At 47.3% G+C, this 140,008-nt stretch overlaps 7 protein-coding genes, 1 long non-coding RNA gene, 1 other non-coding gene and 1 pseudogene across 14 annotated transcripts; 5 read left to right on the forward strand and 5 right to left on the reverse strand.

Annotated features, from left to right (window-relative positions):
• Positions 1–339: 339 nt before the first annotated feature.
• Tulp3 (TUB like protein 3) lies at positions 340–38,988 on the reverse strand. 2 transcript variants are annotated; one of them, XM_041637034.1, is made up of 11 exons: positions 38,897–38,988; positions 16,788–16,839; positions 11,140–11,299; positions 10,466–10,645; positions 8,299–8,423; positions 7,891–8,088; positions 6,615–6,727; positions 5,029–5,143; positions 4,063–4,161; positions 3,179–3,350; positions 340–2,480 (listed from the first exon to the last, which is right to left on the reverse strand). In XM_041637034.1, exons 1-11 carry the CDS (start codon positions 38,935–38,937, stop codon positions 2,347–2,349), a joined length of 1,389 nt encoding a protein of 462 aa, XP_041492968.1. In that variant the 5' UTR covers positions 38,938–38,988; the 3' UTR covers positions 340–2,346. The 2 variants fall into 2 exon arrangements, with proteins under 2 accessions (XP_041492968.1, XP_041492975.1); XM_041637041.1 differs by having other exon boundaries at positions 38,940–38,966.
• Positions 38,989–41,206: 2,218 nt separating this feature from the next.
• On the reverse strand, positions 41,207–47,538 carry Rhno1 (RAD9-HUS1-RAD1 interacting nuclear orphan 1). Of its 2 annotated transcripts, XM_041642402.1 has the most exons (4): positions 47,457–47,538; positions 47,027–47,164; positions 43,326–43,574; positions 41,207–42,026 (listed from the first exon to the last, which is right to left on the reverse strand). In XM_041642402.1, the coding sequence occupies exons 3-4, from the start codon at positions 43,488–43,490 to the stop codon at positions 41,481–41,483; spliced, it is 711 nt and encodes a 236-aa protein (XP_041498336.1). In that variant the 5' UTR covers positions 43,491–43,574; positions 47,027–47,164; positions 47,457–47,538; the 3' UTR covers positions 41,207–41,480. The 2 variants fall into 2 exon arrangements, with proteins under 2 accessions (XP_041498336.1, XP_041498340.1); XM_041642406.1 differs by lacking the exon at positions 47,027–47,164 and having other exon boundaries at positions 47,457–47,513.
• A 79-nt stretch (positions 47,539–47,617) lies between these two features.
• On the forward strand, positions 47,618–58,963 carry Foxm1 (forkhead box M1). Of its 3 annotated transcripts, none has more exons than XM_041642383.1 (8): positions 47,618–47,735; positions 50,112–50,660; positions 51,617–51,768; positions 53,349–53,540; positions 55,035–55,163; positions 56,073–56,117; positions 56,639–56,711; positions 56,865–58,963. In XM_041642383.1, the coding sequence occupies exons 2-8, from the start codon at positions 50,156–50,158 to the stop codon at positions 58,076–58,078; spliced, it is 2,310 nt and encodes a 769-aa protein (XP_041498317.1). In that variant the 5' UTR covers positions 47,618–47,735; positions 50,112–50,155; the 3' UTR covers positions 58,079–58,963. The 3 variants fall into 3 exon arrangements, with proteins under 3 accessions (XP_041498317.1, XP_041498324.1, XP_041498327.1); XM_041642390.1 differs by having other exon boundaries at positions 56,642–56,711; XM_041642393.1 differs by lacking the exon at positions 56,073–56,117 and having other exon boundaries at positions 56,642–56,711.
• A 129-nt stretch (positions 58,964–59,092) lies between these two features.
• On the forward strand, positions 59,093–68,379 carry Tex52 (testis expressed 52). The gene is made up of 3 exons (XM_041678570.1): positions 59,093–59,652; positions 63,055–63,605; positions 68,085–68,379. The coding sequence occupies exons 1-3, from the start codon at positions 59,515–59,517 to the stop codon at positions 68,377–68,379; spliced, it is 984 nt and encodes a 327-aa protein (XP_041534504.1). The 5' UTR covers positions 59,093–59,514.
• A 10,186-nt stretch (positions 68,380–78,565) lies between these two features.
• Nrip2 (nuclear receptor interacting protein 2) lies at positions 78,566–87,214 on the forward strand. Its single transcript, XM_041640035.1, has 6 exons — positions 78,566–79,038; positions 82,920–83,075; positions 84,368–84,450; positions 85,582–85,694; positions 85,901–85,953; positions 86,208–87,214. The coding sequence occupies exons 1-6, from the start codon at positions 78,850–78,852 to the stop codon at positions 86,298–86,300; spliced, it is 687 nt and encodes a 228-aa protein (XP_041495969.1). The 5' UTR covers positions 78,566–78,849; the 3' UTR covers positions 86,301–87,214.
• A 460-nt stretch (positions 87,215–87,674) lies between these two features.
• Itfg2 (integrin alpha FG-GAP repeat containing 2) lies at positions 87,675–104,362 on the reverse strand. Of its 2 annotated transcripts, XM_041637051.1 has the most exons (12): positions 104,180–104,362; positions 96,280–96,375; positions 94,744–94,785; positions 94,424–94,592; positions 93,305–93,444; positions 92,806–92,954; positions 92,328–92,425; positions 92,191–92,238; positions 91,811–91,902; positions 90,532–90,649; positions 89,100–89,273; positions 87,675–89,024 (listed from the first exon to the last, which is right to left on the reverse strand). In XM_041637051.1, exons 1-12 carry the CDS (start codon positions 104,273–104,275, stop codon positions 88,921–88,923), a joined length of 1,326 nt encoding a protein of 441 aa, XP_041492985.1. In that variant the 5' UTR covers positions 104,276–104,362; the 3' UTR covers positions 87,675–88,920. The 2 variants fall into 2 exon arrangements, with proteins under 2 accessions (XP_041492985.1, XP_041492994.1); XM_041637060.1 differs by lacking the exon at positions 92,191–92,238.
• Positions 104,363–110,375: 6,013 nt separating this feature from the next.
• Positions 110,376–118,141, reverse strand: Fkbp4 (FKBP prolyl isomerase 4). Its single transcript, XM_041644390.1, has 10 exons — positions 117,866–118,141; positions 116,008–116,152; positions 115,177–115,319; positions 114,476–114,596; positions 113,911–114,067; positions 113,285–113,375; positions 113,109–113,192; positions 112,734–112,919; positions 111,991–112,230; positions 110,376–110,595 (listed from the first exon to the last, which is right to left on the reverse strand). Exons 1-10 carry the CDS (start codon positions 117,968–117,970, stop codon positions 110,494–110,496), a joined length of 1,374 nt encoding a protein of 457 aa, XP_041500324.1. The 5' UTR covers positions 117,971–118,141; the 3' UTR covers positions 110,376–110,493.
• Positions 110,897–111,000, forward strand: LOC121443891. The gene has a single exon (XR_005973722.1). It is a non-coding gene; the product is annotated as a U6 spliceosomal RNA (small nuclear RNA).
• Positions 118,142–118,284: 143 nt separating the features above from the next.
• LOC121439932 lies at positions 118,285–121,476 on the forward strand. Its single transcript, XR_005973308.1, has 3 exons — positions 118,285–118,333; positions 118,963–119,132; positions 121,260–121,476. It is a non-coding gene; the product is annotated as an uncharacterized LOC121439932 (long non-coding RNA).
• Positions 121,477–124,232: 2,756 nt separating this feature from the next.
• On the reverse strand, positions 124,233–125,021 carry LOC121436290 (annotated as a pseudogene).
• Positions 125,022–140,008: the final 14,987 nt, after the last annotated feature.

Genomic DNA, 140,008 nt, shown 5'->3' on the forward strand with positions numbered 1-140,008 from the left:
AGGTGAGGTTCTTGTTTTTTGTTTTTTTTACTGTTAGCTATTCTACTTTTTTTGCTGCATCTGTGAACGCCACCAACCAAAGATTCAGGAGGCTGACCGATTAGCTGTCAAAGATGACGCAACCTGGCCCAGCCAGTGCCCCTTGCATTCTGCTCTCAGTTGCTTGATCCCCACAGAGAGCTCTGGAGTACAATGTCTCTATATGCTCTCCCAAACAGGTTTCCCAGGATCAAACTCTGCTAACACTGGCTCAAACTCCCACAGAATGCAACAGGAGGAAGTCCAAGGGGTGGGATTCGGGGAAGAAGGAGACATCATTTTTATATAAATTATCTTTATTTATATGGCATACAAAAGGTATAAATATGATTTATGTAAAACTGATCACCTACATATTCAAGCAGAGAGTCCGGGAAATGGGAGAATACGGTGCTCTAAACTAGACACAAAGATTAGAACCACTGGCTCACGGCCCCCACACCATTTAGGGGGAGACAAAGGAACAAAGGTGGCTTGTCAGGGACCGTTGTGGCGGAGGTGTGTCAGGCTTCAGAGCACGGTTACGAACAAGGCACTTATGGGAAGCACGCCTGAGGCAGAAATCAGTGATCTGAAGGGACAGACAGGACACCAGTGAACACAGGTCTCCGCCTCCCGGATTTTAGGCTTGGTGCTGAGCAGGGAGCAACAGGATTCAGGACGAAGGGACCTCCTCCACATGGGCAAAACCATGGGGCAGCAGCCGCAACCCTTCACCCGTGCGGGGAAGCAGTTTGGGAGTTGACGACCACTGAATGCAGGGTCCAAGCTTTGGAATTCTCAAGCTCAGTACGTCCTGGGCTGGCGACCTGGAAGAATTTTTCATGATTTGCTGTGAAGTGTTCATGATCTGGAAGCCTCAGTGAGCCGAGTTGGGCCTGCACTGGCGGGCCAGGCTTGAAGGCCAGAGGACAAAACCAACCAGGCAAGGCCTGTGGAGTGTCAGTGAGGCAGTCCTGTCACCTCCGACACTAGACGAAGACGCTGGAGAGCAAGACTTCCAGAGGTCTGGCCAGTCACTCTGCTGAGATTACTGCTGCCACCCTGCTCTAAGGACAGGGAAGAGAGAGGCTGGGACATGAGAGCCTTCCCAGACCCCAGGGACAAGCTAGTGCCACCTGACCCAGAAAAAGAATACGACACTGGTTTGAGCTTCCCCAGCCCTGACGGCAGATGACTCTATCTATAGTCATCATCACCATGAGGTAAAAGGGACCAATAGTAGACAAGTACTTCTAAGAGCCAATCTGTTGCTAGGCGGCAGTGCCCCACGCCTTTAATCCCAGCACTTGGGTGGCGGAGGCAGGGGTAGGCGGATCTCTGTGAGTTCAAGGTCAGCCTGGTCTACAAAGTGAGTTCCAGGGCGTCCAAGGCTGTTATACAGAGAAACCCGGTTTCGGGAAAGACAAAACAAAACAAAAATAGTCAGTCTGCTGCTCCTAATCAGCAAACTCTGCCCCCTTCTCTACTTACATTCTAGCAGATGCTTCAACCTCAGAGTACAGGGCCGCACCGAGGCAGGCTAGCAAACCAGAGTCCCAGGCCAAACTAGGTCAATGCCCACTTTGTAAAGAAAGTTTTATCGGGACACAGTTAAACTCTTTATGCACCAACTGGTTATGGCTGTTTTTGTGCTAAAGAGGCTAACTGGGCTGGGTGGTGGCGGCGCATGTCTTTAATCCCAGCACTTGGGAGGCAGAGGCAGGAGGATCTCTGTGAGTTCGAGGCCAGCCTGGTCTACAGAGCTAGTTCCAGGACAGGCACCAAAGGTACAGAGAAACCTTGTCTCGAAAAAAACAAAAACATAAACAAAAACCAAGAGGCTAATTGGAGACAGTGAAAGAGACACTATCAGACCATTGGCTGAGAAAGTCTGCAGGCTCCTGTCTTAGAGGCTAAAGGATCTTCAAAACACGAGGCCCAACTATTAGATCCTGATTGAGTTGGAAGTGCCTGAGCACAGGGAAGCTGCACCCTACACAGAATCTGTGTGCAGTCAGGAGTCGCCAGTGTGCCCAGGTACCTGCCTCCCTGTGCTTTAAGTCATCTCTCACCCACATGAAGCTGTGATCTATGACGTGGTCTCTGAAGCTCAGAGAAGGTGTAAATGAGTGTGTGCAAGCGTGCATCCACGTGTATACGTATATGTATGTATGAACACGCGCGCGCGCACACACACACACACACACACACACACAACCCCGAGAGGGGCAGAATCTTGCTCTCCTGTGCTGGGCAGATCAAGGGCAGCCGCTTTCTGCTCCTGCCGAAGGCTCTGCGGTGAGGAAGTCCCCTACTTCTCGTTTCTCACTCACAAGCCAGCTTGCTGTCGAAGCTGGACAGCCCGATGGCAAAGGCTTGCAGAGCGCACAGTGGGTAGTTATAGTCTAGTGTGAACACGTCATCAGCCACGCGTCCAAACTGCATGACGATGTAGTCGGCTGGAGACAGAAAGAAATGGACACGTTAGAGTATAACATGCGGTTGTTCTGCAGATGGGGGTGGGCGGCGGGGCTAACCATGGTCTCTTTAAAATAGGCAAGAGGAGGGAAAACGGCTCCGTACAGTGCCTGGCTAGGTTGTGGCAGGTACCAAGTTCTAACCCTAGCACAACATTAAAAGATAGATAGATAGATAGATAGATAGATAGATAGATAGATAGATAGATGGATAGACAGACAGATAGACAGACAGATAGATAAAGTAGGAAGCTTGCAGTTAGGTGTGGCAACACACTCTTGTAATCCCAGCATTCAGGAGGATGAGGCAGGAAGATCACAGCTCCACCATCTGAGCCTGCATAGCAAGACCCTGACTCAAAAAGGTAAAACTAGACATTTCTACTTCTATTCTTCTCCCTACAGGCTTGGAAATTATTCCCGACTAACATGGAGGACAGGAGGGAAGCCCAGAGAAGCTGGCGGACCCAGACGTGATCGAGTGCTGCAGTCACCTGGCCGGCTTCACCAAGAGTTCTTTACCATGCCACAGAAGGACGCTCACACTCCTCTGGCCCTGCGGCTCTGTCTTTTTCAAGATCTCATTTCTTCAGGCTCCCCCTCCTGGCACGGTTTCTCTAGCCACTCCCTCCTGGCATGCCTTCCCAGCTCCACCCACCCAGCCCCTTCCCCGTACTCACGGTCATTTCCGTGGACTATCTGAAAGTTCTTCACTGATGCCTGAGTAACTCTGCCGTGGAAGTTGAGGACATAGGACTGGGTGTCGTCACTCCAAACTGGGGCCTTGTTGTGCAGTTCAATCAGGTTCTCCATGGATTTGTTCTGCCACTTTGAAAGCAAGCTCTCGTGCTCCTGTGTGGAGGGAAAATGTCGTGTAGTCACAACAGGGACACGCAGAAACAGCAACAGAGAACTGAAGGCGAGCACCAGCACCAGCTCTGCCGTTCTTTTTTTTAAGTTTATTTATTTACTATGTATACAGTGTTCTGCCTGCATGTCTGCCTGCAGGCCAGAAGAGGGCACCAGATCTCATTACAGATGGTTGTGAGCCACGATGTGGTTACTGGGAATTGAACTCAGGATCTCTGGAAGAGCAGTCAGAGCTCTTAACCTCTGAGACATCTCTCCTCCAGATTGCAGAGAGAATCTGCAATCCTTTAAAACATCTTTTCTAATTTAGAAACAATTACTGATTTCTATTTTAAGTTACAGATGGGTGTGAGCCACCCAATATGTGCGCTGGGAATTGAACCTGGGTCCTCTGGGAGAATAGCCAGTGTTCTTAACCACTGGGCCAGCTCTCCAGACCCAGCCTTAAGACGCTGATATGCCATGTGGCCATTTCTCAAGTCAGCATCTCTGGAACATTCCATCCTGGAGATCCAGAGCAGAAGCCTGGTTCAGAAGAAGCAATGCTTTTTTCTTGTCTTTTTTAACTGGTCTCTTCTGTGCAGTATTATTGTACTCAAGGTGTATCACTGTCTTCCAGAGACCTTTATTGATGGAATATAATTTTTCTTCTGTCTTTGAAACCTGGTCTCACTGTGAATGTATTTTTACTTACATTTCGTGGCCGAAATGGGATGCGTTCATGACTCATATTCATCCCTGGAATGATCACAGACATTTTCCTGGGACCTTTAAAACCCAGTACGTTTGTTTCCTGAAAGACAGCAAAATAAGGCAGAATTTGGAAACAGAAGGGGAGGAGAAACCTCAATCTGCTTTTACAGGAAACCTCCACTGGTACAGAAAATGCTGCCAGCCTTGAGAGTACCAACATCAGTTTCATCTCTTTGCTGGAGCTAAACACAGAACCTGAGAACCAGACACAGAAGTCAGGAGTGGCGGCACACACCTGCACATACATGTCCCAGCACTTAGGCGGGTGAAGTGAGAGGATTGTTTGAGCCCAGGAGTTTGGGGCTACCCTAGGTAAAGCAGTGAGACCTTGTCAAGGAAGGAAAGAAAGAAAAGCAAGCCAGCCATGGTGGTACACACCTTTAATCCCAGAATTCAGCAGGTTGAAGCAGGAAGGTTGAGAGTTTGAGGCCAGCCTGGAATATGCAGCAAGGCTAGGGTATATAAGAAGACCCTGTCTCAAAAGAAAAAACCAAACCAAAACAACATCTACAGAAAGAAAGAAAGGGGAAGAGGAAGGAAAAGGGAAGGGGGAGGGGAAGGGAAAGGAAAAGAAGGGAAGGGAGGGAGGGAAGGGGAACGTTAAATGCAAAGAGAAGGCTCTAATTTTAACCTAATTTTTAATGTAGCCTCTGGCCGAAAAGCAAGGCATCAGGAAAAGAGAAGAGAGGTTTGTGGAGAGTAAATCATAACTGAACTTGGTGGTCCAAATCCAATTAAAACTCAAATACAAGAAGGAAATGATGCCAGCTCCTAAAGGAAGATCAAAGAAACATCCAGGGAGGAGGGAGCCGAGCTGGCTTTGGGCCTGAGGGAGGAGCACTGAAGATGGAGCACTATGTGGGAGCACCAGGCAGGAGCACCAGGTTGAAGCAAGGGCAGCACTTACATAGCAGATGGCGGCCAGCTCCTGCCGGGTGTGAGCCTTTTCCACCAGACCCTGGGCCTTGACTGGGTTCACACCATGGTCATACACTGTGAACTTGGTCCCCATGAGATTGGATCTAGTATCAGGAGAAAAAGCTACCATGATGATCTGCATTTTCCTCTTGAAGAGACAAAGAGAGGGGACACCTCTCTGCCCGCTGATGTGGGATTCCACTCTGTATGCCGTGAATATGTTTTACTGCCACTGGTTAATAAAGAAGCTGCTTTGGCCTTGGTAAGGGCAGAACATAGGTAGGCGGGAAAACTAACTGAATGCAGGGAGAAAGAAGGAAGAGTCAGATAGACTCCATGTAGCTGCTGAAGGAGAAAGGTAACAAACCATAGCCTCGTGGTAAAATAAAAAATAACACAATTGGGTTACTTTAGATGTAAGAACTAGCTAGGAATATGCCTAAGGAATTGGCCAAACAGTGTTGTAATTAATATAGATTTTGTGATTATTTGGGTTTGGGTGGCCAGAAAATGAAAGAACAGTCTCTGTTTACAGACTGCCAGCCTAAGAGCAGCACAGACACCATCTTTACAAAGACTCACAAGGAAGGACTTAGATTTCTTATTTATTTAATTATTTATCTAATTATTTATCTAATTATTTATTTATTTATTTATTTATGGTCTTCCTCTCTATCCTAGGCTGGCCTTGAACTTGTGGAAAAGCCTTTTGCTTCAGTCCCCTAAGTTCTGGGATGACGGGCATAAACTACTATGCCTGGCCCAAGATTTTCCTTCTTTTAATTTTTATTTAAAGTAATTTAATAAATAAATCATTAACAATTAATAAATACTTTAAAAAAGTATTTTATTTATTTATTATATATACAGTATTCCTTCCATGTATGCCTGCGGGCAGAGGGGGCATCAGATCTCATTACAGATGGCTGTGAGCCACCATGTGGTTGCTGGGAATTGAACTCAGGACCTCTGGAAGAGCAGCCAGTGCTCTTAATTGCTGAGCCATCTCTCCAGCCCAACAATTAATAAATAATTTAATAAAATAAATTATTACTATTATTATTTTAAGTAGCCTGGCTGGCCTGGAACTCATGGTCCACCTGCTCTGTCTCCCAGATTCTGGTATTAAAGGTGTGTGTGATAATGACTGGCCTCAACATTTTCTTTTAGTTTTTTTTTTCTTTTTTCTTTCTTTTTTTTTAAGACAGGGTTTTTCTGTGTAACAGTCCAGGCTTTCCTGGAACTTGCTTTGTAGGCCAGGCTGACCTTGAACTCACAGAAATCTGCCTGCCTCTGCCTCCCAAGTGCTGGGATTAAAGGCACGCACCACCACTGCCCAGCTAGTTTTTCTTTTTAAGATGAACACATCTGTATATCTGAATCATTTAAAAACAAACAAACAATAGCAAAGTTTTGGGATGTATTTCAGTGGTAAAGCAATTGCTTCACATGTGTGAGGCCTTTGGTTCAATCTTCAGTGACAGAGAACCAGGGGTGTGGGTAGGAATAAAACAGCGACTATCCTGGAGTTACAGAACCACAGAAGACTGGGCTGGCCAGCTGAGGCGTCATCACCTGAGTTTGCCGATGTAACTTTCCCCATCACGAGACAAGTCTGTCGGGTCTGTGGAGATCAGGTAGTTGGAGGTTTTGCTCTTTTTCCGCTTCCTACCAGCAAGAAGAAATATCTGAGAGAAGAAAAATGTCAGTCAAACCCAAGTCCAGTGAGACCACAAGTGTTTACCACTATCTCTCCGTGTGCAAAGAAGTGGATCTTAGGCCAGGCATGGTGGTGCATACCTTTACTCCCACCACTCTGGAGGCAGAGGCAGGAGGATCTCTGTGAGTTCAAAGCCAGCCTGGTCTACCTGGAGAGAGTTCCAAGACAGCCAGAGTTACACAGATAGAATCTGTCTGTCTCAAAAACCAAACCAAAACAAACAAAAAACAAAATAGCCAGGTGGTGGTAGCACTTGGGAGGCAGAGGCAGGTGGATCTCTGAATTCAAGGCTAGCCTTGTCTACAGATTGAGTTTCAGGATAGCAAGGCTACACACACAGAGAGGCTGTCTCAAACAAACAAAAAGCTGGGCAGTGGTGGCGCACGCCTTTAATCCCAGCACTCGGGGGGCAGAGGCAGGCGGATCTCTGGGAGTTCGAGACCAGCCTGGTCTACAGAGCTAGTTCCAGGATAGGCTCCAAAGCCACAGAGAAACCCTGTCTCGAAAAACCAAAAAAAAAAAAAAAAAAACCAACCAAACAAACAAAAACAAAAACAAAAAAACACAAAATAAATAAACAAACAAATGAAATCTAGCATTTGGAAGGCCAGGGCAGCAGGATCTGAAACAACAAGTCACACTCAGTTTCTAAGTTTGAGGATATCCTTGGGCTACATGAATCCCTTATCGAGAAAGAGAAAGAGGTAGGGAGGTGAAAACAAGTATACTCCTACGCTCTTGCTGGGTTGGGGCAGCTCCGTGGTGGGGCAGCTACTGGCATTCAGGGGGCTGAGCTCCATCGTAGCACGGGGAAACACTTCTCTACTTCCTTACATTGTGGACAGAAGCTTTTCTTGAGGGTGGACAGGGGTGAGGAATCAGATTTCTGACCGTGACTAGTTCTGACATGAGACACTAAGAACAGGACTTCTGGGTACACAGCCCTCTTTCAGATGACAATGGCTAACTAGTGGGACTCCCTGGGCATAACCAATTCCCATGACAGCCTTGTTTCTCTCAGGATCATCTGGGGGTTAAGGGCTTAGCAGAAGGGTGTCTGCCTGCTGTGGATGACATTTTATCACCAGTGCTCAGAGAAAAGAAGAGAACAGCCTACGATGGACCCCGTACCTTCCGGTTCTCCTCCCTCTCCAGGTGCATATAGTAGGTGGGGAAGAGGCCGCGGTCCATGCCTTTCTTATCCCGAGTTACTCGACACTTCACGGTGACACCCCGCGGGGCAGGGCTGTAGGCGAAGTCCTCTAAATTCTCCACTTCTCCAAGCTGGGCATCGCTTTGCTGGGCTGTGACACCAGCAGCTCCCGTCTCCTGAAAACAGAGTTTTCTGTGAGCAACCAGAATCGGGTACAAACTTCACGCCCTGTGTCAGACACTTAGCGACAAAATCCTGCCCCTGTTCTCAGTCCCCTCCCGATCTGGTAAGTCAAACAGAGCATCACGAGCCTCGGCGTAAACATTTCTCTGTGTTTGAGGATGATCACACCAGCTGCAAAAGGACACTGGCTCGGCACCACCTACCGAGGCTGCTTTCTGGCCGGCCACAGAACTCTCTTTTTCCGAATGAGCTGACGGGGAGCTGAGACTGTCCCCCTCCTCTTCCTCATTGTCGGTCTCCTCGTCATAGTTCACACTACCCAAGATGCCTGGCAGAAAAGGAAAGCCTGTCAGCATTTGCCATCTGTTGTCTGAGAAGATCACACTGGAAATAGAGAGGTTTTCAATTTTTCTTGCTTCAAACCTTCCCAACTGGGGCCAGCGAGATGGCTCAGTGGGCAAAGGTGCTTGCTGCCAAGGTTGACAACCCAAGTTTGATTCCTGGATCCACATGGTGGAAAGAAAGAGCTGACTCCCTAAAGTTGCCTGACTGCCACATGTGTGCACGGCGTGTACACACACACACACACACACACACGCACGCACAAATAAAAATGCAATAATAAATTGCTAACTGGAACCAGACATGGCAGTGCATGTCTATAATCCCAGTACTCAGGCGACAGTGGCAGAACAGAAGGATCAGAAAGTCAAGGCTATCCCTGGCTACATAACAAGCTGGAGACCAGCCTGGGCTACAGATACCTTGTCTCACCACCAACACCGCCTCCTATTATGCTTTAGGCAAACTCCAAAGTCTTGCTGTGGCCTCCCACATTCTACGGAACTAACATTTGTTTTGTTTTGATTTTTGAGACGAGGGTCTCACTATGGAGCCCCTGGCTGTCCTGGAACTCTCTACTAGACCAGGCTCACCTTGAACTCACAGAGATCCTCCTGCCTCTGCCTCTGCAAGTGTTGGGAGTAAAGGTGTGTGCCTAAATCTCTGAGCCCTACCCATGCTCCCTCCCACCCTCCTGCATCTTGCTCCATGCTCCACTGTCACCTCAATGGACCAGTTCCTGCTGCAGGCCCTCGCACTTCCTCTGGGCAGCTTGCCAACCACTCTGTCTGGGTTAGGGGCTCTCCAGGGACTCTCAGGCACCTTTTTACTTCTAGCACAAACCCACATTTACTTATTCTTCAGACAGGGTCTCATGTAGTCCAGGATAGCCCTGAACTTGTTATACAGCCAAGGAGAACCTTGAACGGAACGCCTTACCTCCACCTTCCAAGTGGTGGGAATACAAGCACGCATCTCTACACACAGTGCTGGGAATCAAACCCAGGACTTCAGGCTTGTTAGGCAAGCGCTCCACAATCTGGGCTGCATTCCCCAGGCCCCAAAGCCTCAGCCAGAATAAACGTTCTACGAGGACATCTGAGAATAAAGCTCCATACAATTTCGCACAGAACCCATTTTCTTCTTTAAAACTTTAAAAGTTACATTTTAATTTGTTTATTCTGTGAGTGCTTCTCTCCTTCCCCAACATGGGCTCTGTTTAAACTCAGGTTGACAGGTTTGCCAGGTGAGTATGGAGGGTAATTAAGCCTCCTCCTCCCTTATGGGGTTCCAGGGATTGAACTCTGGCTGTTGGGCTCGGCAGTGGGTGTCTTTAACCAGTAAGCCAGCTCCCCGACTCTCAGAAGCTATTTCTAACGGATGAACCTGTTTCGGTATCCAACCACTCTCCCAGGAGGGGCTGGCAAGGCAAGTACCTAGCATATACTAATTCCTTGCTGGCTTTCACTCTCCTCACTTGAAGGGCAAGTTATATAGCTGAGCATGGTGATAAATGTCTACGGTGTCAGCACTCAGGAGGCTGAGACAGGAGGATCTCAGACTGGAAGCCAGCCTGGGTCACATGGCAATACCTTGTCTAAAGGGGGGAAAAAGAAAAAAGAAAAAAAAAAGAAACTAGATATAAGGTCAGGTGATGGTGGCTCACGCCTTTAATCCCAGCACCCAGGAGGCAGAGGCAGGCGGATCTCTGAGTTCAAGGCTGGCCTGGTCTACAAGAGCTAGTTCCAGGATGGGCTCCAAAGCTACAGAGAAACCCTGTCTCGAAAGAAAGAAGGTTTAAGAAAAAAAAAAAGGGCAAAATGAAAAGTCATAAATGATAATGACTACTCTGTATTTCATTATCTTGTCTTCTCAGACAACAGCACAAACGATGACTGTTCCAAGTATCCCCCTTTAGATGTCAAAGATGCTGGAACCCAAGCCACACTACCCAAGTCTGGGTCACTTAGACTGTAAGCCCATGAGAGGAAGGCACGCACCCTGCCGTAAACCGAGCGTCACCCTCACCATGTTTTTGGAGAATCTCCTGGAGGTCTGGCTTGGAGGCGGTCTCCACTGGAGGGCTTTCCCCACCTGCACTTCCGTCGGTGGCCTCTTCTGGCGCAGGGGAGCCCACTGAGAGAACATGAGGCTTGCTTTCCAAATCCGGAGCCTCTGGCTTAAGGAAAGCAGCTGGCCCATCGATGCCTAGGAGCGCGAAGAAAGAGTGAATGTGGACCGGAAGTGAGCTGGGTGCTTTGCGGGATGCAGCCAATCAAGGGCTACCCAGCCACCTCAGTTCTCCTCCTTAACGTCATAAGCACGTGTGTCGAGGACAAGGACCGAGTCTACCAACAGGTTTGGCTACTCAAACTGTACTTCAGAACCTAGGAGTGAGGCCAAGGCTGGGCGTGTGGCTCAGGGTCAGACTTTTCATTCATTTTGAGAATTCATTCATTCATTTCGGACAGTGCCATTCACTTTGCATCAAAATCAATAATTCTAGGTTGGACATAAACTTGAAGGCATCTTCCACGATTTCTCTTCCCAAAGACCCAGAACGTGATTATAAAGATAAGGAAGGATCTTAGGAAGGGAGCTGGTACTGTCTTTGTGCACCGTGTCTGCATTCTCCTGCCTCATCTTGGGTCTATGAAAATCGTACTTAAGCCATACGTGGGTGGCACTGTCTAAATACACACCATGTAGGATGACATCGCTGCGAGGCGTCTGAGGGTCCACCAAAGGCGTGTGCTCCTCGCCACCTCTAGGCTTTAACCGGCGCAGCCTGGCTTCGGGGTTTGGTTGGACCATAAGGGGCTCAAGGCGCTTCTTTCTCTGCTTCTTCTCCAGCAGCGCCCTCTAGAGAGAAAATGCGGTATTACAATGCACAGCCTACCCTCATGGAATAGTTTAGCCGGCCTTTCTTTTCTTTTTAAAAACTAATCCTAAGAGCTACTGTGAATCTCTTTTTTGTTTCACAAGAGATGCAAACATGCCAGCTGAGCATAGAGGTGCATATCCTTAATTCCAGCACTCAGGCGGGTGGCAGACCTCGTGAGTTCGAGGCCAACCTGGTCTACAAAATGAAGAAATGGAAATACTCGGGGCAGGCTTTTTCCTCTTTAGACAGGGTCTTCCTATGTATTCCAGACTGATTTTCAGCTAACAACCATCTCGTCCAAACCTCCCAAATCTTGGGATTACTTGGAGCTAATTACACTCCTACCCAAACCTCCCAAATCTTGGGATTATTCAGATGTTTTGCCACAGCCAACCTCAGTTTTGCATTCTTGTTCATCTTACAAATTGAAATCAAATGAACTTGGATCAGAATTGAGAAGAAAGAAAAGATAGTTGGGACATTCTGAGCAGGGAAATTCAGTTTACGAGTAGACAAGAGATAAAGAGCCGGGCTGGGGCAACTCTGCAGGACGCTTGCTTGCGTCTTAGTGATTTTCAGTGGTGGTGATGAACACCATGACCCAATCTGACCTGGAAGGAGAGACTTCATTCCCACAAAAGGCAAGTCAGGACAGGCAGGTGGCGGCAAGAACAGAGTAGGGGTCATGGAGGAATGCTGCTGCCAGGCTTGCTCCTCAGGGGCTCAGTCTTCTCTTATATACCCCAGGACCACCATCCCAGGAATGGCCCCGCCCCACAGTGGGCTAACCCTTTTCACATTAATCACCAATCAAGAAATGCCCCCAGGCTTGCCTACGCGCCATCGGATGGGCGCTGTTTCTCAACCGAGGGTCCCTCTTAGATGATGTCAGCTTGTGTTGTATTGGCAAAAATCAACATACACACCCTATATATGCAAAGTCATGGTTATGACGTGGAAACTCACTTGGAGGCTGAAGCAGGAGGACACTGATCCCAGGACTGGCTAACAGGGGGAGATTGAGTTCCTCTAAACCAAACCAAAACAGCAGCAAGATAAAGCAAAGTCAGGCAAAAAGGCAGGAATGGATATGAGAGAAATGCCCCAGTAAGGTAGAAAGGAAAGCTTTGTCACATACACTATTTTTAAATTATATTTGTTTTTCTTTGTGCACAATAGTTCTGTCTACATGTATGCCTGTGCCCCACGTGCATGCCTCATGGCCACAGCTCAGAAGACGGAGGCAGATTTCCTGGAACTGGAATTCGGACAGCCAGAGCCACACAGCTAGATCCTGTTGTTGTTGTTTTGTTTTGTTTTAAGCTATGAGCAGTTTAGCACTATTGGTCATTAGGGAGATGAAGACCCAGCTGCTACTTCATGCCCACTGAGATGCTAAGAACCAATAAGCGCTGGAGACCAAAAGCCTCCGGCATTGGTGGGAACTCAAGTGGTCCAGCGTCTCATCTGGACTGTATCTGGTCTTGCAGAAATCAGGGGTGATTTAAGGCTAGAGAGGGCAGGCAAAAGCCATGAGCAAATGCAACACCAATGTTAGAGGCAGGGATTTGCTATGCAGCTGAGGCTGGCTTTGAACCTGTGACCATCCTCTTCTACCTGCTCAGTGCTGCCATTACAGGCACATGCTAGCAGGCACCACTAACCTTTGGTAATTTCTAAAGATTCTAGGGGAGTCTCAGGTAGGATCAAAGGGGTCACAATTGATGGTCTGAGTCTGGAATACTGTTCTGTGTGGTATCCATGACGGGGACTGGTCCTTGCTGACCTCCACGGTGGAAAATGTCATCTCATCTTTGCCGATTCCTCCTCTGCTTTGCAGGTGACCTGCTCCCTCTGCAGTCACCACCCTCCCACCACTGAGTTCTGGCTCGCATCGGTAACCAAGGCAACTCTACTGCAGGATTCAGCCCGCACCCTGGGCCTTCTCCCCAGGCCTGTTCTTAGGTGTTGACTAGATTCAGAACTCACGGTTTTCTTGGTTAGACTTCACTTTGCTTTGTATGCCATCAGATTTGTCAGGTAGACCCCATGTGGACTCACGTGATTATTAAATGGTTTTGACAAATATTAAAAAAAAATCACATAGAAAAGCAAACATGAAAGTGACGGATGTCAGGTATAGTTCTAAGTTGCCTAATCTTTACAGCGTGTTACTGCAGAGCGCTGCACACGCCTTCCTTCCTTCATGCAGGATGTAATGAAAGACTGTTGCATGTCCCTAGGCTAGGGAACGCTGATGGAATGATCATCAAATATACACTTAGTGGGAGCCAGGCATGGTAGCCGTGCCTTTAATTCCTGCACATCGGGAGGCGATGGGAGGCAGGGACTGGGATTCTGCAGAAATCCTGAGCAGCTAACCTGGATGGCTAGACAGGTGAGAAGTGAGACCCAAAGGCTGTCTGTCCTCTGACTCCCTTTCACAGAGACAAGCACACATGCACATAAACAAACTTGGCAGGCAATGTCGCAGTGCCGAACAGATATGTACAATAACTATGTGTCAATCAAAAATAAATGTATCTCTTAATATCTGTTCTTGGGGGGTTGGAGAGATGGCTCAGCAGTTAAGAACACTGACTGTTCTTCCAAGGAACCCGGGTTCAATTCCCATCATCCACAGGGCAACTTAGAACTGTCTATAACTTCAGTTCTAGGGGACCCAATACCCTCACACAGACATACACGCAGGCAAAACACCAATGCACATAAGATAAAAATAAATTGGGGCTGGAGAGATGGCTCAGTGGTTAAGAGCACTGACTGCTCTTCTAGAGGACCTGGGTTCAATTCCCACACCCACATGGCAGCTCACAACTGTCTGAAGAGCCAGTTGCAGGGGATCTGACACCAATGCACATAAAATAAAAATATGTTACTAAAAAAATATGTCCTTGGTTCTTATTCTATTAGTCCAGTAAAGGAAACAAACACAGCTAGGCAGGGTAGGGTATACCTGCAATTGCAATACTCAGGAGACTGAGGCAGAACTGTTGGTAGTTTGAGGACAGCCTGGGCTGTAGGATGAGACCATGTCGCGAAAACCCAACCCCTTCCCACATAGAAATTAAATAAATAAATAAATAAATAAATAAAATGTATATTAAAAAAACCTGTGAATAACACTATTAAAATAAGCTAGGCGATGGTGGTGTACGCCTTTAATCCCAGCACTCGAGAGATAGAGGCTGGCGGATCTCTGTGAGATCGAGGCCAGCCTGATCCACAAAGCAAGTTCCAAGATAGGCTCCAAAACCACAAAGAGAAACTCTGTCTCAAAAAACCAAAAACCAAAACAAAACAAAGTAAAACAAAACAAAATTTAAACAGCACAGCAGCAAGCACAGGCCAAAATTTTGCTTTTTGGTTTTTTTTGACACAGGGTTTCTCTGTGTAGCCCTGGCTGTCCTGAAACTCACTCTCGAACTCAGAGATCTGCCTCAGACCAAATTCTAGAGAAGGAAAAACTGTTAAGTGGTTTTGTTCCAGTGTGGACATGACCTACAGTGTCTCCCAAAGAGTCACGTGCTGAAGCAGGGCCCCATGCAGTCAAGTGTAGTCATGCTGAAGGGTGGGGAAATGGGGGTAGAGGTCATAACCCAGCACCAGAGAGGCTGAGGCAGGAGGACTGACTTCAGAGAAAGCCTGGGCTACACAGCAAGTTCCAAGGCAGTAAGAGAAAGCTATGGCCTGGTAGAAAAGATAAATCATCTGCAGGCCTGCTGTGGGAAGGGATTAATGGGCCCTTCCCCCCAGGGTGTCAGCTGGTTCCAAGAGCAAGAGGTCATAAGAAGTGCCAGCTGTGGTGGAACACGCCTATAAATCCAGTCCTCAGGAGGTGGAGGCAGGAGGATTATGAATTTGAGGCCTGGGTGGGCAACACAGCAAGAATCTATTTCAAGAACCAAAAAGCTGGGTAGGGTTGGACACGTCTTTAATCCCAGCACTTAGGAGGCAGAGGCAGGAGCATCTCTGTAGTTTGAGGCCAGCTAAGGCCTGCTATGCATGCCCCAAAGAAACCAAAAAGAAAAAAAAGTTATGATGTGGGAATCCCCTCTCTGTATGCTGTGAATATGCTTTGCCACCATTGGTTAATAAAGAAGCTGCTTCGGGTCTTTGGCAGCGCAGAATAGAGCTAGGCAGGAAAACTAAACTGAAGGCTGGGAGAAAAAAGGTGGAGTCAGGGAGATGCCATGTAGCTGCCGAAGGAGACAGACACACAAGAACCTTACCTACTGACAAACCACAAGCCTCATGGTAAAATACAAAATAATAGAAATGGATTAATTTAAGATGTAAAAGTTAGTTAATAAGAAGTCAAAGCTAATAGGCCAAGCAATGTTTTATTTTTATTTATTTATTTATTTTTGGATTTTCGAGACAGGGTTTCTCTGTAGTTTTTGGTGCCTGTCCTGGAACTAGCTCTTGTAGCCAGGCTGGCCTCGAACTCACAGAGATCCACCTGCCTCTGCCTCCCAAGTGCTGGGATTAAAGGCGTGTGCCACCACCGCCCGGCCCAAGCAATGTTTTAATTAATACAGTTTCTGTGTGATTATTTTGGGTCTTGGCAGTGGGGAAACAAACAAGCAGTCTCCGCCTACAAAGTTATTTTCCTGCCCTTTCACATGGCATCTCTCCTGTACCAATTATTTTCCTTGTTGGTCTCTGTCATGCTGTGTTATCACTAAGGGGGCTGTGCGGGCTAGTTTTATGCAATCTGGTATAAACTAGAGCCATCTGGGAAGAAGGAATCTCAGTTGAGAAAATGCCTCTCTAAGATGTGCCTTTAGGGAAGTCTTTAGCACACTTTCTTCATGATGGACTCCAGGCTGTGAGATGATTACAGTCACGGTGTTTATCCCAGCATTAGAAGCCTAACTAAGACGGGCATCACCAGACACCAGATGAAGCTGCTGGATCTTGGACTTTAGCCTCTAAATCTGTAAGTTTCTTTTTAAAAGTAATGTGCCCAGTCTCATGTATTTTGTTATGGCAATAAGCAGGAGGCCAATACATCTCTTACTTATTTACTTACTTACTCATCTATCTATCTATCTATCTATCTATCTATCTATCATTTTTAGTGTTTTAAGGTAGGGTCTCCCTATGCAGCTCAGACTGACCTTGACCTCACGGTGATCAGTCTCTCTAGAGCAGGGATTACCAGTTAGTGCTACCAGGCCCAGCTACAACATTCTTCTAGTTCCTGTAGAAGGTGTCAGAGGTTTTCATTGATTATTAACAAAGCCAGTTAATTGCTACCATCGTCAAATCGCCCTGCTCCTGCCACAGCCCAGACCTTTGGCTTGACGACTAAGTTCAGACCCTGTTTAATGAGCAGCCACGAGCGATCCTGCTCATCTAGTCTTTCTGTGAGACCCTGTCATGACTTCAGAGCCGAGACCACCAGCTCCAGCCAGGACGGCCCCGAGAGCCCCTGCTCACCTGATTGTCCAGCTTCAACTGCCGAAGCCTCAGTGTCTCATCTTCAAAAGCACTGTCACAAAACAGAAAAAGAGAGCATATGAAGACAAAAGCATCCTAAAAGCCTGTCTGTTTCATTTTTACATACATGCATTCCAGTGGGTTAACTGAAACCAAGGGATTTTGCCTTAGAGGAAGTGCCTGTTTCTAGGTGTTGTCTACACTCAAGCAAGATCTATCGACTACCACACAGGCCCACCCACTACCACACAGGTCCACCCACTACCACGCAGGTCCACCCACTACCACGCAGGTCCACCCACTACCATTCAGATCCCACCCACTACCACACAGATCCCACCCACTACCACACATGTCCACCCACTACCACGCAGGTCCACCCACTACCACACAGATCCCACCCACAACCACACAGATCCCACCCACTACCACACAGATCCACCCACTACCACACAGATCCACCCACTACCACACAGATCCCACCCACTACCACACAGATCTACCCACTACCACACAGATCCACCCACTACCACACAGATCCACCCACTACCACACAGATCCACCCACTACCACGCAGGCCCACCCACTACCACGCAGGCCCACCCACTACCACACAGATCCCACCCACTACCACACAGATCCCACCCACTACCACGCAGGTCCACCACTACCACGCAGGTCCACCCACTACCACGCAGATCCCACCCACTACCACGCAGATCCCACCCACTACCACACAGATCCACCCACTACCACACAGATCCACCCACTACCACACAGATCCCACCCACTACCACACAGATCCACCCACTACCACACAGATCCCACCCACTACCACACAGATCCACCCACTACCACGCAGGTCCACCACTACCACGCAGGTCCACCCACTACCACGCAGATCCCACCCACTACCACACAGATCCCACCCACTACCACACAGATCCCACCCACAACCACGCAGGTCCACCCACTACCACGCAGGTCCACCACTACCACGCAGGCCCACCACTACCACGCAGGTCCACCCACTACCACACAGATCCACCCACTACCACGCAGGTCCACCACTACCACACAGATCCCACCCACTACCACACAGATCCACCCACTACCACATAGGCCCACCCACAACCACGCAGGCCCACTCACCCACCAAGCCTGTGCATGGAGCCACACACAGCCCTTTCTTTTTGTTTTAAACTGTGCATCAAGTACTCCTCCTGTTCCAAAACAACCTGGCCTGAGTGTTCTGTGTGTGTCTTGTTTTGTTGATTCCTTAAAGCAACCCTAGGAATTAAGACTGATTCCTCACACCTAAGATGAAGAAGCAGAGGCTTGGAGAGTCATGCCAAAGTTTAACAGCTAAAGTCCAAATTGTACCTAAGAATCAGATTATTTTAGTTCTTTTTTTAAGCTACTTCTATGAGAAGGAAACAGGGACTCAGCTACTAACCTTGACTTCCCTAAGATCTGCAATCAGGGCCATGCATGTCCTGCAGTCCCAGTACGGGGGGTGGGGGAGGGAGGTGAAGCTAGGATGCCCTGATTTGAGGACAGTCTGGGGCTTCATGGTGTCTCAAAACCAACAAGGTCTGGCAGTAGTAACATTTGTTCTGCAGAGAACAGTTCCTTAGTATTAAGGAATACACAGACTGACACCATGGGGAGCCAGAAGAGGGCAAACATCCCTGGAGCTGGAGTTACAGGTGGTTGTGAGCCGCGCGGTGCATGTTGGTAGGACTGAAGTCAGGTCCTCTGGAGGAGCAGCAAGTGATATCACCACTAAACTATCTCTCTAGGCTCCCTCTTAATCTACCACCCACCCACCACTATCCACACACACACCCACCCACCATCCACCCATCCACCATCCATCCATCCACCCACCATCCATCCACCCACCCACCACCCACCCACCCACCATCCATCCACCCACCCACCATCCACCCACCCACCATCCATCCACCCATCCACCATCCATCCATCCACCCACCCACCACCCACCATCCATCCACCCACCATCCATCCATCCACCCACCATCCATCCACCCACCCACCATCCATCCACCCATCCACCATCCACCCATCCACCCACCACTATCCACACACCCACCACCCACCCACCCACCATCCATCCACCCACCCACCATCCACCCACCCACCCACCATCCACCCATCCACCATCCATCCATCCACCCACCATCCATCCATCCACCCACCATCCACCCACCCACCATCCATCCACCCACCCACCATCCACCCATCCACCATCCATCCATCCACCATCCATCCACCCACCCACCACCCACCCACCCACCATCCACCCACCACTATCCACACACCCACCCACCCACCCATCCACCCACCATCCACCCACCCACCATCCATCCACCCACCCACCATCCATCCACCCACCCACCATCCACCCACCCACCATCCATCCACCCACCCACCATCCACCCACCCACCATCCATCCACCCACCATCCACCCACCCATCCACCCACCACCCACCCACCCACCATCTACCCACCCACCATCCACCCATCCACCCACCATCCACCCACCCACCATCCACCCATCCACCCACCATCCACCCACCCACCCACCATCCACCCATCCACCCACCATCCACCCACCCACCACCCACCCACCCACCATCCACCCACCATCCATCCACCCACCCACCATCCACCCATCCACCCACCATCCACCCACCCACCCACCATCCACCCATCCACCCACCATCCACCCACCCACCACCCACCCACCCACCATCCACCCACCATCCATCCACCCACCCACCATCCACCCATCCACCCACCACTATCCACACACCCACCCACCCACCCATCCACCCACCACCCACCCACCATCTACCCACCCACCATCCACCCATCCACCCACCATTCACCCACCCACCCACCATCCACCCACCCACCCACCATCCACCCATCCACCCACCATTCATCCACCCACCCACCATTCACCCACCCACCATCCACCCACCCACCATCCACCCACCCACCACCCATCCACCCACCATCCACCCACCCACCACCCATCCACCCACCATCTACCCACCCACCATCCATCCATCCACCCATCCATCATCTAGCATTTTAGGTAGTAATAGGGATTGAATTCTGGTCCTTGGGCAGACTAAGCTAGTAACTAATACACCATGGAGCCACACTTGCAGCTCTGAGACAGACCTCTTGTTAGGAAAAAAATGGCCAGGTGATGTTGTCATACACCTATAATCCTAGCACTGGGGATGCAGAGGCAGGCAGACTTCTGTGATCTGAGGCTAGCTTGGTCTACACAGTGAGTTCCAGGTCATCAGTACTATATAGTAAGGCCATGGGTTCAAACCCCAGCACTGCAGAACAAACTAAACAAAGGAACAAACAAGAAAACCATGGAGCACTAACAATACCAGCCCCTCCTCCCACTGCAACCCATTTCTGACCTCTCTATGGGTCCCTGCATTTCTCCTGAGGTTTCTATTTCCATCCTCAATGCAGGGTGAACAGTGTTGGTATCCAGGGGGACTGGTGTAGATTTGCAAAGATGGCGTCTAAAATGACTGAGTGTAGGAAAGGGTTAACCGGAGAAGAGACTCTGAGGCTACAGCTTAGCATTTCCCAACAGCTGCTGCAAACTTGCCTTTGCTCAAGGCTCTCTCTCTGTCCTCAACACTAAACCAAAACTGTGCCAAAGACCATCCCCTCTCCTCCCCACACCACCTGAAACCTAAACAAAGCTACACTTCCGACTGAACACCCCAAAGCCTGGAGCAGTCCTTTCAAGGCCTCTAACAATCAGTGTGCCGGGCGTGTCTTCAAGGCTGCACCCAGACAGCACTCAATTCCTCCCAGCAAGCCTGGGCAAGCTAGGCAGATGTAAATAACAGGGTATCACGAAAGCATTCTGACCTGAACGGAACAGTAAACAGATGCTATAGGATTGTAACACGTACACATAGCCACGAGAATTCTAAATCAAACCAGAGGCTGAGGACAGGCACAGGCCCTGAGAAAATAAATAAGAAGTAACCTGAAAGTCTCCTTTAGCAGAAGCAGAATGTGCTGTTAATGTGAGAAGCCTGTCTCCAGTCCCAACCCCCACAGCTCTGACAGTCTACCATATGGACACAAAAGTTTGTTTTCTTTCTTTTTTTCCCTATTCCATCCTCCTGAAGCCTCTGCCCTCATAACCTACTCAATTTCCCAAAGCCCCATTTCCTAAGACCGTAACTTTGCTGATTTGATTAACTGTGGTGGAAGGAAATGGGACAAACATGATCACATCACAGGACTTGATGGACGATGGTCAGTGACCACCGAGTGGGGAAGGGCAGAGTGGAGAAAGGAGGAGCCTCACTACGATGAAGACTGCCAAGCCGGGCATCATGCTTCCCAGGACTCTTCCAGCTTGAGGCTAGCCTCGACCAGCAAAACCTGTCTAAACAACCAAGCCTAACATCCCGTTAAGATCTCCAGTAATGAGAGGTTGAGGCGCCAGGCAGTGGTGGTGCACACTTTTAATTCCAGCACTCGGAGACAGGGGCAAGCAGATCTCTGTTAGTTTGAGGGCAGTCTGGTCTACAGCTAGTTCCAGGACAGCAGGACTGTTACACAAAGAAACCCTGTCTCAAAACAAAACAAAAAAGAGATGCTGAGTACTACGTTGTTCTATCCTGGAACTTGCTCTGTAGATCATGCTGGTCTCAAACACAGAGCTCCACCAGCCTCTACCTCCTGAGTGCTGGGATCAAAGACATTTACCTGACTACTATCCACCTTAGTTTTTTAAAAAAAAAAAAAATACACAGGGTTTTTCTGTGTAACATTTCCAGGCCGTCCTGGATTCATTTTGTAGACCAAGCTGGCCTCACACTCACAGAGATCCGCCTGCCTCTGCCTCCCGAGTGCTGGGATTAAGGGTGTGCGCCACCACTGCCCGGCTTCTTGTTGTTTTCTAATATGGGAGTCACTATTACACAAGAGATAAACTGAGGTGAAGGGCAAAGGTTACTTTTGAACGTTTTTTTTTTTGGTAACATTTTTGCAAATTAAATTTCTAAATAATTACAGACATAGTTTATTAGGAAAGACAAAGACAATCCCAAGAATGGGTGTGGGTTAGTGAGCTAGGGAAAGGCGTAGATGCAAAAGTCAATTATTTTCCCAAATAAAAAAAAACAGTTAAGAGTTACAAAAATAAGACATGTTGATAAATGTTTATTTCCTAACTATGGGCTTGTTGAAGGAGCTGCGGGTCATGTTCCTGCCGCCCGGCTCCTGGCCGCCAGCTAGCTTATGCTCCGAAATAATTACACGGAAACGGTATTCTTTTAAACACTGCTTGGCCCGTTAGCTCTAGCCTCTTACTGGCTAGCTCTCACATCTAGATTAACCCATTTCTAATAATCTGTGTACCACCACAAGGTGGTAGTTTACCGGTACGATCCTAACCTGCGTCTGCCTCGGAGAGGAGAATCATGGCGACTGACTGACTCGGTTTCTTTCTCCCAACATTCTGTTCTGCCTACTCCGCCTAACTTTCTGTCCTATTAAAGGGCCAAGGCAGTCTCTTTATTTAACCAATGAAATTAACACAAAACAGAAGACTCTCCCCCATCATGGGCTGAATAACTTGTCAGTTCCTCTGCCCTTGCTCTGCCAGCTTCTGCTTCCCTGGTGCTGGGATTGAAGGAGTATCCCTCTATGGCCAGCTTGCCCTCGAACACTGCAACCAATTGCACGCAGGGTATTTCCAGGGAGCTGAGAGAAGGTTAACTGTGAAGATATTTGCCCAAGATCAATCAGAGCTAGCTCGCTCGCTGGAAGATCTCTCTCCCTCCTACCGCTGCTGTGGAGTGTTCCCTGACAGACGGCTTGCCTACTGTTTCAGATACTCGATAATCTTGAACAATCTCCACCTCCACCTGTAGGCCACTCTCTCAACATTCCCTGCGAGCTCTCTGGAGCTCACTGCAGCTGAACAGTCATGAGTGATGTCTCCACCAGAGAAGGATGCTGAGGGACACAGCGAGGGTGTAGAGGCTCGGCAAGCCCCCGAGGTCCTGGGGAGAGCAAAGCCACTCCGCAGGAAGGGAACAGGATATGGCTTCTGGAAAGTGAGGAGAGTGAGGACAGCGAGACTCGGCCATGGCTTTCCCAGGAGGGACTGAAGCGAACAGTTCTTTTACCGGTCACAAACACTGCTTGTCAAGCGAGAAGGATTATCCTGGCCACTAACGCAAGAAATGGCTGGGGCCGAGGACAGCAACAAAGCTCAGGAGAGGTAACTCACCTGGTGTGCAAGGGAGGGCTGGTGAGCTGCTATGGGAAAGACAAACTCTAAAATGACTCTTATTACATTCATCTATCTATTGTGTGAGGCAGGAGGATCTCTGTAAGCTAGAGGCCAGCCTAATCTACACAGCAAGTTCTAGGATAGTCAGGCTATGTAGAGATAGACAGAGACCCTGTCTCAAGAAAGAAAAGGAAAAGTAGTGAAGTATGTGAACGTTGTGGCGGCACAAGCCCACACCCAGCCCACTAAGGAGCAGTCTCTATGGTGCAGGTCAACCTCAGCTACACTGCGGCCTCTTGGGGAGGGGACACGGTTATTCTGTACCACGTCTCCATGACCATCAATCAACACATCCGGAAGACATCTGACCCCAGATGAGCAATCAGACTCCCTTGCCTGTGATTCTGATATCAGATCTCGGGGATCCAGTTTAGCACAGGCTCTCTGGGGACACTGAGACACGCCTAAATGAGGCTACGTGGGTCTACAGTCATTAAACAGCAAATGCTGGGGAAAAGAGGCAGGCATTCTGGTCCTGCTCTGTGCTCTCAACTACTATACTAAAACATGTATTAAAGGTGACTGTCACTTTATGCTTCAGTAGTAATCAAGAACACCAAGCCACCTGCCAAAAACTAATAGCCATAGAGGCCAGCAGGATCCCTCTGCTCTAGGGTAAGGGGGCCATGAGGGCAAGTCTAAAGGAAATGAACACTCTAAGAAAGTAAACACAGCTCTTTGTGTGTGTGTGTGCATGCATGCATGTATGTGGTATATGCACTCATGCACGTACATGAACCTGTGCACATTGTATGTGGAGGCCAGAAAACACTGGGTGTCCCGTTCTCTCATTCTCTGCCTTATTCCCATGAGACAGGGTCTCTGAACTATGTAACTATGCTGGCAGTCAGCAAGCCTAGTGATGTGGGATTCCCCTTTGTATGCTGTGAATATGATTGGCTAATGAATAAAGAAAACTGACTTGGCTAATCCTGTCTCCTTTGTATACAATACTGCTGATATAGGCATATGCATGGCCACTCCCAGATTTTTACATGGGTGCCAGGGGATTTGAACTCAGGACCCCTTGCTTGCGCAGCAAGCACTCCAATCCCCTGAGCCACCTCTCCAGCTCTTCAGAATCCAGACCAGGCTGTTGCTCAGGACACAGCAGTTGTCCCCATCCCCAGGCAGACAGAAACTGGCAGGCATCCTCTTAAGACCACCACCTGAATCTTTAGCTAACAGACTTCCAGGTACCTGGCTTCTTACTTCCCCAAGTGAGCACCCTGCGCTGGCAGACTGGACAATCAAACATATCAAAGAACTACAATACACTGACATGTTCTCTTCTCCCCCTTTCCTGTGCCTGCTAGGGAATGAGAGACAGCCTGGCAGCAGGCTCCTGTAACATCTGTAAGAAGGGGCCCCAACTCAGCTGCATGGGCCTGAGTCTCCTCAGAGCCCTGCCATTTCTGTCACCTTTCTGTCCTGATAATAAACTTCTTACCCCCAACAGTCCATCTCAGTGTTACTCTTGAATCCTACACCCTGGATTCTTGCCAGACAAGACTCTTTTGTTTTTGAGACAGGGCTTCTCTGTGTATCTCTGGCTGACTTGGAACTCACTCTGTAGACCAGGTTGGCCTCAAACATACAGAGATCCGCCTGCCTCTGCCTCCCTGAGTGATGGGGTTAAAGGTGTGCGCCACCACTACCCGGCAAGGACAATTTCTTGAACAACACACAGCTAGCTTCATGAATATATGTTTATGACAACACCTGTACACTTGCCCATGGCAGAACTGACAAGACACGCAGACGAGGCTCTAGAAAGATTCCAGGGAATAGGACCCTTGTCAGGCTATACCTTTGACAGAAAAAAAAAAAATGTCTCTCATAAGGTCATGTGTGGTGGCCAAGCTAATGATCCTCCAACAAAAACCCAAACTAAGCAAATAATAGACAAAAGGGTAATCTAGATAAATCCAAGAGGCCAGGAGAGACAGAGGAAGAGGAAGTAGAAGCAGTAATGGGAAGACAAGGGAACCACACAGCATAGATGACAGGGGACAGATCCCTTTCTGGGCCAGACACAGCCCTGGTCTTTGCTTCTTAGGGATCCCTTCTCTTCTATAATTCTGTCAATTATCAATGACATTCTGAATTTCACACCTTGCTAAGGAAAGTTAGAAAACAAAATGTCAAGCAGAAAAGGCCTTTCGAGTCTCCAATCTATGGACACAGAATCCTGTAGCTGAACTAAAGATGCCTAGGAAGAGTCAGGACCTCCTGCCTGAGTTGGCATAGCGACACAAACACAAACAACCAACAGCAGGCCAGTATAAATAACCATGCCTGCTTCCTGCAGCCTCCACATTAAGACTGAACAACACATGCTCCTTGGGGATTGTTTTCTTACTGGAGAAAAAAAAAACAACTAAATTGATGGATAAAATAAACAGAAAAGACAAAAGCAATGTATTCAAATGTGATCTGCCATCTTAACCACCGCAGAACCAGTCTCCCTCAATAGCCAAGCTGTCCCGAGAAATTAGGGTTCCCCTGCCAGGGTCTTTGCTAGGATCCTAAACTTATAGCACAATATTGATTTTATTTTTTGACTTTAACTACATTTTGTATGTATGTATATTTGGGCATACATGCCATGGTGGACATGTGGTGACCAGACACTTTCTCTCTCTCTCTCTTTAGATTTTATTTTATGTGCATTGGTGTTTTGTCCATATTCATGTCTGCATGAGTGTTAGATCCCCTGGAACTGTAGCTATGGACAGCTATTAGCTGCCATGTGGGTGCTGGGAATTGAACCCAGATCCTCTGGAAGACCAGTCAGTGCTCTTAACCACTGAGCCATCTCTCCAGCCCCCAGACACACTTTCCATGGCAGCTCCTAACCACCTATAGCCCCAGTTCCAGGAGATCCAATGCCCTCTTTCAGTCTCTCAAGGTATCAGACATGAATGTGGTGCACATACTTCCATGCAGGCGAAACACACACACCTAACAAAACTATAAAAACAGTCCTTAAAAAACGTCAATCTAGAAACCTAGGAACTAGCAACATGAGTGTCTAAGTCACACGCTTATCTGTTGGGCACCTCACTGACACATGTTCCCTCTATACATTCTAGAAATCTCTCACATAGATGTATTTACAAGTTGAGCACAGTATTGCATACCAGTACTCAGAAGCTGAGGCAGGATCTGAAAGAGTTCAAAGCTAGCCCAGACTACATGGTAAGACCTTGTTGTAAAATACAAACAAACAGGCTGGAGAAATGGCTTGGTAGTTAAGAGCATTGACTGCTCTTCCAGGGCAGAGGACCCAGGTTCAATTCCCAGCACCCACACGGCAGCTCATAACTGTAACTACAGTTCCAGGGAATCTAACACCTTCACGCAGATATGAATGTGGACAAAACACTAATGCACATAAATTGAATGAAACCTTTAAAAACAAAGTCAGTCATGCTAAAAAATAAACACAATAATTTAATAATTGTGTAGTAATGAGGTGAGCAGGCCTGCTTTTCGCCCTGCCCATCTCCCACATGGCTAGTTTAGCCCCGGAAATAATAACACGGAAACTGTATTCTTTTAAACACTGCCTGGCCCATTAGTTTTAACCTATTATTGGTTAGCTCTTATATATTGATTCAACCCATTTCTAATAATCTGTATCGCCACTTGACTGTGGCTTACCGGGATGAGTCTAACGGGCATCCGTCTTGGCGTCTGCCTGACTCTGCTTCTTTCTCCCAGCATTCTGTTCTGTCTACTCCACCTATCTAAGCTGCTGTCCTATCAAAGGCCAAGGCAGTCTCTTTATTTGACCAATGAAAGTAACACATAGATGGAAGACCCACCTACATCAGAATTGCCTTTTGCTTTTGTTTTGTTTTGTTTTGTTGGTTTTTCGAGACAGGGTTTCTCTGTGTAACAGCCCTATCTGTCCTGGAACTGGCATTAGCAGACTAGACTACCTTGAACTCAGAGAGCTCCACCTGCCTCTGTCCCCCCGCCGCATGCTGGATTAAAGGTGTGTGCCACCACCACCCAGCTAATGGTGCTTTTTAATATGAAAATATATTGGAAAAGTTGCTGTATAGGCTGGAAATCGGAAACCCAATGCCATTACTGCTATTAATGACATGAGCTCTGGGACAAGCTCAAGAAGGGCTCTGAGGGGCTGCAGAGATGGCTCCGTGGTTAAGAGCACTTGCTGCTTTTATAGAGGACCCAGGTTCAGGTCCTAACAACCACATGGTGGCTCACAACCACCTGTAATTTCAGTTCCAGAAGACCCAGTGCCCTCTTGCGACCTCTGCAGACACCAGGCACTCACATGGTACACAGACATACATGCGTGCAAAACATCCACACACATAAAACTAAAATACATATTTTTTAAAGGACTTGGAGCAGAGCTCTTCTGGGGAGTAGGTGTGGCTGGTGCCAACACAGGCATCTGGGTGCCCTCGCCTCTCATCCGCATCTTTTATGCCGTGTTTATGCTACAGCTGTGGTGTTAGGAGAAACACTCTGCGCTTCTCTGGGAATTCCTGTTTTCACTACGACAGATCAGCTTCCAAAACAACGATCTGTCAAGCCCTTCGCTGACCCGCACAGCAATCAGAAGACTTGGAATGTTCAAAAGACAAGCAGAATTCAAAAGGGACTCAAACAGCAGGACTCCCTAACCCGACTCAGTCTTGTAAATGGTGCGTGGTGTACAGAGCATAGATCATTTAAATTAATGTTTAAGTCATGCATGTCTTAAATGAGAGAGAGAGAAGGAGAGTAAGAATATAGAAGCTAGAATGAAAACCCTATCAGAAAGAATCTTCTGATTATCTTGACTAATTACAAAAAAAAAAACCAAAACAGTAACTTTAAGAGAGGGTAATGATGTATGCTTTTTGCAGGGTTTTATTTTATGATATTTTTGTTGTTGTTTTGGTTTCGAGACACGGTTTCTCTGTAGCTTTAGACTGTCCCGGTACTAGCTCTTGTAGACCAGGCTGGCCTCGAACTCACAGAGATCCTCCTGCCTCTGCCTCCCGTACTGTCCAACAATAAAAAATACTTTTTAAAAGCAAACTTTGGTTTGACGTGTCAAGCAAACCGTGTACAGGTCTGTTAGCAGTGACGAACTGGAATCTATGACAATGACCCGGAGATGCAGTTAAACTGCCCACTTCCAGGACACCAGCTTCCTCCCTGTCCTCTGGCTTCCTCCTTTGCTTTCTTTGGCCAGTTAAAAGGGTAAGCGTGGCCTTTCAGCCAAGCTGCAGACTCTACCATGTAAGAAATTTCTGCTGCCCCTGGCTGACAGCGTGAGATCGGGAGTTCGTTATCGTGGTAAGTGTGGTTTTTATTATCTTTTTTTTTTTTTCGAGACAGGGTTTCTCCGTAGCTTTTGGTTCCTGTCCTGGAACTAGCTCTTGTAGACCAGGCTAGCCTCGAACTCAGAGATCCGCCTGCCTCTGCCTCCCAAGTGCTGGTATTAAAGGCGTGCGCCACCACCGCCCGGCGTAAGTGTGGTTTTTTTTTTAAATATTTATTTATTTATTTATTTATTATATATACAATATTCTGTCTTGTGTATGTCTGCAGGCCAGAAGAGGGCACCAGACCTCATTACAGATGGTTGTGAGCCATCATGTGGTTGCCAGGAATTGAACTCAGGACCTTTGGAAGAGCAGGCAATGCTCTTAACCACTGAGCCATCTCTCCAGCCCCCGTAAGTGTGGTTTTTAAACATGTTATTAAGTCTAAACTTGGAGTACTGCTAAATAACTCAGAGGCTTTGATTAAACTTGAGAGCTGAACACTAATGACCCCTGGGACCTCCAATGCGCTACCTCTTTCCATTATACCTGAAATTGATTTTCATACAAAATTATACTTTGCTAACCAGAACTCTTAATTTCAGACACTATCACTCAAAATGTTTTTTTTTTTTCCTTTTCTTGTTGAGAGCCATGTACTCACTATGAAGCCATGGCTGGCCTTGAACTTCTGATTCTGCCTCTACCTCTGAAGGATAGGGTTATAGGCAAGCACCACCACATCCATCAAGGTTTCTTTTATTATACACTTATGGTTGTTTTTGTGGCACTCCCCAATCACATCCTGAAGTACACAAACAGTATGCCTAGTTTCATCTAAAAAGTATTAGTTACAAAACTTTGGATATTACAGTATTTACTAACATGCAAATTAACCACACACACACACACACACACACACACACACCCGCTCCCTCGAGACAGGGTTTTTCTGTGTAGCCCTAACTGTCCTGGAACTCACCCGGGCTTTAACCATTTTTTTTAATGAGATAGTATCATCCTATGTTGCTCAGGCTGATCCGGGCTTATATGAACTTCCCTCCTAGAAAATGACCCAATACTTGGAAGGCTGAGGCAGGAGAACTGTTGTGAGTTTGAGGTCAGTTTCATTTTGCTTTCGCAGCCCAAGCAACTGGAATTACAAATGAAATTAAATAAAATTCACCTTGTCCAAATTCTATATTTAGTCAACCTTGGAAAATCATATTTTTATACACATTGAGACTCTAAGAATAATTCTGACAAGAATGAAATACTGTTCCTGAGAAGAGACACATCAAGAACAAATTAGACAATTCAGAGAAGACTCCTTTGACATCGTCCTCCCTCAACAAGGGGAAAATGCCAACATTCTAGGCCCAGCTGTCTTCCCCTCGAGAGGCTGCTCCAATCTGGAGGGAACTTAAGTGAAGCCAGGGATCAAAAATCCATCTCCCAAGAGGCCCATTTAGCCCGGCAGTGGCGGTGCACACCTTTGATCTCGGTGCTTGGGAGGCAGAGGCAGGTGGATCTCTGTCAGTTTGAGGATAGTCTGGTCTACAGAATGAGATCCTGGACAGCCAAGGTTACACAGAAAGACCGTGGATGAGGCAATGAGAAGAGAGAGCTGGCAGCAGACTTTAGCATCCTTATAGCTCCAAGAACACAGCAAGGAATTTATTTAGTGTGGTTCCATTTTGATTTGGCTCACATCTTATACACAGAGCTGGAGAAAAACCAACCAATCAGTTGAATGACCCAAACAAAGAGGTACCTTAGCTTTTTCAAGGGCTCAACATTTTTTTATTTAATTTAATTAATTAATTTATTTTTTGAGATTCGATGTTTGTCAAGTAGTCCACGATGGTCTTGAACTCCTGAGCATCCTGTTTCTACCTCTGGAGTGCTGGGATTACAGGTGTGCATCATCCTACCCCCTTAGAAATGTTAGTAAGTACGCATGACTTGACCCCAAAGTAAGGATGTACTGTCCCCTAGGAACCTATGAATGGCTGGCACTCAGAACCGAAACCCATCTTCCTGTCACCCGATTCTCTCCTCCTGGTTACACTTTCTCTTGTGGGCAGGTTTCCATTCTTTTCTTTCCAGGGTAAAGATGAATGTACATTCTTTTCCCTGATGATGCCAACTACATAGTCCTGGGCTGGGGCAGAGCTGGTACCCAGGATGCCCCAGGCTGGGGGGCTCACCAAATACTTTAACTTTGGATAAAACCGATAATTACTTGTACATGACCAAAATGTTTGATTTCTTAAACAGCTTGCTCTAAAAATAAGTTAAATGTAATCGTATCTGTGCTATCATTTATGTGCACAAGTGACACCCAGAACATCTGCAGCAGCTGGGCATGGTGGCTCATGTGAGGTCCAGTACCCAGGATCTGATGGCAGGGTTGCCACTGAGTTTGAGGCTAAAACTTAAATACCTGCATTATATGCTTTGATAATACATGATAGTATAGGAGCCCACAAAAGTCAAAAGCCTGAATTTTATTTGTTTTTAAATGTTTATTTCCTTTATATTTTAGTCTTTTATAATTTTGTACATTTATAAAACGAATGTATTTTAATGTATCATATCCACCCCTAAATCTCCACACTCCCTAGACTTTTTTTTAAATTTACTTATTATGTATACAACATTCTGCCTCCATGTATGCCCGCATGCCAGAGGAGGGCACCAGATCTCATTTCAGATGGTTGTGAGCTACCATGTGGTTGCTGGGAATTGAACTCAGGACTTCTGAAAGAGCAGCCAGTGCTCTTAACCACTGAGCCATCTCTCCAGCTCCCCTTCCTAGACTCTTTAAAAGAGTATATGTGTGTCCACGGCGACCAGAGAGGATATCGGATTGCCCTGGAGATTAAATTATAGGGTGTTGAGAGTCATTTAATCTGTTGGAGGTCCTCTGGAAGAGGAGTGTTCTTAACCACCGGGCCACCTCTCCATCCCACTTAAATAGCTCAGGCTAAGAAAGAGTGTAATTTGTCTTATTACATTTATTTGCGTGTGCCTGGGGCAGGACACATGTGCCACAGTACACGCATAGAAGTCAGAGGACAAATTATAGGAGTTGGTTCTTTCTTGGGTTCGGAAAATCAAATTCAAGGCTTGACAGTGGGTGCGTTTAGCCACGAGGTGGTCTCATCAGCCCCCAGAACTGTATTTTTGCGGCGTCATTTACTCCTATAATCTTAGGTACGGCATACCCTTCTTTCTTCTGTTGTTGGTCATTCTTACTTAGGTGTCACTGCAGCTGGTCTCACTGTTACCCAGGCTGGACTTAATTTCCTGGGCTACAATGATCTTCTCAGCTCAGCCTCCTGAGCAGCTGACCCTGATGGGAACCAGTAGGCCCAACTGTCTCAGTTCCCGTGCATGAAATGAAGACAATGGCACCTGCCCCACTTTCTTTAAAGCGACGAAGCTGCTATGAAGCCCAAGCACGCACAAGTGTCAACACTCCTGTTGCTTACTTTATCCTGACTGAGCTCCCCTTCTCTGAAATATAGTCTAAGGCCTGGAATGGCGGTGACAGCCTGTGGCGCCTGTACTCCAGAGGCTGAGGTGGAAGGACCTCGAGTCCAGGGCCAGCCGAGGTAAATGGTGATACCTGCTCTAAAACAAAACAAATGCACAGCTGAAGGCTGAGGATGTAGCGCAATCAACAGAACGCTTGCCTAGCACGAATGAAGTCCCAGGTTCAATACCCCTAACCTAAAACCAGGTGTGGGGTGCAGTCTTGTACCTCATCACTCAGCAGGGGGAAGGAGGAGAATGACAAGTCCAAAAGAACTTCAGAATTTCATTCAATCAAAATGTCCCTCCCGGGGCTGGAGAGATGCCTCAGCGGTTAAGAGCTCCAGAGGTCCTGAGTTCAATTACCAGCAACCACCTGGTGGCTCACAACCCTCTGTAATGAGGTCTGGTGCCCTCTTCTGGCCTTCAGGCATACATGCAGACAGAATATTGTATACATAATAAATAAATATATATATATTTTAATAAATGTCCTTCCCGCCGGGCGGTGGTGGCGCACGCCTTTAATCCCAGCACTCGGGAGGCAGAGGCAGGCGGATCTCTGGGAGTTCGAGGCCAGCCTGATCTACAAGAGCTAGTTCCGGGACAGGCACCAAAGCTACAGAGAAACCCTGTCTCAAAAAAAACAACAACAACAAAAAAAAAAGTCCCTCCCTACTTTAGCCTTCAGTTTTCTGCACACAGTGAATCGCCACGAGAAACTCGCACTGTGTTCCAGCAGGAAAACAATCCATCCTCTATCTTCAGTTTTTGTCTAACTTACTGAAATCTATCGGCGCTCTCCCCTGCAAGGCTAATTAATAAATAGCAACGATTTAATTTTTCAGAAGCCTGTGCGAAAATTTCCTATATACTGTTAATGAAAAAAAAGTCTTGAAACTTGTCATTGTAATTCATATGCTAAAGATATATCTTGCAGGGGCTGGAAGGATGGCTCAGTGGTTAAGAGCACTGGCTGCTCTTCCAGAGGACCTGGGTTCAATTCCCAGCACCTACAAGGCAGCTCACTACTGTCTGTAACTCCAGTTCCAGGGGATCTACCATCTTCACACAGACATGCATGCAGAAAAAGCACCAATGTAAATGAAATAAAAACAAATATTTTGGAGGGGGAGGGTTCAAAATAAGGGTTCTCTGTGTAGCCCTGGCTATCCAGGAACTCTATAGACCAGGATAGCCTCAAACTCAGGGATCTCTACCTGCCTCTTCCTCCCGAGTGCTGAGATTAAAGGTGTGTACCCCCACTGCCCAGCTAAAATAACTAAAATAACTAAATCTTTTTGTGAAAAGGGGGGGGGGGGAGTTTATCTTGCAGGACATGGTGGCTAACAAGTGCAATCCCAGGACTGGGGAGGTTGAGACACATGGCTTAAAAGTTTATGATCAGGTCTAGGTCAGGAGGAGGGTGGGAAGAGGAAGTGGAGAATAAACTCAATATCTCAATATAGCCGGGCGGTGGTGGCACACGCCTTTAATCCCAGCACTCGGGAGGCAGAGGCAGGCGGATCTCTGTGAGTTCGAGACCAGCCTGGTCTACAAGAGCTAGTTCCAAGACAGGCTCCAAAACCAAAGAGAAACCCTGTCTCGAAAAACCAAAAAAAAAAAAAAAGAGTAAAAATAAATATAAAAATATTTTTAAAACAAACAAACAAAAAGACATTAGGATTTTTAGCTGGGCGGTGGTGGCGCACGCCTTTAATCCCAGCACTTGGGAAGCAGAGGCAGGCGGATCTCTGTGAGTTCGAGACCAGCCTGATCTACAAGAGCTAGTTCCAGGACAGGCTCCAAAACCACAGAGAAACCCTGTCTCAAAAAACCAAAAAAAAAAAAAAAAAAGACATAAAGAAATAAATGTTAAAAAAAAAAAGAAATAAATGTAGTAACTTTTTAAAAAAGGGGTTACAGATCAGCCTGATCTATACAATGAGATTCCATCGCATATGCGCATGCACACATGCATGCACACACGCACGCAGCATTTAGGGCTGGAGAGATTTAAAAGTACCATGTATATAGCTCTTGCAGAGGTCCCAAGTTCAGTTCTCTTTCCCAGTACCTATATCAGGCTGTAACTTCGGCACCAGGGGGATCTGACTGCTCTGGCCTCCTTAAGAACTTGCACAGACATGTACATAAAAATAAAAAAAAACTTAAAAAAAAGAAATCAAACAAACACCAAAAAGCCCAGGAAGGATGCTTGACAAGGCAGTCAAGATTATGTGGAACAGAAAATTACCCCTGGTGAACCAACTTCCAAGGGACTGTGGCTTGTCAGAGGCCCCAGCTCTCTGGAGGAGCTGGTCTCCAGCAGGGGAACTAAAGGAATTATCTAGGCCCTCCAACCAACCAACACCCAGCTGGACACAGCTCCGCATCCTCCCCAGAGGATTCAATTCAAACATTCTCGCTGCTCTGCTAAGAACAAACATTAACTTGTTCTTTCAATGGGCACCAAGGCCAAGAAAACGGTAGTGTTTGCACAGGAAAGTCTAAGGAGCCAGAAACCGTTCTGCTTAGAGCAAAGGACTCTGGCAAGAAGGAACTTGTTACAGGATATTCTTTCCTGTCTAGGATGGCTGTGCCCTTAGCCATAAACAAACAAACAAACAAACCAACCAACAAAACCTACCTGCCCTGCACGGTAGGCACTGTTGACAAAACTAGGCAAGGCATGGTTTCCAGTCAAGAATATTCAAATTTTCTTTCCATTTTCCTTTCCATCTTATTTTACGTGTATGAGTGTTTTGCCTGTTTCCATGCTCCAAGTGTCTGAGGAGGCCAGAAGGAGGCTTTGGGTCCCTAAGAACTATAGTTATAGATGACTGTGAGCCACTACGTGTGTGCTGGGATCTGAACACAGGTGTTCTGTAAGAGCAACAAGTGCTCTTAATCAGTGAAGTCATCGCTCTAGTCTGGAGAGGGCTCTTTTTAAGTTAGGATCTCACGCAGCCCAAGCTGGCCTTGAATTTGCTAAGTAGCCAAACGTGACCTTGATGAACTCCTGAGCCGGGTGTTTCTGTCTTGTCTCTGTGTGTGTGTAACTATGAATTATGAATACATGTTTGAGTCAGGGTTTCACACTAAACCTGGAGATGGCTGATAGCCAACAGCCCCACGGATCCCACAGCACTGGGTTTCAGGCCACACCAAGCTTTCAGATTTTATTTCTAAAAGGAAATCACATTTGTGGAGAGGGCTAAGCTAGGGTCTCCCTACTGGCCCTGCTCCTTGCTGTAGGCTGCACTGGGTAAACTCGCCAGGGTGGTGCTAAGAGTGACTAGGAGGGAAAGCTGGCGGGCTAACCAACCCAGCTACCACCCAGGGCCAGAACCACACTATGTTATGAGTGTCCAACACTCACCCCACCTGTGATCTGTTGGAGCATGTGAAGGGGACGAACCTACAGATCCAAAACAACGGGACCTCCCCAACACAAGACAACAACAGAACATCCAAGAGGAGCCCCAGGGAGAGCACATTATCGGTGGCAGGTGGCCAAGCAGAAGCCAGAGGCCTGGAGCCAGGTCAATGACTGTAGCCACAAACACTTGCAAATAAAGATGAATGGACTTCAGGGTAAACTGTGACTCAAGGGAACACACTGCAGCTTCCACACAAGATTCTTCTCTCTCTCTATTTCTGTTTTGTTTGTTTGGTTTTTCTCTCTCTGTTTCTGTTTTGTTTATTTTGTTCAGTTTTTCTTTTAAATTTGGTTTTGTTTTGGGATGTGTTACACGGGCAGAGGGCGGATGTGAGGGGACAGGGAAATAAGTGAGATCAGAATACATGCTGTGAAATCCACAAAGAATCATCATAAAAGTAAAAAAAAAAAAAAAAAAGATACGATCTCCCTGTGTAGCCCTGGTTGGCCTGGGGCTCACTATGTAGTCCAAGCTGACTCTAAACTTGCAGCTATGCATAACCATGCCGAGCATACCAACACATACCAACGAGTCTACCTGTGCATATGTACTGCTGGGGTCAAACCTAAGGCCTCTGACACGCCAAGCAAGCGCTCTGACCCTGAGCCACACCACCAACTCCAGCATCACTAGCAAAAAGTTCAGTCAGCCCCAATGCTCGCAACCTGCTACCCCCAGGGAATCAGCAGCACAAACTGTCTCGGCTCAGCAAAGTTCCTGAGTGTGGTTTTACAGTCTACCTCCAGTTTCCAACAGAAGGAGAATAGTTGAAATTCGCTTGTTAATACTCTCTGTTTGTTGAAAGACAAGTCAGCCAAACAGCTACATAAGTCAAAGGGGGAAAAACCACAGGAAAGTTAAAGGTTAGCTGTTACCCATACAACTAAAGGCATTAATACTAGGAGATCTGTATTCAAGTCTTTCATCAAAAGTTTAGGAACTGGAAAGATGGCTCAGCAGTGAAGGTGCTTGACACGCAGACCTGGTGACTAGAGTTTCCTTCCCAGACCCAAAACTGACTTCACAGATTGTCTTTTGACTTCCATATTTATGCTATAACACCCACCACCATTCATTAATAATAATAAATAACTTAAAAAAATAGATATACTATGTAGGTCAGGCTGGCCTGAACTCACAGAGATCTGCCTGCCTCTGCCTCTCACATACGGGGACTAAAAGTATGTGAGCACCATGCCTGCCAATAATAACTAAATTTTTTTTTTTTAAAAAAATGAGTTAAGCCGGGCGGTGGTGGCGCATGCCTTTAATCCCAGCACTTGGGAGGCAGAGGCAGGCGGATCTCTGTGAGTTCGAGACCAGCCTGGTCTACAGAGCTAGTTCCAGGACAGGCTCCAAAGCCACAGAGAAACCCTGTCTCAAAAATAAAAAAAAAAAAAAAAAAAAATGAGTTAAGCTTGAAGCCCTGGCTTCTATCTTTGGTATCCTGGCAGCAGGGAGGTGGGAGCAGAATATTAAGAGTTCAAGGTAAGTCCAAGTTATACAAGACCACCTTGGAAACACAACAAAACAAGAAAGTGTTACACCAGGACAGGACAGGAGTACACCCAGGCCTGGTGATCCATGACCATACGAGCCCCTTGGCAGGCTAGGAAAGAAGGGTTTGGAGTATGGGGCCAGCCTGGATTACTGGATTGCCCTGAGAGTCAGTCTTCTCTCTCTCTCTCTCTCTCTCTCTCTCAATATTAACGACTACCTAAAAGCCAGACGTGCACCCCCTTTTAGCAAGAGATGAGCTAAGAGTGGCAAAAGCTACACTGTCTCCCACCTAGGGCAGAAGAAACCGTGACTCACAGAGTCCCCTTTGATGGCAACTGAAAATTAAAGAGCTGGTTTCTTTGGAAGAAAATATTGGAGAGGAGGGGAAACTTAAAAATTACACCTTTAAGGTTCAAGTGCAGAAGATGAAAAAAAACAGCCGCCACCTGGCCCCAATTTCAGAGTCAAGTCCTTCTTGTTCCCTAAAATCACGAGTCATGGGAAGCTGGGGCAGACAGCCCTAAATGAGTTCAAGGCCAGCCTGGTTTAGATGGAGAGTTCCAGTCTGACCAGAGGCTACATAAGACCTGTCTCAAGACAAAATAAACAAAAAGGCAAAACAACAGAAAGGGATAAAAATAAAACCATAGCCCCATAAAATTTACTTCTCTAAATTCATAAAACTAAATCCTGCCCGCCCCAAGACAGTGTGTTTCACTGTGTAGCCCTAGCTGTCCTGGAACTCACTCTGTAGACCAGCTGGCCGGGAACTAAGAGAGATCCGCCTGCCTCTGGCTCCTGCGTGTTAGGACTAAAAGACCGGCACCACCACCGCCCGGCGTACATCTTAAACAGAGACACTGAATGCCAACTTTAAATAACCAGACCCTATACTTGCAAATATATATTTTTTTGTTGTTCTCAAAATGGGGAGGGTGTAACAGCTATCATGTTTGTAGAATTTACCTGATGAAAGACCAAAACAGCCCAGTCAGAGGTAGAGGATCCGAAGTTCAAAGTCATCCTCATTACCAAGTCTGAGGCGAGCCTAGTCCGCCTGAGATCGACCTTGGAGGAGGGGGGTATTATACTCCAACGTCTTTGTGACTTTTTTTAAAAGATGGTTTCGAATCAGTTAAATACTAGTTTAAACATCAGACTAAATCCTTACACGCCCAGTCTTTATTTGCCGTGGTGATGGGATGGTGAACGAAGAATGTAGTTGAAATGTTTGGTTTCAACCCTCAGACAATGTCAAAGTTTTGAGCCAATGATTTCACACACACACACACACACACACACACACACACACACACACATTAACTTTTCGTTAGCCCAGCTGACGAGAAAGGAACAGTCTGAGACTGCAACCCATTTGATTTCCCAGGCTCACCCTGTGGACCGGGCAAAAAGAGGGGTCTCAGCAGAGAAACAGGGGGCACAAACAAGACGTATGAAGCAGTCTAAACTAAGACGGAGCTTAACTAAGAGAACTATGGAACTCAAAGGAAGAAAGGAAAGCCGGCGGCGGGGGTGGGGGAGCGATAGAAAAAAAAGAAAAGAGCAGTTTTGCATTTTCAGTCCTCGCACTCCGTTCCAGAATTCCGCGTTGACTGCCAAAAGCAACGGCCTTGGAACCAATTAACCATCACCCGCGACCTTCCGCTTCGACTCCCGGGAGGGACCTCGTTCCACCTCAGTTTTGACTCTGCTCCAGAGAGACACGGTAAAGGGCGAACGCACTGCCAGTGAGGAAATCGGAGACCCTGGGGGAGCAGGGCGCGCTGGTTCGGGGCAAACTCCAAGGGAGCGGCACGAGAGTGTGCTGGCGGCGCGGGATGCTCAGCGCCTGCCCAGCTTGGAGACCCGATCCTGGTCCCGGTCCTCGCCTACCCAGCCGGGAGACCCCTCCCCGCCCCTCTGCAGCCCTGGCCCCGGCCCCTGACCTGTCCGGGCGAGGTCCCGGTGCGCAGCGCGCCGCCTCCATACCCGCCCGGCCGGTGGCATCAGAGTCCAGACCCCGACTTGCGGCCGCCAGGCTGGAGAGGATGGAGGAGGTCGGGCCCAGCCCCTGGCAACCACACCCCGCACTGTCGCCGACGCCCATTGGTCCAGTGCCCGCCGCTCCCTTCTCACTGGCTAATGGCGCCAGCCGCGAAGCTGGAGGGTTTCCAGGGGGCGGGAGACACCGGGAGGCGAAGGCGCGTGCGCCGGAGCGGGGTGCACCTCCCACCCCCTCACCCGGGGCTGGGACCCAGCTGACCCTCGGGGTGTCTCCAGCTGCTCCAGTCAGCGGCCGCCTCCACAGAGCCACTCCCAGAGCCGCGCTGTAGCGAGGAGAACACCCAGAGTGGCTGCCAGGGTTGTGGTCCAGGGATTTGTGAACTTCTGCCACCAGAAGCCTCGAAGTCTGACCCGCTCCGGGATGCCCTTCTACACCAGCCCTCTCTCCTAAACGACTGAAGGACCCCTACGTGGGGACTGTCTTCGCATATCCTTATCCCGTAAGGGTGGCTGCTAAACCTGCCCTCTGCAGTGAATTCATGCCTCCAGGCATCAGATCCTGTCTGGTTCTGGTCCCTATAGGACTTTCTGACCAAACCTACTACATGTAGACTTGGTTAGTAAGGCCGAAGTTACCACTTTGATATTGAATCCAAATTTTCACTTTAAAATTTAAAAAAAAAAAAAAGTATTTTATTCAGAGACAAGATCTCACTATAGACTGCCTCTGCCCCCTAGTGCTGGAATTACAGGCATGGGCCACCAAGTCTAAGGCTATTATTTTATGTGTGCGGATGTTTTGCCTTCATGTATGTCTGCATACCATATGCATCCCTGGTGGCCAGGGCTGTCAGAACCTGTGCCTTCTGGACATCTGAGACTCATAACCACTGGGCCACCTCTCCAGGCCCCAGGAATTAACTTTTGAAATCTAGGAAATACAGTACATAAATAGACTAGAGCATTGCACTCCCTTAGTCCCCTCCCTGGATTGCTTCGTTTTTTGCACTTCAAATTCTCACCCATGGCTGCGGGAGAGATGGCTCAGTGGTTAAGAGCACTTGACTACTCTTCCAGAGGTTCTGAGTTCAATTCCCAGCAACCACGTGGTGGCTCACAACCATAGTGGGATCTGATGCCGACTCTGTGCATGAAGACAGCACACATATACATGAATAAATAAATCCAAAAACACCAAGGAATAATATATAAAAAAAAAATTCTCACCCATATAAAGGGTAGCATAAGCTCTGCTTGGCCCAGCAGGGGCTGGGTGTTAAATGAGAAGAGCTGAAAGAGATGCTATGTGTATGGGCAATAGGACCACTGAGGCACTTGTTAGCAGAGGTAATGTTCTACTTTACGTACACACAGTTACTTATAAGAATCCATTATGGGGCTGGAGAAATGACTCAGAGGCTAAGAGCACTGACTGCTCTTCCAGAGGTCTGGAGTTCAATTCCCAGCAACCATATGGTGGCTCACAACCATCTGTAATGAGACCTGGTGCCCCCTTCTGGCCTGGAGTCATACATGCAGGCAGAACACTGTATACATAATAAATAAATCTTAAAAAAAAAAAAAAAAGAAAGAAAAAAGAATCCATTCCCAGCCTGGCAGTGGTGGTGCATGCCTTTAATTCCAGCATCTGAGAGGCAGGTGGATCTCTGTGAGACCAGCCTGGTCTACAGAGTGAGTTCCAGGACAGCCAGGGCTACACAGAGAAACTGTCTCAAAAAACAAAAACAGACCAAAAAAAGAAAGAAGAATCCACTTCCCCACTTCCTCACCATATGACTATAATATTGGCTTTTTGTTTTGTTTTTTTTTTTTGTTTTGAGACAAGGTTTCTCTGTAGCTTTGGTGCCTGTCCTGGAACTCACTCTGTAGACCAGGCTGGCCTCAAACTCACAGAGATCCACCTGCTTCTGCCTTCCGAGTGCTGGGATTAAATACATGCGCCACCACCGCTCTGCTGGCATATTTTTCACTGTAAAACAATCTCAAAACACAAACCTCCCTTGACCTCAATGTATTCATGAATACAGGGTTGTGGCCCTTTGGACAGAAAAGTCAAAGCTGTAAAGGCAGCTGTCAACCACTCTGATTTTCTCCATCAGTGGACGCTGTCTTTGAGCCTCATGATCAGCAACAAAAAATACGGAAAGAAATAAGTTTGGGATAAAAGACTACCAGCACAGAGCTTTTCATAGATGGGCCACACTGCTGCATTATTGACAAAAGCGGGGTTCTCTAGACACACAGAGCAGCCATTTATTTACAAACATCGTAAACAGTGCAAGGTACTCTAGAGGTTCAAACAGTTACCAACAGTTCATGACACTAAATCCACTCTTCCTCATATGAGGGGGCTTAACCAGCAAATCTAGAAACCGAGTTCCAGCGCCAGGCCTGCAGCTAAGTCCTCCTCCCTCTGGTGCTCACTCCAAGTCACCCTTTCAAGCCAGGGACGTGAGGCTGGGAATGACGGCGATCAGCAGCTGAGATGACACCTGTGACATCCACTCACATCTTCACGAGGAACTGGCTCTTGTCCAGCTTCCCTCTCTCCTTGAGGTAGGCAAACAGGTGCCTTCTGCGCCTCCACGTGACCTTTAACCCATACTTCTCCTCAGGGGTGTCCTTGACCAGAACAGGTCCGGGCTCTGGGCTGTTGGGAGCTCCAGGGCCCAGGATGCAGCCTGGAAGACTGTTTTCCTTCTGATCGGGGGAAGCAGGTTCTTCTCTCACAGACAACCCCGGGGTGTGGATATCAGGGGGTGTGAACACATGAGGTAAGCTTTGAGGGGCGTGCACTGACAGCTCCCTACAGCTCTGGGGACTGAGCAGTGGCACTAAAGGCCTTCTGGGAGTGTCCTTTTCTGACTGGCAGGGCTCGTCTCTGTTCAAGGATATCACTGTCTCTGAACTGGAAACCCGTGGACTCTCAAAGGTTAGCCGTGGGAACTTGCAGGTAGATCTTCGTGTTAATTGTTTTGTCTGGTCTTGGGGGCGGCGTTTCCGGTGTGCTGGAAGCTGGCTTTCAGCTGTTGTATCAAACTGAGGTAAGACCTGTGCATAAAAAGACAAAAAGGGCAGTGGGTCAACTACCAGAGAAACTATCCAGTGAGCAGAATCCTTCTTTAGTTTTGTTCAGAATCATGAGGATTCGCTACAGCGAAAGGACCCCAAGCCAACCAGCTACGTGAGGCACTAATAAGAAAACAGCTTTGGTTTTTCTGTCCCTCTGCCTCTCAGAGAGGAGACAAGGTATTTCTTGTCACCACACGACACCACTATGGCTATTTAACAGTCTGTTGTTAAACTTCACGAGAGCAGGGCTGGAAGGATCCAGGGGGTAGAACCCACAACTCAGCACGCTCGGCACACTCAGCAGTTCAGACCTCAGCAGAACAAAGCCCTCAGTAGGGCGGGGACCCACAGACTCATCCCCAACGTCCAGCAGAGTGTCTGGCAAACAGTGAATGGCAGCCACAAGAACTAGGAAGTGAGACAGTGTTCAGAAAAGGGATCTAGTACTGTATGTTTATCCAATCAGTGCTTATGGATCCCCCCCACTTTTTTAAAATTTATTTATTATGTATATAGCGTTCTGGGCACCAGATCTCGTTATAGATGGGTGTGAGCCATCATGTGGTTGCTGGGAATTGAACTCAGGACCTCCGGAACAGCAGTCAGTTCTCTTAACCTCTGAGCCATCTCTCCAGCTCCCCCCTCTCCCCCACACACACGTTTTAAGACAATCTTACCATGCAGTCCAGGCTGGCCTTCTGCCTCAGCCTCCCAAATGCTAGGATTACAGGTGTGCCTCATAATGCCATTTTTGTAGGATTTTCTCCCTAACGTTCAGTTCATTCAACCATAGAATACCTAGTACTTCCCACGTGAGTTACAGGAAATAATCTCATTTAGAAGCTTGCCATTTTTCTAGTTTTTTCACCCAGCTACTGGGTAGTGAAATAGTCCCTCAGAACTTTTTCAGAAGAACCTGGCAGGGAAGACTCCAGTTCCATATAACATGTATTTTGATCTGAACTAAGAAAATTAGATAAGGCCGGGCGGTGGTGGCGCATGCCTTTAATCCCAGCACTCGGGAGGCAGAGGCAGGCGGATCTCTGTGAGTTCGAGACCAGCCTGGTCTACAAGAGCTAGTTCCAGGACAGGCTCCAAAACCACAGAGAAACCCTGTCTCGAAAAAACCAAAAAAAAAAGAAAAAAAAAAAAAAAAAGAAAATTAGATAAGTCAGGTTACCACAACCAGAAAGAGTATCTGCTTTCCTGTCCCTGCTCCACAAGGATAAAGAGTCAGTATTCTGAAAAGCCTAACACAGTAAAGGTCAAAGGACCTACCCAGGAAGTGATGGTGCCCTGATCAATGGGCTTGCTGGGCACTCGTACAGTGTGGGTAATGGGTCGCTGGAGAGATTCATGATGTTTGGGGCCCTCCAGTGGCTGATGGTGGAATTGCAGCTGGGCTTTGTGTGACTGTCTTTGCTGTCTCTTTTTGGGAGGCATCAACAGGTAAAGGACGAGCAATTTGTAACCTCATGATGCAGGCTGCCTTCCTGGTCTGGGCTGGGGTCCAGTTGCAAACCATGCCTGTAGAGAAGAAACAAAAGCCGGGAGAAAATCTTGTGGGTGATTCCCCCATCCTTCATGACACGTGCTGGTCAATCGACCAAAAACTACCGTTCAGTCCTCAGGTTGGGGGGGGAACACAGCTTCCTAAAGCACCTCACAAAACACATTATCTCAGCAACACTCATTCAGTAAACACCCGCTGAACTCACTTATTGTGCCATGCTGAGCACTAGGAATTAAAGATGGACAAGTACTTATCAAGTCACTGAGCACTGAGGACGCCTGCAGTGAGAAAGATGTCCCTGGTTTTGAGGAGCTGGGATTGCATCGGAGAGGTACATTTGCCTTAAATGTATAAAGCCAAGTTTAACCCCCTGTACTGCAAAAAAAGAAAAAGTGGAAAGGAAGGAAAGGAGCTGAGAATTTAACAGAAGGAAACAATTACTCTTCAGTACAATGGTTTGCTTCCACTCATTTCCGAGAAGACTTTCTGGGTGGGAAGACACCTAACCTGGAATGAAGAGTTGGGAAAAGCAAAAAGCAGGAAGGTCACTGCAGTCTGAGGCGCACCACATGCAATGATGGTTATAGCTGGGCATGGCAGGACACACTTATTATCCCAATAGAGTTGGGATAGATGAAGTTCAAGTCTAGCCTGGGCTACACAGAAAAACCTTGTCTCAAAAACCAAACCATTGGGACCAGGCGTTGGTGGCCTTTAATCCCAGCACTCAGGAGGCAGAGGAAGGTGGATCTCTGTGAGTTCGAGGTCTTCCAAGATAGCCAAAGCTGTTATACAGAGAAACCCTGTCTTGAAAAAAACAAAACAAAGCCGGGCAGTGGTGGCGCACGCCTTTAATCCCAGCGCTTGGGAAGCAGAAACAGGTGGATCTCTGTGAGTTCAAGGCCGGAATGCGGAATGGTCTACAAGAGCTAGCTCCAGGACAGGCTCCAAAGCTACAGAGAAACTCTGTCTCAAAAATAAAAAATAAAAATAAAAAACAAAACCAAAAGCCAAACCACGCTGGATATGGTGTGCAGCCAATAATCTCAGCACTTAGGGGGCTGGAGGATCAGGAGTTCAAGGTCATTGTTAGCTAGTTCTAGACCAGCCTAAGTTACGTGAAATCTTAAACAGCCCAAAAGCTGTCTTGAGAATTACATGGCCAGCAAAAAAAAAAAAAAAAAAAAACTGGAAAAGATGTCTTCTGACACCCACGTGTGTTCCCCTTCCCCCACATCACTCACACAATGTCAGCATCTGGGAGGCTGTGGTAACAGATCTGAAATCCCAACACTCGGGAAGCAGATTTCTGTGCGCTGGAGCCTAGTCTCCACAGTGAGTTCCATGACAGTGGGGGATACACAGTGAGCTGTGTTTTAAGGTCCTTTTTTAAAGGATGAATGACGACAATAAGATTAGACATGGTGTCAGCACTGGGTCAGGAGAGCCAGTGAGGCCAAGTGAGTGTGGAGTTGGGGTGAGCAGTCACGAGAGATTTTCAGACAAAGCTTGTGATCGCCCAACGGGGCTGGAGAGATGGCTCAATAGTTAAGAGCAGTGGCTGTTATCCCAGAGGATACGGGTTCAATTCCCAGCACCCACATGGCAGCTCACAACTGTTTGAAACTCCAGTTCTAGGGGACCTGACACCCTCATACAGACATACATGTAGGCAAAACACCAATGCACATAAAACAAAATTTCAAAACAGATGCCCACCCCGCAGAGAAGCCAACTGAGTCACACAGTGAAGCCCCATGCACTTACCTCCCAGGGGGTTCCTTCCTGACGATCTGTATCTACCTGTTTCCCTACCCTTGCATGACTTTGAAGAAAATATATTCTTTTTGGTTTTCATGTTGAACCTCAGGCCTATACCCCTTGGCTATATACCAGCACCTCTTACAATTATTTTGACGTTTTTGAGACAAGGTCTCACGCAGCCTAGGCTGGCTTCACGTTCACTGTGTAGTCTCCGCATCCCCAGGTGCTGGGTTACAAGGCATGCCCGCAGCACTAGGTGCTTGTTCTGTTGCTGGCATCAATACCCCAGGAAAGCAAGCTAAGGAAGGAAGGGCTGGCTATTCTGGCTCACAGTTCCTGCGTACAGTCTTGTGTTGGGGGAGTCGTGGCAGCTGGGACCTGAAGGCAGCTGGGCACACACTTTAGCTGGCAGGAAGCAGATGAATGTGCTCAGCTGGTTTTCTTGATTTTAGTGAGTCCAGGTCCCCAGTTCACAAGATGGGAGCATAAGCATTCAGAGTGGAGTTATCCCACCTTAATCTAATGTAGATAATCTCTTACAGACGTGCCCAAACCAAATGTTAACTCAGGCTTTGACTTACTTCTGCTCAAGCTTTGCTTGCTTTTATTTGAGGCAGTGTCTTACTATGTAGCCTTGGCAGGCCTCAGTTTCAGAGATCCGGCTGTCTCTGGGTATTGAGATTAAAAGCCTGCACCACTACAGCCCAGTTTTATTTTTCAGATGGGGTCTCACTCTGCAATCCAGACTGGCCTCTAACTCGAGATCCTTTTGTCTCACCCCAGGATTAGTGTTATGGCCCACAGGCCTAGCTGCTGATGTGGGGAGCAGCCATGAAAGCGAAGTCTGGGCAGGTCATCCAAAGGAAGTTCTTTACTTCCAACCATTATCACCTGGGACTCTGGCCATCGATAAATTTAAATGGAGACTGGCGTCTCAACAGTTTACCCAATTCTTTTTTTAAAGATGTATTTATTTATTTATTTATTTATTTATTTATTATGTATGCAGTGTTCTGTCTGTATATATGTCTGCAGGCCAGAAGAGGGCACCAGATCTCATTACAGATGGGCGTGAGCCATCATGTGGTTGCTGAGAATCGAACTCAGAACCGAAGAGCAGTCTCTTAACCTCTGAGCTATCTCTCCAGCCCCTAAAAACTCAATTCTAATTGAGCTCGGGGCTCTCTGAATATTCCAATATGTTGGACATGCGGAGAGAGCGAGTTTGCAAACCTGATTAAAATAAAGGCTCTTTGCTTTAACATATGGGACTTGGTCTCCTTTGTTGGCTTTTGTCGGGACCCACGGATTTGGGCATAACACAACTCTTGATTGGCTTCCTTTAATTATTAGATAAGGACAAAACTCAACAAGGCTGAAGACCTTCCAGTCTCAAAGCACACCGCACTCCTGCGCCTTAGTTCAAATCCCATGACCTTCAGCCTCTGCACTCAGTCAAAGCAGACTTCGGTTTCCCACCCTTCTTTGTAGTGAGGTACAGATCTCACACAGCGTCTCGGTTCATTAAATTAAAAATAAATAAAAAGAGCCTTCCCTGTCCTAAGCCAAGATTTTCTCATTAAAATAAATATTCCAAGTGTCATACGAGGGTGCGAGGGGGTGACCTCAGCTACTCCGAAGGCGGAGACACGAGGATCGAGAATTCTATACATGGGGAGACCTTGTATCAGACAAAACCTACCCGCCTCTAACTTGTTCCTCCGCAGCTAGAATTCTACCGGTCTGTTTATCTCATTCCGTGGTCCTTCTCCACCAGACGGTGGGCCCCGGGAAGGGACGACCCGATCTGCCACCGTGTCTCCGGCTCCGGCTGTAAAGTCTGTTCGGTAAGTAAATGAACACCTGTCTCCCTCGAGGCTGGACGGGTCGGGCCCTCCCCCCCCCCCCCGCAGGGCACGACCCCGCCAGCCGGGAACGCGCAGCACCGAGGGCTGGACCGGAGACCAGGGCTGGCCGAGCGGGTCGCCCACCGGCAGAGTGACGTGTGCTGCCCCGGAAGGAAGTCGACCACGGAGGCTCCCTGGGAGAGCCGGGGCGGAGCCGCCCGCTGGCCGCTAGCCGCAGCCCGCGCGTCCCTCCCGCCGCCCCTCGAGCCCCGGAGACCGCCTTACCCGCCCTCCCGGCCGCGGCCGCCGCTCCTCCGGACGCCGAGCGTTCGGGGCCGGAACCCGGAGACAAGCCGGTGCCGATTGGCGACGCTCCGTCACGTGACCGCAACGCTCCGCCGGCGCCAATTTCAAACAGCGGAACAACTGAAAGCGGCGCTGCGGGACCCACCCCCGGCCCGGGCTCCCCCCGCACCCCGCCCCGGGCTCCCACCCCGGCCGTCCCTCCGGGACCCGCCGCCCGGGCCTGCCTCGGCCCCGCCTGGAGCAGCCGTGGCGTGTGAGGTGAGTGCGGTGCAGAAAGGAAGTCCCAGGCCGGGCCGGGCCGGGCCAGGGGAGGGCTCGGAGTCGGGACTGCCGGGGCTGCGGGGCGCGAGAGGGTGATGGGGACCGCCGGGCAGGAGGTGTGAGCCGGCCGGCCTTGGCCTTCCCGCCGCCTTCTCCGAGCCCCCGGAGGTCCTGGGAACAGACCTGCCCCTCTGAGCCTGCACAGGCGGTCAACCCTGCCTCCGCCTCCACGGTTGCAGGGCGGGATCCTTAGCTGAGTGTTGCAAGGTTCCCGGTTCGGTGTGGAGAATGGGGGTGACTCTGCAAGTTGCGTCCGGTTCGAAGGTATTAGGGAGTATTAGGAAGAGAAAAGGTCAACGAGAAATACCCTGTGGTGTGGGGGTGTCGGCTACTTGATTGGGGTGGGGTGTAATGTGAAGCAAAATGAAAACTGAGATTTGAAGGTAGAGAAAAGGAAATAGAAAGAAAAGGAAGCCACAGGATGGACGGGACCTAAGAACCCTAAGTAGCTGGCAAATGTCAAAAATGGGTAATCCTTTTTTGGCAGGTGTCCTAAAAAAAGGAGCTGGTTTCCCTGTTTCTTGTCATTCAAAATAGAATGACAGGATTTAAATTAATGATAAGTTATTTTGTATATCTATGAAAATCTATAAAATGCTTCTTCTGAAGAAAAGACTACTCCCTTAGCATTTCAAAGGCACTTTAGCATGGTCAGGCATGGTGGCAAATGTCTGTAATCTCAGCATTTACAAAAGTGGGGTCCAAAGGCTCAGCAATTCAAAGCCAGCCTGGACTACATAAGATTTTCTCAAAAATAAAAGCCACCTTGAGCATATTAATGGTAGCAACATCTTAGTAGGCAGGAGATGTGTAAACTGAGACTGCTAGTTTGTTACCCCTGCTGGCCGCTTCTTTATTAACCGATGGTACTAAAACATATTCATAGCATACAGAGGGGCATCCCGCACCAGAGGTGGGCGTTACAATCTTACGGTGAAGCAGAAAGTTAAGGTATATAAAGTAACATACTTACAAAACTCAAATGCCATAAATATTTGCAAGTACAGAGATGTTACTGTTTTGTTTTGTAAAGCAAGAGGACTGGGGTTTTATTGTAAAGCACTAACCAAGCATCACAGAGCCCTGGGTTCAATCCCCAGCAACACAAAAACCTGGCTCATGGCCAAGCCTGTGACTCTAGCAGATGTAGGCAGGAGAATCAGAAATGTAAGGTCAGCTGCATTGTTTGAGACCAACCTAGGCTAGAAGAGACTATGTCTCCTCCTGGAAAAACAACACTGTGGGTTTAGCTCAGAGGTAGTAGAGTCCTTACCTACTGTGTGTTCACTGGCCAGCAGTGAAAATGTAAAATCGTTGACTGCACAGTTTTGCTGTAGGCTTTGAATAGGGAAGTTCCCCTCCCCCCCCCCACCTTGGGAGATCCTGCAGGCTAGAAGGTGATTTCATAGGTGCCTCTGACTATGTGCACGGAACCTCTGACCTGCAGAAAAAAAAAAGCACCAAGACTGTATCACAGACTGGGTTGCAGAATCAGAGTTTTGTCAGGACTCCTAATTGCCACTTGTCTATCCATTCTCTGATCTTTCACCTCTCTCTACAGTCATTGCAAGTGACTTTCTGAATTCTGGGGGACTGGCAGCTTTTCCACCTTGTTATAGATGTCATCTCACTTATTCTGTTAGCCAAACATTAAAAAACAATGTTTTCACATGTTTATTGGGGGGTGGCACCCACATGTTGGAGTTGGTTCTCTCCTTTCACCCTTGTGGTCCCAGGGATTGAATTCAGGTGTCAGGCTTAGCAGCAGGCGATTTAACTCGCTGAGCCATCTTGCTGACCCCAAACAACCTGGGTTTTGTTTGCTTTTTTTGTAGTGCTGGCAACTGAACCTAGGGCCTTGCAGAAGCTAAGCAAGCACCCTGTCGCTAAGCTGTGTTATATCCACGGCCTGGCCAGTAGTGAGCTTCCAGGAGATCATTGACTCCAATTCAGTCCCACGTTCTCCACTTGAATTGCTTGTTTACTGTAATTTTTAGCTTTCCTTGGTCAGTAGTAGGGCTTTATTCATTCATTTCATTTCATTTCTTTTTTTGAGACAACGTCTCACACGGCCAGTGCTGACCTTGAACTCACTATTTGGCTGAGGGTGACCTTAAACTTTGTAGGTTCTGGGATTACAAGTGTACAACAAACCCAGGTTCTGTCCTTATTGTCTGAGGGCTCGACAGGGACACAGGCAGCATTCCCCTGGGCCTCTGAGCTTCTGCTTGTGACCGTTCATACTAAGGACCCCTTCCAGTTTGTCTCCACTCCCACCACTCTGTGATACCAAGCTTCTCCTTGCCCCTGCAGGGTCGGTGCTTGTGATTCTCAATGGAGAGCGAGAGCACAGCTTCATGATGAGAACCAGCCCCCGGCGGCCACTGATTCTCAAAAGACGGAGGCTGCCCCTTCCTGTTCAAAATGCCCCAGGAGAAACAGCAGAGGAAGAAGCAAAGAGACCCTCTGCCCAGCAGGAGCCTACTCAAGCACAGGCCTCCCAGGAGGTGGCAGAGTCCAGTTCCTGTAAGTTTCCAGCTGGAATCAAGATCATCAACCACCCCACCATGCCCAACACACAAGTGGTGGCCATCCCCAACAATGCCGACATCCAAAGCATCATCACAGCACTAACTGCCAAAGGGAAAGAGAGCGGCAGCAGTGGACCCAACAAGTTTATCCTCATCAGCTCTGGGGGGACCTCATCTCACCCTCCTGGTCCCCAGCCGCAAGCCCAAACCAGCCATGATTCCAAGAGGACAGAAGCGAGCACTGAGACATTGGGACCAAAGCCAGCAGCCAAGGGTGTGCCTGTTCCCAAGCCACCTGGAGCCCTTCCAAGGCAAAGACAGGAAACCTGTGGTACGTGGTTTGTAAGGCAAAGGGGTGTGAAGGCTGGCCTTTCTCCTCCCCGCCTGCAGTCAGTCAAGCTGATGAATGTGGTAGATAGGAATCTAGGAGGGGCCACAGCAAAGGCTCACTTTTCTTTATCCTGAAACTTTGAGCAAACCATCTGGGCACTGTTGAAAGGGTTACCGTAATGTAACATTCCCATCTCTCTCTTTATGTTGGAAAAGGATTTGTTGATTGACTGGTCGGTTGATTTGATTTATTCTTTGTACGGACCTGTGTCTTAGTCACTGTTCTATAGCTCTGAAGAGGCACCATGCCCAAGGCAACTCTTATGAAAGAAAGCATTTAAGTGGGGGCTTGCTTAGTTTCAGAGGTTTAGTCCATTTTCACCATGGTGGGGAGCGTGGCAGCATTTAGGCAGGCACTGAGGCAGTAGCTGAGAGCTACATCCTGATCTGTGGGCTGAGAGAGGCAGAGAGAAGCTGGGCCTGACACAGGCTTTTGAAACCTCAAAGCCCACCCACAGTGACACACTTCCTTCAACAAGGCCACATCTCCTAATCCTTTGAGACAGTGCTGCTTGCTGACTAAGCATTCAAATCTACGAGCATATAGGGACCGTTCTTATTCAGACCACCATAATCCGGTAAGGAAGTAAATCTCCATATTAAAGGAATAAATTGGAGCCTGGGGGAGAAAAGTGACTTTCTTGTGTAGCTATCCAAAAATTGCCTTGACAGATGCCTAAGGTTCTATCTGACGCCTTGAGATGGAGTTCAGCGTTCCTGAATTTCTCAAGTCCATCAGGAGGCAGAGTAACTTAGAGCCACAATGATTTGTGATTTACCGTGTGTTCCCTGTCCCTAAGAGCTGAGCTGGAGGGTTATCTCCAGCCATCAATTTTGATGGAGCTGCAGGACATCTGAAGAGGCTGCTAATGGAATCTTGGGTTGTTTTCCTCATAGCTGGTGGCGAAGCGGCAGGCTGCACGCTGGACAACAGCTTAACCAATATCCAGTGGCTTGGGAAGATGAGTTCTGACGGGCTGGGCCCCTGCAGCATTAAGCAGGAGATGGAGGAGAAGGAGAATTGTCACCTGGAGCAGAATCAGGCTAAGGTGAACTGTTCTGTCTCTCACTCATTAGGAAAGTCAGAACCGCTTAGTGCAGGGGGTTTCTAAGAAGGGAAATGGATCAAGGAGCTACTGGAGCGGAACATCCAACTTCTCTTATTGACACCACTTAGTGCTTTTGCTTTTCTGTGTAATTTTTCTTTAAAATTTTTTTTTTTTGGCTGGGCAGTATTGACACAGGCCTTTAATCCCAGCACTCGAGGGGCGGGTCAGAGGCAGGCGAGTCTCTGAGTTTGAGGCCAGCCTGGTCTACAGAGCAAGTTCCAGGAGAGGCACCAATTACACAGAGAAACCCTGTCTCGAAAAACAACAAAACAATAACAAAAAAAAACCATACAGTTTGTATGTGTAAAGTTATATCTCAAAATTTTAAACTGAATGATCAGGTCTTTGTGTAAAACCTCCAGATGTGTCCTTTGAAAGCATTTGCCCCACACTTGACTGTGGCTGCTCTACAAACACTGAAACAGGATGGGTTTACAGTTCGTCAGGACTACAAATGGAACTGAGACCTAAGACTTTCGACCTGCAGGTCTGAAAATGGGCATGGATTCATACACACCATTGTGCAGACCCCAACTAGAGAATTAGCTGGAAGAGACTCCAGTTGTTTTTTGTTTTTAATAGACAGGGTCTTATTATGTAGCTTAGGCTAGTTTAGAAAAGGTTGTGAGCCCGGGCAGTGGTGGCACGCGCCTATAATCCCAGCACTCGGGAGGCAGAGGCAGGAAGATCTCTGTGAGTTCGAGGCCAGCCTGGTCTACAGAGTGAGTTCCAGGACAGGCTCCAAAGCTACACAAAGAAACCCTGTCTTGAAAAACCAAAAGAAAAGGTTGAGGATGACCTTGAGTTCTAGATCACTCTGCCCTACTGCTGACATTGCGGACATGTGTGTCACCACAGTCCATTCATGTGGTGCTGGAGATCCAGCCCAGGCCTTCATGCATGTTGGGCAAATCTTGTGCCAACTGAGCTAGGTATGTTCCCAGCCTCTAGGCTTCTTCTTATCAGGCAATTTATCTTCAGGAAGAGGATGGAAGTGAATCAGTTCCTAATTGCTGGGGGTCTAGACTAACAATGCCTGATCACTGATAGCAAACTTTAATTCCATTATGAAATAGTGGTCTCAAAGAAGCTTGTTTTTCTGGTCAGAGGTGGCAAAGGTCATTAATCCCAGCACTTTGGAGGCAGAGACAGGCAGATCTTTGTGAGTTCAAGGCCAGCCTGGTCTACAGAGTGAGTTCCAGAACTCTGTGTAGCTCTGCAAATAAACCCTATTTCAGGGCGAGGGAAAAGTTTGTTTTTAGTATAGACTAGAGCAGTGGTTGTTGAGGTCACATATCAGATATTTACATTATGATTCATAACAGTAGCAAAAGTATTGTTAGGAAGTAACAACAAAATAATTTTATGGCTGGGGGTCAGCACAGCGTGAGGAGCTGTTATTAAAGGGCCAGCATTAGGAAGGTTGAGAAGTGCTACTCAGCGGGCTGGGGGTGGGGTGGTTTCCATGAACTCTGTGTCATTCTCCGGTCCCTCTCCCTTCGACTTCTCACACCACACAGGTTGAGGAACCCTCAGGAGCGTCCACGTCTTGGCAGGATTCTGTGTCTGAGAGGCCACCCTACTCTTACATGGCCATGATACAATTTGCCATCAACAGCACTGAGAGAAAGCGTATGACCTTGAAGGACATCTACACGTGGATTGAGGACCACTTCCCCTATTTTAAGCACATCGCCAAGCCAGGCTGGAAGGTACTGTGCGCCATAGCTGAGGTCAAGGTCATTCTGGTATAACTCTTTCTCACTCTGCTTCAGATTGTGTCGTAATGAAAAATAATATAAAAAAATTATGAGAGATTAACTTCCTGGAACATCTAGTGCGCCAGGCCTTTTCCTTTTCTCCCTTGTTTTGAGACAGTCTTACTACATGCTCTAGGCTGGCCTCAAACTTCCAGTCTTCCTGGTTCAACCTCGGGAGCAGATGGGGGTGCAAATGTGTGCCATCATACCCACTGGGCAGGCGTGTCTTGTTCTTCATCTCATGCACTGGGACTCCAAGACAAATGCCCGGGAATCTGTGTCAGAATCAGAAAGTACATATGGATATATACACATATATGTATTTGCATTTACTTATTTGCTTGTTGCAGAGAGGTCTGTGTGTGGTGGGCATGTGAAGGTCAGAGAACAGTTCTTTGGAGTTGTCTCTCAGTGTGAGTTCTGGGATTGAGCTCAGGCTTGGCAGCAGGTACCTTTACCCATCTTTCAGTCCCTTGCGTTACATCGAAAAGCTTGGGTAGAATGGGACTTGCCAGACTGGAGATGTAGTTCATTGGCAGAGTACTTACCTGCCACGCACAAGAGCCTGGATTTGAAGTGGGATTTGCCAGGAAGAATGACATCTGACTCCTATTTGACCCAGCATGTGACCTCATGTCCTCTCTGCAGCCTGCCCTGCATGGCTTGCCTGCAGTGCTGACACCTGGGCTGTCTGACACCGGGCCACAGGTGGTAGCGGTGCTACAGTTGTATCTGATCCTCACATTGGCATCTTCCTAGATCTCTAAAATCAAGATTTCCAGTCTCTGAGATAGGCTCTTGCTAGGTAACCCAGCCTAGCTGAACTCTGCATCTTCCTGCCTTGTCTTCCTAAGTACTGGGAATACGGGTGTGCACCATGTGTCCAGGCATGGAGATAGTTTTTCCTGCTGCTGCTCCTGTACCTTCTGTGTTTCTCTGTGGATCGTGCAGTGGGCAGCAGTCTTCTTACCTCTCCTGATGCCAAAGGGCGTGGTACACTTCTGGAAAACACAGAGTGCTCGGCTTTGCCTGTCTTTATTTTTCCACTCAGATGATGAGGCAGAAGTTGCAGGTGTAAAGTTCCTTTTCAGGGTTCCTTTCACCTCTGTCCTGGACTGGGATAGAGCACAGGAACAGAGAGGGACGCTTCCAGCCCAAGACTTTAATAGCCTGGAGATAAGCTAGATCTGTTTTTTGTTGTTATGGTTTATTGTTTTTGTAACCAACTGAAGGGGTGTCACCAATCTGTCTCCTGGGGTGTATGACTGAGGTTAGCTCTGCAGTGTGGCACCTCAGGAAGGGAGGTGCCAGCAGGTCAGATTGCAAGGACCCTGCGCATAGTCTCTGCTGATGATAGGGGGAGACTCCCCCGCTTTTCCCAGTTCGCTCCAGGGGTGATGTTTCCCCAGCTCACGGAGCTGCTAACTGTTCACCTTTCCCTTTCAGAACTCCATTCGTCACAACCTTTCTCTCCATGACATGTTTGTGCGGGAGACGTCTGCCAATGGCAAGGTCTCTTTCTGGACCATTCACCCAAGTGCCAATCGCTACTTGACATTGGACCAAGTGTTTAAGGTAATTGCCCCTGTTTGAGCTAGAGAGCCAGAGTTGTTGGTTATAGAGCCTCTGGAAAGGAGCAGTGTTCCTCCTGACGTTCTCTGACTGAGAGAGCTAGAACCAGTCAGTTAATGGCTTGCATAGTGCCCTGACCTCAGGTGACAGATACCAAATAACACTCCTTTGCATTAGACCAGAGCTCAAAGAGAACTATTCTGGTCCAAAATTGAGAAATCTTTTTCTAACTTCCTCTGTAAGTAGACCGTTGTTACTACGGCTTCCAGGTCTCTAATATGGGGTTCTGGAGAATGAATCTGGGATAGGCCTAGTAATGGCATGGCGTGGGGGGAGCTGGCGTGGGGGGAGCATCTTTCTGTCCGTGCACATGCCATGTGCCAGAGGAGGACCCTGGGTGTCCTGTTCTGTCACTTTCGTTTCCTTGGGATGAGGTCTCTCATTGAAACTGGAACTACGTTGATTGTCGGCAGACCCCTGAATCCGCCTGTCTCCACCCCCACCTCATAGTACTGGGGTATAAGCACTTGTATGGCCAGCCCTGACTTTATTTTTCAATGCAGGGCTGGGATCTGAACTCGGATCCTTATGCTTATACAGCAGTCTGTCTTACCCACTCAGCCATCTTTCCAGCCCTATAATTTGTATTTTCAGTCTTGCTCCAAAGAAACCTTTTTTTAAGTCTAGAGACCAGAAATGGAGCCACAAGAACACGTTTTCAGGAAAAAAGTTGTTTTGGGAATTTCTAGTACCCATAAAGATGCTGTTGCTGTGCTGTTCTTCTGGAAGGGACCATTATCCATGGTGTCTCTTGGCACCCATCAAATAGGTTTCTTCCTAGTCTGGGTAGATTGACCACATTAGTGGTAACTTCATCTCATTTCTCTCCCTCGATGCCTGGCCGCCACCCAGCCACTGGAACCAGGGTCTCCACAATCGCCTGAGAACTTGGAATCAGTAAGATTCTTTTCCTCTGGCTCGGGGCTTGGCCTTATTTTCCTTCACTGCTCAGCATGGCTTTAGTGGGCAGAGAAGCTGTGATGTGGGGAGGGGACTGTGTTTGGCCCCGTGGCTGCTAGCCCTAAACACAGCATCACAAAGGTGTGCTGAGCAGAGCAAACTGGGCACTGCAGGACCTGCCACTGCAAGGACAAGTGCGTGGCATGGGCCTCGCAGGCAGCAGCATCAGTCTGTTTTCTCAGCCTGCCTTTCCTTTGTCTCTCCGGTAGCTGTTGCGTTCCCTGTGGGTGGTGAGGATCATGGTGTCGCATTGTCCTGTCCTCTCCTATCATATGTCTGTTTCTGGCCATTTTTCCCCCAGCATGGCTTGACAGATTGTACTTACCTGCATCCATCGTTCAAACTAGCTTTTTCTAGTCTTTGGGTTGTTGGTTAGGCCAATTGCATCAGCTCAAGTTATTGGGGTTCTGCTCTCTCCCCTCACCTTACTAGCTCTGGTTTCTTTCTCCTCCCAAAAGCAGCAGCAGAAACGACCCAATCCTGAGCTCCGTAGAAATGTGACCGTCAAAACTGAACTCCCGCTGGGCGCACGTGAGTATGGGAGTGAGCCTCAGACCTGCCTGATCTGGTTCTGGGGCCTAGCTTCAGCTTCTCTCTCCAACTTAAAGGATCCCAGCGCACAGTTAAGCAGGGCTCCTGGAGTGGGAAGTAGCGAACCCTCTGATCTCTCCTGCTTCCTCCTAGGGCGGAAGATGAAGCCTCTGCTCCCACGGGTCAGCTCATACCTGGTGCCCATCCAGTTCCCAGTGAACCAGTCTCTGGTGTTACAGCCCTCGGTAAAGATGCCATTGCCTCTGGCAGCTTCACTTAGGAGCTCAGAGCTCGCTCGTCATAGCAAGCGAGTCCGAATTGCACCCAAGGTACTGCTAGCCAATGAAGGGATCGCCCCACTTCCTGCTGCCGGACCAGTGAAGGAGGAGAAATCCCTGCTTGAAGAAGGGCTATTGCCTTTGCTTCCTATTCAGTCCATTAAGGAGGAAGAAATCCAGCCTGGGGAGGACTTGACACCCTTCGAGAGGCCTGTCAAAGTGGAGAGCCCTCCCTTGGAAGAGTGGCCCTCTCCGTGTGCGTCACTGAAAGAGGAACTGTCCAATTCCTGGGAAGATTCTTCCTGCTCTCCTACCCCAAAGCCCAAGAAGTCCTATTGTGGTCGCCAGTCCCCAGCCCGGTGTGTCTCGGAAATGCTGGTGACCAAGCGAAGAGAGAAGAGGGAGGTGAGCCGCTCTCGGAGGAAACAACGCCTCCGGCCACCCTGTCTGGATGAGCCGGAACTGCTTTTCTCAGAGGACCCCAGCACATTACAGCCGGCCATGGAGCCCCTACTCCTGGCGGAGTCGTCAGAGCCTGCGTCCCAGCTCGACTGCCCTCAAGAGGAGGGGGTGCCTTTCAAGACCCCCGTCAAGGAGACATTGCCCATCTCCTCCACTCCTAGCAAGTCTGTGCTCTCCAGAACCCCTGAGTCCTGGAGGCTTACACCCCCAGCCAAAGTTGGGGGGTTAGATTTCAGCCCAGTACGAACCCCCCAGGGCGCCTTTGGCCCCTTGCCTGACTCCCTGGGGCTGATGGAGCTGAATACCACACCTCTGAAAAGTGTTCCCCTTTTTGACTCACCCCGGGAGCTCCTCAACTCAGAACCCTTTGACCTTGCCTCTGACCTTGCCTCTGACCCCTTCAGCAGCTCTCCACCTCCACATCTTGAGGTCCCCAAGCCAGACTCCCCCGAGCCACAGGTCCCCAGCCTTTCAGCCAACCGTTCTCTCACAGAAGGCCTGGTCTTAGACACAATGAACGACAGCCTCAGCAAGATCCTTCTAGACATCAGCTTCCCTGGCCTGGAAGAGGACCCTCTAGGCCCCGACAACATCAACTGGGCTCAGTTCATCCCTGAGCTGCGATAGAGCCAAGGCCTTGTCCTTGCTACTCAAGCTGCTCACTATCCTGGCACTTGTGTGACTGGGTAGTACAAGGCTCAGTGTACCCCAAGCCCTCTGAGGGAAGCTGCCATGCAAGGACTGAGCTGTGCCCTTTACCTAATTATGCCAAGAGATAGTCACATCGAAGCCACTGCTGGGACCTGTGCATGCAGCAGGGTCTCCAGAGAGTCTGAGTCCTCCACTGTCTCTGCTGGTACCCGCAGGGTGGGCGTTGACAAAAGCAGTGGCGATCAGGAAGTGCCCCATAGTCACCTGCTGCTCCTGGCAGGATAACCCTTGTAAATGGTGTACGTCCCCCAAATTGCCCTCTAATTATAACTGTGAGCTTATTTTCTTAGATCATTATCTAGAGACTGCCAGGAGTCGGTGGGGTGACAAGGGCTGCACTTGGCTTCTGCTTGCAGCCTTTGGGGGAAGGACCTGCGGTGCAGTTTCTTCCACACTTGTGGGTTCTCTATGCATCTAGACATACAGGTTGGCTTGCCAGGATCCCGCTTACTGCCCTTTCCTGACACCCCCATGTTTCCAAACCAGTGGTCCTGGTAGAAAAGCCTGTTGGGTTTGGGTGTGAGGGATGGGTGCTCACATGAGTCCTGTTAGGTGGTTCTCTGATAGTGTTCCTGATCATGCCGGGAAGCCAGCATTGAGAGCTCAGACCGAGGCCTGAGAAGGAGGAAGTGACCCCTGACCTGCCTGGCTTCCTTAGCTTGCACCTGAGCTTCGCAAAGAGCCACCCTAGGCTCCAATACACAAGCCAGCACAAGAACACTACTGTAACTACCTACTGAATAAAACCCAGGGTGGCACTGCTGGTCTCGAGGACTTGAATGAGGGGCAGTGGTGGAGACTGGAGATGATGGCCGGGGCCTTTCACAGATGTTCCTCCCACACCCTTTTCTGACTCAGAAATTGCCGGTTTTGTCTGATGTGGTTCATAGCTATAATCTCAGTCCTTGAGGTAGAGAGGTAGGAGGATCCGCCAGTCCAGCTACATGAGATTCTGGCTCTACAAAGTCCTGCCCACCTCTTCCTGCCACCTTGTTCCATGGCCCAAACTCTGACCTGGGCTCCTCAAAGTAACACAGCACCTGTAGGCCTCAATTCCCCTCCCAAGCCATTCAACATTCAGGCCAGAAAGCTGGGCCCTTTGCAGGGGTCTCTTTACTTCTATCCCAGCCCCAAGCCTGAGAGCCTGCGTACTTTCTCCTCCCCAAACCTCCCAGACATGGTCCTCCTGGAAGCAGCTCCTGTTACCACATCTTGTAACCAGAACTGACAGCACTGCCCCCTCCCTACCTCACCAGGAAGGCATCAGGGACTGAAGAGCCTCCCAGGACAGGCAGTCTCCTCCCAGCAGCACTAGTCAGGAAGCATCACCATAGCAACCCTAGCAGCAAACAATGGTACCAGAGAGGGCTTTTCCCCAAAGCCTCCCCTCCTGGCTCTGGCTCAGGGGAAGAATGGCCAGCAGCTGGGGAAGATCCCTCCAAACGCCAGGCATGGACGGTGTGCCTCATGTCAGGGAGCCTTTCCTGCAGGTAGAGTGGGGCCGCCTCTGCAGCCGCCCTTTCATGTGTCCTGAGCAACAGGCTTCTGGTACACAAATTCTTCTGCCTTCATCCTATGATATGCTAAGTTTGGAGCATGGGGAGGAGGAGGAGCCTGGCTAGCACGGGTGGATGGGGCCTTATCTAAAGCACTTGAAACCAGAGATACTGTTAGCTTTGGGATTTTTGGGTTTTGGAGTGTTTGTGTGTCATAAACAGACCCAGAACTGCCCATAACATTCTCTGTTTCATATGTATCTTATACCCAGCCTGAATGTGACTTAACGCATGCAGTATTTTTAGGATGTTTGCTATTTGACCGATTGCAAAGGTCAAATGTGGAATTTTCTACTTGTGACACCATGCCTTTGCCCAGGGAAAAAAATCAGATTTTTCGGCATTTGGGATCTCTCATCTTCAGATTTCAGGGGGTCTGTTTTTGTTTTCTCGAGGCAGTCTTGCTTGTAGTCCTGGCTAGCCTGATACTGTCGGCCTACAATAGTCCTGTCTCAGCCTTCCAAGGGCTGGTATTATAGATATTTGCCATTTGGGCCAAGTTTTGGACTTGTTTGAACCTCCCTGTATAGTCCTGGTTGAAGTTCACGCCTAGGCCAGGTTTTTGTCAGATCTGTGAAATCTGCCTCTACCTCCTAACAAGTTATTACCATGTATTGCCATGCTTGGGATCGACGAGGGAAGTTTGTGTTCGCTCTCAGGCCATGCCTCTGAGGTGCTGTTGCAGAAAAGACTTGAGAGTTAGGTCCAGTGAGGCACGCCTGTAATGTTAGTACTCAGTGGCTTGGTCCACCAAGGCTACACACAAGATCTTATCTCACAAAATCAAAAGGAAGGAGGAAATAAACCTGCGAGCAAGCCAACAAGATGGTTCATGTAGTCAGGACGCTGGCTGCTCTGCCTGACACCCTGAGCTCCATCCCTAGAGCCCACGTGGTGGAAGGAGAAGATGGACTCCCCCAAGCTGCCCTCAGACCTTCGCACGCTGTGACACGCATGTGTGTGCACATGCACTAGGTTTTAATGTTAAGGAAATGTGTGTAGGGGACGATGCTGAAGAAACTGGTGGGGTTTTGGAGTGGGTGAGAGGGAAGGACGATTGAGGGACTCTTCTGCCCTGCTCAGACTATGAACAGGCTGTCATGCTTCACACAGCCAAGTCTGCTGAGGTTGAACACAGCTTAAACCTGAACTCTGCCACTTAGTTGAGGCCTCCTGTGAATTCCTTGCTGTAACAGGGTCTTTACATCTGAAATAGGGGCTTTGTTGCCAATTTTGTTAGTTTTCTACTGCGGTGACAGAGTGCTAGTGATAACTGGAGAGGGAAGGCTCACTGGGGCTCATAGAGGCTTCCTTCAGTGTGCGGCCATTTGGCCTTGCTGCCCTAGACCTGTGAGCCAACTCATGGAGGGAGAACATGGCAAAGCAGGTGCTCACCTCATGGGCACCCAGAAGCAAAGAGGCAGGAAGGGCCCTGGATCCCACTGTCTCCCTTAAGGCATGCTGCCACTAGGTCCCCCCACCTGAGATTTTCCCAATCAGTCCTCAGACTGGAACCAAGTCATTTAGACCTGCCTTTGAGGGACACTCAGACAAACCATAGCAGAACTGGTTATTTTCTCATGGAGTTTTAGGAAAGGAAGGGGCACCATGTTTTGTGGTAGACAGAAAAGGAAAGAATATTCTAGATGCTTTCTAGCCCAGCTGATCTTTCAATGAGAAATGAGGGAAAAGTGCCAATGGCAACAGGTAAGAAGACTGGGATGGAAAGCTACCTGGCCGTCCTTTAGGGAGACTTCCTAGGGTGTGACCAGGAACAAGGGAAAGTATGTTGCTAGAGTGGCTGGAATGGATCCTCCCCCTAGGCCTGGTGTGTCTACAGGGACACGTATGAGGACGTCAGAACGCAGAGTAGTGAAGGAAGTGCTGAGGCCAATGAGATAACTCAGGGGTAAGGCATTTGCACCAAGCCTGATACCTGAGTTCCTTAGAACCCGTAGTGGAAGGACAGAATTGACTTCTGTAAGTTGTCCTCTGGTTTCCTCTCTCACGCCATAACACACACTAAATAAATAAAACTTCAAGTGTAAGTAGGACCTGGAGATGCTCAGCGTTTAAGAGCCAGGCTCCCAGCACCTACATGGTGGCTCACACCATCTCTAACTCCAGCCCAGAGCGTCCGATGTCCTCTCCTGGCCTCCTTTGGCACCAGGCATGTATGTCGTGCACAAATATACACATGAATTTTTAAAAAGATAAAAATTTTAAACCCAAGATGCAATTATATATAATTTTTAAAGAGCAGAAGTTGAGAGAGTGGGAAATCAAAGCCAAAATTAATAACTAGAAAAACAATGAGATTTGATAAGTCTATGGAAATGATACGGAGAATATTTGGATTGGGGCAATTACTAGTCTCATTAAAGCAAAATACCTGACAAGCAAAATTAAGGGCCCTATAGTCGATCATGGTCGGAGTTTGTCGGCAGTCAGGAAGGTAAATGCTGGTGCTCAGCTTTCTTCTGCATGGTGGCATCAGAGTTAATGCGGCTCATTCCACCTCAGTTAATCTACTCTAGACAGTCCCCTTTGAGCGTGCCAGAGACTTGCATCCTATATGATTCTCTATCCTGTCAAGCTGCCAATGTTAAGAGAGCTAGCTCAGTTTGTGAAGCGCTTGCTATACAAGTATTATGACCAGAGTTCAATCACAAGAACTTGTGTAAAACTTTTTGCAGGGAACTAGAGAAATTGCTCGGTGATTAAGAGCATTTGCTGCTCTTGCAGAGGACCTGGGTTAGATTCCCAACACCTACACGGCAGCTCATAACCATCTTTAATTCTGTTGGGTCCCCCAGTCTGCCCTCCAAGATTAACAAGCACACACATGGCACACACACATTCTTGCAGGCAAAACACTCATAAAATAAAAATAAATCCTTTTCAGGTAATAAAGTTTTAAGTGGTAACACTTAATAATCCCAGGGCTGGGGGTTGGGGTGGGGAGAGGTGGACTCTTGAGACTTAATGGCTGATTGCCAGTCTGTAGCCAGACCAATATAATTCCTAGACCAGTGAGAGATACCCTGTCTCAAAAAAAAAAAAAAAAAAAAACAAGATGAGCAATATCCAAGATTCTCTCCTGACTTACACACACATAAACACATGCACCCGCAGAAATGGTCTTATGCACACGTATGTATACACACCTGATGACAGCAGGAATGGAAAGACACCTTTTTGTGGAGGTCATCTGCGTCCTGATGAGTCCTGGATTGGAGGCTGGCAGCTTGTGCCTGGGAAGGAGAGCAGGGCACTTCTTGCAGCATCCTGCTCTGCGGGCATAGCCCTTCTAGGCTCTCTTTTGTGTCTCCCTAGATGGTCCATGCCAGAGAATCCTTCCCCACCGACCAGACTTGGACTCAGCGTGAGTTCCTCCTCCCCAGAGAGGCCAGAGACTTGCCAGGCTTCACCCAGCGACCCTACCACAAGCTGGCCTTGAAGCAGCCACCATACACAGAGATGAAGTCTAAGGTTCATCACCAGGCACGCTATCCTTGGAAGGATGAAACCAAGCACACCTGGGGCTTCCACACATGGCTCGATGTGGGGCGTCTGCCTGCCACCTTCCCCACCAGGCCAGACATACCCTATGACAGTAATGTCTGGCGCTGGTTGACCCATTCCAATGGCCACCGTCTCCCTGCTGCACAACCTGCCATTCCTCCGCCCTCCTGGCTGGGCCCACACAGCTTCCTGACCTTCATCAGCGCTACCCCCATCTTCACAGACGTGAACAGGAAGAACCAAGTGATTGTGAGGACCCTGAGAGAACTGAAGGAGGTGGAGAAACTCAAGCTGAGGAGCGAACTGAGGGCCCCTCCACTCGATGCCCACGGCAATATTCTTCCCCCACCAAACTTCAAGAAGTAAGCTCACCCCTTCCCAGGCAGTGATCCTGCCCATGTTCATGTGCCCCCTCCCACGGCTTCCCAGTCCTGTTTTGGTATCTAATTTGCATCTCCAACTTTCCCACTCATGGTCATCTGAGACGTTTTCTTCTGTGCAGTTGGAACCCACAGCCTTGCAAACACCACGCAAGGGTTCTGCCGTGGAGCCACACCCCCAACTGCTTCCTGAAAGTAGCTGGCCAGATGGAGGGGTGGGGATAACGGGGAAAGGCACTTGGTTATCTAACTAAAAATGGAGAGAGGGTACTGTGAATTTAACTCCTGCTTGGCCTAGGGATACTGAGAAATGTAATTCGGTCCCTGGCTTTAAGAGATAAAAGAGACACCTACCTCAGCCACACTCTGCCTGCAAAACACCCACAGGGTGTGTGTGAGAGAGAGATGGTGGGTGTCATTATTATATTTATTTTCTTCTATTGAGGCAGGATCTCACTATATTGTCCAGGCTGGCCTTGACTGGCAATTCTCCAGTCTGTCTCTTGAGTGCTAGGATTACATATGCATGCCATCATGCCTGGCTGTCATTTTTTTCTTTTTAAGGTTTTTTAAAAAATTATGTGTATTAATGTTTTGCCTGAATGTATGTCTGTACACCACAAGTATGCCTGGTGCCTAAGGAAGCCAGAAAAGGTGGTCGAGTTCCCTGGAACTAGAGTTACAGACAGTTGAGAGTGGCCCATGTAAGTGCTGGGAATTTGGGTCCACTGGGAAAGCACCCAGTATGCTTCACCACTGAGACATCTCCAGGCCTTCCCTCTTTCTTCTTTCTCTTCCTTTCTCCCTTCCTTCCTTCCTTCCTTCCTTCCTTCTATCCTTCCTTTCCTTTTTTTTAAAACAAGGAGAATATAGAATATATTACCTGCCCGATGCACAAGAGTATTAAACCCCCAGTAAATCTCCCCTCCTCCTTTTTACAGCTGGAGTCTTATGTGGCCAAGGCTGGCCTTGAACTCATGATTCTCCTGCTTTCACCTCCAGAGTTCCAGGATTAGACATATACCACCACATCTGTCCAGTAAAGTCCATTATTAATAGAGGAAGCAGAAATGAAACCTGGGGTCAGATTTTTCAGACCCAGAGAGTATCATTTTGACAAGTGGCTTGGATTCTCCAGGCTCAATTGGTAAAGAGGGGTCAGAAACACTTACGTCACAGGATAAGTATGAACTGGGTTGTCGGTATGTAAAAGAACCAAACCAGGAGCTTAGAGTACAGCTCGGAGGTGGAGTACTTGCTTATATGCCCAGGGCCTTGGAGTCTATCCTCCTCACAGGAAAGGAAAGATGGGAGAAAGAAATTGAACCAAAGTTAGATCTTATCTTGTCTGGGAGGAGAGGAGGGAGGGAGGGATGCACGTGGTGCCGCCTCTCCCTCCCCAGGGCTAATAGGCAAGTTGACAGTTCTTGGAGGGGAGACATTTCTTTCAAGGGTGGAGCCACTGCTAAGGTGCCCAGGTGTCTGTAAGTAATCCTACGGAAATGCAGTAGGCCGTACACACTAACTGGGAACAGGAAGGGGGTCCCTAGGAAAGGAAGACAAGAAAGGATAATGAGAGGGAATATGATTAAAATATGTTATATACAGTAATAAAAATACAATAAAATGCATTATGTATAATGTAATAAAAACTGTAGAAAGTTGATATTACAGAAATTTGTGGGCAGGCAGGATTCCTGTGAGCTGCAGTGTAGGTTAGAAGGTCTTTAGAGCGTTACAGAGGAGGAGCTAGAACCATCTAGGCCCCACTGGGGTGGTCTCAGAAAAGACAGACCTTAGAGGGAACTGCTTATGTGTGTGTGTGTGTGTGTGTGCGTGCGTGCGCGTGTGAGGCCAGAAAGGGGCATCAGATCCCTTGGAGCTTGAGTTACAGGATTTTGTGAGCAACCTGGCATAGATGCACTGCACTTCTGATAGAGCGCTAAGCCATTTCTTGACCACGGAGTCATTTCTCCAGCCCTAATAGAATTTTTTTCTTTTTTGGAGACAGGGTGTTTCTATATAACCGTGGCTGGCCTGAAACTCACAGCTCTAGGATTAAAGATATATGCCATCATACCTAGCTTGAGGTTTTGTCTTGGTTTTCAAGACATGGTTTCTTTGTGTTGCCTTGGCTGTCTTGGAGCTCAATTTGTAGACCAGGTTGGCCTCAAACTCACAGAGACTCACCTGCCTCTGCCTCTGGAGTGCTGGGATTAAAAGCGTGCATTACCACCTACCAGCAGAGATCTTTAATTAAAAAAAGAAGAAGAAGAAGAAAAACAAATAGTGAAGCCTGGGCAGCTCAGGGGAGGGCACTTGTTTAGTATGTACAAGGCCAGGTTTCACCTCCAGCTCTGCACGCAGGTGCACACATGGAGATGACTCAGCGGGTAAGCACTTGCTGCCCAAGCACAGGAACCTGAGTTCAACACCTCCACGCCCATGTAGAATCAGCTGGGCACAACCATGCATACTTGTAACCCCAGGGATTCTGGGAGATCTCCAGGCAGCTTCTAGGAGCTCACTGGCCAGCTAGCCTCACCAAAATGTTAGGTTTCAGATTTGGTGAGAGACTCCGCCTCAAGGGAGTAAGGCAGAGAGGGAGAGAGCAAGGTACTGAGAGCTTTCTCTGACCTGCGCCGGCACCTGCACACGCTGCACGCATGGACCTTACACGTGTGTCTATAGACATACACATTCAATTTTTAAAACATGGCACCAGAGTTTGGTGACTTCTTCAGGTGAGTCACATTGAGGACCCCGGCCCTCTCTCTCTCTGTCTGCACATGAAGACTATTGGTAACTAATGTGTGGCTCACAGGCATCTCAGAAAGATTTGCAATCATGAAGGACATGGTGGTGCATGCCTATAATCCTGGCAGTTGGAAGAGACTGAGGCAGGCGGGTCAGGAATTCAAGGCCACCTTTGGCTACTTAGTAAGTTGGAGGCTAGCCTAGACTATATGAGACCTTCTTTCAGAAAAGAGAGTGGGTGTGTGTTAGTTGAGTGAGCTCAGTTAGTTGACAGAGTGTTCGCCTAGCATGCATGAAGTCCTCGGTTCAGTACCTAGCACCACATGAACTAGACACGGTCTGGCTACGTGAGATTCTATCTTAATCCCTAGGACCCTCTGCATAGAAACTCAAGGTCTTGTATGCGTTTGGCAAGGTGTCTACTAGGCTACATCCCTGGGGAACTTTACAAACTATCCCAGGGGTGGGGGCATAGCTCAGGAATATAGCTTCTTATTTACCATGCAAGAGCTCAAAGTTCCATCTCTGCACTAACAACAGCAATAGTAATAAAAATATAATAATAACAAATGAACAACAAAAAACAAAAAGGTTTCTGGGGTGATTGTCATGTGTAGCTGCAGCTGAGAACCTCGAATAAACCAAAGGCAGCCGACAGGAATATCTGCTGAGCCAGGTACAGAGCCTCTTGAAGCACAGAAAATCTGCTACTATTCAACCGTGCTGTTGTTTTTGTTTTGAAGTCAATTTGCTCCTGTTCAATTTAATACTACAGGCCAACGCGGAAGAGGAAGTTGCCTGCTACGCTAAGCTGAGTTCAGCGGTCTTCCCATCTGCTCTGCATTAGTAGAAAAGAGAAGAATGGCTGGAATTTAGATAAAAAATAGTCAGGCGTGACGGTAGAAACCTCTGGAGGAGGAAGCAAGAGGATCTCAAGATGGAGAACAGCCTGGACTACAGACTGAGAAGGAAAAAAAGAAAGAAGGAAGCCAAGAGTGGAAAATCGGACTGGGGCGTTGCTCAGTAGTGAAGTGCTGGCCAAGCACGTGCAAGGCCCTGGGTTCAATCCCTAGCAACACATACATATTTAAGAAGAATCTAGGTGAGGGGCTGGAGAGATGACTCAGCAGTTAAGAGCACTGGCTGCTACCCATATGGCAGCTCACAATCGTCTGTAACTCTAGACTAAGGGGATCTTATGCCTTCTTCTAACGTCCACTGGCACCAGGCTAACAAGTGGTGTACATGGCAACATGCAGGCAAGACACTCATAAAATATTAAAATTAATAAGCACAATAAAAATATGTAACAGGGGCTGGAGAGATGGCTTAGCCATTGGGAGAGCTGGCTTTTCTTACAGAAGACCCAGGTTCAAATCCCAGCACCTACATGGCAGCTCACAACTGTCTGTAACTCCAGTTCCAGGGAATCTGATACCTTCACACCAATGCACATAAAATAAAGTTAAATAAATTATATAAAAAATATGTAACAGCATATTTTTAAAAAAACTTAGGTGATATACTATACAGTTATTCAAAGGATAAAAGGCGTACAGCTAGACACAGTTAAAATGCAGGCCAGCTGGTGTATAGCCTGATCCCCAGTAGCTGCTGGGAATCATCACCTGCCCTTTCCACCTCCCCCTACCATGCCTGGAACCCTCCCTTGACTCTGCTGTCTCTGAACCACTTTCCCAACAGGTCTCAGTTCATCTCTGATGGCGGAAGGCTTGAGCCTTGGGATCTCCAGATCCTACCCAACCCACTTCCCAATAATTTCACCAAGAATTGGCCCTGCCCAAACCCGCAGCCGCATTACCAGGAGAAGGCCCTGAAACTGGCTCGGCTGCCCTGTGTGCCCCTCAGCGAAGACTTGGTGAGGGACTACCAAACCCTGATAAAGAACCGGGTTGCCATGCCCCTCTACTACCTGTCCAAGGCAAGACCTGCCAACACATCAGCCAGAAAGAGGAAAGGAAGCCCTGGATATGTCTAAAAGAGCCTCCCGGTGGGAGAAGACCAGAGTGGGCCTCAGAATACACAGCCTAGCCTGCTTCAGCAAGAAGCCTCAGAAGGCTGAGGACTCCAGCTTCTAAAGAATAACCTGCCATCTTCCAGCCTCATACCACCTCTGTTTCAGGTTTCTGGAGACATCGCTGAAGCTCTGAATCGTTCTCTGTTTTCCTTGGCAGACTCCTATTAGTATGGGAAGATTGGGGAAGAGAGAGGGGGTAGGGCAGCTAGAATTTCTGTAGGCTCCAGCTCTTAAGGTTAGAATAAGGAGTGGTGAGGTGTGGTGTGTGTGTGTGTGTGTGTGTGTGTGTGTGTGTGTGTGCGTGTGCGCACATGCGTGTGCGCATGTGTCTATGCTGGGGTGAGGAAGAGGTATGGGAAGAAATGTGGGTAAGGAATTGCAGGTTGGGAATATAGCTCAATGGCAGAGCACTTGCCTAGCAAGAGTGAAGTCCTAAGTTCAATTCCCATCACACATACAAAAAAAAAGTTGTCTCTACACTCAGAACCAATACACAACGACACGACACTAGGATTGGTTAGCGGACAGAAAACTTCCTAGGCAGCCGGGTGGTGGTGGCACAGGGAGGGCTCCCTGCAGAATTTGGTCACAGGCAGTGCTGGAGACTCAAGCCTGAGAAAGGCAGCTGTTCCTCAGCAGGGCAAGAGCGGAACAAGGAGACTCCAGGTGTAGGAGGCACTGAGGCCCTTGTGCTCACGGAGAAGCACTGAGGGAACCAGGAATGTTAAACACACAGGCTTGGCTCTTCAAGGGGAGAAATGTATAACCCATTTTCCACCCAGAGGGCTGGTTAATAGCCTTGTGACCTTTGTGCTATCTGTGTGGCTGAGACCACCCCAGCTCCTCCCCAGACCCTTACAATGGGCTTGTTTTTCTCAATCCATGGAACCCATCTTTATGGAAGAAGATGTCACTTGTGCTTTACAAAGAGTTTTGATGTAGTCATGTCTTGAGTTTTATTGTTCACAGGGATTTAGTTGCCAGAAAAAATGATGCCAAATTGTGCTGTGCTTAAATATGCCTAAAATAAACTACTCAGGGTCAGGATCCCAAAGTTTGAATCAACACCAGCTACTGCGTTGTGCTGAACCAAACTACCTTCCAAGACATAACAAAACAAAACAAAACAAAACAAAAATGCACAAGAGGCTAAAGAGGTGGCTCAGTAGTTAAGAATGCTGACGATTCTTACAGAGGACTCAGGTTCACTTTCTAAGCACTCAGGATGGTAGCTGACAACTGTTTTCACTGCAGTTCTAGGGGATCTGACACTCTCTTTTGGCCTCCATAAACACCAGGCAGACTATGGTACACAGACATACAAGCAGGCAAAACACTCATACTCATAAAATAAAAATTAAGTAATAAGAAAAAAACCTTGTGCAAAAAGAGAACAGATAAATAAAGGTTTTTGCTCTCATAAGCCTTAGGATCAAGTCGGGGGCGGGGAACAGAAAAGCAATAATAAAGTGTCAGAATTAATGATGGGCAGTGGTGGCGCATGCACTCAAGAGGTAGAGGCAGGTGGCTCTCTGTGAGTTCGAGGCCAGCCTGGTCTACAGAGCAAGTTTAACCAGGGCAACCAGGGCCACACAGAGAAACCCTGTCTTGAAAAACAAAAAAAGAATTATCGTGGGGGCTGGAGAGATGGCTCAAAGGGTAAGAGCATTGCCTGCTCTTCCAAAGGTCCTGAGTTCAATTCCTAGCAACCATATGGTGGCTCACAACCATCTGTAATGGGGTCTGGTGTCCTCTTCTGGCCTGCAGACATACACACAGACAGAATATTGTATACATAATAAATAAATAAATATTTAAAAAAAAAAAGAATTATCCTGTAGTGCCCAGTATTAGGAAGATGGAGTCAGGAGAGTTATCATGAATTACAGCCCAGTCTGGGTTATGGAGCAAAACCCAGTCTCAAAACACCACCACCACCAAAACCATAAAAATATAACATGACAGCTAATACACAGATACCTGATCCAGGTGGACTTGAGAGCAAGGACGAGTGACAAGTCAGAGTGATCATGCGGACTTTTGGTACCTCAACTTGTGTCACCCTCAACATTTGGTGGTCAGATATTCCTCTGAGAAACCTACAGAATCAATCCATTCAATTCCTGTGATGCACCCCCATTTTAGAGATTGGTAAACTGAGACAGAGTTTCTTTTTGCTGTTGTACCTCACATCTAAACCTTGTCTCAATTCTACAAATCATGTATTTCAGATTAGTACCTTCCTCTGAATTGCCCAGTAAAATGACATGAAATTATTGTTATTTTTATTCCTGGTGTCAAGGACTGACCCGCAGTTTGTACTACTGTTTAAGATAGGGTCTCTTTATGTAGACCTGGATGGACTGGAACTTGCTGTGTAGACCAGGCTGGCCTTGAGCTCACAAAGACCCTCCTGCTCACAAAGACCCTCCTGCCTCTACTGTCTGAGTTCTGGGAGTTAAGTTGTATACCAATATGCCTGGCACAATAATTTTTTTTTTTTAAAGATAAGTCCTTGGGCTGGAGAGATGGCTCAGTGGTTAAGAGCATTGCGTGCTCTTCCAAAGGTCCTGAGTTCAATTCCCAGCAACCACATGGTGGCTCACAACCATCTGTAATGAGGTCTGGTGCCCTCTTCTGGCATGCAGACATACATAGACAGAATATTGTATACATAATAAATAAATAAATATTAAAAAAAAAGATAAGTCCTTGCTAGCTGGGCGGTGGTGGCGCATCCCTTTAATCCCAGCACTGGGGAGGCAGAGGCAGGTGGAGCTCTGTGAGTTCGAGACCAGCCTGGTCTACAAGAGCTAGTTCCAGGACAGGCTCCAAAGCTACAGAGAAACCCTGTCTCAAAAAACGAAACAAAACAAAAAGATAAGGCCTTGCTATGCAGCACAGGATGGCCTTAAACTTTCTATGTGGTCTTGAACTACTTGATGCTACTGCCCCTCCTTCAAGATCCTGGATTATAGGCACTTCCCTTGGCTTCAGAGTTCCTTTTGGTTTTTTTGTTTGTTGTTTTGTTTTTTCCTTTGAGACATGCCATCCCTATGTAGCTCAGGCTGGCCTCCAATCTATGATTCTTCTTCAGGCTCCTCACTACTGGGATTAAAAGCATAGCTGCCATCCTGGTTAAGAGTTGAAACTTTTTGCTTGTTTTAATCATATTTTTTTATTTGGGTTACGTGTGTGTGTGTGTGTGTGTGTGTGAGTGTGTGTGTGTGAGTGTGTGTGTGTGAGTGTGTGTGAGTGTGTGTGTGTGTGTGAGTGTGTGTGTGTGTGTGTGTGAGTGTGTGTGTGTATGTGTGTGTGTGTGTGTGTGTGTGTTCTGGGCACTGAACTCAGGGGCTCATGCACGTCTACCTGCTGTAAAAATCTTAACCGAGGCATCTGACTTTGACATCCCTTGCTCAGCTTGTTTGCACCCTGAGACAAGCCACCACCATCCTTTTTGTACCTTGGCTTTGGCATTCACAAGTAGAGGATCAGGCCAGAGTCACTAATTCCAACTGTGAATTTGGCCTGGCTGGAAGACCTCTCTTCTAATGTGGTGTCGGGGTCTGGTGCTAGACCGGACCATAAATTATTTCTCTTCCAGACCCCAACATAAACTCTCTCCGTCTGGACCGGCGTGGAGGAGACAGGATTAAAGACACAACTCGCATGGTTTCATCGGGAGGGAGATTCTTTCGCAGAGATCCCTCGTAAAATCCTGAGTTCACATCCTGAAGAAATTCCTCCATTTATTCTCCAATCTTAATACCATAACTTAGGGGAAATACATTAGCATTCTGTCTCCTAGGTAACCAGGTGACTGGCTTCCAGTCACATCCACAACTACCTGTCTGCTGTGTGTCTTAGCTGTCTGTAGGTTTGAATCAACATCTCTATAAGGCATCCTCTGAATTACAAAGGAAGGAGCAAAACATCCTGACCTTTTGTTAGGTTAGAGACAGCCTGCCTGGCAGGGATACCTGACCACCTCAGGTGGAGACTATGGCTTTAGAGGCTGGCTGCCACATCATATAAAAATATGGGCCTACAGTGTGGAAGCAGGGCAGTTTCTTCCCAAGATTTCAAAATTGGCACTGGCTTCCTGGGAACTTTGCTGGGCAGAAGAATTTTTGCAAACCACATCATTCATGCCTTCAGCAGATCTGACAGGCCCACAGGAGAAAGCCTGAAATAGAATTGGCTGCCCTTAACCTTCCAGTGGCTCAAGGGAGCAGTCTGTCCAGCTCTGAATAACCCATTCTACCTAGAATATTCTGGGAATTTCCTTACGTGGCAGAGTACATAGGGTGGGTAGGTGGGGTGGTGGTTCACTGAGCCCTCAGGCTCAATTCATCACCCGAGCAGAGGCAAGATTTGCACTATTCAGCTTTAAGGAATGAATACAGAAAGGGTGTGAAGATACTTAAAGGCACAAAGGGCCTTAAATCTCTTCTGTGGCTGGGTGGTGGTGGCGCACGCCTTTAATTCCTGCACTTGAGAGGCAGAGGCAGGGGAATCTGTGAATTTGAGGCCAGCCTGGTCTAAAGAATGAATTCTAGGACAACCAGAGCTACACAGAAACCTAATGACTCGAACCCCCAACCCCACCAAAAAACAAAACAAAACAAAAAAATTCCTCCGTGGTTTGAACAATAGGGCAGGGACTTAGAATACAGCGGCAGTGAGTTAGAGGCGTACGTTAGAGTCAGAGTTAGTTCAAGGTCATCCAGGGATACATAGTGAGTTTGAGGTCACCCTGGGTTCATGAGATACTGTCTTATTATATAAACACACACACACACACACACACACCACACACACACCCATGCATACATATACATCACACACACACACGTGTACATCTATCTACACACACACCCATGCACATATACACACACACCACACACACAGCACACCCATGTACACATACACACATACCACACATATATATGCACATACGTGCACGCGCGCGCACACACACACACACATCTGTAGGGATTTAGATTAGACATAAAGAACGTTCTGATAGCCGTAAGAGGCACTGAATCAGATTACACAGGTCAGAGGAGCAAGCCGCGTCACCTGTTGAAACCAGCGGTTGCTCAATAGAATTACAATGGAGTCTCACATGTAGGCTCAAACTTTTCAGCAGCTAGCATCACGGATATACCTCAGAGATAAAGCACATACTCACTGTTCGTGGGACCCTGGGCTCTGTCTTTGACAACAACAACAACAACAAAATAGGCTGGCAGGGCATGCTGGTGCATGTCCATAATCTGCAAATGCAGGAGGCAGAGACAGGAGGATCAGCACAAGTTCAAGGTGAGTACGGTATAGAAAATGAGTGCTAGGCTATCCAGGGCTACATGGGGACATGGTCAGACTTTCAACCAGCCCAAATACATAAATAAATAGATAAAATAAAGGTGCCATGTGAAAAAAGCAAAATGAAACAGATTTATGTTATTTTGTTGAATTAAACAGACCCAAAATATTATTCATATCCAACTATGTAATTGACAGGGAAATAACTGAGATATCTCACAGTGCTTTCTATATTGTTTTTCCAATGCAAGGTGGGTATTAAAGCAGACCTCACTTCAGGTGAGCTGGATCTTAAATATCCAATAGCCATAAGGCAGAGTACAAGTCTAGAATCACCAATAGCCTACGGGGGTTTCATTACACACACACACACACACACACACACACACACACAGAGAGAGAGAGAGAGAGAGAGAGAGAGAGAGAGAGAGACAGACTCCAGGCCATGTGTGTACTGGTTTTTTTTTTTTTTTACTTTAAGTGAAACTTTTTTATTTATTTTTATTTTATGCACATTGGTATTTTGCCTTAGGTGTTAGGCCCTCTGGAACTGGATTTAAAGACAGTTGTGAGCTGCTACATGGGTGCTGGGAATTGAACTCAGGTCCTCTGGAAGAACAACCAGTATTCTTAGCCACTGCACCATCTCTCCAGCCTCTGGTGTGTACTGGTTTTAATAGACCTGGCACACAGGCTCAGATATTTGAATATTTAGTCCCCAGGGAGTGGCACTATTTGAAAGGATTAGAAGGATTAGGAGGTGTGGTCTCGTTGGAGGAAGTGTGTCACTGCAGGTGGGCTTTGAGGCCCAGTCTCTCTCTGCCTGCAAATTAGAATGTAGCTCTCAGCTATGGCTCCACCGCCTGCCTGCATGCTGCCATGCTCCCCACAACTCTGCTAATTGACTAAAGCTCTGGCACTTATACAAGCCCACAATTAAATGTTTTCTCTTAAAATAGTTGTTGTAGCCATAGCGTGTCTTCACAGCAATGGAGCAATGGCTAAGAGGGTCTGTGAGGGTGTTTCCAGAGAGGGCTAACTGAGGAAGGAAGAGCCCTGGAACAAACAGAGAGAGAAAGGAAGGAGCCTGCCAAGCAGCAGCCATTTTCTCTCTGCTCCCTGACTGTAGAAGCAATGTGACCACCTGCCTCCCACTCCTGTAACAGTGCGCTCCAGGGCAGGATGGCCCATCTTCTCAACCTTAAGCAAAACAAATCTTCCCATTTGTAGGCAGCTCTGTCAGATATCATAGGACAAGGAGGAAGAAAGTAACGAATGCTCACATCTGCATACATAGTCTGTAATAATTACTTACACCAAATCTGGTGCTAGCCAAAGACACAAAACTTTATAGAAGTCCTTCAACCTGAGAGCTCTGAGGTTGGTAAGCCAAGAAAACTTTACCTTTTGGTGTGTTGCTTGGCCATCACCATCACCCCAAACACAAAGCCTACTGCTCTGTAGAAAGCTTAGAAGGCTTGTAAGAGTTCTGTTCTCTGTGACACAGGATGGGTGGTGTCCTTCAGGTCTGTCAGAGTCAGAGGGAAGAGTAAGCTGAAATTAGAACCCCCCACCTCTAAGACTATTCTCTCTCTCTCTGTTTATTTTGGTTTTCATTTTTTGAGACAGGATTTCTCTGTGTAGCCCTAGCTGTCCTGAAACTAGCTCTGTAAATCAGGCTGGCCTCGAACTCACAGAGATCTGCCTCCTGTGCCTGGTTATTTATACCTATGTTTTTTTATTTTTTTATTTTTATTTTTTGGTTTTTCGAGACAGGGTTTCTCTGTGGTTTTGGAGCCTGTCCTGGAACTATATGCCTATTTTATTTTTTAAATTTTTTTTTTTATTTATTTAACTTTATTATGTTTGTTGGTGTGAAGGTGTCAGATCTCATGGAACTGCATTTTCAGACAGTTGTGAGCTGCCATGTGGGTGCTGGGAATCGAACCCGGGTCCTCTGGAAGAGCAGTCAGTGCTCTTAACCGCTGAGCCATCTCTCCAGCCCCATGCCTATTTTTTTAAGCCCTTTATTTTCCTCTTACTCAGAGCAAGCTATCGGACATTATACATTTAGTTACTTGTTGCCTGGCTTCTGCATCAGTCTCTGAATGCTAGGACTTCATCTTGGTCAACACCAGTTCTAATCAGGGTTCTCTAGAGGAACAGAGCCAAAGGAATGATCACACACACACACACACACACACACACACACACACTGTATTAAGTCAGTTTTAAAACAGTAACAATAACAGAATCACACCTGAGAGTTGAGAACCCAGTAGTTACTCGTTCTTTGAGGCCAGTGCCTCAGTAGTCCCAGTCTGGCACTGGAAGCTCGGAGATTTCCTGGAGAGCCACAGGTCCCTAGTCTGCAACAAATGCTTGGAAATGCTCGTTCTGATACCAGTGAAGCGAGCAAGCAGCATTGGACAGATCAACCAGCGGCAAGAGGGAGGCCCAGCAAGCAAAAGGGGAGACGCTCTTCCTTCTGCCTAGACCCTCTTTATTTGAGCTGCTGTCTGAGGTGTTGCTCACGACTAGGGTGGATCTTCCCGGATTGATCAAAGGCATCGGGACAAATTACATCTTCCCACTTAGGTAATTCTAATTTGTGGTAGGCTGACATCAAACTAACCATAATACCCCTGTATCCTCTGGGCTAGCTTCATGACTTGAACACTGTAGATACTCTGTGGATACTAGCTCCTAAGTGTGAGGGAACAGCATTCAGAGGAGAACCTGGCACCTCCATTTTTCTCTCAAGACTTCTGAATTTATATCCATTGCCTTTGATATTTTCATGAACCGTAAAATGAAACAAGTGAGAGACATAACATATCTCTCAAGTGTCTTGGGAGGGAAACTCCCCCTTCATCCCCATCCCTTTAGAGTACTACAGACAGGGCCAGAGAGTTGGCTCCACTGGTTAAGAGCACTTGTTGCCTTGTGGTAGACCGGGGTTCAATTCCCAGGACCCACGTAATGGTTCACAACCATCTGATCCAGGGGATCCAAAGCTCTCTTCTGACTTCTGAGGCACCAGGCACACACATGATACACATGCATGCATGCAGGCAGGCAAATACTCATACATGTAAAATAAATCAGAAGAAGAAGAAAGAGGAGGAGGATGAGGAAGAGGAGGAAAGGGAGGAGAAGGAGGAAAGCAAAGTAGCAGGATGTGGGACTGGAGAGATGACTCAGAGGTTAAAAGCAATAGCTGCTCTTCCAGAGGTCCTGAATTCAATTCCCAGCAACCAGAGAGACAAGAATCCTACAGAGGGCGGCTGAAAATGTCTTTCTGTTTTTCACTGGAGATTAATTACTCCTTAGAAGTGACTGTTAAAATTGTATTAGCTTATTTTATGAATATGGATGTTTTGTCTGCATGTATATCTGTGAGACCCGTGCATTCCTGGTGCCCGAGGAAGCCAGAGGAGAGAGTCGGACCCCTGAGACTGGAGTTACAGTCACTCGTGGGCTGCCATGTGGGTGCTGGCAATTGAGCCTGGTCCTCTACAAGAGCAGCTGTGCTGTTAGCTGCTAAGCCATCTCTCCAGCACTAGAAATGATTTTCTATTGTTTGTTGGTAAGCTCATTGCCCAAGCTGACCCTGACATCTGGGCTTGAGCAATCCTCTGTCTCGGCCCCCTGGGTATTTGCGGGTTTTGTAACAGCTTTTGTGTTGTTGTTTTACAGTCCAGACCGAACAGGGCCTGAAAACATTCTACCATCGCTAGCCCTCTTTTCACTTACACGCAAATGTGCATTTGTCTTTATGTGTGGAAATGTACGTGCGGGTACAGGTGCCCTGGAGTCCAGACGAGGGCGTCATCTCTTGGAACTGGAGTTGCAGGGAGTTTTGAGCCATCTGACTGAGCTGCTGGGAACCACACTGCAAGAGCAATATGCATGGTTTGTGCTCTTAACCAATGAGCTAGCTCTCAAGTCCCACCCCAACACCTTTTTATTATTATTTTTATTTAAGTTAATTTGATTTCATTTTTATTCCTATTTATTTGTGTGTGCCGTGTATGAGTACGAGCTGGGGTCACAGATGTCTGTGAGCCACCGGAAATCAGGGCGGGGAGCACTCTCAAGCCCTGAGCCGTCTCTCCAAGCCTTTCTTTTTATTTTTGAGATATCACTAGACTGAAAGGTAGAACTCGCTCTGTAGTCCAGGCAGGCCTCGAAGCTGTGATCCTCCTGTCTCACTCTCCCAAGTGGCTCGGACTCTAGGTCTGTACACCAGGCCTGGATTGGATTCTGTCACTATAACATCGCACAACATGGCGGGGAGGAGACCAAGGCGAGTCACTGGCAAAGACACAGACTAACCCAGTAGAGGGGACATATTAGGCCCAGAACATTCTCCAGCATTCTTCTTCATTGTGTGACTCTAATTTCAGCTTCTAACAAGAAAGATCTCAGAGGTTTGTGTCACTAGAGCATTCCTTGTCTCCTTGCCATTTGAGAGAGATGTTGGGGCCACCTGGCAGGGAGAGGCCAAGCAAGAAAGAGGAGGAAGACACTTTTTTACGGTCCCTCTCTGGCCATCACCTCCATCCCCGGCAGCAGAGAACAGCAGGAGGAAGAAAGAGCTGGGTGGCTGACTGTCCAGAAACCGGGAAGGGGTCAGCGGAGCCAAGTCCACAAATACAAAAGGGACAGGAACACGCTTGCCTGCCTCCCCGTGCTTACCAAACACACGCCCCCACACAGTGGCACTCACTCCCTCTCCGATGACTTGGCACAGCCTCCTGACAGTTTACAACACACGCGCTCACCATCCACCGCCCACTCTGAACAGGACCCCAGAGCTGGATGGTTTGCAGCCTACCAGCTGCAGGCCCTGCCGGCCCTCCCTCTCCTCCAGGGCTGGGTTTTTCCAGCCGGAATCTCGCTCCACTCCCTCTACAGCAATCTCTGAAAATCGGTGTCTGACGCGGCTGCTCCTGCCTATTATTTATTTATTTCTTCCCTTCCCGCTGAGACCCTCCTGTCAGAGGAGACAGAGGAAAGCAGAAGCTGCCAGGAGAGCTGGGAGCAAAGAGAAGGGAGAGAGGGACTCCAGATACCCTTGTCTGCTTATCCTAGAGGACCATGAGCACTGGGCAGGAGGCCAGGAGAGATGAGGGAGACTCCAGGAGAGGCCAGGAAGCCTCGCTTCGGGACCGAGCCCACCTGAGCCAGCAGCGCCGGCTCAAACAGGCCACCCAGTTCTTGCACAAGGACTCGGCTGACTTGCTGCCCCTGGACAGCCTCAAGAGGCTCGGCACCTCCAAGGACCTGGTGAGTCCCCTGGCCCTTTCTCTATTCTCCGTATCCTGTCTGGGGCGTGGGGAGGTGACAGAGAGGGTAGCGTCTCAGTCTTCAGAGCCCTCTCCTGTTCAGATGAGAGAGATGGTTCCAACAACTTGCAGTCCCTCCAACCCTCCCCAGCTCCTCCATTGGGAATGTTTCTTGGCCTGATGGCACTGAGGGTCCCTGGGCTTAAAACTCAGCTTTTACTCCCCCCCCCCCCTTAGAATCCCAAGGCTCCTCCTGGGGACAACGGAGAGTTACGTTGTTCAGTAGATGCCTAGAGGACCTGGGAATCCTGTGGAATGGGCATATGAGGACAGCAAGGCACGGAGGTTTCGTCAGCTGAGGGTTATGACTCTCTGCTTTTAGATTCCTTCAAAGCTGCCTATGAATTTGCCTCATTCCTCAGACCTGCCCCACCCCCTTTCCTCCTCTTTCCTAGCGTCATAATATTGAGGGTCTTCTGGGCAATCAGGGTTCACATGCTCTGACCTGGACCATCAGTCTCAATGTCTGTATCCTCCTGTCTTTTCCTTCCAAACCATTGCAGCACTTCTGACCCCAGAGGGAATGGGCTCTGGGGTTACCGGGAAGAGTTGAGGGGCTTAGGATCAGCTGCATGCAGTCTTTGTCACCAGAGATATAATGGTTAAGAACACGGGCTTTGGAGCCACCTTGTTCGGGACCAAATTCTGACTGTAAATCAGAAAGTTATGAGTCAGTGCCTTGGTTCCCTCATCTATTATAAAGGGGTAAAGTTGTGAGCATCAGTCTGGTAAGGAGAGTTACTTGGCTGCTACATCCTTAGCACGGGGACAGTGCCTGGCTAATAGAAACCCGTGGGAAATGACATCGGGACTCCTCTAGCTTTGATTACATTTAGCTTTTGAGTTGGCATGAATTGTGGAGGGCCCAGAGAATACAGAATTCCATTCTGTGGGAGCCACTTCTCCCTGGGGACAAACTCATCCCTCTGTTGCTTTGCTTGGCCTGACTTTACCTTTCTGTTCTGCTCCTCACCTGGGTTTTCTCATCCCAGCACCCCAAAGAACACAGGAGACAGCTGAGAAACAGGGAGGGGAAGAAAGCAGGTTCTTTGGCATCCAGGGGTTTGGGCCTCAGGCTTCTCTGTATATCCCTACCAATGTCTTGTCCAGAAGTTGCCCTGTGGACACTGGCACCTCAGAGTAGCTGCTGAGCCTTTGATGTCAGGGCTCCTCACCTTTCCCCTTTGCCTTAGCACCTGTGCAGATCCATAGTAGGTAGCTCCTGTGACTTCAGGAATGAGGAAGCAACAGTCTGGGAGCCCTGTCTCCCTGCTTGGATGGCTCTGGCACACCCTTTCCAACCCTGAGGAGCATGGAGTCTCAGCAGAGAGAAGGGCATGGGAACTGCTCGGGCCCTGAGCTGGCTGCACGTTCTCAGAGCTAGCAACTCGCTGCCAGGGTCTCATGGGGCCAAGGGTAGAAAAACAATCCCAGGCCCCCAGGGTCAGGTGGAGGAGTGTGTGGAGCCTGGGAGACTACAGCCATTCTCCAGGAAACTTTTTAAAAATTTTTTCAGTCTCACTATGTAGCCCTGCTAGCCTGATTGTGCTATGTATCCCAGGCTGGCTTACAACATTTTTTTTTTTTTTTGAGTTTATAAAAAACAGAATTGTATTTTATTTTTGAGCTAGGTTTCACTATAGAGACCAGGCTGACCACATCTTTGTGGTGATCCTCCTGCCTCTGTCTCCTGAGTGCTGTGACTATAGTGGTGTGCTACCACACCAGACTAAAACCAACCATTTTATTTTGTGTCTTTTTCCTTTTCCTTTATTTGTAGTACTGGGTATGGTTTCTTAAGCATGCTAGACACGTTTTCTATGAATGAGCCACCCCAAATCCCCAAGCCAAGGAGGTATTTATATGCTGAACTAGGTCCTGGGACAGAAAGATGAGCAAGATAGATCTAACTTGAAGGCCTTTCCAGGCTGTGGTGGGAGTGAAATCCAAAAATAACATCTGTGGGAATCATGACCAAATGAGCTCTGAGAAGAGGGAGGACAGGATAATCCAGAGGCCAGTCCTGCAGAATGAGAAGCAAGGCCGAAATACTCAAGAAAGTGTAAGGAGCCATGCACTCAGCCTGACCCCATGAGAACTGGGAGGAGGGGTTTCTGCAGAGAGGTGAGCAGGAGTGGAGCCTGGGGTGAAACAGGCTAGCCAGGCAAGAGGAGTGTTGTCACGAGAGCTGGAAAACAGTGTGTGGGTTTGATGGCATACATCATTAATCTTAGATCTTGGGAGGCAGAGGCTGAGGCAGGTGGAGCTCTGTGAGTTCAAGGCCAGCTTAGTCTATAGAGCTAGTTCCAGAGCAGCCAGGGCTACAGGTAAGATCTCATCATAAAACAAACAAAACAAAGACTCGGGGAGCTGCTCTTCCAAAGGTCCTGAGTTCAATTCCCAGCAACCACATGGTGGCTCACAACCATCTGTAATGAGGTCTGGTGCCCTCTTCTGGCCAGCAGGCATACACACAGACAGAATATTATATACATAATAAATAAATAAATAAATATTAAAAAAAAAGACTCAGGGGCTTAGGAGAATAGCTAAGTGGCAGAGCAACCCTCACGCCAAAAACAAAAAAAGAACAAAATTCTTGATTCAGGAGGTCTGAGGCTCTGCATATAGATAGGCTTTAAAATGTCATTAAAGCTGTTGGTTAGGGCTAAGAAGTGGCTCAGAAGTCAAGAGCACTTTTCCAGAGGACATGGGTTTTATTTCTAGCACACACATGGCAGTTCACAATAATCTGTAACTCCAGATCCAGCATATCTGATGCCCTCTTTTGGATTTCATGGGCACAGGCATGTGTATGATACACATTCATTCATATAGGGTAAACACTCGTGCACATAAGATTATATCTATCTAAGCTGGGCGGTGGTGGCGCATGCCTTTAATCCCAGCACTTGGGAGGCAGAGGCAGGCGGATCACTGTGAGTTCGAGACCAGCCTGGTCTACAAGAGCTAGTTCCAGGACAGGCTCCAAAACCACAGAGAAACCCTGTCTCGAAAAACAAAAACAAAACAAAACAAATTTTATCTATCTATAGCTACATCTGTATCTATCTATCTATCTATCTATCTATCTATCATCTAATTCTATCCATCTCCCTCCCTCCCCCTATATGTATTTATGTGTGTGTGTATCTTAAAATTCTATATATGTTGACTTCAGGACTGTGAGCAGCAGGGCTTTAGCTAAGTTAGTGTAGAAAGACAAGTCTTGGAAGCAGGTTTTTTTTTTTTTTTTTTTTTTTTGTGAGTGGACAGAGGTTCCAGTGGCTCAAGAAGATTGTGGGAGTCTGGATACATCAGATATCCCTTCAAAGAAAGGAAGCTGAGCTGGCAGAATACAGGCAGTGATAGGATGGATGAGGATAGCTGGAGATGAGAGGTCAAGAATGATGGTTCATTATTCTTCCCTGAACACTCTGCTTATATCTTAAAAAAAAAAAAATTACATTTGAGTCATTTGAGCTCTGCTGGCCTCAGACTTCCCACATAGGATGACCTTGAACTTCTGATTTTCTTTCCATCATATCCCAAGTGCTGGGATGACCTGTTCTGTCAATACAAGACTTGCACCATACTGGAATTAGTTATGAGCCTCTGCGTAGGTGCTAGAAATCAAACCCAGGTCCTTTAGAAAAGCAGCCAGTCCTCTTCCCTACTGAGCCATCCCTCAGCAACTCTCTTACTGCTCCTCAGGTCTGGGGTAGAGCAAGCATCTTGTGGTTTGCAAGGCATAGAGGTGGGGAAGCACGCAGCCTGGATCCTGGGCTTAGATCTGCTTTCACTATTTTGTGATGGAGCCAGCAGCCACACAGTGTGCTCCAAAGACGCCTGGTGGAGGGAAACCAGAGGCGGCTTCAGGGGGAGTCTCCCCTGGTGCAGGCACAGATCCCCAGCCATGACAGCGACAGCGGCAGGACCAGCGAGACACAGAGGCCAGCTCTTCTTGTCAACTGCAAGGTAAGAGGCTTCCTGGGGTCCTTTCCCTTGCTTGCTGAGCCTGCTCTCTCTACCAGCTCTCCCTTCTGCCTCAGCAGCCAAAAGGAGCAAAGTCATTTTTCTCCTTCTCTGTCCCTGCATCTGCTTCCCTGTCTCGCCTGTCTTCGCTGAATAAGGCCATCCATCAGCAGTACTATGCTCCCATGCTTTTATCAAAGTTTATTTACATATGTGAGTCTCCTTTACTGTATCATACACTTTGGAAATGTATGCATGAGTACAAAAGGCTCCATGTTAAAAAAAAAATAAAAAAATAAAAAAAACAAAACAAAAAAAAACCCAAAAAAACAAAAGGCTCATGTTCCAAAGTGCAAAAAAAATCTTTTTAAAATTTATGTGTTTGTGATGTCATGTGTGTGTGTGTTTGTGTGCGCGCAGTGGCCAGAGAGGCTGGTGGATCTCTGGAGCTGGAGTTGCAGGGAGTTGTGAGCTGCCCAATCTAGGGATTGAACTCAGGTCCTCTGAAAGAGTGGCAAATACTCCTAACTACTGAACCATCTCTGCAGCCCCAAAGCTCCTGCTAGTGGAACATTCCAATAAGTGTCCACTGTCTCTCTGCCCAGAAATCTTACTTCCTAATCTCCAACCATCCCTTGTCCACATTCTTATTTTTTAAGGCCCAACTCAGAAGCTGCCTCCTCATAGAAAGCTTTTCTCTGACCAACAGGAATCAGCTCCCTGTCCTCCCCAAGCTCTGGGGCACTCAATTCATGATCCTTTTATAGACCTTACAATGTGGAGCCATATTTTATCTCTTTGACACTGCTGAAGACGGCACTCACTAAAGTATCTACTAGCCATACATCTTACGTAGTAGATGCTCAATAAATGTTTGGAACAAGAAAACTATTGCCTCATGCGTATATATCCACGTGTTCACCCTGATGCCTGTCAGGATCCCAAGGCAGTGAGCTTGTCTTCTCCTTTCCATTCTTGGTGACCCAAATCTGAGAGTGTGCAGAACTTTGTCTTCTTAGCCTCTTCCTGACCTGCAGCCCTTTGACTAGGAGAAGGTCCCTCAACCTCCCATGGATTCCTCTAAACAAATAAGATTTCCATTCTGGCCCAGATCTTTCTCAACTCAGTGATCTCACCGTGTGGAATCCAGCTCCTTTGATTCCCTTTTGGGAGAGTTTCCCTTGTTTATTCCTTCCACCCATCTTTAAAAGGGAAGGATCAAAGGACCCAGAAAGTCGAGGGTTCAAACCTAATCCCTCCTGGGGGACTCACCAATCCGTCACTCTGATTTCTAGTGCCAGGACCAGATGCTTCGAGTGGCTGTGGACACAGGGATGCAGCACAACCAGATATCTGCTGGATGCCTCAGGCGCCTGGGGTAAGCGTGGTCTAAACCAGCAGACAGCGGCCGCAATCTTTCCCCCACTTTCTGTTTTGTGATACAGGGTCTCACTATATAGCCCAGACCGGCCTCAAATTCAACAACCTTCTGCCTCAGCCTCTTGCGTGTGGGTTTGTGTTGAGACTACAGGCCACACTTGGGCTCAGGATAGGGTTTCTTTTGGGGTGATGCAATATCTTCAAAGGCTCTAGTGAAGATGGTTGCACTGACAGACTACCGAATAGCATTGAATTGCACTTATTATTATTATTTTTGAGACAAGGTCTTACTTACTATGTCTTACCTCCCAAGTGCTGGGATTAAAGGTGTGTGCCATTATGCCTAGCTCTGAATTGCACTTTTATGGAGTGAATTTTGCTGGGCCTGGTGGCTTTTTGTAAGGGGCTGCTTGTTGGTTTTTGGCTGCTCAGCCCCAAAATAGTCACACAGAAACTATATTAGTTAAAACACTGCTTGGCCCATTAGCTCTAGCTTCTTATTGGCTAACCCTTAATTTAACCCATTTCTAGTAATCTGTGTATCGCCATGTGGCTGTAGTTTACCAGCTAAAGTTCTGGCGTCTGTCTTCAGTGGGGCTACAAGGCTTCTCTCTGACTCGGCCTTTTTCCTCCCAGCATTCAGTTTAGTTTCCCCCCCACCCCTTTGTCTAGCTAAGTTGTGCCCTGCTATAGATCCAAAGCAGTTTTCTGCATTCATTAATGGTAATCACAGCATACAGAGGGGGATCCCACATGGGTGGCTCAAGCCTGTAACATCTGGGGGTGATGGAGAGCTAGGAAACCAAGGCCAGCCTTGGTCACATAAGCTGTCTGAGTCAGCCCAACCTCTACAAGACTGTTTAAAAAAACAGCCTTCCCCCACCAAGCCAAACAGAACCTACAACCAAGTGTGAACTTGATGACATACAAACTCTATCTTAGTACATATTATGTTTTAAAAGTGTGTGTGTGTGTGGGGGGGGGGTTGGTCAGGCAGCCCTAGCAGGAAGGGGTTATATCTCCCCTGGCTCAGGAACTGAGAGAGAGCATGATCAGAATTGGCTTTTTAACTGTGGGGGGGCTGAGATTGGGGACTGTGGTGGCTATAACCCTTGCTTTCTAACCATAGGAAGGTCCCAAAAGCCCCAGGTGGGGACCTGACACCTGGGCCACTAAGTCAGGTGGAAGAGTTGGAGCTAGAGCTGGGACAGGGGACTGTGGCATGCTCAGCCAAGGTGGTAGGTAAGCCCTCCAGCCTCTCACCTCTTCTGAGCAGGACAGAGGTAGAGGTTTGCGGCCCTTGTCAGCACACAATCCCAAGATGCTCAGATTATTACCCACCCTGCTGTTCTCAATGCTGGGGGTGGACTGGGAAGGAAAGGGATGAGTGCTCAGGGGAGGTCATCAGTGGTCACGAATGCAACCTAATTTTCCAATGGTTCCTGCAGATGTGGACAGCCCTGAATTTTGCCTGGGACTGCAGACTCTACTTTCCCTCAAGGTAAGACACCCATGCTTGGTGACCCCAAAATGCTAGAAGAAGTAGAAGGCTCAGGGCGGAAGCCCAGAGCAGGCTGGTGAGAAAGACAAAGAGGTGTAAAACTTGGAACTTGCTTAATTAGCCCCAAAAGGAAAATCAAGAGAATGGGTTCCCTTCCTGAAGGGGCAGGGCATAGAAGCAAGGGGAGGCAGAAGGAAGGGGAGCATGTGTGAGCTGGCAGGGAGGTGACAACACATTCGGGGTCCCCATGGCAGTGCTGCATTGACCTGGACCGTGGAGTGCTTCGGCTGAAAGCCCCCTTCTCGGAGCTGCCCTTCCTGCCTCTGTACCAAGAGCCTGGCCAGTGACCACTGTCTCAGCCAGTCCCTAGGGCGACACTGTGCCTTAGGGGAAGAGTGGTGTGGAGTGGGACATTACCTGAGCAGGGCATCTTGAGACCACTGCATTAGTCTCTCTTTTTCACCACCCTGATCTTGCAGTTGCCACCCCGTCTCTGCTTCTCCATAGCTGCCTTCTTCATTGCTGTCCCAGGAGTTCTTACTCAAAGTATCTGTATCTGTGGCTTCCCCACTCTCTTATCCCTTCTGGAGAGCACAGTCAAGTTAGTTACAGAAAAGAACCTACAGCAAGTGGGCTCTAAACTTTTCTCCTGGCTGTGGGGGTCAAAGTTACCTGCTGCCTCCACCTGCCTGAAGCCCACCCCAAGCACTCCTCCACTGTCCTTACCCCTAATCTCTTACCTCTATGGCTTATCAATCACAACCAGATTACTGGCGCCCCTGGCAGCTGGCCCTCTGATCCTGCCCCCACCTGTTTACCACTGGGTGGGAGTTCTAAGCAAGTGGGGCTGTCTGTCTAGGAAGGTACAGTCCCTGAGCTGGGGGCTTTTAGTCATTACCCTTTCTGGGTTGCAGATGTCTGAGTGTCTTTCTGCCTGGGCTGACTCTCAAACCATGGTTAGGGGAATAGAGACAATGATATATCTAACCCAAACTAGGGAGCCAGGTCTCTTACATGGGGACTAAATACTAAGCCTAGGGGAGACCAAAGAGGAGCCGGGACACAGCCTCACTTTCTTCACTTTCAAGAGCAGGCTGGCTTAGCATAAGTGCCATGGTACCTGGTCTCAATCCTAACTTTCTCATCACATTGCTTCGAGACCTATGCTCCTTCCCCAGTCTGCCTCCTGTTGCTCCTGTAGTGGCAGACCTGGCCCAGGGCAGGCCCTTAGCCTGCTTCTGCATTTGAAATAAATACTGTTTCTCTAAGCCATGTTCTTCTCTGGTCTCTTCCTCCTTAACTCCAGGAGCCCATAGAACCTCTGCCCTCAGACCCACAGGGAAAGTGTGAATGGGGTCCCTCTCCCAAGCTGGAACACAGGCTTGCGAAGTACATTTTACACTATAGGTACTACACAAATACACATGCAATTGCAACAAATCAATATTTACCTCCATTGTGAACAAAGGATCTGACGTTCTCCATTTTATTTTACTCCATTTCACTTAGTTCAAAAGCCCTGAGGGCCGGGGAGATTCCTTAGTGGGAAAGAGAAGAGCACTTCCATGCAAGCATGGGAACCTGGATTCAAAGCCAAGACCCATGAAAAAGGGTTCCGTTCCCACCACCCACATGGCAGCTCAAACCTGTCTGTGATTCCAGTTCCAAGGCTTCTGATGCCCTCACACCAACATACACGCATGCAGGCAAAAGACCAACGATCATAAAACAAAAATAAATTTTATATATATATATATGCTGCTCAGATGCTTGTGAGCCCAGCACTGTGTGGTGCAGACACAGGCAAACAGTTGTCTTACTGATCAGCTGGCTAGATGAAGCAGAAAGCCTCAGGTCCAGAGAGAGACCCTGTCTCAAGGGAACAAAGTGGAGAGAAAGAATGCAGGAGACTGGATATCCTCTTTTGGTTTCCATACTCCATTACCCAGGTGTGCAGGGGTAAAATGTATCCGCGCACACATCACACACATACACTCTAGCCACAATCTGTCAAAGGCTTGAGCCTGGGAGGTAATAGCGCATGCCTTTAATCCCAGCACTCAGGAAGCAAAGGCAGGCAAATCTCTGTGAGTTTGAGGCCAGCCTGGTCTACAGAGCGAGTTCCAGGACAAGTTCCAAAGTTACAGAGAGACCCTGTCTTGAAAAACCAAACCAAACCAAAACTAACAACAACAACAACAAAAATACAAAAACAAAAAAACAATTTTATAATATGGCAGGGCTGGAATGCAGCTGAATAGCAGAGTGCTTGGCTGGCATGTGCAAGGCCCTGGGCTCCACCTCTGCACACACAACAACAACAATAACAAAAACAAACAAAAACCAACCCAACCACCACCACTACTACCAAAACAAGAGAGAGAGAGAACAGCAAAATGAGAAAGCCCTGACCTGGTTGCTTCAGTAAATGAAGAACACAGGAAGGTAAGACAGAAAAATGCCCTGAAGGATGCCCGTTCAGAACTGTGAACAAACACTCTGCCATTCCTGCAGTGATTACTCATGTCAGCTGCCTGGAGCTATGCTGCAAAAGTGGGCACTCACTGGGGCTGGGAGAGGTGAGGGCTCATCCACTGATCCTGCAGTCCCTCAGGCCTGAAGCCTGGTGCCCTTTCAGGTGTTGGCATCATGGAAAAGGTTTGCTGCCTCTTCTCACAAACAAGCCTGTTTTCTGCAATCAGAGTAAGAACGTGGGGAGGGAAGCACAGGGAGCTGGGTGATTTGTAAGACTGAAATCCTGGGATGCGGGTGGCAACCACAGGGCACCCATCAAAGGCTCTCGTCATGTCATCAAAGGCTCTCAGGGGTGCCACCATCCGTCCATGCCAAGAACCAGGTCCTGCTCCTTCGTAATATGCACTCCCCATCTGGCCAAGATCATGGATCACTTTGGGGGTAGGGTGGGGGCTCAGAAGGATCCTTCATCAGCTAAGTGGCCAAGTCCAGCTAGGTGGGGTCCTGGGAGCTTGAGGGGGTACACTGTGGCGGTTGGTCCGGATGGTAGAGAGTCTGGTGAAGCAGGGTACGGACTGCAGGGAGATCATCAGGATCTGAAGACCAAGAAGAGATGGGTGAGAGACTGCCAGGCCTCCGGGTGCGGGGCCACTGGTTGTGCTGACACTCACCCACACCCAGCTCCTGCAGTAGGCTGTGGTACTCAGGCTCAGCCTCCAGCAGCTTCAGCAGATTAGTGGACTCCATCCGCTCCAGCTGCACATCCCAGTACACGTAGATCTTCTGATTGAAAGTGACATATACCAAGCAGGGGCTGTTGCGGCCCTCTTTGCAAGCATACTGGCCTGGGAGACAGGGGCAAGAAGACAAATGTCAAGACTTAGTCCTGGTGGCGGGAGGAGGTTAAGGACAAGAAGACATCAGAGGCCGGGCGATGGTGGCGCACGCCTTTAATCCCAGCACTCGGGAGGCAGAGGCAGGCGGATCTCTGTGAGTTCGAGACCAGCCTGGTCTACAGAGCTAGTTCCAGGACAGGCTCCACAGCCACAGAGAAACCCTGTCTCGAAAAACCAAAAAAAAAAAAAAAAAAAAAAAAAAAAAAAAAAGAAGACATCAGAGGCAGCAGTATTAGCCCTTCACAGAGCAATCAACAAAGGCCCCTTTCCTATTTCTTCTCTGCTAAGAACCCAGTATAGTATGTAAAATGGTAAAACATATCACATTTTAGATATGGGAAAGACACAGTCAGCACCCCAAAAGATGTATTTGTAGGTCTTCTCATCTTGGTGGTACTCTGGAGTAAAAGAGACAGCCCTGCTAGTGCAAAGGGCAGGTTAACAAAATAACCGGAGAGAAAGGCTTTTCTTGGCCTGCTTCTTCCTTCCAAAGCACACACCAACCTTTCAGGTAACTGGGTAACTTCCAGCTCCTTCCATTTATTTTGGGGTCCTGGCGATTGAGCCCAGTTTTGTACCTGTCAGTCAAGGTTCTACCACCAAACTGTACACTGTCAGCCCATTGTCGCATTGTCATTTTATTAGCCAGATATATCCCTGCCACCCAAACAGCTACTGCAGCTCCGAAGTCCCAAATTTAAGATTACAGAGAATACTCGGGAAGTGTTTTCTTCAGCCTGCCATGATCAGCTGGAAACATTCTCCCACAGTCATCCCACTCTTCACACATTTAGAGACGGAGCCCTCAGTGTGCTTACGTCTCATTCCACACTGCCACGATGGGGCTGGAGAGATGGCTCAGCATACTGGCTCCTCTTTCAGAAGACCAGGTTCAATTTCTAACACCCAACTATCTGTACTGCGAGTTCTGAGGATATGATACCCTCTTCTGGCTTTTGTGGGCACTGCACAGTCATGATACATAGACATACATTCAGGCAAACATTTAGACATATAAAAATAAATAAAATTTCCCATCCAAATTAAAAAACAAACTATCAAGATGGGAGCGTGGTACCCATCCATCACCCACCAATGAAAACTAAGGAACCCATTTGTGTTTGGGCTACACTTATGGAAACAAGCCAATCACTTTCCCACACATTTACTAAGCTTGAGCAGCAGAGCTCAGAGGCTACTGTCCCACCTGCACAGAAGGCACGGATGTTTTCATCCACCTGGAAGCGGACGACAGTGCGGTTGTGATCGATGATATATGTTTGCCCATCCCAGGCACACGCTACCACCTCCTCAAGCCCATTGTCCTGAAAAAGGTCAAAGACAGGGTGCCAGAAGGGTCAGGGGCTACTTTAGAAAGAGACCTAGTCAGATGTAGTAGCACACACCTGGAATCTCAGGGCTTGAGAGGCAGAGGCAGAGGCAGAGGCCAGCCTGGGCTACACAGCACATAGCGAGCTCCTGTGTCAGAAAAGAACAAAAGATCTGATGGTGGGGTGGAGCAGTGAGATATCCGAACAGTGAGCTTGACCCTGGGTGGCAAACCATAAACTGGGGTAGTTCTTCCACGTGCCAAGTGCCCAACAGGGCAATCGTAATCTACTTTGCCTAATGTTCAAAGCAACACTATGATGCAAACATTATTCTCAGTTTTATTTGATTTTTCGAGACAGGGTTTCTCTGTAGCTTTGGAGCCTGTTCTGGAACTAGCTCTTGTAGACCAGGTCGGCCTCGAACTCACAGAGATCCACCTACCTCTGTCTCCTGAGTGCTGGGATTAAAGGCGTGTGCCACCACCCCCTTATTCTCAGTTTTATACTGGGAAATTTCTTCTTAGAGGAATAATAAAGCCCAAGGTCACAGGCAGGGGCAAGACCCAAACACAGATCTGTTCTACTGGTCAAAGCCATGGAGCACGCACCACAGTGTGAGCAATGTAGGCCCTGTCATTTGAGGGCTACACTGATAAAAAACAGACTTGTGGACAAGAAGAAACCACAAGACTCAGCTACATTTGTGACAAATAGCCCACTTCTAGACCTGTAGCCTGCTTTCTTTAGGACTATTATTTTTGGTTGAAAGGCATGGAAATGATTTTCCAGTAGCCTCAAAGAGAAGTATTAAATTCTGTGCTATAAGGGCACACTTGGGTGTAAAGAGAGGGACACATTCATTTTGTCTAAGAAAAAGGTTCACTGTTGACTGGGATTTGGGCATGGCTACATTTAAATGTCTTCTCATGAGGCTGGAATGATGGTTCGTTTTTTCTGGAGCACCTGGGTTTGATTCCTAGCACCCACAAAGTAGCTAATAACTGTCTGTAAGTGCAGTTCTAGGGGATCTGATGCACTTTTCTGGCCTCTGTGGGTACCAGGCATACATGTGGCACACAGACATACATGTAGTCAAAACATCTATGCACATAAAAATAAATAAATGAATCTCAGAAAGGGAAAAAGTCCACTCACCGTGACATCCAGCTTCTCCAGGGCAAAGAGCTGGTGATCCACCTGTACCGACCACAAGAGCTTATCTGCTTCCTGCATCAGCTTCAGCGTCCCTGCAGGAAGAGAGGTGGTATGTGACAATGTGTGTGTGTGCATGCTGGGATGTGTATATGAGTGAGTGTGTGTGACTGTGTGTGGTATGTATGTGTGCCTATATGTATGTGTATGTGCTGGTGTGTATGTGTGTGTGGTGTGTGTGTGTGTGTGTGCTGGTGTGCGGGGGTGCTGTGTGTGTGTATGCGTATGTGTGCATGTATATATGTATATGCTGGGCCTTTGAGCAGACCCCTTAGGGTGTCTGCTCATGACCCGCCCACTCCACCCAGCCCAGGACTACTCACCATCTAGGGTGCACAGGGCAAAGAGGCCTGAGTTACCAGTTTCATGACCTGTGCGGGCGATGGAGGTAGGAATGAGGGCAGGGCCCTGGGTCTCTTTTCTCCCACAACTGCCTTGTTCAGCTCTTCCTCTTCCTTACCTTGTTTGATGTTGCCAATTAGGTGAGTGGAAACGTTCTTGTTGTGGATCCGGCCAGATGTCTGGTGCAGCACTATGTCTCGGGCAGCTGGGGTTTCCCTGTCGGTAAGAAAGACATTGGGCCAATGGGAGGCCAAGGGAACTGAGTTCTCTAGGCCCTTTATATCCACCATCACTGCAGGAGCTTCACTTTCAGAAGCTCACCCCTGACCCGTTCTGACTCATGGAAAAGAAAGGAAGGGTGATGGGGCTGCCGGGAGGAATGAATCCGAATGGTGGAATCTCTGCAAAGACCGGCTCATGGTGCTCAGATGTCGCAAGGTTAAAGCCCAGGACTCCTGGTCCTAAACAGTCTTTTCTAAAAGGGCCAAGTGCTTGGGCTGTGGCTTAGATGATGGAGCCTTGAAACCTGCATTGGCCTGTCTACTACCATGTCACCCTGCCCTTACTTTGATGCACCCACCACCTCATCCCCTTACCTACTGTCTCCTGTGGCCTCCTCAGAGGCGGGAGGGCAGCCAGCATCCTTGTTCCAGGTACACAGCAGAACTGCGTAAGCACACCCTGGCTGTGAGACAACCAGTTCCGGCACACCCAGAGGCCCTGGGGTCACAGAGAGACTGTCGACCTGCACCGAGAACAGTCTTAACGGGGGCAGATCAGGAAGGGAGGGAGACACAGGCAGGGCTTCTGAGAATTAGCCTCTGGTTTGATGGGCATAGGAGGAGTTCTAAGGCCCATGAATCTTGTCTGGCACCACCCACCCCAGACCAGGCTCCTGCTGTGTGCCCCACAGCACACACTGAATTCCCAGTGCAGTCTTTGCACTCTGCCCGTTACTAAAATTCCACTGAGAGCCGAGGAATGCTGGACCTCTCTCGTCAAGGACATTTTCCTTCTTCCCAGATGGACCCCACATTCCTCTTGACTTTTCTGTTCACTGGCTCTTAGCGTAGGTCCCCAATCTCTGCTTCTCACCTGACCCTCCAGCATCCACTTCTTGAGGGACACCAGTTGCCCTGTCAGGTGTTCAGGCCCCTCAGCCAGCTCTTCCCAGCGGAAGGCCCGTACCACACGGTCTGTGTATCCTACCACCAGCTCGTAACACCCGTCTCCATCTGTAGGCACAGAAACAATGGATTTGCAGCCGAACCACAGCCGGCAGTCCCAGCACTTTCAGTTGAGTCCAGTCTTCTGGGCCATGAACCACATCCTGTGGTAACTGCCCATTCCGGCCTGGTCTTGTGCTCGTGCCGTTTCTCACTGAAATGCTACGCAGGGTTCATCATCTCTGCTCTCTGTTTCCTACATCCATCGCACATGCTTCCTACCTAGATAACTTCGAGCCAAGCAGCAGTCCCATGTTGCTAAGCTCACCCTTGTCACTTTACCCAAATGCCACCTTCCAGCAAGAATGTCCCTGACAACTCTATTTAAAATCTCTACCTCTTGGGTCTGGCTCAGCAGTTCAGAGTACTTGCTGCTCTTCCAGAGGACCCCAGTTAGGTTCTCAATAACCATGTCAAATGGCTCACAACTTCCTGTAATTCCAACTACAGGGGTTTGACCTTCACTCATGTGCACAACCCACACACAAACCTACACATAATTAAATACAAAGAAATCTTTTAAATTGCTGTCTATACCTTGCTATCCTCAGCCCTTTGATTTATTTTATCCCAACACTTGTTACCTTCTACTATAGCACTGAATGACTGATTTTCGGCTGGGATGAACTCAGGCCTGGTCACGCTGGACAAGTGTTGTAATCCTGAGCCAAATTCCCAGCTTCATTATTTAATTTTCTTATAAAATTTATTCTATCTCTTCCCAGAACAATCTAAGATGGTATGATTTTTTTTTTTTGCTTGCTTTATTCACTTTGTAATTCTAGAACACAGAACGGTTCCTAGCTCACACTAGGTCCGTAGCTCCTAGTTATTAAGTAGGGGCTCAGTAACTATGCCTCAACTATACAATAAATGAAAATAAAGTAAAACCAAATAAAAAGAGAAAAAGTAAACACACAACAATGTACAAAATGGACCCAACTTTCCCCCTTTGCCCAGTCCCTGCTCCTTGGCTGCTCATGCTCACCAATGTCGCTGATCAGCATGACCTTGGTGTTGGCTGGGATGTGCTGCTTGAAGACAGGACGCTGTTCTTCTCCAAGAGTCTCATGGTGCCCAGAAGCATCCAGAGCCTTGGTGGATGTCAGGTCAAATAAGTGAAGCCAGCCCTCTGCGCTGACGGCCACCACCAGGTTCTGGGAGAGAGAGAGAGGTACAACAGAGGTGCATGAGGTGGGGAGGGGCTAAGAAGCAGATCTCAAAGGCCAGGGCCGACCTTCCTAAAGAGTCGCAATGGAGGCAAGGACCTGGGGTTCTACCCTAGCCAGAGAAGCCCCGCGTCCTTACCTTTCCTTTATTACACACGTCTCCGACCCCAACACAAGTCAACTGCAAGAGAGAAAAGGAGGCTGATGAAGGAATGATGGCATTCTTTCCTAATCACCTAAAGCTTGCGTCACATGACCTATAATGAATTGTCTTTATTGATAGACACGTTGAGCTATATAATTTGGTTTATTCATACAGCAATACAAAGACTCAAGCAGATAAAAATTCAGACTTAGGTAAAAATGAATAAAATCTAGCTGTGTGGTGCCCACCTGTGCTCTTCTAGCACTCAGGAGGCTGAGGCAGAAGCACTGCCATGAATTCCAGGCCAGCCAGTGCTACAAAGCAAGACAACTTCCTATAATACCCCCTTCCGCCCCCACGCAAAAAAAAACCCACCAAATAGGAAAATAGCCTGATTATTATATTTCTAGATTATTCCAATTATCATCCCCATTTTTATTATACAGTCATGTATCGTATAAGGACATTTTAGTCGACAGAACATCACATATCTTATGGTAGACCTATAAGATCTCATCACACAGCTGGGTGTCAGTTAAGAGGCCGAGGCAGGAGGATGCCAGCCTGAGCTACAAAGCCAGACCCCACCTCATAAAACTAAGGAAACACAGTAGCTGTGTTAGCTTATATAAATGCTGCGGTGGGCACCTGATGTTAAAGGAACCTAACAAGGCATTTCTTAGACGCATCCTTGTTGTTAGCGGCACTGCATACTATCAGAAGTCTTAGGCAGCCACCATAAAGCAGCAAGCTCATCCTACAACATGAAGGACAATATAGTTGTCTTTTTTCCCCCCTGTCAAACTGACAAAAGCTAGAGTTATATGAGAAGAGAAACCCCAGCTGAGAACATGCCTCCATCAGATTGCTTGTAGGGGGGGCTGGAGAGATGGCTCAGCAGTTAAGAGCATTGCCTGCTCTTCCAAAGGTCCTGAGTTCAATTCCCAGCAACCACATGGTGGCTCACAACCATCTGTAATGAGGTCTGGTGCCCTCTTCTGTCCTTCAGGCATACACGCTGAAAGAATATTGTATACATAATAAATAAATAAATAAATAAATATTTTTTTTTTTTTTTAAAAAAAGATTGCTTGTAGGCAATTTCTTGATTAATGCCCGATGTAAGAGGCCCAACCCTGGCCAGATGGCTCCGGGCTGTCTAAGAAAGCAGGCCAGCAAGCAGTTCCATGCTTTGAGTTCGTGCTTCCAGGTTCCCTCCTGGAGAGCCTGCCCCACCTTCCAACTTCACTATAGACTATAAACTGTAAGCTTAAATAAGCTCCTTCCTCCTCAAGTTATTTTTGGCCATGACCTTTATCACAGCAATAGAAAGCAAAGTAAGATAATAGTCTTGTGAGAGAGTTGAAAGAGGGACAGATGAGAGCAATTCCTGGGGTTACCCTCCCCCAGAAAACAACTCTGAAGCAGTAACTCGGCTGAGTTGCTAGGGAATCCCCTGTGGGACTCCTTGGCAGACCAACACAAAGGTATCCTGGCTCCTTCCCAAGCCCCACAGAGATAAAGACTGACCATTCCCTGGCAGGAGCAGGTGAGCCACGGTCGGCTGTCATCGTTCTTATACACAGACAGTTTTCCACTGGTGTCTCCCACCACTAGTTCATTTAACTGCAAATGGAGAGAGAACAATATTAGGAAGAAATTTTACAGAATCCCAGCAACCGCTTCTCAGTTTAGTTTGTCATGGAAACACCTAACATTGCTGGGCAGTGGTGGCGCGCGCCTGTAATCCCAGCACTCTAAGAGGCAGAGGCAGGTGGATCTCTGTGAGTTCGAGGCCAGCCTGGTCTACAGAGTAAATTCCAGGGAGCCCAAGTTACACAGAAAAACCCTGTCTCGAAAAACAAACAAAAAACAAAACAAAAAAAACATAAAAGAAAGCCTTTGATGGCTGCAGGTGTAGCTTGGTTGGTAACGTGCTTTGCCTAAAACGCCTGAGGCCCTGGTCCTATCCCTAGTACCACATAAAACTAGGCATGGTTGCTGGGTGTGATGGCATTGCTCTGGTCCCTGTACTCCTGAGGCAGAAGCACAGGATCTGGTCTACAGTCAAGGCCACATAGTGTCTCAAAAATCAAAAGAAAAACAACATTAAAAAAAAGGGAAAAAAAACAAAAATGAGAGAAAACAGGCATCGTGGCACACACCATAAACTCAGCACTAGAGGTAAATGTGAAGGCACGTTGCCGGAAGTTTGAGGCCATTCTCAAGTTACGTAGCAAATTTAAGGTCAGCCTAATACTGTCTTTAAAAAAAAAAGGCATTGAGAGGTATGGTAGATCTGCCTGTGATCCCAGCACTCAGGAGATGGAAGCCAGAGGGTAGCAAGTTGAAGGCCAGCCTGGGTTACACAGTAAGAACATGTTTCAGGGGGGAAAAAATCTTCTGAGACTGATCGCTCAGGAGCTAGGGGTGTTTCAGTAGCAGGGCAGTTGCCTGGCACAGGTGAAGTAAAAGGAACCCAACAACAAACAAATATTTTGGAACCAACACAGTCAGTTTCCCAGACCTTACTTCCGTGTGTGCGTAATGGAAAAGTTCTACAGGAGCAGTGATCCAGGTAGATCAACTAGCAGCACAGCTCTCCGCCCAAAAATGCCTGACCTTGTACACTCACTGGTCCATTACAAATGCGACACGTTTTGGAAACAGTCTAATAGTGAACTTTGGAAAAATAGTACTTCAGGCTTCCTATTTTGTCAGACGTCAAAAATACAAAGTCAGTTCCCAGGGTCCCATCTCTTCTTACAAGGCCCCTGAGTTTTAATGATTTTCATTATCGGAACACAGAGGAATGGATCTGTCTCAGAGAGGGGCCTGAAGGTGTTGCTGGTGTCAGTCTCTTGGCTCTGGGGGAGGGAGGGTCCCTTCACAGAGCCTCTCCCCACCACGGCTAATCCATTTGGGGAGTCAGCTGGCTCCAAGCCCTGCTTCTACAATTTCCTGATCTTCTCTTGGGAAGAAGACAATGTCTCCCCCAAAGAGAGGAAGCTAAAGTTAGATTCTTAAGAGATCAACAACATTAACGTGGTGATAGATCTACAGTAAGGAGTGACATAAATCTGTTAGAGCCAGCTAACTGAGAGCCCTCCCCCAAAAACAAAGAAATCTGAGACAAACTGGGATTGACATAATGATTTAACTTTTAAACATGTATTTTTAAATAGTTATGGGAGTTTTGTGCAAAGTTATAAAAAAAAAACAAAAAAGGAATCCAGGCAGTGGTGGCACAAGCCTTTAAATGCCAGCACTTGGAGGCAGAGGAAGGCGGATCTCTGTGAGTTCAAGGCCAGCCTGGGCTACAAGAGCTAGTTCCAAGACAGGTTCCAAAGCTACAGAGAAACCCTGTCTCGAAAAACCAAACAACAACAACAACAAAAAGGAATAGCAGCATATATTCTGCTTATTACAGCCCTGACAGTTGAGGTCTCAATTAGTCAGCTGAGAGAACTTTTGCAGACACCATGGAGAGAGGATTCATAGTGCAACTGTTGGATTTTTACACAGATCTTTCTGATCCCATTTTTACCCCTTTCTCTGTTTCTCACTCTCTTTGTTTTGTCTTGTTTTTGTTTTTTTGTTTTTTTGACAAGATTTCTCTGAGTAACAGCACTGACTGTTATGGGAACTAATTCGGTACACCAGGCTGGCTTTGAACTCACAGGGATGGGCCTGCCTCTGCCTCCTGAATGTTGGGATTAAAGGTATACACCCCACCAAACCCAGCTCTCTCTTGCTCTAAAAGATTTATTTTTATTTTATGTGTATGGGTGTTTTGGCTGCATGTATGTCTGTGCACCTTGTGCATGCCACGTGTCCTCAGAGGTCAGAAGAGCGTGTCAGGGCCCCTGGAACTGGAGTTACAGGTAGTTGTGAGCCCGAGTGCTGGGACTAAAACTGGGGTCCTCTGGAGGAACAGCCAGTACTCTTAGAAACCAAGCCACCTCTCCAACAGTGAATACACTTTTCTTAAAAATTTTAAAGCAGAAACTTATGGGTCAGGGCTGGAGAGATGGCTTAGTGGTTAAGAGCATTGCCTGCTCTTCCAGAGGTTCGGAGTTCAATTTCCAGCAACCACATGGTGGCTCAAAACCATCTGTAACGAGATCTGGTGCCCTCTTCTGGCCTACAGGCATACATGCAGGCAGAACACTGTACATAAATAAATAAATCAAAAAAGAAAAAACCAAACAACTTATATATAGGGCCATAGTCATGTAGGGCTGCATGCATGCCTGCTTTTCTGCATTATCCAGAAAAGCGCAACTTCCCCTGCCTCTGTCCTCTCTAAGCATGCGTTCCGTCACACTTGGAGCTTTTGGAAGGCATTTCAGGCTTTCCTCCCCCCATGCAGTTGCTCGTGTGTCATGTGTCTGACCTCGTTTCCTGCTAAAATGGCATGGCCTTTCCCTTCTTCACCTCAGGCAGCTGCTGTTTGAAAGCTTGCCTGCCAGGTTTTTAAGTTTTAATAAAATTGCCTTTGTGCTTCCAAAACAAATATTTTTAAAATCACATGTATTTATTTACTTGCGTGTGTGTGTCTATGCACACACATGTGTGCCACGTGGTGTGTAAGAAACAGCTCTCTCCTTCTACCATGTGGATCCTAGAGCCCAAACTCAGATCACCAGACTTGGTGGTAAGCGTCTTTATCTGCTGTTCCTGTTTACATTTTTTTCACGTATAAAATGCTGAGAGGAGCCTACAACGAACAGTGTGCATGCCTATAATCCCAGCACCCAGAGGTTGAAGAAGTGGGGGAGGACTGCCAATCCCAGGTCAGCCTCAGGAAGGTACACTGTGGGACTTTACCCAAGAAAGAAAACGCTCAGCTGGCCCTCAGTTTCTAGAATGCTCAGCCATCCTCCCTTCTTGGTGAGAAGGACCTCTCAGTTTTGCAGAGCCACAGAGACAGAAAAAGAACCATAAAACAGCACAGTAAGTACACTGAGCAAGCAGATGTAACCCAGTCGGGCAACCTGAGGCAGCATGCAGGAGAGGTCATTTCCAGGCGGCTCCCGGCTCTCTAGCACTTGACAGCTTCCCATCAGATCTGTTGCTCTGACAGAACTAAGCTCTGGCTTCACCAGGCCACACAGCGACTTTACAGAACCCCCGAGGGAAAGTCCACCACGCTCAGCAGTGCTGAATGAGAAAGCTTTCATCTCCCAGAGACTTGCTGTGCCACATCCAGGCAGGCTTCTGTGGGTGGCCTAAAAGCATGTTTTATTCCTGGCTTCTGCCTCCATCTCAGCAGGAAATAAATGAGCTTCAAAGAACTAAGAGTTTATCAGGTTTAAATCAGTCTTTGTCCTCAATTCCCAAACACCAAATATTTGGGGACCACAAAGCATGCTTTTTTTTTTATTATTAATATTATTTTTCCCCCTGAGACAGGGTTTCTCTGTGTAGCCTGTCCTGGAACTCACTCTGTAGACTAAGATAGCCTCAGACTCACAGATCCGCCTGCCTCTGCCTCCTGAGTACTGGGATTAAAGGTGTGCACCACCACTGCCTGGCACACAAGCCATAGTGGTTTTTTTTTTTTTTTCCAAGACAGGATTCTCTGTGTAGCCTTGGCTGTCCTGGAACTCACTCTGTAGACCAGGCTGGCCTCAAACCCACAGAGATCCTCCTGCCTCTGCCTCCTGAGTGCTGGGATTAAAGGCATGCGCTACCACCTGGCCACAAACCATGTTTTATTGGTAATTCTGAGACAGCGTTTCATCATGTAGTCCTGGGTGGCCTGGAATCTGCTGTGCAGATCAAGGTGGCCACAGACTTGCAATGATCCTCCTCCCTCTCCCTCCTGAGTACTGAGATTACAGATGTGTACCAACTCGCTTAGCAGCAAATTTTTCCCTTTCTTTTTTCTATGTTGGCATGGTGGTGGGGAAGGAAGGCAGGGTCCCACACGTTCTAGATATGTGCCCAGCCACTGGGCTACACCCTCATACAGTAACAATGTTTATCTACAGTCATGTGCTGCAGCTGACCATTTGTTAACTTGTCCATTTTCCCAACTTCTTCCATCTTCCCCCTAACTACACACATAGCTCTTCAGGTGGCTGTGCAACAATCACATTTGCTTTGTCTTTCTTTAAAAACAGCACTGGGACCAACACCTTCAACATACAATATTTTGTTTTTCACACTTGCCTTTCATAACAATTTTATATTGAAAACCCGAGTTTGATCCCTGGGCAGCATCCACATGGTAGATGTGAGCACTGACTCCTGCAAGTTGTTTTTGACCTCTATACTGCACTGTGGTACGCATGGTTCTTTGACCTCTATACTGCACTGTGGTATGCATGGTTCTTTGACCTCTATACTGCGCTGTGGTACGCGTGTGTGGTTCTTTGACCTCTATACTGCACTGTGGTACGCATGGTTCTTTGACCTCTATACTGCGCTGTGGTACGCGTGTGTGGTTCTTTGACCTCTATACTGCACTGTGGTATGCATGGTTCTTTGACCTCTATACTGCGCTGTGGTACGCGTGTGTGGTTCTTTGACCTCTATACTGCACTGTGGTACGCATGGTTCTTTGACCTCTATACTGCGCTGTGGTACGCGTGTGTGGTTCTTTGACCTCTATACTGCGCTGTGGTACGCGTGTGTGGTTCTTTGACCTCTATACTGCGCTGTGGTACGCGTGTGTGGTTCTTTGACCTCTATACTGCGCTGTGGTACGCGTGTGTGGTTCTTTGACCTCTATACTGCGCTGTGGTACGCGTGTGTGGTTCTTTGACCTCTATACTGCGCTGTGGTACGCGTGTGTGGTTCTTTGACCTCTATACTGCGCTGTGGTACGCGTGTGTGGTTCTTTGACCTCTATACTGCGCTGTGGCGCATGTGTGGTTCTTTGACCTCTATACTGCGCAGTGGCGCGTGTGTGGTTCTTTGACCTCTATACTGCACTGTGGTACGCATGGTTCTTTGACCTCTATACTGCGCTGTGGTACGCGTGTGTGGTTCTTTGACCTCTATACTGCGCTGTGGCGCGTGTGTGGTTCTTTGACCTCTATACTGCGCTGTGGTACGCGTGTGTGGTTCTTTGACCTCTATACTGCGCTGTGGCGCGTGTGTGGTTCTTTGACCTCTATACTGCGCTGTGGCGCGTGTGTGGTTCTTTGACCTCTATACTGCGCTGTGGCGCGTGTGTGGTTCTTTGACCTCTATACTGCGCTGTGGTACGCATGGTTCTTTGACCTCTATACTGCACTGTGGTATGCATGGTTCTTTGACCTCTATACTGCACTGTGGTATGCATGGTTCTTTGACCTCTATACTGCGCTGTGGTACGCGTGTGTGGGTCTTTGACCTCTATACTGCTCACCCTGTACTCGCACATGCAAATGAGCAAGTGTAATTTTAAAATTATTGAGCGTGGGAGATGAAGAGATTGGCTTAGTGGTTTAGAGTACTTGCTGTTCTTGGAGAAAACCAGTTTTGCTTCCCAGCCTCCACACGTCAGCTCACAACCATTTGTAACTTCAGTTTTAGGTATTCACACACACACAAATCCTATTCTTAAGGATGTTATAGCAATGGTGTTCACAATGTAGGCAAGGAAAATAAGAAGAGCAGAAAGTACAGCTGAACCTCTGTATCTGCGGGGCATTGGTTTCAGGAATTCTGTAACCACAGACTAGTGTTTGTAGATAACCTCTTGGACAATTTAATTTTTCTTTTCTTTTCTCGCTCCCTCTCTCTTTTTGGAGACAGGGTTTCTCTGTGTAGTCCTGGCTGTCCTGGAAATTGCTGTGTCAAGCAGGCTGGCCTTGAACTCCGAGATCTGCCTGCCTCTGCCTCCCCAATTCTGGGACTAAAGGTGTGCCACCATGCCCAACTCAATCTTTATTCTTTTATTGATTTCTGTGGTACCAAGAATTCAACCCAGGGCTTTGTTCATGGTTAGGGAAGTGTTTGGTAGCTATGTCCTCAGACTGCTACCATATCACTTTAAATCATCTCGAGGGCTATATGAATACAGACCCATGCAGCACAGAGTTGGGCCAATGGTGGGCTCTATACGTCAGGATAAATGCCATTCAGGTTTGTGTAAGCACACACTATGATGTTAGGACTACAAAGTAATCCAATAATGCATTCCTCAAAAGTATCCCCTTCATTAGGGGATATAATGTATAGTCGCTATTCCGTACTGTTTGTGTAATGGTGTCAATAAATGGAACTTGAACATGTTCAGGACAGATCCATTCTTTTCCCTATGGGGTCTGGTGAATCCTGGGCATGGAGCACTTGGATTGGGAGGGCTGCTAATACTAATAACTCTAATATTTCCAGAGCAATAACTGCGCCCAGATGTGAAACCATGCGTTCCACCTCCGTAATCTGTATTTATTTATAAAAATGATGAGAAAAGGAACAATTGCCTAGGAAAGAAAAGAGTTGGTGGGCATAGCTTGTGCAATTCAACAAACAGGTAGCACTACGAAGTCGCCAGACACTTGAGTCTATTCTGGGTGGGCACAGTAGAAGCCTGGCATGATCAAGACTGATTGTGGGCTATCTGCGGCCGACTGCCGCAGCAGAGAAGTCTACCTGTTGATTCCAGTGCGGAAGCCAAGGGCAATAACAAGTGTGCAAGCACGGTAGCCTAGAGGACGGGAGGGCATAGCCATAGGCAGAGAGATATTATTAAACGAAATTTACTGGTATAAAAAAAATTGGCCGGGTGGTGGCGCATGCCTTTAATCCCAGCTCTTGGGAGGCGGAGACAGGTGGATCACTCTGAGTTCGAGGACATCCTGGTATATAAAGCAGTTCAGTATAACCAGGGTTGTTTTAGAGAAACGCTGTCTCCAATTGGGGGCTTGGAAAGGTAGAGTTTTGGAAGGGTATTTCGACTAGGGGAAGCAATAATGCAGGGAACTTGATCGCTGCTTTACAAGGCGCCTACTCTGACAAATCATTGAGCTGGGCAAAAGGGCCAATTATCTAGTCTTTAAAATTATTAATAACAAACATATGGCTGAAGAGATGACTCAGCAGTTAAGACACTAGCTGCTCTTCCAGAGGAATAGGGTTCGAGTCCCAGCACCCACGTGGCAGCTCACAGCTGTCTGTTACTCCACTTCTAGGGGATCCAATGGTCCAACGGGCCTCTTCTGGTCTCTATGGACACTGCACACATGTGGTACATAGATGTACATGCAGCAAAACATTCTACACGTAAAATTTAAAACTTAAAAAAAAAAAAACTAAAACTGTTCCAGAGGTTCCTGTTCAATTAAGCCGCCGGCTATGTTGCTCAGGGACTGAGACTGTCAATCAAGTTTGTCTTTCGCACGCCATGATGGCTCCAGTGCGCACGCGCACCACAAGCTACTTCCTACCTCTCGCCCCGCCCAAGTGCTGTCATTTGCAGTGCGCATGTACTCACCGAGTCGTTATCGACGTCTCCGAGGCAGATGGCGTGCGGGAAAAGGCTCCCGCTGAAGTCCAGCGCCACGCGCTGCACGTAGCTAACCGACCTCATGGCACTCTGGAGGGCTGGGGCCACCGCGCCTAACGACCCCGAGTCCTCACGACAGCCGCGCGCGGGCGCGCGTTAAGGCCACCAAACCGGAAGTGTACGTCACCGCCTGAGCCTCCAGTTCCGGCTTTCTTCGCCTAACTTTAGGGAAGGAGGCAGGCCTTCCCGGCCCGAGCCGACTTGAGGCCGGGGGCTGCACTGTCTCCTCTTAGGGGAGTCAAACCATCAACGGTTGCTCTTAATTAATTAACGGTTGCATAATTTTGTTTCCGAACAGTTCTTTTATGAAATTATCCAAAAGGAGTTATCAACACAATGTAGTGGATTGCAACCCACATTTAACAAAAATTAAGAGGCCAGGAAAATAGCTCAGCAATTAAGAGCACTTGCTGCTTTTGCAGAGGACCCAGGATCGATTCACAGCCCTGATGTGGCGCTCGCACAGGTCATTAACTCCAGTTCCAAGAGATCCGAAGCCAGACGCCCTCTTCTGGCGTCCCAGACACCCACGTGATGCACAGATCACATGCAGCAAAACGTTTAAAAATGCGAATAGGAAAAGACTCCAGTAGTAAACAGTATTACTTGTGACAGCTTTGTCTCAGTTGTTTCTACTTATATATACAACATTCTGGATTATAATGAAAAAGCAATTTTTATGTTGTGTACTCTGTGAGCAGCGCCTACTGCAAAGCACGCCTCTAAAATCAACACAGCTATGTAAGCTTAAATGTTTCTTCCCATGAGGAAAACACGTTCAGCAAGATTGAGTAACTTGGCTGAAAGTGGTAGACGTGAGATGTTTGATCCAAAATGCTAGGGGCTTTCCGGTCACTGGGGCAGCACCTGGGAAAATGAAAGTTGCTGGGATTCTTTGGCTTGTTTGGTGGAGTCCCCACCACCAGCGCAAAGCCTCCTCTTTCAAGCGGTCTCACTCTAGTTTAGGTGGGATCCTTATTCTCAGGACTGGCTGCTTTGGGATACCTACCCTGTTGAGTCAGGTCCTGCCATTCTTTTGAGGTGTCTTCGTAAGACAACAGGAGTACTAAGCCAGATGTGGTCAGGCTTGTCAGTAACTCCAGCACGTGGGAGGAGGAGTAGGCAGGACCAAGATTTCAAAGTCAGCCCTGAACTAGCTCTATGCCAACTTTGGTTACATGAGACCCTGTCTCAAAAACCAAACAAAAACAATAAAAACAAACAAAAACCACCTTCCTGGCACTTGGGAGGTAGGGGCAGGAGTTCAGAAGTTCGGGGTTACCTTCAATCACATGCAGTCTAGGGCCAGCCTGAAACACACGAGGCTGTCTCCTTTTTTTTTTTTTTTTTATGTGCAAGCTTGGGCTGATTTACACATGGTTTCTCAACCAAAACAAACATACACTTTGAATATGTTGGATGGCCTTTCTGTGTTGAAAGTAATGCGAGATGGCTGAAAGTGAGACCTTTCTACTCTAGGAGAGGGAAAATGATGGATTTGGTCTCAGTGGATCTGACAGCTGAAAGTACAAAGGAAAAATACAAGCAGGAGGCAAGTCTGAATCAGTCTTGGGGACTGCAAATCCATTCCTGGATAAATGGTTACCAACTTCTATTGTCAGGGGTGAGCTGCGGAGGCAGCTAGATCCATTGGGAGGTCCAGGTCACACAGGTATGCCTGGTGCTTCAAACTCATTGTTATTCATGGAGGGGTTGTATGCTCACATACCCGCTGTCTACTTGTCAGCCTTGTTCAACCCCCAAATATCTTACTAGGTTTCTAAGGAGAAAACAAAATCAACCTTGTAGTATTTGTGCCTGCATATAATAAGTAATTTTTTTTTTACTGTTTTTTCCCTAATAAAATTAGAAGATAAACACTAATTTTCTTAGGACAGAAGAGTAGAGCAGCAGCCTACTTCTCACTGTATGTGCTGGTCTGACCCAATTCCTTGAAATCACCTCCTGACCCAGTACTCCACAATAATCTCCCTTCATTTGGAGTTCTTGTTCTGGAATTTCAGTCGCAGTGTCTGGTTGTTTGTACAATTGTTTTTTCCCAAGATTTATTATGTATACAGTGTTCCACCTGCATGTATGTCTGCAGGCCAGAAGAGGGTGTCAGATCTCACTGCAGATGGTTGGGCCACCATGTGGTTGCTGGGAACCCAACTTGAGACCTCTGGTAGAGCAGCCAGTGTTCTTAACCACTGAGCCATCTCTCCAGCCTCAGTTTGTACAACTGTTTATCATCATGAAGGTCATGTCATGTCATTCACAACTTTGGATGCCATGTCTTTTGTCAATCAAGAGAGCCAAATAAAATTAGATAGGAAAGAATGTCCCTAAAAAAAGGTATAAACTAAGCCTTGTGTTATGTCTGTACACTTGTGAGTGTGCTTGACCATCTGGACATACGTGAAAGTCAGAGGTTGATTTTGAAATGTCTTCCCCAATTGCTTCTCCATCTTCTTGAGACATGATTTCTCACTTAACCCAGAGCTTACTTCTTCATGCAGTGTGTGTGGCCAGTGAACTGTGCACCACTTCGCTTCATGGTTGCAGGCATGCCTTAGGATGCCAAGTTTTCACATGGCTGCTAGAGATCTGGAAGGTCTTCATGCTTGTGCAAGCATTTACACGTTGAACCACCAAATCTCTGTACACCCACATCCTTTGAGTACATCACCGTGGAACACATGACTGGGCCTTTGCATAGCTAAAGGGCTGGATCCCTTTTCCCAGCAATGATTTTCTTACAAGTATTTTTTTTTTTCCTAGTTCTTAGTGTTACTTTTTCCTTCAGCTGAAATGAGACACACCATTTACTTGAGGTGCTCTCAGGGGGATATCACAGGTGCACCAAGAAGGCATTAGGCCCTGTAGGTTTTATGGGCACCATAGCAGGGACTTTCCTCTTCAGTCTGATGGGAATGGGAAGACTCTCACAGTGGAGGGACAACACACTATTTAGTGCAGGTGGCGAAAAGGTGCCTTTTTAAAGAGCAGGTGAGCAGTGAACAATGATGTGGGGGGCAGGAGAAGAAAGATATGTAGGGAGAAGTGACACCTCATAGGCTGGAAATATTTAGGTGGCAGTTTACAGAACTCCATTTTAGTTTACAGAACTCCATTTCCAGAGAGGAATTACTTAGAAATCTATAGTAAAAGCTCAGAGCAGTTGCTGCTGGACTTTCTGAGCACATTCCCTGCAGAAATGCTCAAGTGTGGGTGAGCAAGGGCCAAGTGTCTAGAAGACACTCATGAGTAGTGTCGTCTAGACCAACTTCAATATGTAGCAGGATTATTTTTGGCTATAAAGACTTAAATCACTTTATCAAATCATCTTCACTAGACAGTTTTAATGTTATAATAAACAGGACTTTTCCATCTCTACTGTCCTATAAAAGTACAGTAAATTTTAAGTTCTTGGACTCTCAAAGAGCTTCCCAGAAAAAACAGGATTTGGGATGCTTTTTACCCATGTATTGTAGAAAGGCTCAAGACTGGCCCTCAATCACATGACCTCAAAGTAATTTAGGCTAGTTCAGAGAACTCATCTTCAAGGAGACATTTCTGTTTGACTTTTGCAAAGTTTCTTTTTTGAGACAGGATCTCACCTATCTCAGGCTGGTCTTGAACTTAAGTAGCTGAAACTTCTGATCCCTTTGCCTATACCTCCCAAGTGCACCCTCATGCAAGGTTCATGTGCTGGGGATCTAACCCAGTGCTTCATGCCTGGTTTTACTTACGATGTGCATTGTCTGTGAGTGCATATTGTGTGTGAACAGATGACAGTGTAAGTCAGAGGACATTGGATCCCCTGGAGTTGGAGGTTGGGAAGTCCTGTGTTCAGTTCTCAGCACATGATGGGTGGCTTACAACTACCAACTCTAGTTCCAGGGAATTTAACAGCCTCTTCTGCAATATGGCGACTGTACACATAGATACATGCAATTCACAAATACACACAGCTTTTAAGGACTATCTATTTGCCCCTGGATTCACTATGTAGACCAGGCTGGTCTTGAACTCAGGGATTACCCTTATCTTTGCCTCCTGAGTGCTGAAATTAGTGTGTCACCATGCCAGAAATAAAAATATAAAACGTTTATGTGAGTGCCTCAGTCTCCATACATGCACCATGTGCAGTGCCTGTGCAGAGTCCAAGAGGGCAGTGCATCCTCTTCTCAGGTTGGGAGTCAAACCTTGGGCCTCTGAAGAGCAAGTGCTAACTACTAAGCTGTCTCTCTAGGTCCAGTACCTAGCTTTTGACATGGATGCTGGGGATCTAAACCCAGGTACTCACTTTTGGAGTAAGCAATCTAGTAATTGAGCTGTTCTCCAAGCTTTGGTTGAGTTTCCTCATCTGTAAAATAGGCCAAGCTTCTTTCTTAGGACAGTTGGATCAAAGATTGTATCACAGGGAGTCCTTGGTACAGGTCAAAGATTATACTGTTAAGTACTTAGCAATTTAGCAAGGGCTTGCTTGATATTGTCATTAAAGCATTAAAACAAAGTCAAGAGTCAAAGTTAGAAATACCCAAAGGAACCAGTTGGATCAAAGATTGTATCACAGGGAGTCCTTGGTACAGGTCAAAGATTATACTGTTAAGTACTTAGCAATTTAGCAAGGGCTTGCTTGATATTGTCATTAAAGCATTAAAACAAAGTCAAGAGTCAAAGTTAGAAATACCCAAAGGAACCAGGCTTAAAAAAATCAAGCCCAAACCTGGACTTACACCTACCAAGGGAATTAGCAGACATGGTGCCTGACACAAAGAACTGAGACATTTTCCATAGAATACATCTTCTACAATGTCAAGAGCTACACAGGTACATGGGCAGGCAGACTGTCAGAGCCCACACAGAAAGGCAAGGGGCGAATGAGCTGACCTGTAGGTGAACAAGAGGAAGTTCAATGTGGCTGACATGGGTCACCTGGCTTCTTGCAAGGGTCAAAACTCAAGTTAGGTAAGAGATATGAAGGAGGTACAGTGTGTGCCTGATAAGACAGAGGAGGTGGATTTAAGAAGTACATCAGTACTTGAATTCATGTAACAAGCTATGTGACCTTGGCCAACCAGTGCCGCTAGAGCTTTTATACCTTAAGAAGCTAAGGGCTGGGCCTACAGAGATGGCTTAAGAAGTTAAGTGCACTTGCAGAAGACCCAGGTTTGATGTGCAGCACCCAACACCCGAGGCCTCCACAGATGCCAAGTATGTACATGGTGTACAGGCAAAACATCCAAGATGACCGCCACAACAGGGGCAGCAGTACAAACCCAGCTTTTCTGATCCTAGTTTCCCCAAGGTTTGTATTTCCTTTTCCCGTTATGGGGGGAATAATACCAGCATTCTAATGAAGGCTGCTGAAGGATGTATTGGAGATCCATGGTGAGGTGCTGCCCAGTTGGGAGGTGTAATGTGCACTGGAGCTCAGAGTGTGCATAGAGGGTCTGCAGCATACGCTGCACCTAAGTTGGACTGGAGTGTGCCCCTCTTCATTCGGCCCCTGCCCATATGTACCCACCACACCCTACCCCAGAGCTCAACATAAAGGGCTGCCTGACACCCACATTTCGTTGTTTCCACTTTATTGCTCAAGCACAGGACTTGAGGTGTGCCTGGACCTTCAGCGTGCATTAAAGAGGCTGAGGGGATGGGGACAGGGATAACCTGGATGAGGGAAACTGATACTGGAAGGTGCTGTGTAGCAGTGATCACTGTGATACCAGAGGATTATCAGGGATACCATCTCAGGAGAGCAAGGTGAGAGAGCTAATGGACACAGTGGTTTTCCCATGCCCCTAGCACCTGCAGGGAGATTGCAACTTGGAAAAGAACCGGAGACGGAAGGGATGAGGAAAATGGCTGCCCAGGAGTCATCTTCTCCACCCTGGCTTCATATCAGACCCCATCCCTATCACATACCCCTTCTACCACTTGAAAAATGGAGCTAACAGAGGGAGAAATAAATTAACATTCTGATGTGTACGTGTGGAAGGATAAACACGCATGTGTAATGGGGGAGGAGAGAGGGTTGACACCATCTAAAACTACCCCCCATTTTACCCCCAGCCTGCTCTTGTTCCCTTCCCTCCAAAGTCAACATCCAAACAGATAGAAAAATAAAGGTCTAATTCACTCAAAATCTTCAGTTTTTACAAAACTAACAGGGTGGAGTAGAGAAGGGAGCAGGGAGACAGGCAGCCGCAGGGGTGGGCAGGCGAAGAGGCAGGCTATGCTTCTGCTTCCACTTGGGACTGGTTCCCTGCCACATTGTTGGGCTCACCCTTCATCTCAGTGACAGTGGGATGGTCTCCAGCCACCTCTGCCTTGGCCTGTAAATGAGGAAGTAGAAGAGGCTGAATTCCAGAGTAAAAGACAATCCTAACAGAAAGGCACAGGCACAGTGATCCGGGAATGGTCCTCAAAGCACACACGTGCACATGCACATTCTGAACTGATAATGTCACTCAACACACCACTGCTGAATGTCACAGATTTCGGATGTTTTAAACTATTTTTTTCTTTGTGGTGCTGGGATTAAACTCAAGGCCTCGAGCATATTGGGCAAGCACTCTACCACTGTGCTATATGACATACCTGCTACACAAAAATATTTTAAAATGTTTTAACCTCATGTTTGCCTCAGTAGCATGTGTACTAAAATTGCAATGATAGAGATTAGCACAGTCCCTGAGCAAGGCTATCACGCAATTTTTTTTGAAGTTTTCCATACTTTTAAACTCATTAAGAAAATATATAGAGCAACATATCAAATTCACCATTTAGTTTCATCTTTTAAATGTGCTACTAGAAAGGCAGTATATTTCATAACCTGTTTCTTTTGGAGGGTATTAGGGACACTAAAGCAACTAACAGGTTAAGTAAGACGTGCCACGTACGTGCAGTGGAATACCACACAGCAGGAAGAGAAAATGGGAAGTATGCTGGGCGGTGGTAGCACACGCCTGCCTTTAATCCCAGCACTTGGGAGGCAGAGGCGGATATTTGTGAGTCTGAGGCGAGCCTGGTCTACGAGAGTTAGTTGCAGGACAGGCTCCAAAGCTACAGAGAAACCCTGTCTTGAAAAAACAAAAACAAACAAAAAGATAATGGGAAGTAGTAATATAAAATAAGCATCCAGTCATTACTTAACATACCGGGGCAAAGAATGAACAGATACACACAGCACAGCTGTGTTGAGGGTGAACTGGCAGGATCATGTGCTTCTGTGGAGGTTGAAGGCTAACTACATAACCCTCCTCGACTCGAGTGTGGAGGTGCACCCTTCAAACCTAGACTCATAAGGCAGAGGCAGGCAGACAACCATGAGTTCCAGGCTAGCCTGGTCTACTGAAGGAATTTTAGGCCAGTTGTCTCAAAGAAAATCAAACCATGAGAACTGGGCCCTGATGTGTACTTCCACGCTGCTGGCCTAGCCGGACCAGTGGGGTGAATACTGAGGACTTACATTTCTTTCCTGTGGGGAGAGTAACATCTGGCTTCTCCAACTGCCATAGACAACTCCAGGCCCATTGGGGTTAAGGCCAGGCACACCTTATGTGCTGAAGAAGCCAGGAAAACCCTTTTCTGTCCATTGTAGCAACTCCCACTATGTGGGTTGGATGAGAACAGCCCCCATAGGTTCAGATTTAAGTCCTCTAAAAATTCCCATGAGTTGCCTTGGTTATGGTCGTCTCTTCACAGCAATGACACACCCTAACCCTCACCTTGTGCTCCTCCTCAGCCAGCCTCTCAAACATGTTGGCATAGAGCTTCTTTTCCCGGGCAAGCTGCCTGCGGGTCCGCTGCTGGCACACAGCCAGCTGGGCCTTGGCGGCTTTGTTGCTGGGATAGAGCTGCAGGACCTTTTGGAAGTCAGCTCGAGCCAGGTCAAAGTCATTCACGGCCAGGTGTGCCTCTCCCCGGCGGAACAGGCCCTTCTCGTTGTTGCTGTCCAGCTCCAGGGCCTAAGAGCGCAGAGAGAAAACAGCAGAGACATCAAACTCTGCAGCACCAGCTGGATCCCCAAGGGACCCCTCGGCAGGATGAGGCTCAGTGGAAACTGCTGGTGTCGAGTTAGGGGGGAAAAAAGACTGGGGCATTAAATGAGAAGGGTCATGGCTCAGGAAGAAATTAATTTAATCCAAGAGGAAGAAAGGAAATACAGCGGGTCTTCGGATGCAGGAAGAACACGGTCTCACCTTTCCAGATACAGAAGAGATAACAAAATAACCCGACTCCCTTTAGCTTCCCCCAATCTAGCTAGGGCTTGCTCACTGTCTGTATCTATTATCTCCCACCATTAAAGTGCCTGCTACTTCCACACGAGGCCTCTCTTTGGGTCTGTAACTCAGAATTCCCAACCACCGATCCCACTAACACCACCCAGTGACGGTGGGCAGTTTTCAGACAGGCAGTGCTCTAGTCCTGCCTGTAAATGCTGTTTCCACATCCCCTGAAGGGACCTCACCTTGTTACAGTTTTCGATGGCAGCTGAGAAGGCCTGTAGTTTCAGGTGACACATAGCCAGATTGAGGTGTGAGGCCAGTCGCAGTGCACGGACCTTTTGCTTTTCCTCACCAGAAAAGCTAGATTCGTATTCCAGCCAAGACACAATCTTCTTGTACTGCAGTAAAGCTTGCTTGTACTTGCCTTCCTAGAATGGGAGAGAGGCTCAGGCACCCAGTACAGGTTCAGCAGCCCAGGTTGCCTTACCTAGTAGCCACAAGCGACTCCTGGACACCAGATTCCCACTCTTTCCCATGCCAGACCGATGGACAAAGATACAACAGTGACAGAGTACCATCTGGACAATGCTCCCCGGGGTACCTTGGCCTTGGCTCACCTTGAAGTATACAGTGCCCCTCTCTTTCACTATGTTGCTCTGCTCCAGCTTCTCCTCAGAGTTCATCTCCCAAGATTCCTTGGCCTGTCACATCCCAGAGAACAGATAGCGGTCAGCTTCCTCGGAGGCACCCACAGACCGGACTCCAGGAGAAGGGACACCTCAGGCCGACTCACCTTCTCAAAACTTTTCAGGTGTACTTCATATCTCAGGTCAGCATGTGGTGGGATCTGAAACTTTTCCTTTCCAACACTGCCAAAAGCATAGCTGTGGGGGTGAAAACTCCTGGGTCACCTCACAGCCTTCGTCTGCTCTGGGCTGAAAGGCTTCCTGTTTGTTTCCTGGAAAGTACCTTCCCATCTTGAGACCTGGGTCTGGCAAACATTTCCCTAACTTCTCTACTACCCAGCTGGGCGGTGGCATAGCACTCACTACCGCTTGTCCTCTACATGTCCCTATACACTGTTGAGATGATTGACTCAGAGACAACGGAACAAGATCCGCTGTGAAGCCCTAAGAACTTTAGTATGCATGGTACACAGTAGGTGTTTCCATAAACGTTAACAATTGCATAAATTAATAGCAGATGAAAATCTAGATATTGGCAGGTAAGGGATTCAGATGAGGCTTGAATGCGAGGAAATACAGGCAACAGTGGGCCACACTTCCAGACCCAATGAGGTGATGGTGACAAGCATCCTCAGAGTAGAAGCAAGCATACAGGGCTTGTGAATGCCTATCACACAGCTCACGGTAGGCATTCAGCTATGTCCCATTGCTCTGCAAAGTGCCTGTGTCTCACCTAGGTTTGAGGTATACAATGGAATGTTCTCCTTTCTTCATGCGCTGAATGGCCGTCTCCAACCCACAGGGCAGATCTAGGCTTTCCCCTTCGCCGACTTCAAAGCAGAGCTCCCGCTGGTCAAAAAGCTGGTCATTACAGTAGCCTTCCAGTGCCACTGGCATCAAAGAGAGGCAGTACCCCAGATGTGAGGGGGCAGAGCATTGAGGAAGTTGCCACTGGCCTCCCCCATCTCCAAATTACCGTTCATACCCAAGATAACCTCTGTGTCTCCGACCTGCAGGGATGCTAAGATAGTGTGGTCTAACTCCTTATTTTATGGATGAGACAAAAGACTTACAGGAAGGAAATGAATTGGTTCAAACCACCCAAGGCCTTTCATCTCTAAGCCAGGAATCATATGCAACTCTAGATTTTTCTTCCTACACCAGATTAACTTTGTTTTTTTGGTCTTTTTGAGACAGGGTTTCTCTGTGTAGCCCTGACTGTCCTTGAACTCAGGCCTTCCAAGTGCTAGGATTAAAGGCATGTGCTACCACTGCCCAGTCAGACTACACTTTCTTACCTTCTACCATAGCACCATCATTGGGCCTGGCATAGCCTTCACCACGAGTCCGTATTCTGCGGATGATCCCGCCATCTTCATCTTCTGTAAGATCTTCTCCTCTGAACTCAAATAGCTCCACCTGTGGAATAAGATAAAGTGATCAACTCCTTTCTGCATCAACTCAGCAGCGAAACTCTGTTTTACTCCCTAGAGTTACCACTAACGGCTAGACAACATCTAGCCAGAAAGAAAGCTCTCTATCATCCTGCTTCATTTAGCAAGGACATGAGACAATCTGGTAGGCATCAGAAGTGGCCTGGCATCTCAGTGGCCTTGTGAATATTCTCTAATGCCCACTGATTGGTTTTCTACTTTCAGCCGAATAGTCTTAGTTCTTCCCCTCAGCAGACCTATAGGAAGGAAGGTGTCTCTCCCTCCTGTGCTCCAGGATGCCAACACTCCACACTACCCTCTATATCCCTGATGTGTCCTGACCCCGGCTCCTTTCCACAAGGGCTTTGGAGCCCCCTCTTCTAACCCAAAGCTTCTAGTATTGGCCACGGTGGCAGCAGCAGAGCCAGCCACTGGCCTCCTACTAAAGCTAGGCCCTCAGGCTTGGCTACATTGTTTCCAAGAGGCAGGAAGGGCTGGAGGACAGCCAGGCAATGGGGTGAGATAAGGTCTGGCTCTTTGCCTGGCACTCTGTGGCCAGCACTTACCTCAAATACAAGTGTGGAGTTGGGGGGGATCTTTGGAGGGCTGCCTACTGACCCATAGGCATATTCTGGCTTGCAGGTGATGTGGCATACTTCCCCCACTTTCATGGTCACCACAGCAATATCCCAAGCTTTGATGACCTCCCCTGTAGGTAGAGGCAAACAATACCTGCTTAGCAGGAGTCTAACTCTAGGCTCAAGATTCAGAGAGCTGCGCACACCCAAGGGGGATCTGAACACCTCTAGAAACGGGACCAGAGACAAGCAGCAGCAGTGTTGACATTCCCAGCACATTAAGAGATTGCTCAACCCTGCAAAGAGTTCAAGAAGCAAGACTGTCCATCCCAAAGGGAGGGAGGAGCTAAATTGATGAGATGGGGATAGAAACCAACCAGTCCTAGAATAGTAGAAGAAAACACATGACAGATAATGGATGGATTATTTTTTGTTGTTTTGCTTTTCAAGACAGATTTCAGTTAGTCCTGGCTGTCCTCAAACTCAGAAATCCACCTGTCACTGCCTCCTGGGTACTGGAACTAAAGGCGTGTGTCACCACTGCCCAGCAATAGATAGATTCTTAACCATTCCTCCTTGATCTTAGTTCTGGTGTTTTTTGTGTTTTTCCTGTTTTGATGACTAGTTTATGCTATTTTGCCAAGGTTATCTTGGATTCCTTTGTTCAAAGTGACTCACTTGCCTCAGCTTCTCTGGTAGCTGGGAACACAGGTAAGCACTACTGTGCCCAACTCAAGCTTGGCTGAGAACATCATTTTTGCTTGTGACAGTTGCTATCAGCTTTGGAACCTACCCCGCTAGCCCACTAACCATGCCTACCTTTTCCCAAGTCAAAGGAGAATTTGTCCTTGCGATCCAGACTGGAGTCAAACTTTGTGCCATCTAAGAGCCAGCCAGTGTAGTGGACAAAGACCCGGTCCCCAATCATGGGTGTCTCTGTGCCTGTACCCTCTCTCTTGATGACCTGGGAGGAAGGGGGGAAAACGTGAGTACCCAGGGATGTGGGCAGAAGGGCCCTCATTGCCCCTAAGCCCCTGTAAGGCATGTAGTGTTTTCTGCTGCCCCCACTGCCTCCTGCTTCTTTCTTAGCAGGTCCAAGAGCTCAATCTTCAAACGACTCTGATGTTAGTGGTTTAGCTTAGACTCAAGGAACTTTCCTGGCTCCCTCCAGGTTTGTCCAGACCGGTTTTGGAACGCTTCAGATAAAATGACCTCGGTTTAAACTTTGTCTATGGTTTTGGCCAAGTTGCTCAACTATCCAGAAACTGTCAAGCACTGAGGACAATTCCCATCCCCTGGAGGTGCTTGAAGAACACACTGATAAAGCGTGGATAGGAACTAGTGGGTCATCAGATCAGGGCCTGGTGTGAATAGAACGGAATCGGAATCAGAGTAAGGAAGGGAACAGATCGGTTCCAAACTGGGAAAAGGAAGGGCCAGATTACAGAGCACAGAGGCTCTGCATCAGCCCTGGCAAATTAAGAGTTGGGAAACAAAATTACCAGACCAGCAAGCTAAGGGGCCCTTTTTTCAGGACTAGAGTACTTCCGATGAACATATAGGCATCTGCTTCTGTTTAACATTTTTATATATGGTGACCCCGTGGGCGGGCCACTAGGTGGATGTAGAACCATCCTTTAAAGGAAGGCTGATAAGAATGTACAGGGACCTCAAAGGAGTGGAGGATAAAAACTGGCCTTCTGGGAATCAGAACCTTGCAGTAAACAGAGAAGAAAGGCCACATGTTCACAGGGGAGCGGCTAGAGCTGGGGGAGAAAGCCAGGAGCAGCATTTCTGGACCAACAAGGGTCCCTGAGGTCTCTGCTGAGCACAGGCCACACACACTAGGTACCGAGCAATGATGGGACGCTCCGGGGAGAAACAATGGATGCAGGGAGCAGCGTGCAAAGCCGGTTAGGATTTCACCGTCCTGGACTGCTGGCAGAACCTGCTCTGAACCGGCGCCCATTGTCCCGACCCAGGTCAGGGCGCCCTCCCCCTCGCTCCTCGGGCTATCTGCAGTCAGGCGACTAGTGAACCGCTGGCTCCAGGGCAAACCGCCTCCCCCAAGGCCAGCACCCCGAACCCCCAACTCAGGAAGGCTCAGGAGGAGAGGGAGAGGAACTACAGGTCCCGGCATGCACCGCTCCTGCTCTCCCCAGGCCGAGAAAGGGGGCATAGCATGGCCGAGTCCGTGACCTCGCTGGGTCTCGGCAATTGCAAAGGGGGCGCGGAGAGGCACAAAGGGCTCTCGGCCAGGAAACGGCTCCCTGGAGCCGTTTCAGGTCCTAGCTAATGTTTAACTTTCAAGTGGGCGAGCCCTGACGCACCTTCGCCCAGGTGGCCCGCGCACGCTGCGGTCGAGGGGTCCTTAGGAGGCGAGGCCCGAGCCCCTAGGTTCGCCCCGGCCTCGTGCCCCCCCCCCCCCCCGCCCGGGCCCCCCGGCTGCGGCCCTCGCGCTCCGCCCCGCCCCTCTCAGCCGCACAGTGCAGCCGGATCAAGTTGGCGTTGCAGTGGGGGCTCCTTCCCGGGGCCGCACGATCCGGGAGCGTGCAGCCACCGTGCCATCTTTAGGGCCGCAGCCCGCACTGGGATGGCAAATTCCCCCATCCTCCTCCCGTGCCACCCGCTTGAGGTCCACGAGTCTCCAGCTGGGGTCTCCGCGGCCCCCTCTCACCTTGAGCACGCCCTCATCCTGCTTGGGGCTGATGTCCACTCCTTCGAGAGGCAGGGGCGCCGACTGCGCCCCGTTTTCGGTCGCCTTCATCTCTTCGGCGGTCATGGCCGCTAGGCGCACCGTTGGCTGCGGGAGTGGGACGAGCGCGAGCCGAGCGCTCTGGCCGCCGACCGGGGTGAGCGCACGGTGCGGGTGGCGTGCGGCACAAGGCGGCGCTGCCCACCGCAAACCTCGCTCCAGGCTCGCGCACCGGGCTCTCCGCGCGCTCACCGCCTGCTGCCGAGTGGGGCGACGCCGAGGGGCGGGCGCGGCGCGGCCCGGCCTGTGATTGGTCCCACTCGCCTCGGGGGCGGGGTCAGGAGGAGCGGCACGCACGGGCAGCGAAGGGGCGGGAGCGGGGAACTTTCTAGAGAAGCGGTTAAACGGGTTGGGGCTCTTGGGCTGAGGGCACCCGAGGGGGTTCTTTTGGTAAGATTTGTTTTTCTGGTTGACGGCTCCTAGGGGCGGCCTCCTCTCCCACTCCAGGACTCTACATTCTCGGATTTCGATGATCACACCCTTCCCCGCGTCCTCCCTCCCCACCCCCACCCCGCCGGCGTCTAGCCGTTTTTTTCCAGATCCTTCTCCATCCTCAGGACGCCCAAGCCCGGGCCTGCCTGGCGGCTCTCCCTGTTCACCCAGACCCACAGCGCAGTAGCTGGATCCGGGCAGCCAGATGAGAAGTGGCATGGGTCTGCCTCCCGCGATTAGACCTCAGACACCCGTGGCATGGCCTTGGGGTCCTGGGCGTGGGCACCTAAGCAGTGTGGAGAATAGAGGCCATGGCAGTGAAAGCGTAGGCCCAGGAAGGAGCAGCTTCAGCCCTGGTGCACAAACTGTGGAACTCGACTTTGTCTTCCCTGCAGCCTCGCAGGCCCACCGAATGAGTGTTGCTTTCCAAAATTCTGTGAGCAGGAGATCTTGTGAGGGATGACCCCCTGAGCCAAAGATTTTTAAGTGGGCTTTGTGTATCATACTAACCAGGCCTTTTTGTTAGTACTGGAGCGCAAAATGGTTTCAGCTCAAGAGAGAAAAAACCCTTTCCCTTCTTACTAAAGGTGGACGGGAAAGAGATGTTAACTTCTCAACGGCTCTTCCTAAGCGATATCTGTGGAGCTCCAAGTCTGCGTGGTTAAAACCGAAATAGTGCTGGCTTGATCGGAAGATCTGCCTGGAGAGGTCCTGAATCTGCCCTGCACTCTATTACACGGTTAACACATAGCGCCTGGTGAGTGCTACCAGATACCTATTGGCTTTGTGAATTTTCATTCTAAACTAATGAACTTTTTGTCTGTGTGCTGACCTGATGTTGTTCGGTGATCCCACTTAAGTAGGCAATAGGCAATGAGACCGGGCTGGCAAGATGGCTCAGTGGGTGGAGGTGCTTGCTGCGTGCCTGCGGAGCTGGGTTTGATTCCTAACACCCACAGCGTTGAGAACACAGACTCCTCCCTACCAAGCTGTCTTCTGACATCCACCCGTGAGCCCTATCATCACTCCCAAATTAGTGTAATAAAATTAAAAAAAACTTTACTATATTACTGTTAGATAATTCGTTGTAGTCCCTTCCGATTACAGTTTTATGAGTTTAACCAAAATCTAAGACCTCTTGAGTTACGAGAGACATCATCATAGAATATGGAAGCGGAGTAGCTACTTCTCCCGTAGTGAAGGCTCTTATAAGGCACTGGCTTGCACATGTCAGTTATCTCTCTGCTGGGCCTCTGGGTATTATCTGGCACAGCAAGTTGTGATAGAGAAGGTAAGTTTTACAGTAGTAAGCTTGTATCTTTTCCTTGAGAATGGCATTGTAGGCTTAACGCCTTTATTTATTTATTGTTTTTTTTCTTTTTCTTTTTCTTTTTTTTTTGAGACAGGGTTTCTCTGTAGCTTTAGAGCCTGTCCTGAAACCTTGTAGACCAGGCTGGTCACGAACTCACAGAGATCCGCCTGCCTCTGCCAATCCCCAATCCCGAGTGTTGGGATTAAAGGCGTGCGTACCACAGCCGGGCTTGGCCTAATGCCTTTGAGTTCGTGCAGCGTCAACATTGCCTGCACACTGCTTGAACAGGCATCTTAATACAGTGGACAAAACACGTGGTTAGCAATAAAGGAGTTTGGTCGCCCAGGTACAGCTGGGTAAATTGAGGCAGGCTGCCTCATTTGTAAGCCTCCATTTCTTGTTGTGAGCCCTGTAAATAGGGTGACTTGATGGTTACAAAAGATGGAATGCCTCTGTGTTTCTGTGCGGTGCTGGCTTCCGGTGTTGAGTGAGTATGTGATGGTTATCATTGTAATGTGATGTGTGTGGGGATGGAGGTGAGCACAGTGGTAAGAGGGACGGGTAAAGTGTGGAGATGTGAGGACAGGCCACCCCCTATGTGATCTAGCAGCGGGTGCGGAGGCTGGCACGCAGGTACTGAGGTCTTGAGTCCCATGGCAGGGTCATGTAATTCTGGAGTTTTTCCTTATTGTGTATGTCACTTTTTTTTCTTTAAAATTTTTTAAACTTTTTTTTTTTAAAGTTGATTTTACATGTGTGGGTGTTTTGCCAGTGAATCCAGGTCCTCTGGAAGAATAGCTGGCCTCAGCGCTCAAATGTGTTCTCCTCCTAGGAAGCAAGCAGGTGTTTTCTTCTCCTTCCTTCTCTTCACCCTTTTCTTCCCTGGCCCATTTAAGTAATATTCGCATTGTGTGAGCATGCATCCATATGTGTGTAGGTATTTTCCTCTATCCCTTTCCACCATAAAAATTTTTTTACTAGTATGTAGGTATGGTGTGTGGTGTGTGTGTGTTTTTCAGTATGTATGTCCTTCAGCACATGTATGGAGATCAGAAGACAGTTCTCACCTTCCACCTTGACATGGAGTCCAGGGATTGAACTCAGTTCATCAGGTTTGCACCAAAAAGTGCTTTTAGTAGATGAGCCCTCTCAGCAGTCCATCCACTCTTTTTTGTTTTTTAAATTTTTTTTTCCTTCAAGACAGTATTTTTCTTCATAGTCAAGGCAGCCCTGGAGCTCACTACATAGACCAGGATGGCCCTGAACTCACAGAGATCTACTGGCCTCTGTGTCTTGAGCACTGAGATTAAAGGTGTGCCACCTGGTTCTCTCAGTCCACTCACCTTTTGAGACAGTATCTTACCGAACTCAGCACTCACTGATTGGTTGCTCAAGAGCTCTGGGATCCTCCTGTTTCCTTCTCAAACAGGAAGTTTCTCTCCATTCAAAGAACAGGTCTCTATTCTTTTGTTCAACCCTGTTTTCTCTGTAGGATTTTATCTAGATATCTCACGTAGAGAACGACACTTTTTCAATGTCTTCCACTGAAACTGTCATTTTGTATTTTTGAAGAATGACAACATGGAAGGAGAAACCATTAAGAACAACAGAAAAGGATTCTTGAAAGAAACAGAAGTGGAAGCTAGAAAGCCTGGAGCAGACCTTCCCAGAATGAAAACAAAAATTCAAGATGCTAAAGATGATGAAAAAAGTCTTAAAAGAAGAAAAGGAAGTGAAATGCAAGTAGGAGTCAGGTGGGAGACTCCGCCTGTCTGCACCGAAGGTTTTGTGGATTTTCCAGGTTGGACGTCTTGCTTGTCTTTTGGGTTTCCAGTCAGCATACAAAGTAATGGGCTTCATTATGGCCTTTCAAATACAGATGTCACTCTTTTGTTCTCATCTCCCACTGCTCTTGCCTCTCTCCCATTCTCCGCCCTCTTCCTTTTCCCAAATGCTTTCCCTTTCTGTTCTCTTCTTCTGTGTGCACATTTGGACTCCACACACAGAGAAGACGTAGTATTTGTTCAAGTCTGGCTTATTTTGCTTAGCATAGTCTTTGGTTTTGTCACTCTTCCTGTATGGCTGAGCAGCAGTCCAGCGTGTGCATGTCACATTTTAAAGCATACTGTTACTGGAGCCGTTGGCTGCTCCCCAGCTTAGGGGCTGTGAAAAGTGCAGCTGTGAGTGGAAGCCTCGCACCCCTGCCTTAGGTTGGGCACCAGGTCTTTTGTTTTGCTGCTTTAAATGTCTTCAAAGCCTTTGTTTACAGAAAGTGCATTTTATATGTTGGAGAGATGTTTCAGCTCTTAAAGGCTAGGCTCATAACCAAAATGTCAAGCTGCATTTTACTTGTTTTATGTGCAATTTTCATAACAAAACTTACTGTATAACCATTATCACAATTTTTTATGTTTTGGAAGTGAGATCTCACCATGTATCTCAGAGTGACCTCAAACTTAAAAATCCTTATGTCTCTGTCTTCCACATGCTTGACTTAAAGGTCTGTGCCACTATGCCTGGCCATTTTTTTTTTTAACCATTCCCAAGTACAACCACTTTTTTTTTTTTTAACACAAGAATTTTCTATAGCACAAACTTGCCTCGAAATTTCTAAATGTGGCCAAGGGTGACCTTGAACTTCTGATTCCCCTGCTTCTACCTCCTAACTTCTGGGATTACAGGTGTGTACCACCATACCTGGCTTCTTATTGTTTTGCCATAGGGTCTTGTTGGTCTCAAACTCATAGTTCCCCCCGCCCCCTTGCTCCCTGAATGATGATATTATTAGCGCCCATGACCACAATTCTGTTTTAAGTAACAAATTTGTGGTAATTTGCTGTCTCTGTTGTATGTACAGCAGAGGACATGGACTGAGTTAGACTCTCAGTCCATTTTGTTTAGTTCTACCATATTTGCAGTGAAAGGAAGGAGGGATGTTGCAGGCACTGGGAACAACAAAGAGCCACCCCAGGATGTACCTGAGCATCTGTGCACATCAGAGGACGAGACTTAGGTGAATAAATTTGCTGTAGGAGTCGAAGGGGAGAGTCATGAGGCGGCATCTGGTAGATGTTGGGAGCCGAGAAAGTGGCCTCTGAGGCATGCAGGTTGTATTATCCCCTATACTGAGTTCTCTGTGTAAGAGGTGCAACATTCCAAGATGGATGATGGGCCGTCTCTATATTTGTTTTGGGCACCTCAATTGCATAGGAGCTTTCACTGCCTCTGTGCCCTTGGTTCCTGTTAGGTCTCCAACTTGGGACAAAGGGCTAGCTGAGATTCCTGTTAACATATCAGAGCAGACACTGGCTGCCAAGTTCTCCCAGCATTCCTCAGTCCCTGCCTGTTAGGGGTCCTGGTTGCCATACCCTGACCACTACCCTGAACTCTCCAGCCCAGCTATTGGGCTAGGCTTCTCTGCTCCTAGCTCCTCTGGCCCCTATATAACTTGCCAGTTTTAGCAGCATGTGTCTCTTGGCCAGTCTCTTGACCCAGGCTGCCCTTTTTGGTCAGAGGCTCCTCTTTTGATCTCCCTCCTCTGTCCTCACTGGGCTGGCTCAGTCTGGCCTTTCTCTCTGCCTGCTTTTTCCTTTGTATCTATAGTAAACCCTCAGCCCCTTAGGAGCAGCCATGTTCCCCTTTTATTTCTTTTTTTCATTCAGTTCACAAATAATGCCGCCAGTCCCAAACTGCTATTGCCTGTGTTAGGTGTTAGGCAAGTTTCCAGACAATTAGATCTGCTTCTTCTCAACCAATAGGAGGTAAATGAGATCACGTGACTTGCTGAAGATGGGTAGATCCTAATTGGTATCTGGATTTCTGTAGAAAGCTAAAAACCCCCAGAACACCAGAGACATGCTATCCTACCAGAAGGGGCTGAGTTTAAATAGAAAAGAACTAGTGGTTAAGTTTAGGGTCTTAACATATAAGCACCGATCACAGTGAACTGTGTCTGCCTTCTTAAAGCAGCGGAGATGTAACAGTGATGACAGGGTACAGGGAGGAACACGGGAGGATCCACTGTCTGCTGTTTAGTGGAGCAGGGTCTTCCTTCAACGACAGAGCCAACTGACACCCTAAACCCAGGAACAGTGAGCTGACAAAACTGGGCCACCAACTAGTTATCCCAACTTGTCTCCAAGAGCTGCCCCAGCAACCATACCACAAGCCAAGGGAGAACCCAGACATTTCTAAATGGCTCTCAGACTGCTACACAGATGCTGTATTTAGTCCAAAGGTGGATAATGGGCAAGCTGGAGGGTAGAGGAGGATGGGGAAGAGTTGATTCAAGAAGAACAGAGAGCTGTTCTCTAGTCCACCTAATTTTTGAGTTAGTTGCTTAGTGTGATAGGCTTCTCCTTTCATGTTTGTCTTAAAAACATATTCAATGATTGGTTTTCAAATAAAAAGTAGTCTTTTTCCCATTGCCCCTTTTCTGTCTTCTCTGAAAAAGTTTCCAAATCTTTCTGGAAAGCTTAAATCCAAGGGCAGTAGTAAACTGATTTGGGTTTATAGCTCTTAAATGTTTACACTAGTCTGTGATAGTCACCATGCACTTTTAACAGCCACACAACAACAGTATGTTTTTGGCGTATGAAAGCCTTTAAGAGAACAGGAAGAAGTCTCGTGTAGTTTGTGGTCAGTTAGTTTAGATAGCTTCCTTTGCTTGAGCCTGGGGAGCAAGCAGACAGAAGCTGGCGATGCTGGCAACATCATCTGATAAGAGCAGTGAGTGTGTAGGTCTACACTGGAAAGGAAGACTGTGAGGGAGTGTGAATCCACCCAAGGATGAGTGCCTAGTTCATTTTGGAGGAAGAAAATGTCTTCTTCATTCCATGTGTTGCAATAATCAGACCCAGCATTTGTCTGCGATGATTACATGTCTAATGGTGAACTCATCCCTCATCAGTTTCCCACAGAGTACTCCACATGTTTCTATGTCACGGGCAGTGTTAGCATTGGGGAACTGGGAAACTTGGTATAGCTTCAAGGTACCTACCTACAATGTCATCCACTGCTGATGGGAACATTTCTGTGCTGCTCAGCACTCCAGGTCTAAAAGACCTGTCTACCACTGGTGACTTAGCTAGCCTACAGCTGTGTTATGATCTGAAGCCTGTGGATAACAGCCAGGTTGTGAATGCTTCTGAGGCCTTTCTAAATCAGGCCCCAGTGGCCCTCTGGCTCTGGCTCTATCTTGCTCAGCTCTTGCACAATTTTTAGTCACTCTTTTTCCAGCTCCTGGTTCTGGATCATCTCCTCAAAGGCATGGAACTGTTTCTGTTCTAACTGGTGCAGCCTTTGCTCTTTCCCCAGCTCTTGCTGAGTGGCCATGCTCTGGGAAAAATTCTAACTCTTCCTTCTTTATATATATTTTTTTGCATTCTTGGGTGTGTGTATCCAAACTGCTTTTGGCTCTTCTACCTGGGGAAAAGCAAGTTCTTTCATTTCTTGACTGTATCTTCTCAGGAATGACAGCTAATTTGTAATCCCAATATCTGGGGACTTTGTTCTATGATGGACTTGATATACTTGCTATAGAGGATAAAGGCAGATTCAATGTTGACATGTAGATGACTTGAACTCCAGAGTGGAAATATTGACTACTGGGTGCAATATTGAATTCTTCTGAATTTTACTGCATTCTCAAGCTGGGGAAAGATCTTAACCCTATCTTTGGGTGAAAGGGTGATATTTCCATGGTCAGGCATCAGGACCAAATGCTTTGGAGTCATAGACTGCAACTGTATCAGAAGAGTGTGTTGTTTCGAGCTCCATGTTTGAAGACAGGTATGGTATCTCCTGACACGGGTAATGTCAGCCACAGATACAAACCATACAGTAATATGGTTTGTCTGGGTTGCTGAAGCTACAAAGCATGTGTGTCCAATATGAGAAACTGGTCACTGGTCACTTGGGATGATCCAAATTTGTTTATGGATAACTACATGGCAACTCCAAAGTTCTAACAGATGCCGATGGGTTTGGAGGGAGAATTATGTCATAAAGTAGGCAGTAGCCAGTAGAAAGGTCAAATTCCTAGCCCGAAAATGGGATTGGGAGAAGAGAATGGCAGACGAGCTGCAGCTATCCTGAATGGCTGAGCCTAGCAGGTGCAAGGCAGGTATATGACAATCCCTCTATCCTCCCTTCTTAGATTAGGGAGATCATCTCAGTGTTTTTTATGTGTTCCTTAACAAACTTACTTTTAATTTGGAGGTTATATTTTCATGTGGGTTCCCCACTTGGGACAGATCATGGTCTTAAGGAGCAAGACAGCCCTGGGAACAAAGTGCCAAGTGTGGGGTGAGGTACTAAGGGAGTAGGAGACTGATGTCTTGAGGAGAGATGGGAAAGGAGGTACTTGAACTGAGTCTTGGAAGATGATAGGTGTTTCCTAGTGCACAAAGCTAGGAAGGGTATTCAAGGCAGGCAGAGCACAGCACTACAACGTGCTTGACTAAAGAAATAGGAAGTTTGTCCTGCACCAGAGTTCTTCACTTTATCCCAAAGTTCTCTCCTTTGAAGTGGACTAGTCTATATTTTCAGTATCAAAGTCTTTTATCCCTTGAAGTCTGAACTTGGGAAAGGTTCTACAGCCTTCCTTCCACTTTCTGAGTGGATTTGAGGCCCACTCCACAGAAGGGAATTCACATCTATACTATAAGCCTGATCAAAAACCCAAGCTGGAGGAAGTCATAGACATGAGTTGGGGGAGTTTCTTCTGATATTTCAATATGATGTGCTCATCAAATGCTTTTCATGTGCTTGTGTTCATGCCCATAGATCCATGCTGCTGTTTGCTTTTGTCAGAGAAGCACCTCTTTGCTCTGGGCAGCAGCAGTTAGTGAAGAAAGAGGCTCGCGCATAACTGGTCAAGAATCAGAGACTCTTTGGGATGCTCAACCCTAAATGGGACATCTGTATCACCCCCTCCAAGGCTCAGGGAACATTGCGGAAGAGGGGGCGGAAAGAATGTAAGAGCCAGAGGAAGGGATAGAGTGATGTGGAGTACTGTCTTCCAGTCATGGTGCAGCTGTTGTCCTTTCTGCCTTCCAGCAGCTCTGATTACCTACATAAAATCTGCATAATATTTAACCCACCAACATTCTGTCATGGAGCAGGGAGCATCTGATGAGGTCCTGGTGGTCCCTGAGGACTTATAGGCAGTTAAGGGTTGCTAGAGGAGAGAAGGCACCACCCTTCCCTGAGGATCTATAGGCAATTAGTGATACCTGGGGAGAGTTAGATACACTTTCTCTAGTGGTAAGCTGTCCTGCTCCTGTAATAACCCTAACTGAGCTCATTGATTCAACAAGGGGAAAACAGGAGGAGGGCTAGTTAAGAAGAAGAGGATCAGCAGGAGTGAAAGGGTTCATGGGCATGAATGTGGTCAAAGTATATTATATACATGAATGAAAATGTCCAAGTGTAACCAACTGTTTTGTTATTGACACATATTAATAAAACCAAAACTTAAAATAACAATCAAACAAACAACTTGACCTCTTAAGACAATGCCCATTTGGGGCTTAATCCTTTCAACATTGGGGGATTCTGTTAAAATAAGACATGTTGACTAGGGATATAGTTCAGCGAGAGAATGTTTATCTAGGGTGGACAAAGCCCTGGGGTCAGTCTTCAGAACTTCTAAATAACTGCAAATGGCAGTTCTGGTAACATGTTTCATCTCGACTGTGAAATGTAGAGCAAAGTCCTTGGAAGAACATAAGGACTTTCTACTATATTGTGGAGGCCCAAAAATGTGAGCTGATTTCTACCTTGTCCAAAGGTCAGAGAGTTGGACCTTACCTACTCCTTCAAGGTTATTGTGTTTCTACCTCAAACAAAGGTCCCACCTAGATTTAGACCAGAGAGTTCTGCTCTCTCAAGGTTATTGTCAACAATAATTGACAATAATATATAGACTCCCTTAATATCCTTCTCCCTTAAGGAGATAATGTATTCCACCCAGGGAGTGATTTGCCTACAGAATGTTATGGTCTATGGTGTGAGTATGACTTGCTTTGTTCTAACAACAGAATGTTTAACTATGGATGTAGCCTGCAACCTTCAACTGGTCTATTCATTTCCTTGTATTATGTTAATGCATTTTTTTTTAATCTTACTCCTATCTCTTAGGGTAGGGTATTTTAAGCAACTGGAAATTAAACGTGGATGGTTTCAGTAGTCACTGGACCTTCCTCTCAGTACTATTCTGTGTTTCTGTTTTATTATTTTTACATGTGTCTTTGTATTCTTATATTTCTAATCCCTACACCCCTTCCCTGGCAAATAGTATTTTTGTTGAGGCTAGTCCATGACACTACACCATCAGGATGTTACTTTTTTGATCTCCTTCCCTTTTAACCTTCATTCACATAGGTGTATATGTATGCATTCGCACATAGAGATGTATGTGTAGTATGCATATATTCTGGCTCTATGACTATATATACACATATCCACATGTGGTTAAGTTGTATAAAGTTATATACATCTCTTGTAGTTTTATTTTTTTTAATGTATGTTTTTCTGTTTTTACCTTTAGTTTTTTTGTTTGTTTTTTGAGACAGGGTTTCTCTGTGTAGCTCTGGCTGTCCTGGAACTCACTCTATAGATCAGGCTGGCCTTGAATTCACAGAGATTTGCCTACAACTGCCTCCTGAGTGTTGGGGTTAAAGGTGTGCACCATCACCACCTGGCTTATTTTTACTTTTCTAAAAATAAATATGTTTGAGTGTTTTGCCTCAATGAGTGTGTCTGTAACATATGTGTGTAGTGCCTTCAGAAGCCAGAAGAGGGCATTACAGACCCTGGAAGTGAAGTAAATGATTGTGAGTCACATACGGGTGCTGAGAATCAATTTCAGTTCTCTCTAAGAGCAGATGGTGCTCTTCACCACCAAGCCAGCATCTCTATAGCCCTGTACGCGCTCTTTATTAACACACAATTATGAAATTAACTTGAAATAAGTTAATTAACCAACTCAATGCTTTTCTAAATGAAAAACAAAATTACATCACAAGTCTGAAATCCAAAGGAACAATCATAGCACAGTCAACTCTGGTAGGTATCACTTCAGACTCAGAAGAAAGTGCTGTGGCCTGAGCTTGGGGGTCAAAGGTGAGTTCTCTTTAAATGAAACCATCCGCTGGATCCCAAACTGCTAAGAGAGACTTTCATCATCATCATCAGACCCAGGAATAGGGCTCTTAGCTTTTTCTAAATGCTGGTGCTTGGCGTCCTCTCGCCTCTCTTAGACTTCAGTCACTCGTGAATGTGGTAGTTTAAATGAGATGTCCATTATAGTCTTGACATTTGCTACTTGGTCCCCAACTGGTGGCACTGCTTTTGGTAGGTTTAGGTGTAGCCTTATTGGAGGAAGTGTGTCACTGGGAGTGGGCTTTCAGAGCTTAAGGCCTGGCCCTATATCCAGTTTACTTTCTGCTTTGTGCTTATGATTCAAGGTGTGAGCCTTCAACTTCTTGCTCTTGCCACCATGCCTTACTTAGCTTTGCCATGGTGGACTCTAACCCTTTGGAACTGTAATCCCAAATAGACTTCCTTCCATAAGATGCCTTGATCATGGTGCCTATCAAAGCAGTAGTAAATAATTAGGATGATGTGATAATGAGGTTTTTTTTTTATCTTTGGTGATGGTGTGCTCATGTTTTTGTGATTCTGTTTTATTTGATGTTTGGTGAGGTGTCTTCAAAGTTAAGAACAGAATTGTAAATGTGAATTCCTGGGGCCTTACAAATGTAGCACTAGGATTTTATATTATCAAATTTTTTTGAAATTAGTTTTTATTTTATGTGTCTCAATGTTGCATATATGTGTATAAATATACCAATTTTTGTGCAGTGGTGAGGAAGCCAGAAAAGGGATTGAAGTCCCTTGGGACTAGTTACAGGGAGTTGTGAACTGCCATGTGGGTGCTGGGAATTTAAGCAGGTCCTCTGGAAGAGCATCAAATGGACTCTTAGCCACTGGACCATCTCTCTAGCTCATATCATCAAACATTTCTTGAGCTTCTGCTACTATCTTTCTTCAGAGACATTTCAGTACTAACTGGTCTGTCACTGGAGTTTGGGGGTCTTTTAGTGGTCACCAGACAATACCAGGGTCCCCTTTTAGGTTTCGTAGTCTCATTAATAAAAGATTTTAAGAGTGGCCTTGAATGGAAACTTAGGACAATTTTATAGAGTTTGGAAGAAAACTCTCCCAGGGCAGGCAGCTGTAGCCACAGTTGCTGCTCTGAGGATGAGGTAGAGGAGAGAAGGAAAATCCATGCCGTGTAAGCCAGCATGGTGGTCAGATGTGTGGCAGAGATGTAGTCACATGGCGGAAGGGAGTAGAGCAAGGAAACCCGTGCTGTTAGGAAACCATGCTTAGAAGAAGAGACAGAGATAAGGAAAAGTTACACTTTCTGAATAATTCAGAAAAATGGGCAGGCAGACTTACCCCTCTACATGCCTGCGGCTTGTTTGTGAGTGTCTGATGCCTCTCCCACCATATTAATCTGTGTCTGTGAGGGAGTATGTGTATGGGTTCACATGCCATAGCATACATGTGGAAGTCAGAAAATAAGCCACAGGAGACAGTTCTCTTCTACCATGTGGGTTCTGGAGATTGAACTCAGGGCAACATAGGCTTAAAAGCAAATGTTTTTACTTGCTTAGCGAACTTGTTTTTCAGATGGTCCCATGGAGTCTAGGGTGGACTGTTCCTTACTATTTAGCAAAAGATGACTATATTTCTGATTCTTCTGCCTTCACCCTTCTTGTGCTGGGATTAGAGGATAAACTAACACACACAGGTTATGTGGGGCTGGAGACTGAACCCAGGGCTCTGTGCATGCCATGTCAGTATTCTACCAACTGACCTGCATCTCCAGCCCTCTTTTATTCTAAAAACATGATATAGCAGCAGTATCCTTTCAGTTATTAAATATTTTAAAAAATATTTTTGGCTACGCAGTGTCTTATATATCTGTACTATAGTTAAGCATTTATGTATTGTTATTTAAAAGTATTGTGTACTTTTTTTCTAAATTCAAATTCCTCAGTAAGCACTGATGGGTGTAAATTCCATGTTTATTTCCGGGTACACATAAATAGTTTTTAAAGTTATTTTATCAAGTACTTAATTTTTTTTTACTGTTTTAGTGTTTTTCCTGCATATATGTGTACCACACATGTGTACTTCCTGAAGAGCCCTGAAGAAGGCATCAGAGTCCCTGGAAGTGAAGTTACTGATGGTTGGGAGTTTGAATGAGAATGGCCCCCACAGGTTCAAATGATTAAATGATTGGTCTTCAGTCAGTAGAACTGTTTGGGAAGGATTGGAAGTGTGTGTATGGCCTTGTCGGAACTATGTCACTGAGGTGGGCTTTGGGGTTTCAAAAGTCCCTGCCAGGCCCAGTCTTGCTTGTTATATGCAACCTGTGGATCAGGCCAGTGCCAGCACCATGCCTGACTGCAGGAGGAGGCTGCTCATTTGTTTCCTGGCTGCCCAGACTCCCAAAATAATCACACAGAAATATGTATTAATACAGATTGGCCAATTAATACTGTTTGACCAATAGCTTAAGTGATAGGCTAACTCTTATATCCTAAATTAACCCATTTCTATTATTTTATATTTTACCACGAGACTCATGGCCTACTGGCAAGGTTCTGACTAGCAGCTCCATGGCTTCTGTCTCTGCCTACTCTCTCTCTATATATATCTCTTCCAGCCTGGCTATATTGTGTTAAGCCATTGGCTGAAAGCAGCTTCTTTATTAACCAATGGCAATAAAACATATTCACAGCATACATCACCTGCCTGTCTACCACCATGCTTCCTACCATGATGATCATGAACTGACACCCTAGAACTGTAAGAGACCCCCAATTAAATGCTTTCTTCTATAAGTTGCATTGGCCATGGTATCTCCTCACAGCAACAGAACAAATAAGACAGTTATCAACTGCCATGTAGATTCTAGGAACTAGGGTCCTGTGCAAGAGCATTAAGTGTGCTTACCCTACAAGTCATCTCTAGCCCATCAAATAGTTTTTGATAAATACAATTGCAAGAGAACCTTGTGTAGAGTCATGATGAATTAAAATTCTTGTGTTCAACTAGCAACTACCAGATTAGGTTCAGGTTTGTGCCTCATAACCGTTGTTGCTAGGCTGTAGCTAACAATCCTTACTGTTCCTGGAGACATTTCCTCTGTGTCTTGTGCCCATCCACTGGGACTGAGGACAAAAACAAGGGTTGGGGGAGTGAGGCCTAGAGTCTAGGTGAGTCCGAACATTATGAGGAGTGGATAAAGTGAATGGATCCTGAGTGGATGTTTGTTATTGGCAAAAGCACAGCCATGTCAAGTACCCCAGTGAGGCTCAGGAATGGCAAAACCTTTCTGTGCTTCACAAGTTTCTAGGGTGTAGTGTATCTTCTGTTATCATCTTCAATTCTTTTCTTCAATGTTTATTTATTTATTTATTTATTTAGAGACAGGGTTTCTCTGTAACAGACTTAGCTGTCCTGGAGCTAGCTCTTGTAGACCATTCTGGCCTGGCCTTGAACTCACAGAGATCTGCTAGCCTCTGCCTCCTGAGTGCTGGGATTAAATGTATGCGCCACCACTGCCCTACTTCTTCAAAGTCTTAAAAATTTCACTGTACAAGTCTTTCACTTCTTTGGTTAGAGTTACCCCAAGATATTTTATTTTTGAGGCTACTGTGAACAGTGTTGTTTCTCTGGTTTCTTTTTCAGTGTGTTAGTTGTTTGCATGTAAGAAGACCACTGATCTTTGTGTGTTAATTTTTGTATCCTGCTACCTTGCTGAGTGGGTGTATTACCTGTAGAAGATTTCTGGTGTAGTCTTTAGGGCATTAAATGTAGAACCATCTGCAAATAAAGATACATTGACTTCTCCTTTTGCTATTTGTATCATTGTTATCTCCTTCACTTGAACTATGCTTCAGTCACTGAACATGAGCAGAGAGAGTGGACACTGTTGTCTTGTTCCTGACTTTAGTGGAAATGCTTTGAGTTTTTCTCCATTTAGCATGATTTTGGATACAAGTTCACTCTATATTGCCTTTATTATGTTGAGATATGTTCCCAATATTCTTCGATCCTCTAGAACTTTTATGATGGGATGTTTTCAAAAGCCTTTTCTGTTTTAGGTCATCAGACTTGTGAAGGTTGAAGAACTGAAGTTGTCTGTGTGATTCCTTTCTGTCCCTTCCACCTCTCTCTCCCCACCCCTTTTCTTTCTGGATTGAAAAACTGTCTCTCACTGTGTAACCCTACTGACATAGATCCTGCTTCGTAGTCCAGAGTGATCTCAAGTTGATGATCTTACTGCCTCAGTTTTCTGAGTGCTGGTATGCTTTTTCTTTCAATATTAAAATGTTTTACTTAGTTTTTTTTTTTTTTTACATTTATCCACATCCCCTGTCTGTAGTAGCACGCATCATAGTAAACATTCAGGAGTTGCTTCTCTTTTTCCACCACATCAGTAGGTCCTGGAGATAAATAAAATAGCATAATTTTCTACAATTTATCTACATTTATATGATAAAAGATTACATGATCTTTGTAAAATTAGATAAATAAAATGTATTTAAATACATAAATATATGTAAAATACCAATTATAGACTTTTTAAAACTAATTTTTCACTAATATTGATTTATAGGCTACAAAGCATGTGTACAGTATATAGTGAACACATCAGGGTGGTTATATTCTACTTCCTTTAACATTAAATTTTTTTCATTGAGCTGGACGTTGGTGGTGCACGCCTTTAATCCAAGCACTCAGGAGGCAGAGGCATGTAGATCTCTGTGAGTTCAAGGCCAAACTGGTCTGCAAGAGCTAGTACCTGGACACACTCCAAAGTTACAGAGAAACCCTGTCTCGAAGAACCAAAATAAATTTTTTTTTTAAATTGAAATAATGATACATATTTTGGGATGTGGTACGACATTTTAGTACATTTTGTATATAATAAATGCTGACCAAATCCCAGTAGCTAGCATTTCCATCCCCTTATCAATACTCTGTGTTTGGAGCCTTTGCGATCCTTTAGTTTTCCATAAACTGTATAATAGGTAAGTCTGAGCCACAGTCACCCGCTGTGCTGTGGAATGTGTTCCTTTAGTGTGATAGGAGACCCATTTTCTGCCCTCCGTAGTAGTCAGTGTAGTGTATAGAACGTCCTGACACTAGGTCTTGCTCTCTCTAGTTAGTTCCTCTTAAAATATTACTTATTTAACCTATTTGTATGTGTCCTCTACAAGAGCAGTTTTTGCTCTTAACTGCTGAGCAATCTCTCTGTCCCACCAAATTTGTTTCTTAGTTATTGAAAGCAAACTGCGTGCGGAGCACCTTCTGACTCGTGGAACACTGCCGCGAATAACGCCAGTGCCGTTGCTTTGTGCAGCTTACACTCTGGGAAAGGAGGAACATGACCTTAGTAACTACATGCATCTTAGAGACACCGAAGAGAGAAAAGTGAGGGCCTAGGAAGAGCTAGAGGAGGGCCAAGGAAACTACGCTATACTAGTGATCAGAGAATGCCTCTCCAAACCAGACTCTGGGAAGTGAGGTCATGAATTGTAGGTTATCTCAGAGAAGAGCGCTTGACAAATTCAAGAGTCAGAGGATCACCAGGGTGGCATGGAGTAGACAAAAGGAAGACAAGAGATGGGATCAGAGACAGTTTTGATGGTTAATCTGGAGTGTCACCTGGCTGCCGTGTTGAAGCAGTGAAGAGATGACAACAAGCCCTTATTCACTTCTGTCCCGTATTTGACACAGCAATGAAGAGAGGAGTAACAGGGAGCATTGGTGCTGAGGAGGGGACCGTTACCGTGGCAAACAGATGGTTTGGTTCTCATGTCTGTGGGACTAGTTTTCAGGAAGAATGTGGAACACTTTGGAGCTGAGGCTAGAGAAACTCTAGAATGCTGCCAGCAGAGCTTAACGGGCCATTCTGGTGAGGACTTGGGAAACCAAATTGTGGACAGTGGCAGCCTGGCTCATGCTGTTTCAGGGGCCACTAAGAACTCTATTGAGTGGTGGTGAATACCTTTAATCCCCACACTAAGGAGACAGAGGCAAGCAGATCTCTGAGTTGAAGCCGTATCTACATAGAGAGCTCCAAGCCAGTGAGGGCTATGTAGTGAGACTCCATCTCAAAGCAAAATAAAACACACGAATGATGGGGAGGATATGAAGAAAAGGGAACCCTTATGTACTGCTGAAGGAAGAGCTATCATGGAAATCAGCTTCAGTGCCTCAACAACAACAAAATAGATCCACAGGGTGCCCCAGCTGTGCTACTCTTGACCCTAAGTCAAGACAACACAGAGATACGTGTGCATTAAGTATTTATTGTGGCATCTTTGACAACAATTAAGCTATGGAAACAACCTTGATATCCACTGATGAAGGATAGTTAAAGGAATGTGGCCTATGTGCCGTCGAGTTTTATTCAGTCGAAAAGAAGAGTGGGTTATGTTGGTTCCTGGTGGAAGTAGTCATACTAAGTGCATAAAGTTAGACTCAGACAAAAGCTCTTGTTTTCTGTCCTCGATGGATCCTAGGTTTTATATAGATACATAAAATTATGTATGCATATACATATATGACATGAACTAGGAGAAAAGCTGAACCGAGGGAAGCAACGGGAGAGAGCAGAGAAGAGGGTAGAGAGACTGGCTGAGATCATGTGTGTTATTTTCTTGCTGGAAAATGCTCTTTCGTAATCTAGTACTATGTACAATGAATATGTGGCAACAACAACAACAAACAACACTAAACTATAAAGGAAAGGTAATGGGCTGGAGAGAGAGCTCAGCAGTTAAGATCACCTGGGTTAGGTTCCCATCACCTACATGGTGGCTCACAACTGTAACTCCGTTTCTAGTGGGAATCTGAAGCCCTCTTCTGACCTGTGGGCACTGCACAGATGTGGCACACATACACACCTGCAGGCAAAACAGTCATACACTTACAAGTAAATCTTGAGAAAAATGAAGATGGCTGTGAACAGGAGCAGAGGGTGTGTGGAATGCAGCTGCCTGGGGACCTCTATTAATCAATGCCATCTCTACTGCTCGGGCCCGAGTCATTGGCTCCTCCATCCTTAGTCACTCCTACTTTTTGTCCACTGAATTTGACTAATACGGTCACACCAAAGAGTCAATTTGCATCTTAGGGATTTGCATTCTTGCTCTTTATCTCTCCATGGGATTGTGAGCAATCGGTGCCATATATTCCTCCACGAATTGTTTCGTCCTAAGGTCAGCTTGCTCCCATCCCAGTTCTTGGAATTTAGAACTTAGTTGTCTGACTTCTCTGTGTCAGAAAGGAACAGCAGGTACAGCCCTGGAATTTAGTCACCGTTTTCTGTCCTCCACCTATGCTGGATAGACATTCCTAGGCCTAACACGTGCCCTTCCTGTCACTCAAGAGAGTGTACAGTACATTGTCACATTATGTAAGTAACCTTATTGTCTACATAACCCACTGTTCTTATATTGAAAAAAAAAAACAATCCTTCTAGAATTGTGAATCCCACTTTCCTCTACCCTATTAGCAGTGTTTGGGTCACCTGGTGTACCCCACTTATCCTCTGTTCTGGCTGAGTGTCCTAGGATCCAGCAAGCAGCGTGTTTTCCAGGCAGCCTTGACTCCAAGTGGGGCCTTGAGCATTCCCAGCCCTGATAAAGGCACTTGGGTTGTTGTTCAAAACCCTGAGCTGAGCGCTGTAAACCTTGCTATGAACTCCACTCCCGGCTCCCTTGCTGTGGTTACACTTAGGCAGATGCCCTTCTCCCCTTGTCCACCCAGGACCTGCTGCAGCCTCTCTGTGCTCAAACTTCCCTAGCAACCCTGGCATATATCACTTCTTTCCTTTGTAGCCCAGCCAACCCAGCCAGCCTCATCTTGGAACTGTTTGAAGAATTCCTTATCAGAAACATCTCTGATACTGCTTTGGGGCAGGCTCCAGCCTCAGACTTGGCAGAGAAAAAAACAGTTATTAATGACGTTGCTTTAAAACCAAGGATTAAAATTTCATTAGTGTTTCTGTGGGTCAGGAATCTGGAGTGTGTCATGGCTTTTGGGTGTGTGAGTGCGTGACTGAACCCTGTTCCTCAGAATTCCCTCCCGTCATGTTTCCAGACAGAGTGGGTGTCTGCAGAACCTGCTAAGGGAGAGAGCTGGAGGAATGGAAGCAGTGACTGCTGTTGGAAGCCCCTCCCTCTACACCCCCATCATTCAGCAAACACGGACCTTGATTAGTTCTGTTTCAAAGACCCACGTCCAACTTCTCGTGACTGCCGTCTCATCTGCAATCTTCTCTAACGCCTTCTTTTAAAAGCCCCACGTCTGAGGCTGAGGCTGGAGCCATGGCTCGTTTGAAGAACACTCACTGTTTTTGCAGAGTACTGAGTTCGAGTTCCAGCACCCTCATCCTACACCTCAGAATTTACTGTCATTCCAGTTCTGGGGATCCGCCATCCTCTTTTGGCTTCATGTACATCTGCATGGGCATGGTACACTCAGGCACACACATACACATAAAATGAAAACAAAAATTTTGAAAAACACATATCTGCCTAGAATAGAGAATGTTTCCCAGGCTTCTTCACAGTTAGGAATGGCCAGGTAATAGAAACTCTGACCAAGCAGAGTTTGGCAAGACGATGTATGCAGGAAGTGTTAAAGGTCATGGACACATCCATCTTTGTCCCAAACATCATCTTGATAACTGGAATACAAACCAATGACTGCAGGAATAACAGGTATCTTAGGCCACTGAACAGAAGTGGTAAATTAAAGATGGCAGAAATAAGATGGTAGCAGAACTTAGAATAGCGGAGATGCCCACTGGCTTGCCTGCAGATGGAGGAGTGGTGGTGGGGAGTTTATGTGGGTTTCCCATCGTAGGCACAGTCAGGCCTGTGAATTTACTCCATCCCTCAGGGTTGCCGTGGAAATAGAGACAAGTGATGTGCAGCGCCGAGCACATTAGTGTGAAGAGAACAATGATAATTCTTCAAGAGGGATGAAACGTTTAAGGCATCGGAATTTGGTCATGAGAACCCCCCCTCTCCCCGCATTAGTTACTTGCTTTGTTTCTGAGACAAGAGTCTTCTGTACCACAGGGTGGCTTCCTTCTTGCCTCAGCTTCAGCAAGTTCAGGGATTACAGATGTGCACCACCACACCTGGCTCCTGATCTATTGTTTTGAGGGTGGAATCTTACTATTTTATTTTCAAAGCTGGTATTTGATTGTTTCTCCAAATGATCTTGAACTTGAGCTCACAGGATTTCCCTGGTGTTAGTGTCTGCAGTAGCTGAGTTCACAGAGGTGTGCCACATGACTGGCTTGGTTGTGAGCACTTTAAAAAAATGCAGGAAGATGGGGGAATTGTTTTCAGCTTGATCAGAACTGACTGCATTATTTCATTGAAGTTGGCAGAGATCAGTTTTATGTTTTTTCCCTAGACAGAGTCTTACTGTGTATTCCTGGGTGGCCTGGAACCCATTATGTAGACCAGGTTGGCCTTGAACTTACAGAGATGCACTTGCTTCTGCCTCCCAGGTCCTGGAATTAAAGGTATGTGCCACCATGCTTGGGCCAAGATTCTAAATTAGGTGCATTTTCAGATTAAATTATCCCAGGGCTTAGGTTCTGCATAGTTTAAATTGAGAATATTTACCTACTTTAGGGGGTTTACAAGATAAATTGAAATGGTGCTGTGTACTGGGAGAATATGTGCTTAATGCGGGGTGAAGCTATTATTGGTGTGGTAGTTAATGATGGGCATCAACCAACTCAGCAGAGCCACAGTGCCCAGATATTTGGTCAGATTTTTTTTCCTGATTGTTTCTGAGAAGGTGTTTCTTCATGAGCATAGCATTAAAACTGGCAGGTTTCAAGCAAATGAAGGTGGACATTGAATAGGACAAAGTCTGATAGAGCAGTTAATTCTACAAGTCAGCCCCTCTGCAGTCTCTAGTCTGATAGCCTCACCTGCAGAAGTTAGACTACACAGTCAAATGGGCCAGTCTCCTAAAATTAATCTTTCTACACACACACACACACACACACACACACACACACACACACACACTTCTGTTTCCCTGGAGAAGCCAGACTAATGTGTAGTTATATGCTAACCTGAATGTTTATGACCTCACAAATTACTTTTGAAATTTATAACACCCAAGGAAATGGGATTGGGGCTGGAGTGATGGCCCAGTGGCTAAGAGCACTGTTGCTCTTCCAGAAGACTCTGGGTTCAATTTCCAGCACCCACATGGCGGCTCACAACTGTCTGCAGCTCTAAGATCTGACATTCTCAAATAGGTACACATGCAGGTAAAACACCAATGCACATAAAATAAAAATATTTTTTAAAAAATTCCTAGGTAATGTGTGTAGCACAATTAATAAAAACAGAGAAATTGGGGTTCAACCTGAAAATGTGAAAAGCAAAACAGCCAGCCACTGGCTCTTGACCTCAGTCCGAATGGCATTTTGATATGCCTCCAGGAATCTCAGAGTGAGACTGAGCCTGAGAGCTGTCTTCTCCCATTTTATAATCCTCTCTAGCACTGGGATTAAAGGCGTGCACCGCTAGGTTTCCATGGCAACTAGTGTAGCTACTGGGATTAAAGGTGTGTGTCTATAAGGCTGACCAGTGGGGTTGTTTTACTCTCTGATCTTCAGGCAAACTTTATTTATTAAAATACCAATGAAGTATCGCTACAAATGGGATTAAGATGTGGAACGTTTAGGTGGTGATTACTCTAAAGGCAGAGCGCTCAGGAATGAACATCAAATCTGCTTAGATTTTGGACTCAAGATCTGTGAAACTTAATATTCTGTTGTTTATAAACCACCCCATGTGTGTAATTTCTTTTTGTTTTGTTTTTCAGGAAAGGGTTTCTCTGTGTAGCCCTGGCTGTCCTGGAACTCACTCTGTAGACCAGGCTGGCTTCAAACTCACAGGTCCTCCTGCCTTTGCCTCCTGAGTTCTGGGGTTAAAGGCGTGCACCCCCACTGCTCCACAGGATCTAGAGACACTCAGAGAATCTGTGAAGGCATTGTTTCGATTTAGTTGAAGTGGAAAGTCCCACCAAGTGTGGTATCACTCCATGGGTTGAAGTCCTGGGATGAATAAGAGAGAGAAAGTGATGAGCACTCTCTTTCATGGTTCTCGGCCTCCGGCACTGTGTACAGTGTGACTAGCCACCTCAAGCTCCACTTCCCTGACTTTCCCACCCGCAAACTTGAT

This window comes from Microtus oregoni, unplaced genomic scaffold (genome assembly GCF_018167655.1).
Source record: "Microtus oregoni isolate MIOR12 unplaced genomic scaffold, Mior012 000002F_ref0000024, whole genome shotgun sequence".
NCBI classification, from domain to species: domain Eukaryota; kingdom Metazoa; phylum Chordata; class Mammalia; order Rodentia; family Cricetidae; genus Microtus; species Microtus oregoni.

What these genes read in the sequence shown, in the direction of transcription:
- Tulp3 (XM_041637034.1), bottom strand. Translation starts at nt 38,937, where the DNA reads ATGGAGGCGGCGCGCTGCGCACCGGGACCTCGCCCGGACAG. An exon ending in AGTTGAAGCTGGACAATCAG is followed by an intron (nt 11,300 to 16,787) that starts GTGAGCAGGGGC and finishes TTTTCTCTCTAG; the next exon opens with AGGGCGCTGCTGGAGAAGAA. An exon ending in TCCCATTTCGGCCACGAAAT is followed by an intron (nt 3,351 to 4,062) that starts GTAAGTAAAAAT and finishes CCCTCCACACAG; the next exon opens with GAGCACGAGAGCTTGCTTTC.
- Foxm1 (XM_041642383.1), top strand. Translation starts at nt 50,156, where the DNA reads ATGATGAGAACCAGCCCCCGGCGGCCACTGATTCTCAAAAGACGGAGG. An exon ending in GCAAAGACAGGAAACCTGTG is followed by an intron (nt 50,661 to 51,616) that starts GTACGTGGTTTG and finishes TTTTCCTCATAG; the next exon opens with CTGGTGGCGAAGCGGCAGGC. An exon ending in TGAACTCCCGCTGGGCGCAC is followed by an intron (nt 56,712 to 56,864) that starts GTGAGTATGGGA and finishes GCTTCCTCCTAG; the next exon opens with GGCGGAAGATGAAGCCTCTG.
- Rhno1 (XM_041642402.1), bottom strand. Translation starts at nt 43,490, where the DNA reads ATGCCTCCCAAAAAGAGACAGCAAAGACAGTCACACAAAGCCCAGCTG. An exon ending in AGGGCACCATCACTTCCTGG is followed by an intron (nt 42,027 to 43,325) that starts GTAGGTCCTTTG and finishes TTTTATGCACAG; the next exon opens with GTCTTACCTCAGTTTGATAC.
- Nrip2 (XM_041640035.1), top strand. Translation starts at nt 78,850, where the DNA reads ATGAGCACTGGGCAGGAGGCCAGGAGAGATGAGGGAGACTCCAGGAGA. An exon ending in CTCTTCTTGTCAACTGCAAG is followed by an intron (nt 83,076 to 84,367) that starts GTAAGAGGCTTC and finishes TCTGATTTCTAG; the next exon opens with TGCCAGGACCAGATGCTTCG. An exon ending in ATGCTCAGCCAAGGTGGTAG is followed by an intron (nt 85,695 to 85,900) that starts GTAAGCCCTCCA and finishes TGGTTCCTGCAG; the next exon opens with ATGTGGACAGCCCTGAATTT.
- Itfg2 (XM_041637051.1), bottom strand. Translation starts at nt 104,275, where the DNA reads ATGAGGTCGGTTAGCTACGTGCAGCGCGTGGCGCTGGACTTCAGCGGG. An exon ending in AGTGGATGCTGGAGGGTCAG is followed by an intron (nt 92,955 to 93,304) that starts GTGAGAAGCAGA and finishes TTCTCGGTGCAG; the next exon opens with GTCGACAGTCTCTCTGTGAC. An exon ending in TGGAGAAGCTGGATGTCACG is followed by an intron (nt 90,650 to 91,810) that starts GTGAGTGGACTT and finishes GACCTTTTTCAG; the next exon opens with GACAATGGGCTTGAGGAGGT.
- Fkbp4 (XM_041644390.1), bottom strand. Translation starts at nt 117,970, where the DNA reads ATGACCGCCGAAGAGATGAAGGCGACCGAAAACGGGGCGCAGTCGGCG. An exon ending in AGGATGAGGGCGTGCTCAAG is followed by an intron (nt 116,153 to 117,865) that starts GTGAGAGGGGGC and finishes CCTTCCTCCCAG; the next exon opens with GTCATCAAGAGAGAGGGTAC. An exon ending in TGATGGTGCTATGGTAGAAG is followed by an intron (nt 114,068 to 114,475) that starts GTAAGAAAGTGT and finishes CTTTGATGCCAG; the next exon opens with TGGCACTGGAAGGCTACTGT.
- Tex52 (XM_041678570.1), top strand. Translation starts at nt 59,515, where the DNA reads ATGGTACCAGAGAGGGCTTTTCCCCAAAGCCTCCCCTCCTGGCTCTGG. An exon ending in TCAGGGAGCCTTTCCTGCAG is followed by an intron (nt 59,653 to 63,054) that starts GTAGAGTGGGGC and finishes GTGTCTCCCTAG; the next exon opens with ATGGTCCATGCCAGAGAATC. An exon ending in CCCCCACCAAACTTCAAGAA is followed by an intron (nt 63,606 to 68,084) that starts GTAAGCTCACCC and finishes CTTTCCCAACAG; the next exon opens with GTCTCAGTTCATCTCTGATG.